Source organism: Callithrix jacchus, chromosome 16 (genome assembly GCF_049354715.1).
Source record: "Callithrix jacchus isolate 240 chromosome 16, calJac240_pri, whole genome shotgun sequence".
Lineage (NCBI taxonomy): Eukaryota > Metazoa > Chordata > Mammalia > Primates > Cebidae > Callithrix > Callithrix jacchus.
In genome coordinates, this window is record NC_133517.1 from 13,779,633 (window position 1) to 13,923,811 (window position 144,179).

The 144,179-nt window shown below is 41.8% G+C and overlaps 1 protein-coding gene, 1 long non-coding RNA gene, 1 other non-coding gene and 1 pseudogene across 4 annotated transcripts; 1 reads left to right on the plus strand and 3 right to left on the minus strand.

Annotated features, from left to right (window-relative positions):
* Positions 1-1,598: 1,598 nt before the first annotated feature.
* Positions 1,599-64,539, minus strand: LOC118142758 (POTE ankyrin domain family member A). Of its 2 annotated transcripts, XM_078352503.1 has the most exons (16): positions 64,047-64,539; positions 62,884-62,998; positions 62,549-62,725; positions 59,694-59,800; positions 58,321-58,458; positions 55,500-55,570; positions 48,813-48,883; positions 46,764-46,808; positions 45,548-45,714; positions 36,982-37,012; positions 36,251-36,392; positions 26,632-26,845; positions 21,783-21,966; positions 13,213-19,691; positions 2,728-2,956; positions 1,599-2,371 (listed from the first exon to the last, which is right to left on the minus strand). In XM_078352503.1, the coding sequence occupies exons 1-14, from the start codon at positions 64,343-64,345 to the stop codon at positions 19,368-19,370; spliced, it is 2,085 nt and encodes a 694-aa protein (XP_078208629.1). In that variant the 5' UTR covers positions 64,346-64,539; the 3' UTR covers positions 1,599-2,371; positions 2,728-2,956; positions 13,213-19,367. The 2 variants fall into 2 exon arrangements, with proteins under 2 accessions (XP_078208629.1, XP_035146096.3); XM_035290205.3 differs by having other exon boundaries at positions 1,599-2,956.
* LOC144579844 (U6 spliceosomal RNA) lies at positions 56,973-57,078 on the minus strand. Its single transcript, XR_013528299.1, has one exon. It is a non-coding gene; the product is annotated as a U6 spliceosomal RNA (small nuclear RNA).
* Positions 64,540-93,947: 29,408 nt separating the features above from the next.
* Positions 93,948-94,279, minus strand: LOC100410760 (V-type proton ATPase subunit G 1 pseudogene; annotated as a pseudogene).
* A 35,120-nt stretch (positions 94,280-129,399) lies between these two features.
* On the plus strand, positions 129,400-133,210 carry LOC144579827 (uncharacterized). Its single transcript, XR_013528253.1, has 2 exons — positions 129,400-131,500; positions 131,603-133,210. It is a non-coding gene; the product is annotated as an uncharacterized LOC144579827 (long non-coding RNA).
* Positions 133,211-144,179: the final 10,969 nt, after the last annotated feature.

Here is a 144,179-nt window from a genome sequence, read left to right on the forward strand (position 1 = left end):
AGTGCCCATGAAGCCCTTTTGTCCTGCTCCCTTGCTCTGCACTTAGGTAGCTGCTAAGTGGATTGGTTCCTGAGAATCTGCATTTAGGAAGCTCTGGGCTATACAGGCATCATCACAGGGTGCAGACAGGTGAGATGTTCAGACCTTAGAGGAGCTATGGCAGGGAGAGTGGCTTCCACCCTGAAGCCACCCCATACCTGGAGGAGCTGCAGGGCCCTGCTCTGCTAAACGGCCTTTGAGGCGGGTGGGGCTGGTTCCCAACTGGGCAGCTCTTGAGAAGCACACAAGGCCAGTTTGTGTACCCATTGTCTGCTCTGTGTCTCTGTTGGTCCCTCTGTCTCTTCCTTTTCACATTTCTACACATATACTGGTGTTTGCGTTCCACAAGGCAAATGTCCACTCTTCACCTTGCAGACACGTAGCCGTTCATATCCTCCTCAGATATTTTTAAACTCAGTGCTGGCTCATTGGCAACATGTCCTTAGCCTTGCCTCCCTGCAATTCATCCTCCCAGAGCTTCCGGCTGATCCACAGCACACATGCTGAGCCCCGATCCTCCACCCGATGCTCCCCCATCCTTCACTGGCTCTTGCTGTCCTACAGCAGAGGTAGCAAATTTTTAGTGCCTAGGCTACCCTGCTCCACCCCTGCAGTCACAAGGGACATTGCTAACTGATCCTGTCACCTCTTTGCCCTGATGCCACCTCGGAATCCTTCGTAACACATGCCCTGAAATTAGCACACTATCAATGAAGTGAAGATGACTTATGAAATACAACCTACAGGTTTTACTTCCTATGCTTCAAGGTGGAACTCAGCCTCTGGAGAGTGGCATTCCAGGCTTTTCCTGACTCCTCCAGCCATTTCCCTTCTGCCCTCTGCAAGCTCTCTAGTCCCCATTCCATGCCTTTGCTCCTTCTTTTCCATCTGTCTAGAATGTTCTTCATCCCCTGTCTCCTGGCAAACACTTCCTCATGCTTTAAGAACTCTGTGAAGCCTCCTCCCCTCCCCCAGCACTCATGTGCTCACTCTGCCCCTCTCTCTCTCTTTCTATACACACACACACCCACACACACACACACACATACACATACATAAATCTGTATACCTACATATGCACATATTACTGACTGTGAAACCCCAGGAAAGCTTACTAACAAGGTCACTGAGAGTAAGGATGCTGCCTCAGTGACCAGCAGCGACTCATATGTGCATGTGGAATCACAGTACAAAGAAAATGTAGGTTCTGTGCTCGCTAAATAGCACTGACCTTCATGGCGCTACAGGGTGGATGATGGGCTATTCACAACACAGATATGGGAAGGGGTCTTTCTTTACCTGCCCCAGTATAGAGAAAAGCTGTATGCATTCATTAACTGCAGCTTTCAAAGTACTGATCCTCTCCATACACTCTATGCTTTCTATCTTCCTTCAGTAAATTCCCCCCCACACACACTTTTTTTGGCCAATTTGTCTCTTGCCTGAAATCTTTTTCCCAATACAAACAAAGGGTTGAGGATTTCTGCGCTTCCTAGTAGCACTAATGCAGCCACAGCAACTTTCTGTAAGTGGTTTCATTGTATGTTTTTTCCATCCTGTTATTTTTAAGGTTTTATTTCCATTGTAATAAGAACACTTAACATGAGATCTCTTAACATGAAATCTACCCTCTTAATAAAATTTTAAGTGCATTATACAGCATTGTTAAGTGTAAGTGAAACGTCGCATAGCACATCTCTAAACTTTATTTATCTTGCATAACTGAAGCTTCATAGCCTTGAGCAGACTCCCCATTTCCTTCTCCCTCTGCCCCTAGCAGCAAGCATTCCACTCCATTGCTATGAGGCTGACTACGTTAGACCTCACACAAATGGGGGAGCATTTCTCCTCCTGCAACTGACTTATTTCACTCAGTGCAGTGTCCTCCAGGGTCATCCACATGGCAAGATATAATTATCTATGAATTTGAACAGGATCCCACTGCATCTGTACACCACATCTTCTGTAAACACTCACTGATCAGTGGACCGTAGGCTGTCTCCCTGCTTTTGAAACTGTGATAATGCTGCAATGACTAAAAGTGTGACGCTATTCCTGCCAGATCCTAATTTCCATTCTTTCAGATGAATACTCAGATGTCTTCTTTGTTTTAAGGGTGTATATTTTTATTTCGTTTGTTAGTCCAAGTGAGTGTCTGGCAAGGCTCTATCACTTCAGTCACAAGAAGCCGAGACTTGCCCCTCATCTCTGATTTTCACAGGTTTTGTCTCACCTCTCAGCCTCCTGCCTCCTGTGGATTGGGATGCCACATCTGCCATAACAAGGACTGCTGTGGGCTAGAAATCCTCAATGTCCTGTTTCTTTTCCATCCCTGTGACATTATAAATTATATATTTGGTCTTTGACCACAACTCCTAAAACATTTAGAATCACCAAAGTGATGCCTATTTGTATGCCAGTGAGAAAACTGATGGCTGGTAACCCCTAGGTAGCTTTAGGATGGGGGCTGGTCACCAGAAAGACCAAGGCAGGGTTAGAGGATTGGGACTTTCGGCCTCATCTCCCAACCTTCATGGAGGGAAGAGGGGCTGCAGGTTAATCACCAGCAGCCAGTACTTTACACCATCAAGCTTGTGTGATGAGGCCTCCATAAAAACCCAAAGGGGACTGGGTTGGGAGAGTTTCTGGGGGACTAAACATGTGAAGATGATCCACCCCTTTCCATACCTCTCCCCTGCTTATCCATAAGAGTAACTCCTCATCCGTTCTAAGTTTATCCTGAGATTGCAGCAATTCAGTCATCTTCGGGCTTCACTTTTATTTTTGTTCTCTTGCTATTTCTATGACATTTGCAATGACTTCCTCCACTGAAGTTTTGAATCCCTCAAAGTCATCCATGAGGTTTGGAATCAACTTCTTCCAAGGACACCTTTTCATCTGTGTGCTTGGTTATATCCTTGATAAGAAACAAACAAGTTTAAGTAAGCATTCTCCTGAGCTCCGCAAGCCATTCAAGCAAATTAACTGAAGCCAAGGAGGGATTGTGAGATCTTTCATTTATACCTGTTTGGTCAAAAGCACAAGTGAAGCAGCCTGGGTTTGTGATTGGCATAAGAAGTGGAGCACAGTCTTGGTGAAAGAGCCCTCAAGCTGTAAGATCTGACCCCCATCTTCATGTAGAAAGTGTCAGAACTGAGATGACTGAGAGGACACCCGGGGCGGGGTGGGGAGTCCACTACAAAATTGATGGCTTGCTTTGTGGGAGCGAAAACTCCCCACACATTTGGTCTTGAGAGCCTTCTGCACTGGTTGTTGCGGTGAGCAAAGATGATCAGTGCTCTTTCCACTCAGCCCCAGGATGCTGAATGACATTCACAGCACTTTCAGCGTCCTGGGGCACGGGCGGGTCTACTATCACTGTGTAGCCTGCGCTGAAGTCCACACCTTCCTACTGGTTTTTCCTTTGTGGTGTCCCAGTCATTCATGCTGGAGAACGTTCCTGCTTACCTTGCAGACACGCTCCGAACCTGCAGACTTCACAAGCTGTCTTGGGTATAAATGTGCATGAGTTTCCTCTTTGACTTCACAAACCTCAGCATCTTTTCCCTGGGCCCCCAACCAAAACTCATCCTGTGACAGGGACGCAAACACACATCAAGGCACGTGCCCAGACACATGAGATGGCCAGAGTATTTTCCACCCGAGCTTCGTGCCTGCGTGACAATGATCAGACTGAGATAGTTTATCTTAGTAGTTAAGCATAAATATTGGTGGGATAGAAGGCCACCGATTCAGGGAAGATCTCAGCTCCTAGCTCCAGGAGGGAGAAGTGCCTGCAGAAGTTTTGCCTAATTCTGGTCCTGGTGACAAGAGGGAAGAGTGGGTCTAGGGGTCCTAGAGGGATCAGACAAGAGGCTTGGGCCTCATTTCCCTGGGGCCAGGGGCCCTGGGCTGCACTGGGCTCCTTCCGCCTCCTGAATGGGAATCCTCACCCTCAGCCTTAGACAGGAGCCCAGAGTAGTAAAGGAGGCCGCATGGCCAGATCTAGAACAAGAGTTCCCACAGAGACCCCTGCCCGCTGTGGGAAGCTGTGGGAAACAGCAGGCGTCACTGCGTGGGGCTTCTCCTAGGAGCTGGGGGCCCAAGCCACAGTATCCACAGGACTCTGCTGCTTGCTCCAGTGGCAGAAGGAGGTGACCCTCAGTTCTAAAAGATGGGGCTGGCTGAGTGAGTGCTGAGTGCATCAGACCCTTCAGAAGCACCCAGGCCGCCTCTGCAGGCACAGAGCCTGACACAGGAAGGGCGCGAGCACCGGGCAGGTAATGGTTACCAATCCCTGCTTCCGGCATCTGAGGCGCCTGTGCTGTCTCCTCTGCTGACACTCGCCTGCGCATCATCTCAAGGAAAGACACACACGAACTCACAATAATCAAATAACGAAATGGGCCCGCAGTGCCTGTTCACTCGTTGTTGAAATTTTACTACTTTCCTCAGGTTAGAAAACACTTCACCGTGTGTTCCAAGGACCGCCTGTGTTATTTGCTGCGTTTCATGGTTGTTTTCTTTTAGATGCATTTATCATTTTAATGAGAGTAGAACAATAAACATCCTGAAATTTTAGAGAATTCTATTAAAAGCAGTATCGCCTTTTTCTGTTTCGCTTGCTGTCTCCACCTCCCCTCCTTCTCCTTCCTTCTCCACTTGAAGAGAGTTCTTTTTATCTTCTTCCATCTCAGCTACTCAGTCCGGAGCCGGTGCAGCTGCTGCCCGGGGCACACTCAGAGCAGGCTCCTGGGGGCCGGCAGCCAGAGCAGCGCCGCTGGGGCGGGATGGGTGCGTGGGTTGCGGAGGAGCCAGGAGAGCGGAGGGCAGGCCGCACAGCCCCGCGACCCGGCAGCCCAGCCCGGCGGGCGAACCGCAGCTCTGAGAGCCACCGCCTGAGGGAGCCGCCGCCTGGGGAGCCACCGCCAGGGGGAGCCACCGCCGCTGAGAGCCGCCGCCTGGGGGAGCCGCCACCGCCTGAGGGAGCCGCCGCCGCTGGGAGCCACCCGGGAGCAACAGCGGCGCTGGAACCCGCCAGGCCCATTGCACCCCGTGGCGGCTCTGTGGGTGCCGTAGACCCGGGAGGGGTGGAGGGAGCCCGCAGCGCTGGCGGGACCGCGAGGATTTGCTGGCTCTGTCTGAGCTGCGGGGTCTCGGCGCGGGGCAGGAGCAGGTAGGGAAAGCTGGGGCCGCAGCGAGCACGGACGGGCTCACTGGGTGCTGGCTCTCGGCCTCCCTCAGAGACCTCGGGGCCGGGCAGTGCGGCGGTGGAGGGCGCGGGGTCTGACCCGGTGGCTGCAGCAGCAGGTCTATCGACCCCGGCCCGGCCGAGCCGCCTGAGGCCCGCAGCGTCCTCCATCTCCACTGTGGTGGCATCCGCTTCCGTGACTGTCACTGTGCACCCTCCGCCTGTCGCCGGGACTGAGCAGGACCCCCAAGCGGGAGGGCTGTCCTGGGCCTGACCACGGGCGGCTCGTGGGTCCTCACGTGCCTTTGCAGACCCACGGTGAGAGGAGGGATTGGAAGGCGGACGTCGCAGAGCGGCGGGATGTCCCGTCGGGACAAGGCGGACGTCGCAGAGCGGCGGGATGTCCCGTCGGGACAAGGCGGAGGTGGCAGAGCGGCAGGATGTCCCGTCGGGACAAGGCGGACGTCGCAGAACAGAGGGATGTCCCGTCGGGACAAGGCGGACGTCGCAGAGCGGCGGGATGTCCCGTCGGGACAAGGCGGAGGTGGCAGAGCGGCGGGATGTCCCGTCGGGACAAGGCGGACGTCGCAGAGCGGCGGGATGTCCCGTCGGGACAAGGCGGACGTCGCAGAGCGGCGGGATGTCCTGTCGGGACAAGGCGGAGGTGGCAGAGCGGCGGGATGTCCCGTCGGGACAAGGCGGAGGTGGCAGAGCGGCAGGATGTCCCATCGGGACAAGGCGGACGTCGCAGAACAGAGGGATGTCCCGTCGGGACAAGGCGGACGTCGCAGAGTGGCGGGATGTCCCGTCGGGACAAGGCGGACGTCGCAGAGCGGCAGGATGTCCCGTCGGGACAAGGCGGAGGTGGCAGAGCGGCGGGATGTCCCGTCGGGACAAGGCGGACGTCGCAGAGTTGCAGGATGTCCCGTCAGGACAGGCCCTGGGGCAGCGGCTCCGCTGAGGGACTAAGATCCGGAGCAGGCCGGGCGGCGGCTCACGCCTGAATCCCGCACTTGGGGAGGCGGAGGCGGGTGGATCACCTGACATCACGGGCTGAGACCAGCCTGGCCCACACGGTGAACCCGTCTCTACTAAAGACACAAAGGTTCGCGGGCGCGGTGGCGGGCGCCTGCAATCGCAGCTACTCCGGAGGCCAAGGCACCAGGGTCTCTTGAACCCGGGATGGGGCGGCTGCATGAGCCGAGATGGCACCACTGCACTCCAGCCTGGGCAACAAGAGCGAGACTCCATCTAAAAAAAGCAAAAGAGGACAAAGATCGGAAGCCCCTGCGCCCACATCTTTCCAGAACTTCTCGGCGAGAACTGCTGGCAGTTCCGGAAAGACGCCCCGAGCCAGGGCAGCAGCGCGTGGTTGCGGTGAGTGACTGTGTCATTTCCTTAAACATGTCTGTCAGTATTTAAGAGGTGTGCATGCGTGTGACACAGGACGGAAGGACGTAAAGTACAACGATCTGGGGCTTCTCCACCCCTGCCCCGGAGTGTGGACGCTGCAGTGCGGCCTTTCCTTGTCTGTGCTTTGGTCTCTGGGCCACAACCGAGCTCCAGCTTCGCTCAGTCCTACATGTCAGCAGACGTTCCGTTTATCCCAGTGGCTTCTCTAGGTGCGGTTGTGTGGTGTTCTCCAGTGGCCGTGCGTGTGAACACGTGTGATTTCCCAGTGAGCTCTACTGTGCTTTGTTTGCATTACCTGTTTTGTTTCGTTTCTCCTCGTTGTTTGTAACCCTTAGTAGGCTCTGACCTAGTCAGATTGGAAGAAGCATAAGCATCTTCTATTGCTTTGTGCTGGGTGAGGGTGAGGGCTGGCCGTGAACTTCCCCCTAATCCTTTCCAATGAGCCCAGGAAAGGCCCGGCTGGCCTCGTGTCCACAGCATCTCTTACTATCATTGCTTGTCATCCACACTCCAACTTGTGCTGCAGAGGAAACAAGTTCCTTCTCACGGAGCATCATAATGAACACCGAAACTTCAGGGTGTGGAGCTAACATCTGTTCAGCATCGCGGCTCTTAAAGAATTGGGTAACATGCCTAATGGTTAGACTTGGCTGGGCCATGAGAGTATAGTCTAAAAAGCATGTAATATTGTGTCCCTCTCACAACCAACACACACATGACCCGTCCCCCAACACCCCCAAATTTAAGAGTAGATTGCAAATCTTTTGGAGACCATGGCCCAGGTATAAAAACCTGTTCCGTTTTTCTGGGATTTAAACTCCATCTTAGTGAATGGAACGGCTCACGGGGACTTTCTGGATCTCTTTACATTTTCTTTAAAAGTAAATGGTGGGCATGCATTGCGGTGATGCAGAGGAGGCATTCTGTGACATACGACCTCGAGAAGGATTCTCCTCAAGGCATCAGTGTTGGAATGCACACTTCCTAAATGAACCATCATTGTCTCAGTCCTCCCCATCAACAGCGCTCTTTCAGTGTGATGTGGAAAAGCAGGAGGGTGGCATATACCCCACCGAAGGATGTAGGCGGAGGCAGATCTCTCAACCAGGCATATTTTCAAAAAGTTGCTTCTATACTGCTCTTCTTTTGCTGTGAGATGTGGGCTCCCTCAACCTCTTAGCCAGAGACCAACACATGTCAGGGAAGCACCCAGTGTCTGGCTCCCCATCCAAATCAACACCAGCACCTTGTTGCAGACAAGAAGTCAGAGGAAAGGGCAGAGTCCCGGCAGGGCTGAAGCCTAAGCTCCTGTGTGGCACTCACAAGTGGCAGTTCCTGTTACTCTCTCTAAAATTATGTGGGAAATCTTAAGGAAAAGCAATGGGCCTCCAGGAATACCTACGTCATAGTGACCTCTGCCCAGAAAATGTATGTCCTGTGTCAAAAAGACATGATGCAGAATTCTGAAGTCGACTTCCCTCTGGCTCCTGGTATGCCCTTGCTCCTTTTCTGAGCCCAGCTCGTGGTACACCAGAGCCTTTGTGGTCCCCTGATTTCTGCAAGGTGTGGAATTTTCTCCAATAGTCACATTGACAAACGGAGAACTGGGGGCTGACAGGTAATTATAATGAAGAATCTACAACAACTAACAGGCAAAACAGCCACTTAGCATCAAAATGGCAGTATCAAATTCACACATAACAATAGTAACCCTAAATATAAATGGACTAAATGCACCAATCAAAAGACACAGACTGGCAAATTGGATAAAAAGCCAAAACCCATCAGTGTGCTGTATTCAGGAAACCCATCTCACATGCAAAGATACACAAAGGCTCAAAATAGAGGGATGGAGGAAGATTTACCAAGCAAATGGAGAGCAAAAAAAAAACAAGAGTTGCAATTCTCATCTCTGATAAAATAGACTTTAAAGCAACAAAGATCAAAAGAGACAAAGAAGGCCATTACATAATGGTAAAAGGATCGATACAACAAGAAGAGCTAACGATCCTGAACATATATGGACCCAATGCAGGAGCACCCAGATACATAAGGCAAGTTCTTAATGACTTACAAAGAGACTTAGACTCCTACACAATAATAGTGGGAGACTTTAACACTCCACTGTCAATATTAGACAGATCAACCAGACAGAAAATCAACAAGGATATCCAGGGCTTGAACTCAGACCTGGAGCAAGCAAACCTGATAGACATTTACAGAACACTCCACCCCAAATCCACAGAATATACATTCTTCTCAGCACCACATCACACCTACTCTAAAATTGACCACATAATTGGAAGTAAAGCACTGCTCAACAAATGCAAAACAACTGAAATCATAACAAACAGCCTCTCAGACCATAGTGCAATCAAGTTAGAACTCAGAATACAGAAACCAACCCAGAACCGCACAGCTTCATGGAAACTGAACAACTGGCTCTTGAATGTTGACTGGGTAAACAATGAAATGAAGACAGAAATAAAGAAGTTCTTCGAAACCAATGAGAACGAAGACACAACATGCCAGAACCTCTGGGACACATTTAAAGCAGTCTCTAGAGGAAAGTATATAGCAATAAGTGCCCATATGAGGAGAATGGAGAGGTCCAAAATTGACACCCTATCGTCAAAATTGAAAGAGCTAGAGGAGCAAGATCAAACAAACTCAAAACCCAGCAGAAGACAAGAAATAACTAAGATCAGAGCTGAACTGAAGGAGATTGAGACACGAAAAACCCTTCAAAAAATCAATAAATCCAAGAGCTGGTTTTTTGAAAAGATCAACAAAATAGACAGACCACTAGCCAGATTGATTAAAAAGAAAAGAGAGAACAACCAAATAGATGCAATAAAAAATGATAAAGGGGAAATCACGACAGACTCCACAGAAATTCAAACCATCATCAGAGAATATTATAAACTCTATGCACATAAACTAGTAAACCTGGAAGAAATGGATAAGTTCCTGGACTCCTGTGTCCTCCCAAGCCTAAACCAGGAGGAAGCTGAAACTATGAATAGACCAATAACAAGGTCAGAAGTCAAGGCAGCAATTAAGAGCCTACCACTCAAAAAAAGCCCAGGTCCAGACGAATTCACAGCCGAATTCTACCAGACACACAAGGAGGAGCTGGTACCATTCCTTCTAAAACCATTTCAAACAATCCAAAAAGAGGGAAGCCTTCCCAAATCATTTTACGAGACCAACATCATCCTGATACCAAAACCCGGCAGAGACCCAACAAGAAAAGAAAACTTCAGGCCAATATCCATGATGAACATAGATGCAAAAATCTTCAATAAAATATTGGCAAGCCGATTGCAACAGCAAATCAAAAAACTTATTCATCATGATCAAGTAGGATTCATCCCGGGATGCAAGGCTGGTTCAACATACGCAAGTCTATCAACGTAATTCACCACATAAACAGAACCAAAAACAAAAACCACATGATTATCTCAATTGACGCAGAGAAGGCATTTGACAAAATTCAACAGCCCTTTATGCTAAAAACCCTCAATAAACTCGGTATTGGTGGAACGTATCTCAAAGTAATAAAAGCTATTTACGACAAACGAACAGCCAATATCATACTGAATGGGCAAAAACTGGAAGCATTCCGTTTAAAATCTGGCACTAGACAAGGATGCCTTCTCTTACCACTCCTATTCAATATAGTACTGGAATTTCTAGCCAGAGCAATCAGGCAAGAAAAAGAAATAAAGGGTATTCAAATAGGAAAGGTGGAAGCCAAATTGTCTCTATTTGCAGACGACATGATAGTATACCTAGAAGACCCCATCGCCTCAGCCCAAAAACTCCTGAAACTGATAAGCAACTTCAGCAAAGTCTCAGGATATAAAATCAATGTGCAAAAATCACAAGCATTCGTCTACACCAATAACAGACTTAAAGAAAGCCAAATCAAGAACGAACTGCCATTCACAATTGCTACAAAAAGAATAAAATACCTTGCAATACAACTCACAAGGAACGTAAGGGACCTCTTCAAGGAGAACTACAAACCACTGCTCAACGAAATCAGAGAGGACACAAACAGATGGAGAAACATTCCATGTTCATGGTTAGGAAGAATTAATATCGTGAAAATGGCTATACTGCCCAAAGTAATTTACAGAATCAACGCTATCCCCATCAAGCTACCATTGACTTTCTTTACAGAACTGGAAAAAACCACCATGAACTTCATATGGAACCAAAAGAGAGCCCGCATAGCCAAGTCAATTCTAAGCAAAAAGAACACAGCGGGGGGCATCACACTACCGGATTTCAAACTATACTACAACGCTACAGTAATCAAAACAGCATGGTACTGGTACCAAAACAGAGATATAGACCAATAGAACACAACAGAGACACCGGAGGCAACACCACATATCTACAACTATACAATCTTTGATAAACCTGACAAAAACAAGCAATGGGGAAAGGATTCCCTGTTTAACAAATGGTGTTGGGAAAACTGGCTAGCCATGTGCAGAAAGCAGAAACTGGACCCCTTCCTGACACCTTACACTAAAATTAACTTCAGATGGATTAAAGACTTAAACATAAGACCTGGCACCATAAAAACCCTAGAAGGAAATCTAGGCAAAACTATCCAGGACATAGGAGTAGGCAAGGACTTCATGAACAAAACACCAAAAGCATTGGCAACAAAAGCCAAAATAGACCAATGGGACCTAATGAAACTCCACAGCTTCTGCACAGCAAAAGAAACAGTCACTAGAGTGAATCGGCAACCAACCGAATGGGAAAAAATTTTTGCAGTTTACCCATCTGACAAAGGGCTGATATCCAGAATTTACAAAGAACTCAAACAGATTTACAGGAAAAAAACAAACAAGCCCATTCAAAAGTGGGCAAAGGATATGAACAGACACTTTATGAAAGAAGACATATATGAGGCCAACAATCATATGAAAAAATGCTCATCATCACTGGTCATCAGAGAGATGAAAATCAAAACCACACTGAGATACCATCTCACGCCAGTTAGAATGGGGATCATTAAAAAATCTGGAGACAACAGATGCTGGAGAGGATGTGGAGAAAAAGGAACACTTTTACACTGTTGGTGGGAGTGTAAATTAGTTCAACCATTGTGGAAGACAGTGTGGCGATTCCTCAAGGCCTTAGAAATAGAAATTCCATTTGTCCCAGCAATCCCATTACTGGGTATATATCCAAAAGACTATAAATCCTTCTACTATAAGGACACATGTACACAAATGTTCATTGCAGCACTGTTTACAATAGCAAAGACCTGGAATCAACCCAAATGCACATTGATAATAGACTGGATTGGAAAAATGTGGCACATATACACCATGGAATATTATGCAGCAATCAGAAATGATGAGTTTGTGTCATTTGTAGGGATATGGATGAATTTGGAGAACATCATCCTCAGCAAACTGACACAAGAACAGAAAATGAAACACCGCATATTCTCACTCATAGGCGGGTGATGAAAAATGAGAACACATGGACACAGAAAGGGGAGTACTAAACACTGGGGTCTATTGGGGGGAAAAGCGGAGGGCCAGTGGGAGGGGGAGGTGGGGAGGGATAGCCTGGGGAGAAATGCCAAATGTGGGTGAAGGGGAGAAGCAAAGCAAAGCACACTGCCATGTGCGTACCTACGCAAGTGTCTTGCATGCTCTGCTCATGTACCCCAAAACCTAAAATCCAATAAAAAATTAAAAGACAAAAAAAAGATATAACTTATATGAAAAGTTCATTACAATTACCTAATTTATTATTATTTAATAGTTTTTTTTTAACTGATGACTCTGGATTGAGCTGTTTTTATTAAATCAACAATATCAAGTGTCTTATTTATCAATAATCACTTGAAGAAAAATCATTGTTTCGGGTGGGTAGTTTATAACCCTTGTGCCAAACTTTGACATCTTATAGTAGCCAGCAGAGATAAATATAAACTACTTGACCAGAACATTTAAAAAATGAAGAAAGAAAAAAAAGTTGACTAATACATCTAAACAATAATGTATGCTGACAATTGTAAAGACATTTTGAATTTACTTTTTAACCCATCAGTTTAAAGCCAACTGATTGGTTAAAAGTCTACTTGTCATGTGAACTTGAGAAAGTATTCAGGAATAAGTTTCCAACTCTCTGAAAAAACATTTAACAACTTTTTTTGATAGCCAAATTAGAACCCTGTCATATTGTTGGTACTCAAACATTATATACATATGTCATATAAATACTTAGACATATGGACACACAGAAGTAGAACTTTGGGATTCATAAGATTTTTCATTTGCCAGTTTTTCTTCTCCACTTTAGACCATTAGTCTTTTGATTATTTGTTTCCCACTGTAAACAATTATCAATGAGAAAACTCCAAATTTGCATTTTTAAAGGGACAACTCTTAGGTGAAACAAGATGAAGGATTTACATTTTACTCAAGCCAAAAAAAAAAAAAATGCTCTAAAAGTTCAGTTAACATGGCCAGGGAAAGCAGACACTCTAAATTGTGATTTTCCTAAAGAGTTTTTTTAAATTGACTTACTGGCTTAATGGTGGAACATTTTAAGGAACAGAGCCAAGGAAGCATGCAGCTTCTAGGGCCTAACATGCAGGCACAGCTGTAAGGCAGAACAGATCTCAAAAAATCAAGGGTTTCACTTTTATATAAAATCCTCAGGACCTGAAAAAAAGGAAAACATTATGGGATCAGACAATGCCACGTTTTTACCATGCATTTCACTACAAATACATTTCCCCTCAGGTTGGTGGCCAGCAAAAGCCAAATAGCACATTCAATTATCAGCTCTTATCTCATAGCAATCTCACTATTCAGTGGGGGTTTGGGATGTTTCCACACCTTTCAGGTGGCCAAAGGCATACAAATATCTCTTCCAATAACCAGGCCTAAAATTTATATCTCCTACCTAGCTATTACATACACCAAGGTCAAAAAATTTCTCATTGTGCAAAGTCATTTTTGACACCCAAAAACGCCATTAAGATCCAGTAATGAAATTTAAAAGGTGTGCAGTTTAAGATCTGCAGAAAACTTGGCTGTTTACAACTCTTGGGATTTGTTAAACAAAAATAGTGGTTCCTCCTGAAAACAACCCTGGTGGCTTTTCTGTTGTAAGTAATCCCCAGTTATTTTAGATCTGTTATGTGGGCATCAAGGGTGGCAAGAGAAAAAAAGGACAGACAAAAGTAAAATAGAGACAATTCAGTTGACTGAGAAGAAAAATATTTTCAAAAAACATGATCCAAAGAGAGAAAGGTTTTTTAGATTCAAACACACACACACACACACACACACACACACACACACACACATATTAGAAATATATGAACATATATTCCAAACATACAAATGTATATATGTTCATGTTATATATATTTACATCTTTCTAATATATAATTACATTTAAATATAATTACATATATTATAAATTTGCTTTTAATTAAGTTCTTAATCATAGATAGAGCTCTTAAAAAAATCTTTTTAAATATCTTACTACCACATCATAGTTGGGATAAACCACTGATATTTTAAAAGTAACACAAATACCAAAGAAAAAAGAACTAGACATAGGAACCAAACTCAGTTTGCTGTGGTGAACAGTGCAGACAGAATGTTAGCATTGGGTGGCCACTACCGCGCCTTCAGTTTGGCCTTGGCTAGCAAAAGATGACTTGTTATGTAGACGAAACCTCTTAGGCTTAAATGGAAAAGTTTTAAAAAATCCTTTCTGCTAACTGGATTTTTATTTTCTTTCTACAGCTACAGGAGTTTTAGCCAATTCAGATGCCTTTTTTCCCACAATTTGGAACATTCATTTGGATTTGACCAGGTCAGAAAGAGATGGTCATACCTCACGGGAGAAAACTGAAACGACAACAACAAAACCCAAACATAAACAAACAACAACAGACAGGCAAAAGAAACAACTGCGCAATTCACATGATTACTGAGTGTTCTGATGGTAAGGAGAAGTTAAAAACACCTGGTTGGTCATCTTAACTTTTAGTCTTTAAGGAACATTTTCAAGACAAAACTCTAATTCAACTACTTACCTGGAAATATTGCTCAGGCTGATGATCACTCACTACCATCTTAGAGAAGTAGGAAAAAACTCACACTCACCTTCCTTGTCAGAAGCAAACTGAAACTCAAGAAAGGAGGTGCCTGCTCTCCACCATCATGGAAGCAGGAAAGCTTGCCTTTTGTGTTGGAAGCGAGTAACCCTTCAGAAAAGAAGTTGTACAGCAAAATCAACCTTAGATTTCAACCAAATTTTGGGAGATCAGGGACTCTCTAGAGGGGAGAAGCTCTCCAACTTCCACAAATTTTCCTATTGGTTTGAGAAATGAAGATAGCCTAGGTTAATATTAAGCAATATTGAGATTTATCAAAGGCCAGGGCTGCCTTTGTAATATTTTTCTCTTCCTTTTTAAATCTTTATTGGTATAAAATCTGTTTTGTCAGGAACTAGGATTGCAACACCTGCTTTTTTCTGTTTTCCATTTGCTTAAATGATTTTTCTCCATTCTTTTATATTGAGCCTATGTGTGGCACTGCATGTGTGATGGGTGTCTTAAAGATAGCATACTGGAATGGGTCATGGTTCTTTATTCAGCTTTCCCTTCTGTGTTTTTCAATTGGAGCATTTAGCCCATTTACATTTAAGGTTAGTAATGATGTATGTGGATTTGATCCATACTGTTGGCTGCTTATTTTGCAGACCTGTGTGTGTGGCTGGTTTTTAGCATCACTGGTCTGTGTATTTCAGTGCGTTTTTATAGTGGCTGGTGATGGTTTTTTCTTTCCACAGTGCTTCCTTCAGGAGCTCTTGTGAGGCAGGTGGTAATGAATTCCCTCAGCATTTGCTTCTCTGAAAAGGATCTTATTTCTCCTTCATTTATGAAGCTTAGCTTAACTACACATAAAACTCTGGGTTGAAATTTCTTTTAAGAAGTTGAATATTGAGCTTCACAATCTCTTCTGGCTTTCGGGGTTCCAGCTGAGAAGTCCGCTGTTAGTCTGATGGGTTTCCCTTTGGAGGTAACCTCACCTTTCTCCATAGGTGACTTTAACATTTTTTCTTTCATTTTTGACCTCGGAGAATCTAATGATTATGTGTCTTGGAGATGATCTTCTCGTGGCATATCTTACTGAGGTTCTCCGGATTTCCTGAATTTGAATGTTGGCTTGTCTGGCTCACTTGGGAATATTCTAACGATATTCTGAAATATGTTTTCCAAGTTGGTTCCATTCTCATCTCTTTCTGGTATATGAATCAGTCATAGATTTGATCTCTTTACATAATCCCATATTTCTCAGAGGTTTTGTTTATTCCTTTCCATTCTTTTTCCCCCATTCTTGTCTGCATGTTTTATTTCTGAATGCCACTTTTCAACTTCTGAGATTCTCTCCTCTGCTTGGTTTATTCTGCTAGGTGATCTTGCACATGAGATGGGGCTGGTCTGACCTCAGCACTCCTTAGTCTGCTTGCCTCTCCCAGGGCCCCAGCCTGGCCACACCTGCTTACAGGGCACTCTCGGGTGCCCACACACACTACAAGAATTTTCATAATACAGTCACACCCAATCACCATGTACTGTATTATGAAAAGTCTTGTACTGTGCTTCTCAGCTCTATCAGGTCAGATATGTTCTTTATACTGGCTCTTTTGTCTGTTACCTCCTGCAATGTTTTACAATGATGTTTAGCTTCCTTGCATTGGATTACAATGTACTTCTTTCACTCAGTGAACTTTGTTTCTACCCATATTCTGAATTCTACTTGTATCATTTCAGACATCTCAGCCTCAGCCCAGTTCTGAACACTTGCCAGAGAGTGCAATCATTTGGAGGAAAGAAGGCACACTGAGTTTTTGAGTTTTCAGTGCTCTTGTACAGATTCTTTCTTATCTTTATGGGATTATCAACCTTCAACCTTTGAGGATGCTGACCTTTAGACAGGGTATTTTTATTTTATTGTATTTGATTACATGACCTTTATAGTTTGATTGTGGTGTAAGGTGTATTCAGCTTTGCTTCTGGAAGATTTTAGGGGGCTGATGTTCAGCTACCAATTCCTAGACTATGTGCTTTAACTCTGAGGAAATTTTATTGGGCCCCAACTTTGTTTTCTGGCTCCTCCAGGTTTGGAGTCCACTGTACTGAGGGACCAAAGTGCTGCACCTGCAGCAGAGTGCCTGTAACCCTGTGGGTGTTCACCGTGGTGGAGGCAAGACAGCTAAGATGAGGGCCAGGGGGCCCCTATTGTGTGCTGTTGTACTGGAGCTCTATTGGTTTGGGGTGGGGTGCTGGCCAGCACAGGCCTCGGTGCCTTCTGTGAGCCCCCCCAAGCATCAGTGGTTGCTCAGGATGTAAGAGGGTCCCTTTTTCTCTGTACAGCATTACCTTAAGGGCGAGGTGCTGGAGGAGGTGGAGATTTTTGGCTCTGTGCCTGCCATGGCTCCATCTTCAATAGCAGTTGGCATGGGCTGGGGTGTGTGTTGCACTCCTCTGTGCTGGTAGGGCAAGTGTAGAAAAATCTTGTATGAAGCAAGCCCCATGTAAACACACACCAACAAAGTGATGTAGTAAGTTTCCATATAAAGAGCTGCAGTATGGAGAGGCAATGTACAAACTGGCATATGCCTGTGGGGGCCACCTTGCTACAGCTCTCCGCTGGTCAGGCATGGTCCACTGGCACAGAAGCTATGGTATAAGCAGGTGTGGCCAGGCTGGGGCCCTGGGAGAGGCAAGCAGACTAAGGAGTGCTGAGGTCAGACCAGCCCCATCTCATGTGCAAGACTGCCCAGCATAGATCAGGTCTGAGAGAAAAAGTCTCTCAAGAGTGAAGCCGCAGCACAGCACAGCTGCTCTACAAAGACATGGCCAGACTCCTTTTTCAAATAAGTCCCCCTTTTTAAGAGGGAGACTCTCAGACCTGATCTATGCTGGGCAGTCTTGCACATGAGATGTGGCCAGTCTGACCTCAGCACTCCTAATGTGCTGGGGTAAAGTGATTCATAAGAGCAATCTTAGAGAGACAGCTGTCCCTGCCCTCCCCAGAGGGCTCCACATCAGCTGGACTGCTGCTTCACCACTTTGCTGGTTTCCTGTGGGCTCTACCGCAGAGATGCGGGTTAGCAATTACTTCATGCAATCAGCCCAGGATGGAGGGTCTGTGTTGTGGGCTCAAGCCAGGGTTCCCTGATGATCATGTGTATGGTACCCATGGGAGATGGAATGGCTTGCTCCTTAAGTCAACTGCAGCTTCTTGGAGGTGTCAATATGGCACTTAGGGTCTTTGCTCCATTGATATTCTGAGAGTAGCAAGGACAGTTCCACTTCAGAGGCAGTGGCAGAGAGGATTTCAGCTGCTCCTGGAAGCTCTGTCCAGGGAATTGCTGAGTTGCAACTGGCTTAATAGCTCCAGTGGAATGTTTGCAGAGATCCAGGCTGGGAGAACCTGCCCATCAAGGAGCTATGGAAACTGGCACCCACCTAACAGTCTGGCCACTTTTCCGTAGGGCTTCTGTGGTATGCTGGGGTCCACTACAGTCCCTACTTGCCTCAGAGTTTCCAGTACCTGAGAGTATCACTAATAAAGTCTGCAAAAAGGCAAAGATGATAGCCTGCCCCTTCCTCTGGGAGCTCTGTACAACTGAGGTACAAACTTGTTGCCAATCTAGTCACACCTACAAGAGGTGGCTGGACAAGTTGAGAAGTCATGCTTAGACAAGAGGAACAAGAAAAGGGTCTTGCTTAAAAAAGAAGTCTGGTCATATTTTTGCAGAGCAGCTGTGCTGTGCTGGGGTTCACTTCAGCCCCTGGTTGCCTCAGGCACTCTGAAGCCCTAAGGCTGAAATGACTGAGTTTCCCAAACAGCAAATATGATAGTCTGGTCCTCCCCCTGGGAGCTCTGACCCAGGGAGGCCTGAAACCTCTTGCAGCCAGAGAACAGCAGTGAAGGTAGCTGGAGACCGTGATTGAAAGGCTCCACCCAGTGACAAGAAATGTGGTCAGGGACTGACTTAAAAAAGACTGGCCAAGTTTTTGTAGGGTGGCTTTGCTGCACTGGGGTACCACTTCCACCCCTGGTCAGCTTGGGCTCTCCAAAGCCCGCAGGCCAGGACAGCTGGTTGCCCAAACTCAAAGGTGCGGACCCCCCTCTCCCCTCTGGGACCTCTGTCCCAGGAGGGGATTCAAATCTCTTGTTGGCAGAGGAACACTGCTGGAGGTAGCTGCAGGTCCCATTTGGGAAGTTCCATCCAGTGAGGAGAAACAGGATCAGGGGCCTGCTTACAGAATAAGTCTGGCCATGATTTGTTCAAGCAGCTGTGCTGTGTGGGATCTCTTCTGCCCCTGGTCAGTTTGTATACTCCAAAGTCTTCAGGCTGGAATGGATGAGTCACCCAAACAAAAAAGATGGAGGCCTGCCCGATCTTTCCTCTCAGAGTTTACCTTGTATGATGGCACTTAATCTTTAGGCTGTTAATTTTACTGTCAGCATTAGAGAGTCGTTCACAAAGAATCTCACTGTTATCTTTTAGGTTAGACACATGAGAATTGATTGCTTCCTGTAAATAAACCCGTTCATGTCTTGTTCTCTGGAATGAGGTCTCTTTCTGCTACCTGACTTTGGTCACCATCATGTAGGGTAGCAGCTGGTCTACCATGAGATGACTATATTTCCATTTCCAGCCTTTCCTTCTGGCGTTTTTCATTCTTGAGCTCAGAACTGAGCATTTTATTCTCAGTTGTCAAAGTGATAAGCTGTTCACTGTACTGAAACACTGTTTTTGCTAATGTTTCCTCAGTCAGTTTTATAGCATTTCGAAGACTGTCATTCTTTTCTTTTTCACTTTCAATGTCTTCTAAATATTTCTTTTCCTTTAGCTGGTTCTGATGTTTTATTATGTCCAGTTCCAGTCTTAGCATGGCAAGTTCTTCTTGCAATATGCAATTTTCATGTAAGAGATCTTCGTCTTTCTTTTGGCTAAGAGCAATCTAAGTAAACAAAGAGAACTTTTAGTTAGCCCTCAATAGAATGACATAATTTGTTCTGAAATTAAAGAGTAACCTGTATATTTGTATAATGAAAGAATTCCCGTAGAGAATATTTAACTGGAAAAAACATTGGACAAAACTTCAAGCCTAACAGAGTGTGAATTCCCAAAAGTTTAAATATTTATTTCAAGATCATAAAAAATAAATCCCTAGAGAATTTTCAAGAATCTCAAAATTGTAAAAGCCTTTCTCTGAGTTACAAAAACCCCAGAGGCATAAAATATAAGATTAACACATTTGACTATATATTTTAAGTTGCGTTTACACTCTGATAAGTGGATAGAAGCAATTTCTCAAAGTTCTTTAAGTTCCTTTGTCTGAAGAATGTTTTATCAACATTCTACTTTTCTAGTATTTGTACAGTCAGGCATAAGAATTACATTTATTCATCATGGTTAAATCTAAGCACTGTCCCCTTCTACATTCTACACATCTGCATCTAAGCACTGCACTTCTGCATACAACACTAAACTCATGTAAGATAACAATACTTAAAAGGAAAGGTGGAAAAATATGCAAGATGCAGCATTTTCCTCAGGTCTTCTGATGCTACTTCTAGTGATACTCCACAAAATCATAGTTCTTTCTATGGTATAAATATATAAATACAAAAGAAGTCTTTCATTTCAAAATATGAATGGTAAATATATTACAACTTATAGAGCTTTTCTTAGAACTCATGAGATTATTTGCCATTGCAATAACTTTTATTTCCTCTTTATAATGTTTAAAACAATAATTCGTGTTAAATAGAGGAAAATATACTGAACTATTTCTCTGGAAACAAAATACTTATCAACAAATTGTCACTAAATGTGTATTGTGGCATGTCACTGTTTCCAAAGCTCTTTGCACTGAAATGAGAAACTACATGGAGTAAACTGGTATTCTCCTCAAACATAAGGATAGTGACATCCACAATATGGCCTCTGAATCAGCTATACATTTCCTGCTTTCCTATGAGTGAAAATAATAAACTGACCTTTCCATTAATATTCTAAGAAGATGAAATAATGTCCAAAAGCTAGAAAATCTGTTGTTAATAGTAAAACTTATTTTTGATAGTAAAAAGAACTTCAATTCTTATGAAAACTACCAAATGTTTCTCCTTTGGATTGAGGCCATTGTGAATGTCACCACTAGACTGCTGCAGGCAAATGGAGTTGAATTAAGAACATGGCTTTATCCTATATATACATATATAGATACATGATAAAGGATATGTACATATATATGTCCATATATATGTGATATAAAAATCCTTTATGCTTTCCAAAATACATAGGGTTGGGTTTTCAAATATACACATATAAAAATATTTGAAAATGACCAAAGAAAATTCCTTAGAATTCATTTTCTTTTCAGCCACTTCTGTCTGCTTCTGATAATCAGTCAGAATCTCAGCTAGTCATATTCTACCATTCTGTTCTTCAGAAAGTTGCTTCTGGTTAACGTTTTGTTTCTGCACAACCCAGAGATACAGTACGTTTTTGGTTTAATAGGACTGAAAAAGAAAGTCTAAAAGAGCAGAACCTCTTTTATAAAACTGTTAGAAGAAAGTAGCCTCTTAAGAAACAAAAAGTTTTAACCCTCAAGAATCATTAGAATTTTAGTTGCATACGTAACAGTCAAATTTCTCTAAGAGGAAAAACAGTTCTTACCTACAGAAAGATACAGTATTGTGTAATAAAATTTCTGTCAAAATATTTAACACATTTCATTACAGTTTCAAAGCTATTTAGCCTGTATTTTAACATCAAAATCCATAAATGAGCATGAATGTCAGTAATTAAACTCAACTTATTTCCCATTTCTTCATTCTGAAAATGCAGACTGAGCATCACAGACTGAAATGCCAAGGTTTACAAATACTCTAACTATAAATGTCATAGCACATTTTAAAAATTAGATAACAGTTTTGGTGTGTTTTACATCTAAATAACATACCACATTAAATCAAAGAAATATTATAAGTAATACTGATGAAACCTAAAATTGAAAATATAAAATTTGTATCTGAAATTAATATACCTGATCCAAATTGTTTCTTACTGTCCTGAATTCCATGGCTCGTGTTTGCAAAGTCTGTTTGCGTTGTTGGTTCATTTCAAATTCTTTTTCATATTCCTCTTGTTTTCTTTTTAACTCCTCTCTACCTTTTTTGTACAACATATCTGCATTCCTTGTCTTCTCTTCTTCTTGTTTTAAGGCCGATCTACAGTTAAATACAGTTATAGTAAAAGTTGTTTTGTTAGAAAACAAAAAGTTTATTTTGTGATCTAGCTCTTCCTGTATAGGTTTATTATTCAAATAAAATCTCTGTGTTTTTGACTATTTTTTCTTTCTAGTTTTCATGCTTTTAATTTATTCCTTCAATCTCTCCCAAGGGATAAATACTTGAAAGGTAGAGAGGAACGAACATCTTGCTAATTGGTGAGTTTTTGTTACTAGTAACTCCCATAAATGTTATGGGAAAGGATATTAGAAATTATTCAGTAAAGTTACAAGTTGAAAATTACCTCTTTTTCACACAGTCATAGGAACTTCTTAATTAGGACAGATCATTTCAAATTAACTTTAATTAAAAAGAACATACTATTTACAAATAAACAAGTTTATAAATTCACTAGAAGAAATTTTAATTTTCATGAAATACTGCAAGTATCCCTAAAATGATTTACAGGGCAAGATGTCACCATGAGATGTCTTTAACACAATGTATATCTGCTGATTAATCCAAGACAAAGCAAAAGGGTCTCACATCTGTTAACCCAGCTGTCCCCAACCATGTTGGCACCAGTCAGTGGTTCTATGGAGGATAATTTTTCCATGGATCTGAGGTGGGGGGATGTTTCCAAAATGATTCAAGAACATTGCATTTATTGTGTACTTTACTTCTATTATTATTAATCATAATATACAATGAAATAATTATATAACTCATCATAATGTAGAATCAGTGGGAGCCATGAGCTTGTTTTCCTGTAGCTACATGGTCCCATCTAGGGGTGATAGGAGACAGTGACATATCATCAGGCATTAGATTCTCATAAGGAGTGCATGACCTAGATCCCCTGCATGAGTAGCTTACAACAGGGTAGGGTGACACTCTTAGGACAATCCAATGCCACCACTGATCTGACAGGAGGAAGAGCCCAGGCAGTAATGCAAGTGAAGGGAAGTGGTTGTAAACACTAATGAACCTTTATTTCTCACCTGCCACTAACCTCCTGCTGTGTGGTCCAGTTCCTAACAGGCCAGGGATTGGTACTAGTCTGTGGCCTGGGGATTGGGAGCCCCTGTGTTAGCCCATACTTTTTATATTTATTTTCTGGAAACACTTTCCACTTATGTTCTTGATACCTATCTATTTTATAAACAACTCAGAAATGCCTTTTGGAACAAGACATGCTCTAATATTTAAGCAATGAAGAGCAACATGTATTTTAATGTAGAACAGAATTAATGTTAACTGGTATGACAGATGTAAAATAAATTCATCCTTAATCCCTTTCCTTTTTACTTTTTATTTCTTGAAAGCTAAGAATAAAACTAGGAATTCCCAGGCAAAGCAACTGGGCAAGAGGAATAAAGAGCACCCAAACTGGAAAAGAGGAAGTAAAACTATCTCTTCCCCAATGATATTGTCTTATAACTAGAAAACCATAAAAACTCCTACTAAACACTCCTAGATATTTTTTTTTAGACAGAGTCCCTGTTGTTGCCCAGCCTAGATTGCAATTGTGTCATCTCGGCTCACTGCAACCTCCGCCTCCTGGATTCAAGCAATTCTCCTGCCTCAGCATCACTAGTAGCTGGAATTACAGGCATGCACCACCACACACTGCTAATTTTGTATTTTCAGTAGAGACGGGATTTCTCCATGTTGGTCAGCACGGTCTTGAACTCTGGACATCAGGTGATCCACCCAGTTTGGCCTCCCAAAGTTCTGGGATTACAGGCATGAGCCATCATGCCTGGCCAACACTCCTAGGTTTGATAAATGAATTCAGTAAAATCTCAGAGTTTACAAAATAAATGAATATCAATCAGTATCACCACTATAACACCAACTACAACAAAGCTGAGAGTTATTTCAAGAACCCAATCCCTTTTACAATGGCTGCAAAAGTGTAAAATGCCTAGGAATATACTTAATGAGGGAGTAGAGTGATCTATATAAGGATAACTGAAAAACACCACTGAAGAAATAATAGATGACACAAATGAAAATACATCCTATGTTCATGGACTGAAAGAACTGATATTGTAAAAATGACTAGAGTGCCCAAAGCAGTCTACAGATTCCATACAATTCCTATCAAACTACCAATGTCATTCTTCATAGAATCATTTAAAAATGCTGACATTTATGTGGAGCCACGAAAGAGCCTGAATAACAACAGACATACCAAGCAAGAGGAACAAATATGTTGGTATCACATTACCTGACTTCAAATCATACTCTAAGGCTACAGAAACAATAATGGCATGATACGGTATAAAAGTAGATACACAGATCAATGGAATAGAATACTCAATTCAGAAATAAAGCCACTTACAAGAAAATGATCCTTGAGAAATGATACACAAAAATATGCTAGAGAAAGTACATGTTATTCAATAAATGGTGCTGGAAAAAAAAGCCACATGAAAAAGAATGAAACTGGATCTCTATCTCTAACCATATACAAAAATTAATTCAAGATAGATTAAAGGCCTAAACCTAAGACCTGAAAACACTGGCCAGGCAAAGAATTTATGGGGAAGACCCTAAAAGCAAATGCAACAAAAATGAAAGTAAATAAATAAATGAAACCTAATGAAACTAAAAAGTTTCAGCACAGCAAAGGAAATAATCATCAGAGTAAACCAACAACCTATGGAATGAGAAAAAGTATTTGCAAACTATGAATCTCACAGAGGACTAATATCCATAATCTACAAGAAACTCAAACCAATCAGCAGGAAAAATACAAATAATTCCATTAAAAAGTGGGCAAATGTCGTGAATAGACATTTCTCAAAAGAAGATATACAAATGGTGAACAAGCATATAAAACTCGCTAAACATCACTTACGAGGGAAATGTAAAATGAAACAAAATGAGACATCACCTCATTGTAGCCAAACTGGTATTATTAAAAATCAAAAAACAATAGATATTGGTGTGGATGTGACAAAAAGAGAACAGTTATACACTGTTCGTAGGAATCCAAGTTAGTACAAAATCTATGGAAAACAGTACAGAGATTCATCAAATAACTCATAAATGTACATCCTACCATTCTATCCAGCATTCTCATTTCTGGATATCTACCCAAAATAAAATAAATTATTATATCAAAAAAACACCTGCATACATATGTTTACTGCAGCACATTTCACAATATACGAAGATATGGAATCAACCAGTATCCAACTGGTGTCTAGAATAAAGAAAATGTGGCGTCTATACATATATGCATGTGTGTGTGTGTGTGTGTGTGTGTGTGTGCGTGTATGCACCCATACCACAGAATATTGCTCAGCCATAAAGAATAATAATACAATGTTTTTTGCAGACACCTGGATAATTAGAGGCCATTATTCTAAATAAAGTAACCCTGGAATGAAACAACAAATACCACATGCTGTTTTATAAGTGGGAGCTGTGATATGGGACTGTAAAGGCAGAGTGGTGTAATGACATCAGAAACTCAGAAGAAGGAAGAAGAAAGATGAGAAATCAAAACTACCTATTGGGTGATGGGTACACTTAAATCCCAGACTTTGCCACTATACAATTAATCCATGTAACTTGTACCCCTAAAGCTGCTGACATAGAAATAAGTAAATTTAAACACGGAATAAAAAGAAGTAAAAAGTTCTTAAAAAGTATTCTGATTTGAGACAAATGGCCATTTCATGCTCTCTTGATTGAACTGTAAATTAATACAAATATTATTTTTTAATTTTAATTTTTAATTTCTGGAGTACATGTGCAGAATGTGCAGGTTTCTTTCATAGGTAAATGTGTGTCATGGTGCTTTGCTGCATCTATCAATCCATCACCTAGGTATTGACTCCAGCATGCATGAAATACAAATATTCCTGAGGACAATTTAGAAATATTGATCCAAGGCCTTTTTTAAAAAGTTTCCATATTTTAAATAAAAAATTCTATATTGAAGACTTTATTTAAAGTAAATAATTCAAAATCTAGAAAATAATTTATAGAAAAGATGCTCTGGACTGGGTGCAATGGCTCATGCCTTTAAGCCCAATGCTTTGAAAGGCTCAGGCAGGAGGATTGTTGGAGGTCAGGAGTTGGAGGTCATCCTGGGCAACATAGTGAGACCTTGTCTTAATGAAAAGTTTAAAAAGCTAGCCAGGCATGGAAGTGTGGACCTATACTTCTAGCTATTTAAAAAACTGAGGTGAGAGGATCCCTTGAGCCCAAAAGTTCAAAGCTGTAGTGAGCTATGATTGCACCACTGCACTCTAGCCTCAGTGACAGAGCAAAACCCTGTCTAATAATAATGTCTAATAATAGTGTCTAATAATGATAATGGTAATAATGTTAATAATAATAAAAGATGTTCCTTGCAGCATTAATTCTAACACAAAAGAATTTAAAACTCCACATTCAATTTGTTAAATTATGAGATTTCTGTATGGCAGACTTCTATATAGCCATTAAAATCATAATATAAAAGAATATGCAATTATTAGAAGAATCACAATGAAGAATTTGTTATATTATTTCCAAGTTTTTCATACTCCACAAGACCAAGACATTTTCTCCTGTTAAGCTCTAGAAAGTCAGCAATCACAACAATTCTCACAGATATCTTTAGTATAAAAAAGTTAAAATATTTTTTAAACTAGAATATCATACCTCAAAGTGGAGAATTCTTGCTCAAATTCACCTTTTTGATTCAGTAACTGTAATTGTTCTTCCTTTGTTTCAGATAGCTCCTTCTCTAGTACATGAATCATATTTTCCATTTGTTCCATTTCTACGGTAAGTTGTTCCCACTGATTATTTTGAAGTTCTAGTAAGTGTTCATCGGAAAGAACTGCATCCTGGATTTTTGACCGGCTAGCAGAATCTGCATCAGGGAAAACAAGGTAGAAATAAAATATATGAGTGCTTTTTGGATATAAAGTCCTGTGCATTTTAACATTCACCCATCCATACACCAAACAAATATGCACGGATTTCCTACCATGTGGAAGACATTCTACTGAGCTTTGCAGAGAAAACAAACAATAACTCTGCTCTTGTTTAATTTTAAGTGTACTGAAGAACAAGGACAATAAAAGTGAAATTACAAATTCAGATGGATGCTGCAAGAAAACAGTTCTATGATCACATTGAATTCGATATATACTGGGCTCTTGAAAAGAGATGGCTACACTGAGTAATGAAGGACAAGAAGGAAGCAGTTAAGTAAAAGATGTAGAGAAATATTCCAGCCAGTATGGAAGATGCTGAAGCTCTGCTGCAGTCTCTTCTGGCCACAATGGAGCAGCAGATACTGATTTACCTTCTTGTCTGAAACAAAGACAAAAAAGACAAAATACATACAACAGTGATTTTCGAGAACATGGACTTCAGGTAATGAAGACAATGATCCCGTAAGACAGGAAACACATGAAGTAAGCCTTACCAACACCCCAGCTCCCTAACTTGACAAAGTTTCCAGGCCAGCATACCAGGAGAAAAAAAACTGAGGGGCAGTCCACCAGATTCCTTGAGTTGGCACAATGAAGCCAAGAGTCTCAAAAAACCAAGGTAGACAGAAACCACAAAACAGAACACTGAAAGATGACAGCAGTACAGGAAAAGAACACTGGAGATCTGCAAAAGTACCCCCTGGGATATTTATTTAACAGAGTAATGAACACTACCTGCGTGCTAGGAAACTACTTGAGACCAGGGAAATATTTTCTTAAAAAAAGAGATTTACAGAAAAAAAACAAACAAGCCCATTCAAAAGTGGGCAAAGGATATGAACAAATACTTTACGAAAGAAGACATATATGAGGCCAACAGTCATATGAAAAAATGCTCATCGTCACTGGTCATCAGAGAGATGCAAATCAAAACCACATTGAGATACCATCTCACGCCAGTTAGAATGGCGATCATTAAAAAATCTGGAGACAACAGATGCTGGAGAGGATGTGGAGAAAAAGGAACACTTTTACACTGTTGGTGGGAGTGTAAATTAGTTCAACCATTGTGGAAGACAGTGTGGCGATTCCTCAAGGCCTTAGAAATAGAAATTCCATTTGACCCAGCAATCCCATTACTGGGTATATATCCAAAAGACTATAAATCCTTCTACTATAAGGACACATGTACACGAATGTTCATTGCAGCACTGTTTACAATAGCAAAGACCTGGAATCAACCCAAATGCCCATTGATAATAGACTGGATTGGAAAAATGTGGCACATATACACCATGGAATATTATGCAGCAATCAGAAATGATGAGTTTGTGTCGTTTGTAGGGACATGGATGAATCTGGAGAACATCATCCTCAGCAAACTGACACAAGAACAGAAAATGAAACACCGCATATTCTCACTCATAGGTGGGTGATGAAAAATGAGAACACATGGACACAGAAAGGGGAGTACTAAACACTGGGGTCTATTGGGGGGAAAAGGGGAGGGCCAGTGGGAGGGCCAGTGGGGTCTATTGGTGGGGAGGGATAGCCTGGGGAGAAATGCCAAATGTGGGTGAAGGGGAGAAGAAAAGCAAAGCACACTGCCATGTGTGTACCTACGCAACTGTCTTGCATGCTCTGCTCATGTACCCCAAAACCTATAATCCAATAAAAAATTAAAAAAAAAAATTAGAAGAAGTAGTGCCTGTTGCTCAAAATATACCAGGAAGAGTGTCCATTCCTATGACTGATACTGGAAAAATTTCACAAAATAAAGAATAGTGTTATCAGAAACACTTTACCTCAGGAGTGGAAAGTTAGACCAAATCATAATGCAAGACCAGAAAGATCGGGTTGTTTATAAGTAAGTCAACTGTGTCCACAAATAAATCTCAAGCAGCGGTATGGAAGGTATTTTTTGAAAGCAAACTGCACTAGTAGGAATTCAAATTAAAAAGTGAAGACTAGGTCAGTTACGGTGGCTCATACCTGTAATCCCAGCACGTTGGAAGGCTGAGGCAGGCAAATCACTTGAGGTCAGGAGTCCAAGACCAGCCTGACCAACATGATGAAACCCCCTCTCTAATAAAAATACAAAGAAATTAGTTGGGCATCGTGGTAGACACCCATAACCACAGCTTCTCAGGAGGCTGATGCAGGAGCATTGCTTGAACCCAGGAGGCAGAGGTTGGAGTGAGTGGTGATCGATCTACTGCACTCCAACCTGGGCAACAGAGTGAAATTTGTCTCAAAAAAGAAAAGTCAGAACTGAAAACAACACTGAGTGGAAGTAAATACAGACTAGATATCACAAAAAAAGAAGATTCAAAAATTTGAGACATCAGAGAACTATGAGAAAACTTTAAGCAATAATATATAAATCCCCAAAGAGAAAGGTAGAAAGACAAACCATAAAGATAAAATGGCCAGAAACGTTCTAAACTTAATGAAAACTATAATCTCACAAATCTGGCTGGGAGACAGCAGATGAAAGTATACTACTCTAATTTTCTTATGCCATATATGATATGACATAATATTGCCTGAAGGTGAGCTGTGATAAGTTAAAATCATACAGTACAAATTGTAATGCAACCACCAAGATAGCAAAAGAAGAGTTATAGCCAATAAGCCAATAAAAGAGAGATAAAACTAAATCATAGAAGTTATATAACTAATTGAAAAGAAAGCAGAAAAAGAAGGGAAAAAAGAACAGCTGGAACTAATGAAAATCAAACAGCATGATGACAGATAAACTTAACTATTAATATATCAATAATCACATTATAAATAAAACTGGCCTTAAAACCTAAATTAAAAGACAGATTGTCAAACTCTATAAAAAGCAAATCCTACTTCATGCTACCTATAAGAAACACATTTTACATGTAAAAATGCAAATTAATTAAAAGAAAAAATAAATACCACACAAACAATTGACAAAAGAAAACTAAGCAGGAATAGTTATGGTAATATCAGCATAGATTTCACAGCAAACAATATTACTAGCTATAAACAACATCATTTCATAATGATAAAATGTTCAATTAATCAAGAACACATAATCCTAAATGTTTATGTACTAGTAACATAACAGCATCAAAAACATAGGCAAAAAAACTGATAAAAGAAATTGACAAATTCACCGGTAGAGACTGAGATTTCAATATTGCTTACTCAATACGTGATAGAAAAAGGAGGCAGAAAATCAGCAAGATGACAGTATTCTTGAAGAACACTGTGTTTCTCAAGAACACTTAGTAAAACAGACCATATTCTAGGCCATACAATAAATCTTCATAAAGGAATTAAGTCAATGGATTTAAGTCATATAATGTATGACCCCTGACCACAAATGAATCAAATTAGAAATCAATAACAAAATATCTCATGAAAATACTCAAAAATTTGGAAACAAAGTAACACACATCTAAATAACCCTAGGTCAAAGAGGTGATGCAAAGAGAAATTAGAAACTATTTTGAACTGAATAAAAATGAAAATACTGCCTGGGCACAGTGGCTCATGCCTGCAATCCCAGAACTTGGAGGACCGAGGCAGGCGGATCATGAGGCCAGGAGTTTGAGACCAGCCTGACCAACATGGTGAAACCCCATCTAAAAATACAAAAACTAGCTAGGCAGGTGGCACACACCTGTAATCCTAGCTACTCAGGAGGCTGAGGCAGGAGAATTGCTTGAACCCAGGAGGCAGAGGTTGCAGTGAGCCAAGATTGTGCCACTGCACTCCAGCCTGGGTAACAGACCAAGACTCTGTCTCAAAAGAAAGAAAGAAAGAAAGAAAATACTATACAACAGAATTTGTAGAATATAGCTACAACAGTACTTAAATAAAAAGTTAGCACTGAATGTCTATACTGAAAGACCCTCAAATCAATGGCCTTCACTTCTGTCTTAAGAAAGTATAAAAGAACAAAATTCAAAAAGAGAGAGAGAGCAAATTAAACCCAAAAGAAGCAGAGGAAATGATATAACAAACATCTGCTATGGTCTGAACATTTGTGTTCTCCCAAAACTCCTATGTTGAAACATAATCACAGAGGTGATGTTATTAGAAATTGCTGCTTTGTGGAGGCGACTACCTCATGGAACCCAAGTCCTTATGAATGGGATTAGTGCCCTTATCTAAGAGAGCCCAGAGAGCTCATTCACCCCTTTTGCCATATGTAGCACACAGGGGAAAAAAGGAAACCTAGAAACCAAGAATTGGTCCCTCACCAGACACTAAATATCCTGGCACCTGGATCTTGGACTTTGCAGCCTCCAAGAATGTAACAAATCAGTTTCTGTTGTTTATAAGCTACCCAGTCTTTGGTGTTTTGTGATAGCAGGCCAAACATGATGACATCCAAGACGAAACCAGTAAAACAGAGAAACAATAGGGAAACTCGATGAAACCAAACATTTTAAGGAGGTCAATGAAAGTGACAAACCTTGATCTAACCAGGCTGATCATACAAAAAGAAAAAAAGAACAAATTACTAATTTCAGAAATATGTAGATTTTTTTTTGAAACAGAGTCTCGCTCTGTTGCCCAGGTTGGAGTGCAATAGTACAATCTCCACTCACTGCAACCTCTACCTCCCAGGTTCCAGCGATTCTCCTGCTTCAGCCTTTCGAGCAGCTGGGATTACAGGTGCCCACCACCATGCCCAGCTAATTTTTGCATTTCTACAAGAGATGGGGTCTCACCATGTTGGCCAGGCTGATCTCAAAGTCCTGACCTCAGGTGATCCACCCGCCTTGGCCTCCCAAAGTGCTGGGATTACAGGCATGAGCCACCATGCCGGCCCAATGTGACATTTTTATAAATTCTACAGATATTAAAAGAATAGAAAAATAATAGTTTGAGTTTTATATAACTAACCATGACAACGTAGGTTAAATGGACACATTCCTTGAAATGTAAAAATCACCAAAGCTCAATCAAGAAGAAATAGATAACCCAAATCACCCTATATCTACAAAAGAAAATGAAGTTGAGAAAACTCCAAGCCCAGACAGCTATGCTGGTGAATTCTATCAAACATTTTAGGAAGACATAATATAATTTTACACAACATCTCCCCACAAATATAAAGAGGAGAAATACAACACAGCTCAATCTACAATGCTAGTATTACCCTGAATCAAATGATATTGCAAAAAAGAAAACTCCCTCATGAACGTTGACAAAAAATTTAACCAGTTTTTGAAGCAACCAAGATATCCTGCAATAGGCGAATGAACAACGTCTGGTACAGTCATACAATAAACTACTATTCAAGGCCAAGCAGAAATGAGGTGTCAGCTTATGAGAAGATGTGATGGAAACATAAATGCATATTACTAAGTGAAAGACGCCAATCTGAAAGCTATGCACTGTATGATTTCCTCATACAGGAACTCATATGACATCCTCAAAAAGGCAACACTATGGATACTGTAAAAAGATCAGTGGTTGCCTGGGGTTAAGGAGGACAGGAAAGGGCAGATAGGTGAAACATAAAGGAGTTTTAGAGCCATAAAAATACTTTGTACAATTTCCAAACCTACAGAATGTACAACACCAAGAGTGCACACTAATCTAAACTATGAACTTTGGATGATTATGACATGCCATTTTGATTCATCAGTCATATACTGTACCACCCTAGTGAGTGATACTGATATTGGGGAAGGCTATCTGTGTCTGGGGACAGGAAGTACATGGACAATCTCTGTACCTTACTCTCAATGCTGCTGTAAACCTACAACTACATTAAAATAGTCTTTAAAAAATATCTAAACAAAATTTTGGCAAACTGAATACAAATAAATATAGGACCATTGTTGCCCAGGTTGGTCTCAAACTCCAGCTTAAGCCATCCTCCTGCCTTGACCTCCCAAAGTGCTGAAACTACCAGCATGAGCCACTGTGTCTGGCCCCAGTGATACACTTTTTAAAAGCCTACATCCTAAGCAAATGGGATTAATTCTAAAATGCAAGATTTGTTTAACATTAAAATATCAGTTATTCCCCTCATTAAAAAACTAAAAGAAAAGAGTCATATGATCATTTAAGTAGATAAAGGGCATTTGGTAAAATTCAACTTCATTCTTGATTTAAAAGAAAAACTCTCATCAACCTAAGAATACATATGAAATTCATCAGTGTGAGACAATGCATCTATGATAAACCCACAATTAACATCTATCACCACAACAAACTGAATGTCTGCAGTTCAAAATTTAGTAAGCACTGTGCTAAAGATTCTAGCCAGTGCTGTCAGACAAGAAAAAGAAATAAAAGGTATCCAGGTTGGAAAGAAGTAAAACTGTCTTTGTTCACAAAAGATTGTTCACAATCATGATCACATAATAGGGGCAGATAAACTACAACCTGTGGGCCAGCTTCTTCTTTTTGTAAATAATGTTTTATTGGAACACAGCTGTGTTCATTAATGTATGTATCCTCCCTGGATGCTCTCAGACTACAATGGCATAGTTAACTGCAACAGAGACTATTTTGCCACAAGTCTAAAAGATTTCCTATCTTGAGTAAAACAGTAGTTTGAGAATAAAAAGATTTAATAATCTTTCTTGTGTGTATAAAATCTGATCAAATCTTCCAAAGAAGGTACTAAAACTAATAAGTAAGTTTAGCAAGGCTGAAGGATACAAAAGTCCACATTAAAAAATCAGCTGTATTTTCATATACTAGCTACAAACAGCCTGAAATTTAAAAAAATATCATTTATAACTTCATTACAAAATGGGACACCGATGAATCAGATAAGATATGAAAACATCAAGGCTGGGGTGGCTTATACCTGTAATCCCAGCACTTTGAGAAGCCAAGCTGGGAGGATCACTTGAGGTCAGAAGTTCAAGAACAGTCTGGCCAACACGGTGAAACCCCATCTCTACTAAAAATACAAAAATTAGCTGGGTACAGTGGCTCATGCCTATAATCCCAGCTACTCAGGAGGCTGAGGTAGGAGAATCACTTGAACCCCAGGAGCAGAGGTTGCAGTGAGCCGAGATCACATCACTGTATTCCAGCCTGGGTGACAGAGTGATACTTTGTCTCAAAAAAAAAAAAAAAAAAAAAAAGAAGAAAGAAAGAAAGATACACATATTTAAAAACTACAAAATATTACTGAGAAAATTAAATTTGACCTTTATAAATAGACAGAAACAATTTCATAGGAGTGGAAACATGCATTATCATTAGAATGTCAATCCGCTCCCAATTAATGTACACGTTCAACACAAACTCAGTCTAATTCCGAGGACAGTAGGCTTTTAAAAATACTAACAACCTGATTCTAAAACTCATATGGAAATACAAAAGATTTGGCATAGTCAAAATAACCCTTAAAATAGAAGAAAACTGAAGGGCTGATGTCAAAATTTAGTAAAAATTTGTAGTCATCAAAACAGTGTGATACTGTTACAGGGAAAGTATCTCTCAAAGTGTCTGGTATCAAAAGTGTTTTTGGTTTTGAATATTTGCACATATATCATGAGATATCTCAAGGATGGAACCCAAGTCTAAACCAAAATAACCTATGTTACATACACCTTATATGCAGAGCTTACAGGTACATTCGTGGAATACTTTTAGTAAATTTGCAAATAAAAATGTGTGTACCTGAGGTCTAGTGTAAAATTTTCCACTTGTGGTATCATGTTGGCACACAAAAAGTTTTGGATTTCGTAGAATTTCTGATTTTGGATTAGGGATGCTAGACCTACACAAAGAAAGCCAGGTAAAGACAGTCCCCAATTTAAGATGATTCTACGTAGAATGTTTCAAATGTATAATGGGTTTATTGGGTAGTAAGTGGATTTTCAACTTATGATTGGTTTATCAACTAAACTCTGGAAGAATATGTAGACCAATGGAACACACACACAGTCCAGAAATAGACCCGCAAACATACAGCCAACTTATTTTTCACAAAGGCACAATGGCAGTGTCATGGAGAAGGGACAGCCTTTTCAACATATGCTGCTGGAACAATTAGATATCCACATCCATAAAATGAACTTGCATCCACACCTCACTCCACATACAAAAGTGTACACAAAGTGGATTGCAGATCTAAACCTAAAACCATGACAATTCTTCAAGAAAGCAGAGAAGAAAATCTTTGAAGTCTTGTGCTGGACAAAGATTTTTTAGATATGAGACACAAAACAAAATCCATAATTAAACAAACGGATGTATCAGACTTCATCAAAATGGAAAAACTAATATATTATCAACAAAAAGTCAAGCCACAAACTGGGAAAAATCATTCCAAAGAGAATCTATTTTTAAAAACCTCTTAAAACTCAACAAATAAGAATAAAAACTATGTATTTTAAAATCTTTATAAGCTATCCAGATTGGAAAAGATAAGTCACTAAAGAAGATATACAGGTGGCAAATAAGCACATGTGAAGATGTTCAGCAGTCTTAGTCCTTAGGGTAATGCACATTCACACCATCATGACACACACAACATGTACCCATTAGAATGGCTAAAACTAAAAACTAATTAACAGCAATACTAACAGCTCATGATGATATGGGACAATAAGAATTGCCAAATACTGCTGATAGGAATGGAAAGTAGTACAAATACTTAAACATTTAGTAGTTTCTTAATAAGGGAATACAAAGGGACAGGAAGAAACTTTTATGGATGATGGGTTTGTTACTGCTCTTGATTATGGTGATGCTTTAACATGTGCATACATATGCCAAAACTTATCAAATTGTACATTTTACACACATGTAGTCTATCACTTACCAGTTATACCTCACTAAAGCTATCAATTGCAGGAATAAACATCTAAGACAATGGCGAGGTCACAGAGAAAAAAAGGTATTACAAGATGCAGGAGAGAGCTAGAGGATTCAAATCTTAACCTTATAGCAATGGGATGTGGTAAGCTGAGTTATGAGCAAGAGACATCAGATCTGAAATATTAAAAATGAACAATTATAGATTCAGAGTAGACCATGGTCTCTGGAAGTAGGGTAGCAGGAAAAACAGTTCTAAGGTGATTGCAGTACTCTTGAGTGGGAAAGAATGGTAACCTGATCTGAAAGGAAGGCATAGGTGAGAAGCAGAGTCAACAAAAACGCTGAGACTGCCCTTTACACTGACAAAGGGACAAGAGAGTTATCATAGCTCTTTGGTAGACAATATATATTATTTCTCAGTCTGTTTTAACATTAAACATATTTCTGAGATAATCAACCTTATCACATGTTCGTGCTCTACCATGCAATGCTAAGCAATGTGTGTGAATATTACTGTAGGATACAAACAAGGTCTTCTGCTTATGTAGTACTCATACCATTAAAATCCATGTTGAGTTGTTCATTGAGCAACATATAAGTCTCATAATTAGAGTAAAGCGAATCATAATCCTCTGAGGCTACTTCTGATGGCCAACTTATGTCATCAAGATCATCCACTGAATGTATTTGGCTTTTGACCTGTAAGACAAATAATACTGTTTCAAATGTCCTCAAAATATTTATAGAATATACTAGATGTAAAGAAGTGGTATTTATTCATCTTTTTATATGAGCAAAACCACAGGCACTTCTTTTCGTTTTTTTTTTTTTTTTTTTTAAGACAAAGTCTCACTCTTTCACCAGGCTGGAGTCCAGTGGCTCAGTCTCAGCTCACTGCAACCTCCGCCTCCTGGATTCAAGTGATTCTCCTGCCTCAGCCTCCTGAGTAGCTGGGATTACAGACATGCACCATGACACCCAGCTAATTATTGTATTTTTAGTAAAGACAGGGTTACACCATGTTGGCCAGGATGGTCTCAATCTCCTGACCTTGTGACTCACCCGCCTCGGACTCCAAAAGTGCTGGGTTACAGGTGTGAGCCACTGCACCCAGCCCAAGGCACTTTTAAAACAACAGATTTTTCTTAAAAGGCCATTATCAATGGCCACTGTTCCTTAAGCCCTTTTTCTTCTAACTAAATGTCTTTATAACAAAACATGCTCACTTTTCCTTTTGTAATGTGTTTTTTGGACAATAATGTTTTAGATAATTTACTTTTAACAGTACCTTGTTGTTTTCATTAGGTTTCTTTTCAGGCCTGAAAAAAGAACAATTCCTTTTAGACAAATAGCAAATACATAAAGTAAAAAGAATGTCCAAAACTAGTGTTATTATATAAAATCTCTGCATTTATACATTATTCCTTCTATTCATTAAGTTTTCAGGTCATTTTTTAAGAGGTAATATAAATATAATCATTTTCACAAGGAGAAATAAACTACAAACAGAAAGAGTAACATTAAGGGAGAATAAAAATATGGTAATAATAATATCATTACAAAGAATTAAATTTAGATCAAGCTTTCTGAAAGTCAAGGCAAAAGAAAAAATATGTTACTTGTATTATGTGATAGAAAGAAATATACCAGGACTTCTCATTGTTGTCTTTTTCAATAAAAACAAGCTTTTACTGGCACTAAATCCTATCTGAAAAACATTACTCTTCTTCTTACATGAGGGGAACCCTTTTTTAACGATAATATTATCTTTTCCAGGACTTATGCAGGCACTATGCATCATTCTAAGTACTGTGCATGCGTCAAGCTCATTTTAGTCATCATAACATCTCTGTGAGCTAGGTAATATATTAGGGATTCTATTAAAGGAGAAACTAGGCGCAGAAAGACCATATAAATGTCCCCAGCCCATTGAGCTGGTCAGTAGTTGACAGAGCATTAGAATCCAAGAATTCTGCCTCCAAAACATGTGTTTTCCAATATGCTGTGTAAGTAGTATTTATTTTCAAGTGTTTTTAAGAGATATGATAGCAGATTGAATCCATATTATCATTCCATTTTTGACCATAATTATAACTAATAATTTCTGAATCTTGCATTTTGTTAAAAAAAGAATCTATACAGAGGCAAGTTTGGAAACCTACTACTTGCAGAAAACTAAAAACTTAGTTTTTTAAAGAAATTCATCAATGACATTCATTCATCTCTTCAACTGTTTATTCGTGCATTCAACAAATACTCACTGAGCATACAATACATGCTGATGACACTATTGGCACAGGGAAACATGGCTTTAATAGTTTAGAACTTTATAATCCAGAAGTAATAACCTGTGATAGTGTCAATAGTTTGCTTTTCTCAAATTCATGAACAAAATCATTCCCTACTCCCCAGAATCTAAACAACTATAAAGTTCATACACCTGGCCAGGCATTTCGGTTGCTTCCAAATCTTTGCTATTGCAAATAGCACTTTAGGAGGCCAAGGCAGGTGGACTGCCTGAGCTCAGGAGTTCACAACCAGCCTAGGAAACATGGTGAAATCTCCACGCTACTAAAATACAAAAAAGTAGTCAGGTGCGTGCTGGTAGTCTTGGCTACTTGGGAGGCTAAGGTGGGAAAAATTCTTGAACCCAGAAGGCAGAGGTTGCAGTGAGCCGAGATCACACCACTGCACTCCAGCCTGGGTGACTCAATATAATAAAGTTTACCTCTAAATGAAGTTTTGAAAATAGCTGTGGTACACAGAACATGAAAGATGAAATTGGGAAAATGTCTTGAGAGAGAGTGTATTAGTTCATTTTCACACTGCTATTAAGAAATACTGAAGACTGGGTAATTACTTCATAAAGGCTAAGGTGCACTTTGGCCCCTTTTAGCCACAGCTGGACCTGTAGCAGCCCAACACAGAGCACCAAGTCCCGAGGCTGCACATAGCCCACCCATGAAACCATTCTTTCCTTCCAAGCCTCCAGCCTGTGATGGGAGTGGCTGCCAAAAACTCTCTGACATGCCCTGGGGACACTTTTCTCATTGTCATGGTGATTAACATTCCACTACTCATTACTTATGCAAATTTCTACAGCCAGCCTGCATTCCTTCCCAGAAAATGAAATATTTTTCTGTTCCACACCAAAGTCAGGCTGTAAAGTTTCCAAATTTATGCTCTGCTTCCTTTTTAAACATAAGTTCCAAGTTAAAACCATCTCTTTGTGAATTCATAAAACTGAATGCTTTCAGAATCAACCAGTTCATCTCTTGGAATGCTTTGCTGCTTAGAAATTTCCACCAAATACCCTGAATTATCTCTGTCAAGTTCAAAATTTCACAGATTCCTAGGGCAGGGGCAAAATGCTGGGAGTCTCTTTGCTAAAATATGCAAGAGTCACCTTTGTTCCAGTTCCTGAAAAGTTCCTAATCTCCATCTAAGACCACCTTAGCCTGGAATTCATTGTCCATGTCACTATCAGCATTTTGGTAAAAAAAAATTCAACAAGTCTGTAGGAAGTTCCAAACTTTCCCACATCTTCCTGTCTTCCTTTGAGTCCTTCAAACTGTTAGAACCCCTGTCTGTTACTTGGTTCCAAAGTTGCCTCCACATTTTTCAGGTTATCTTTACAGCAGTACCCCACTATCCCTGGTACCAATTCTCTGTATTAGTCCATTTTCATGCTGCTATAAAGACATACCTGAGACTGGGTAATTCACACAGGAAACAGGATTAATTGATTCACACTTACACCTGGCTAGGGAGGCCTCAGGAAACATCATGATGGAAGGTGAAGGGGAAGCAGGCACCTTCTTCAAAATGTGGTAGGAGAGAGAGAGACGTGAAGGGGAAAAAGTCCCTTATGAAACTATCAGCTCTTGTGAGAACTCACTATCATGAGAACAGCATGGGGGAAATTGACACCATGACCCAATCACCTCCCACCAGATCTTTCTCTTAAAACCTGGGAATTACAATTTTACTTGAGATTTGGGTTGGGGATACAAAGCCAAACTATATCAGGGAGTATCCTTACTTTTAAAATATCTGAATGTCATTATTTGTATTTTAAAAATAGGAATTTTTGATTACTTATGATTTTGTTGGAAAATAAAATGATCTGGTAAATTTCTTTCAATTTTAACCTAGTACTTAGTCAAAATATAAAAAGTTGCATTTGACCAGGAGTGGTGGCTCATGCCTGTAGTCCTAGCACTTAGGAAGGCCAAGGCAGGTAGATCACAAGGTCAGGAGTCCAAAACCAGCCTGTCCAATATGGTGAAACTCCATATCTACTAAATAAACAAAAATTATCTGGGCATGGTGGCACACACCTGTAGTCCCAGCTACTCAGAGGCTGAGGCAAGAGAACTGCTTGAACCTGGGAGCCAGAGGTTGCAGGGAGCAAAGACCGCACCACTGCACTACAGCCTGGGCAACAGAGCAAAATTCTCTCTCTCAAAAAAAAAAAAAAAAGCTGGATTTGCCAGTAGAAAATTGGAATTACTTTTTCATAAGGTAAACGTGCATAAGAATGTTATTACTATTGTACAGAGAAGAAAGTGAACAAGGAAGAGAATTTAAAAAGAGAGAATATCACTACCATATACATACATGAACTGACAAAGAGACTAAAATCTCCCACTGAATATTATGTTAGGACTTGAGCAAAAGCTTCTAAAAATACCAAGAACAGAAACAAAACAATTATTTTTAAGAAATAAACTGTACAGAGAACTCCTCTGGTTAAGATAAGACTATAGATAGATAGATAGATAGATAGATAGATAGATAGATAGATGATAGATAGATATAGATAGATCTTCCAGAGACCTATTATTAACCAATTCATCCTGATCAAAAAAGATAAGTCTACAATTCTGGGATTTAAAATACTTTCATTTTGAACATAGTTAATGGAAGGCAACTTTTAAATAGAAAATTTCCAGTTAAAGTTGACTCCAACTTTGGAAAGAACTGACCTGTAGCCATGATAACAAGAAGACACCCAGAGCCAGTTCTAAATCTAGTCAATTGATCAATGACCACTGGCGTTGCTCACCAACCAATATCAATGTAAGCAGCTTCCTTCTGAAAGACAGTTAAGCAGCAGCTGCTCCATCAGAACAGACAGTGCCTGGCCAATATATGTCTTCCTATAGGAAGCAAAAAATTCCAACTCTGTTCTTTTTATTTCAAATACTGAAGGTTCACAATCCCTTGGAAAGAATTTGTAAGTACATTAAATTTACCACCCTAACATTTTTTTGATAAAATATCAGTCAAGTTTGCAATTCTTCTGAATCATTTTACCATAACTACAATGATCATAATCATCAGTAAAAGTATAGTGAATAACCACAAAATTGGGCTTTTCTCCCCAAACAAAAAACTAATATGAAGAAATGTAGCTTATTATAAAGAGCTAAAAGAATTTAAAAATACACATAATTGCCAGGCAAAATTGTTACAATGAACCATGTCAAACATTTTTCAAGTAATATCAATCAGTCAATCAATATACCCAGGATAAACTCCGTTCACTCATTTAATAAGTATTTATTAGGTAACTACATCTGATATGCTAGGCCTTTTTCTCTTTTTCTGAAACAGAGTCTCACTCTGTTGCCCAGGCTGAAGTGCAGTGGTACGATCTTGGCTCACTGCAACCTCCGCCACCTGGGTTCAAGTGATTCTCCTGCCTCAGCCTCCCGAGTAGCTGAGACTACAAGAGCTTGTCACCACAGCAAACTAATTTTTTGTATTTTTAGTAGAGAGGGTTTCACCGTGTTAGCCAGGATGGTCTCGACCTCCTGACCTCATGATCCACCTGACTCGGCCTCCTAAAGTGCTGGGCTTACAGGCATGAGCCACCACATCTGGCCACTAGGCCTTTTTCTAGGCAGTGAGGATATAGTAGTGAACAATAAAGATTCTATTCATGAGAATGCGATAAACACACAATAATAATGGACAGATAAGGCAACATATACAGTACGTTAGAGGAGAAAGACTAAAGCAGAAAAATAAAATGTTTATGTGTTTGAGGGGAAGGGTGGTGGGAAAGTTGGGGTGGCCAGAAAAGTCCCTGCTGAGAAACAGGATTTTATGTAAAGGACTTAAAGAACAGAAAGAGTAAGCCAGGAGGATAGCTGAAGAAAAGGCCTTCCAGACACAGGTAACAGCCAAATACAGAGGTGTGCCTGGAGTCTTTAAGCAATAGGGACAGATAAAAAACAGCAAGAAGTTCAGTGAGGCTGAAGCAGAGCAAAGCAAGTAAGAAATAGAAGTTTAAGCAGGAGAGATAATGTGCCAGATGGTGTTCCGCCTTTTCGTTATTAGGAGGAGTTTTGACACATACTCAGAGTGAAATGGGAGATAATCAGAAGGGTGGGGCAAAGGAATGACACAATTTGACTGATGTATTAAATACATCCACTGAGTTAAGAATTGAATTAAAGGAAATTTTTTTTAAACCAGGGCAATCCGTTACCAGGTCTATGGCACTCATCTAGACTACAGACGATGGTGGCTCAGATGTACAAGATATGACTGGCTTCTGGATATAATCTTCAGGGAGACCTGACAAGATTTACTGAAAGATTAGATGTGAGGTGTCAGAGACAGAGAAAGATGAGTCAAAAATGACACCAAGGTTTTAGGCAGAGCAACCTGAAGAGCTGCCATTAACCAAAGTAGGAAAGATTAAATGAGGTGTAGATTTCAGGAAGGACATTAGTAGCCCCATTTTGGATCTGACTAGTGTGTGATACCCAATAACTAACTAAAGAGAGATGTCAAGGAGGCAGACTGACATAGAGATCTGGAACGAAGGAGAGAGATCTAAAACATACATTTGGAAATCACTAGCATATACATAGTAGAAAAAGTCATGAGGGGCTGTGGGTGGTGGCCCACATCTGTAATCCCAACACTGGGAGGCCGAGGCAGGCAGATTACCAGAGATCAGAAGATTGAGACAAGCCTGGCCAACGTGAGGAAACCCTGTCCCTACTAAAAATACAAAAATTAGCCAGGTATGGTGGCAACCATCAGTAATTCTAGCTACTCGGGAGGCTGAAGCAGGAGAATTGCTTGAACTCAGGAGGCAAAGGTTGCAGTCAGCTGAGATCACACCACTGGACTCCAGCCTGGATGACAGAATGAGACTCCATCTCAAAGGAAAAAAAGAAAAGAAAAACAAAAAGTCACGAGAAAGAAGACTGAGAACTGAGCCCTTGGAAACAGCAATGTGTGAAAGGTGAAAGATGAGGAGAAGCAAGCAAAACAGATCATGATGAACGAACCAGAACAGCAGGAGGAAACACCTGAGGGAGTGAGGTCCTGAAAACCAGTGAAGATGCTGTTACGGAGGACATGTCCTCCGATGGGTCAAATATTGCTGACAGATTAACTAAAATGAGGTGTAAGAAAAAAATCCCTAGATTTATTACAAAAAGAAATTGTGATAACCCTGAGAAAAACAATTTTGGAGGAGTGCTGAAACTGAAGACTTCTGGTGTGAAGCCAAGAGCAAATGGAAAGAGCAAATGGAAAGAGCGAATGGAAAGAGCAAATGGAAAGAGCGAATGGAAAGAGCAAATGGAAAGAGTGAATGGAAAGAGCGAATGGAAAGAGCAGATGGAAAGAGTGAATGGAACAGACAGTTCTTTGAAGGACATCATACTTAGGAGTCGTGACTATGAATGATGTAATTTTCTTCCACAGTCATGGAATAGTGATAGATAAGAAATAGAATTTTTCAAATTTTACATAAATAGTGCAGCTTTCAAATTTTATGTAACAATTATGTATTTTAAAGGTTTTAAAAATTATACAATATGGCGTTTTAAAATACCAGACCAAGGTATTAAATTCTTAAAATTATAGAACTAAAAGACCCCTTGAACATTTGTAGATTATATAAGCTGATTATCATTTTGCTCATGCTTGTAAAGACTAAGGAATACTAAAAGTTACAAGGAGATTATTTCTTGCTTGACAAAAATCAGCCAATTCTAAGACAGTTGATACTCATCAAATATACAAAGTAACTGATCACAGTAAAATACTGAGTTCTATTAATAGGAGTAAAATAGAAAACATGCAGGAAATAATCTTATTTTATAAGTGAAATTTTAAAAATTATATGAGGTATAATTATATGAGTTATATAAATGAAAAAATTACATGAAGTCACTGTTGAAAAATATGCAACAATCCTGCAAGATCTGCACGTGTACCCCAGAAATTTACATGCAATTTAAAAATATAACATAAATAAAAGTTTAAAAATATATATGGTGAGTAGAATACTGTAATATATTTTTTTTCAAAGGAAGGGTAATGTCACGCATCTAGGGCACTTTTATAAATAAGATGCACTGCATTAGCAGCACCTTCCTTTGAGCACAGGGGTCAGCAAATTAGCACGTGTGAGCCAAATCCAGCCCACTGCCTATTTTTGTAAGTAAAGTATCTTGAAACAAAGCCATGCTTATTCACTTGATAATCCATAGAGTCAATTAGCTGGGTGTGATGCTACACAGCTGTGGTCCCAGCTAATAGAGAGGCTGAGGTGGGAGGATCACCAGAGCCCAGGAAGTCAAGGCTGCCGTGAGTCACAATCATGCAACTGCATTCCAGCCTGGGTAAGAGTGAGACCGTGTCTCAAGAAAATCAATACATACAGTCCACAAAACCTAAAATATTTACTAACTGGCTATTTGCAGAAAAAGCTGGCAAAGATCCTTTTATGTATTTTAACAAGTTTTATCCAATATATTCAAGTGTTTATATGAAGTATAAATCCCCATGCACAATCCCTTGGCAATATTCAAATTGAGGTCCACTATTTCAGCACTCAGGCACCGACAGCAAAAATTTAATAACTAGCAATCTTGTGGCTAAAAAGGTACAGTGTCAATGTGGCATGTAGCTTCCACTTGCGACACAGCAGATATTACAAGAATTCTAACAAAATTATCTTAAGATGTGTCATCAAACTAAATGCTTTAAATACATGTTAATTGTGAAATAATCCACACACTCTAGATCTAACCACAGTTTTAAAAAATGGTTGCATACCATATTCTTTTCTCAGTATGAAAATTGAGGTATTTCCTATTGTTAAGGATTTAAAGTAGCTCCAACATTTTGATGTAAAAATGCTACAATAAATGTCCTTATACATATGTAACATATCTATACAAATATCCTTACTATATGTGTGTGTGTAAATATGCTACTAAATTAACACTCAAAATATATTTACCAACAGTGTAAGAAAATGTCTCTTTCAATGAGACCATTTCCTGCAGCAACGCAGATGGAGCTGGAGGCCATTATCCTAAGCAAACTAAGGCAGGAACACAAAATCAAATGCCACATGTTCTTACACACTAGTGGGAGCTAAGCAATGAGAACTCATGGACGCAAAGAGAACACAGACACTGGGCCTACTTGAGAGTGGACAGTGGCAGGAGGGAGAGAACCAAAAAGCTACCTATTAAGTATTTTGCCTATTATGTGGCTGAGGAAATAATCTCCATAATACATATTACCTATATAACAAACCTGCACATGTACCCATGAAGCTAAAATAAAAGTTCACTAAAAGGAAAAGAAAATGACTTTTCCCTCACATTTGCCAATACTGGGTATGTTTCAAATAAATTAATGAGTGGAAAAAAACGATAACTCATTGCTGACTTTCATTTTTCTGATTACCAGACAAATGTTAATATCCTAGTAAAAGTATAAAATTTGTTCATCATGAATATTATCCCAAATTAGGATTAGTTTGATAGCACATAGTTATCTACTATTAAATGTTGCCATAGGCTTGCCTGTGATACTGTTCATTCTCTGTGCTGGAAGATTGCTGATTTTCAGGTTTTCTGCTCCTTCTTCGTTGAATTAAGCCATAATCACCACAGCCAGGAGCGACACCGTTAGTCAGGTTTTCTGGTGATTCCACATGATTACTTCCATGCTTCTGCATTTCTTCTTCAGCCTTGAGTGGAAGTTTGATATTAAAAATGGTTATTGCTTTATTGAATTCAAAGAACCTTTTTGTTTTAATTATTTTATCACTTGACTCAGTTTGTCATTATTTTAGTAATTAAAAATATTTCACACTTAAATTTGATCGTATATACAGAACTGTTACCATATAATTTTAAGATGTAATTATTGTATCATTAGTATGTCATTAAAATTTTTGTAAAGTTTGCTTTATTTCTGTTTGAATGAATAAAACAATTTTCTAAAATATCAAAAAGGGTCCTCCTTCATTTTGTGCTTTTATTCCCAACCACTCTTAAGAATCTAATATAAACATTGACCCCATTTGCCTTGTGGAAACACATAAATAAAAAGACAAAGATGCAAAATGTGTCTTCTTCTGTCTTTACCGCCTGGATTTTCCATTAAACAGTCAGGTTTAGAGAATGAGACATTGACCTCAGGGTCAGGAATAGAAGAGATTTCCCTTTTCTGCACTAAGATATACTTCTCCCTGACTGCCTCTGATCGTTCTTTTTCCATTTGGTTCCTGGATATCAAAAACACGAAGGTGCTCACTGAAACATGGGAACCAAAGTTTGCCACAACACAAGGATCAGAGTGAAACTGCTGAGGTGCTGTCGAGGAATTCCAGAAAATGAGATGCTCCCCAGATTTCCCATTCAATAGCCATAACATTTTCTAGCTGGAGGATATACAGAAAAAGAAATTATCTTTTTTAGCCACATTATCTGTTGATAATCACGCTAAAACCAAGAAAGATAAAACTGGTTGAGCCAAAGTTCCTCAAGTGGCATCACCTAGCATTTTACAGCACCATTCAGGATTTTTCCACAACGATGAAGAGGATCTCCAGCGTTTGTCTCTTTTTAAAACTCAGTCTACAGAACTCAGCTTTTTGAGTTAAATTCCAAATTTTTCACTGATGATTTATGCTGCTACATGATAGAATCATACATGCCTAAACTTACTACACTTTGTTAAACCATATAATGTAAAAATCGAATTTAACAGAAACATTTAAATATAAAGTTGTACCTCTCTCTCACAATCCTTATTTGTGTCTGGTTCTTGAGACATTTTCTGCAGATGCAAAAATAGAAGATTAATTTGCTTGTTGTATTTCTCAGATGTCTGCTTTTTAGGAGTGCATGTTTTTAAAATAATTTTATTCTTAAGTAATCAAGTATGGACAATAAAAAATTGGAAAATAATTAAAATTTACCTATTAGAATAATTAAATAAAATTAAATAATTAAAATTAAGAATTAACTTTTTTTTTTTTTTTTTTTTTTTGAGATGGAGTTTTGCTCGTTACCCAGGCTGGAGTGCAATGGCGTGATCTCGGCTTACTGCAACCTCCGCCTCCTGGGTTCAGGCAATTCTCCTGCCTCAGCCTCCCGAGTAGCTGGGATTACAGGCACGTGCCACCATGCCCAGCTAATTTTTGTATTTTTAGTAGAGTCGGGGTTTCACCTTGTTGACCAGGATGGTCTCGATCTGTTGACCTCGTGATCCACCCGCCTCGGCCTCCCAAAGTGCTGGGATTTCAGGCTTGAGCCACCGTGCCCGGCCAAGAATTAACTTTTGAATCTATGTTTAGCTACTGCCACATCACTGGCTTCTGACTAACTCATGAAAAATAACACACCTTAGCCAAAGGGAGAAGACAAACATGAACCAGCAAACTTAACTTTGTCACCATTTGTTTGATTAAACTTAATTCTTTATGTTTTAAGTCTACCAAAAATAAATTAGCAAATGATTTGTAATGTTGCAAAGGCTTCCTCACTTGAAAAAATTTTACTTCACCATACCCTAATAGTGAGCCCCTACTGTGCATTTAAGTCCTTTTCTAAAAGATTACAAGCTGGAGTGTAGGCACATTTTAAATTATTAGGAGCTGAAATTCACACCAAACAGAAAGAAATGCAAATTTTTACATTTTAATTGAAATTATACACTGTAATATGATAGTGTTATGCATCTAGACTGCCTGTTTAAATCCAGTTCTAATATATTCTGACGGGTATGAATGACAGTGGATAAAAATGTTTAATTGATATGACTGATTTTCTGAAACTTAAGTAAGTTAGAATGTTATTCTGTTTGTACATTAACACAAAAGGTCCCATTCTTCAAGATATACTCCTTGTTACCAGGCAGTTGGGTTGCTTTTAGACCTGGTTCTCTCTTTGAACAGAAACCCTGAGGTCAGTGAGAGGCAGAATGCATCTTTAACCTTGGCATCAGGGACGGACAGGATCAAACTGCAGGTTCTCAGTCACTGGCCATGATTCCTCCTTTACCACGCATCCAGCTCAGGGACCATCACTGTTACACTGTTCATAATTTCAGTTGCTTAATAATATTATCCAATAAATGATGTTACTTTCTTTATCATGTTAGAGTGTTTGTTAACAAAGTTCTGGATTTTTTTTTTTTTTTTGGTCTCTATTCCAAAGAGAAAGATTAGCTATAAACTAATCAAGAAGGCAAATACGAATTTATTTTATTATTATTATTTTTTTTGAGATGGAGTTTTGCTCTTGTTTCCTGGGCTGGAGTGCAATGATGCAAACTTGACTTACCGCAACCTCCGCCTCCCAGGCTCCAGCCATTCTCCTGCCTCAGCCTCCTGAGTAGCTGGGATTACAGGCACCCACCACCACGCCCAGCTAATTTTTGTAGTTTTAGTAAAGACGGTGTTTCACCATGTTGGTCAGGCTGGTCTCAAACTCTTGACCTCGTGATTTGCCCACCTCAGCCTCTCAAAGTGCTGGGATTACAGACATGAGCCACCGTGCCCAGCCCAAGAATATTTAAAATAAGAATATTCTAAATTTTATAGAGGGTTATAATGTTTAAGTTAAATATCAAATATTAGAATATATTGATTCTTCTCTTAATAAGTTTGCTAAATTTATTAAAATAAATTTTAAGCATGTACTAAAAGATTCTTCAAAAAAAGAAATCGATTGATTCTCAAAGCCTAGTCTGAAAGGTAATTTCATTTGGACTATCTAATATTATTAAAGCAAAGAAAACAATATTAAACCCAAAATTTAAATTGAAAATTTGACATGCCTCTGGCTGTCTATTTTCACTTCCTTTAAGCCTTTGAGGCTCTTCCTCTGATGTCATCTTTAAGTCTTGTTCTGAAGAGAAATTCATATATTCAGTTAAAATGAACTGCTTACAACATGAAAAATTACTGCCTTTGTAAAACAGATTTAAGACATTTCATTTTGTTTTATAAATTGAGCATTTAAATGGAACTTAGTCTTTCATGAAGTAGTTACTTAAGAAATAATTCTCTAAAACGTCAACAAACCACTTGGGGAGATATCAGATGTCACTAGATTGAAGACATACAAACATGTCAAACATTCACTCACAAATTCATTCACCCAACATAAATTAACAAAACCACTTCAAACATTCACTCACAAATTCATTCACCCAACATAAATTAACAAAACCACCAGAAACACAATTTTAAAATACAGAACATAAAAGATAACATAGTATATTGTTCTCCACTTCCTAACAGTACCTTATAATTGATTTCCAAAATCACTGACACATTTATTAGTGTAGAATGTCTTCCTAATACCTAAAATATTTCCCTCCACTATTCTGACAAGTTTTTTTATCTTTTAAAACAACGCTATGTGAAGCCTTCCTCGATTCTGCATGTCTTCCTCCTGATAAACAGGGACCTCCTTCCTTGAGGCTGCCTTAGTACTTTACTAATTTTTCTACTGCATCTTTACCACCTGAACTGTACATTATTGTTCCATGTCTGTCCCCTCTCCTCCAAGACTGAAGGGGACAGTCTTGCAAGTCATCTTTGTATAAAGTCTTTATTTTACTCAGCAATTTTTTATTGAGTCCTGCTATACATACATACTAGGTGTTAGGGTTGAGAAACAATGAAAATAAAGCACATCAGGGTTGGCTTTTGTAGAAATCATGCACAAGTGGAGGCTTAAATATTGAGGCTAGCCAGATTAAAAGAGGTAGAGTACAGGAAAGGATGACAGCATGCCAGGAGGCAGCAAGATAGGGAGTAAGGCCTGAAAGAGTCAATGTATTTGCCTAGAATAGAAAGATGAGCGAGTAGGGCATTACCAGCCATTCAGTAATGCCAGAGAAACGGCACACAGGGAAAATGGCTAAAGATGGACAGTAGGGCAGAAGTCAGATTATGAAAGCCTTATTGTAATTTTAAGATGCTTGGAGGCTGGGCACGGTGGCTCACACCTATAATCCCAGCACTTTGGGAGGCCGAGGCGGGTGGATCATGAGGTCAAGAGATCGAGACCATCCTGGTCAAAACGGTGAAACCCTGTCTCTACTAAAAACACACAAAAAAATATTAGCTGGGCATGGTGGGTGCACGTCTGTAGTCCCAGCTACTCGGAAGGCTGAGGCAGGAGAATTGCTTGAACCCAGGAGGCAGAGGCTGCGGTGAGCCGAGAACGCGCCATTGCACTCCAGCCTGGGTAACAAGAGTGAAACTCTGTCTCAAAAAAAAAAAAGGTGCTGGGACATTAATGTTTAAGAGTGGCCCCTGGTCCTATCTGCATTAGATATTGATCACTTTAAATGCAAAAAACCAATATTCCTAATGAACCATTATTCATTAACACAAAGTGATGGATAGCTCATGTGGACATGGCTGAGATGATACTATGCAGAAAATTCTCAATAATTCTTATAAACACTTGGATAGTCAATTCTATAATAAAGTTATAGAAATGATAAGAAATCACTATTTGAATGGTGCTTTTTAAAGCTATAGTGTATATGTATATATATATGTGTGTGTGTGTATATATGTATATACATATGTGTGTATATATATATGTTTTATATATATACATATGAAAAACTAATAGTTGTGAATTCAGAGCAGTGAAAATAGAGCAAAGAAACCACACTGTGTTGGAGTTCAGAATCTTTAAATTCCTATCTAGTTTTCCCATCTAGTTCCTATTTTCTAAATATAATCCTGGTACTCTCAAGTTTACATTAAATACTAGCCTATACAAATACCATTCAGGACATAGGCATGAGCAAGAACTTCATAACTAAAACACCAAAAGCAATAGCAACAAAAGCCAAAATGGACAAATGGGATCTAATTAAACTTAAGAGCTTCTGCACAGTGAAAGAAACTATCATTAGAGCGAACCAGCAACCAACAGAATGGGAAAAATATTCTGCAATCTACCCAACTGACAAAGGGCTAATATCCAGAATCGACAAAGAACTTAAACAAATGTGCAAGAAAAAAGCAAACAATCCCATCAAAAAGTGGGCAAATGATATGAACAGACACTTTTCAAAAGAAGACATTTATGCAGTCAATAAATATATTTTAAAAAGCTCATCCTCAGTGGTCATTAGAGAAGTGCAAATCAAAATCACATTGAGATACCATCTCATGCCAGTTAGAATGGCGATCATAAAAAAATCTGGAGACAAGAGATGTTGGAGAGGATGTAGAGAAATAGGAAGGCTATTACACTGTTGGTGAGAGTGTAAATTAGTTCAACCATTGTGGTAGACAGTATGGTGATTCCTCAAGGATACAGAACTAGAAATACCATTTGACCCCACAATCCCATTACAGGGTATACACCCAAAGGTTTATAAAACATTCAATTGTAAAGACACATGCACACGTATGTTTTTTTGTGGCACTGTTTACAATGGCAAAGACTTGGAACCAACCCAAATGTCCATCAATGATAGACTGGAAAAAGAAAATGTGGCACATATACACCATGGAATACTATGCAGCCATGAAAAAGGATTAGTTCATGTCCTTTGCAGGGGCATGGATGAAGCTGGAAACCATAATTCTCAGTATACTGACACAGGAACAGAAAACCAAACACTGCATGTTCTCACTCATAAGTGGGGGTTGAACAGTGAGAACACATGGACACAGGGAGGAGAGTATCACACACCAGGGCCTTTCGGGAGTGGAGGGCAAGGGGAGGGATAGCAGGGAGTGGGGGTATTGGGGAGGGCTAACGTTAAGAGAAATACCTAATGTATATGACAGGGGGGATGGATGCAGCAAACCACCATGGCACATATATACCTATGTAACAAACCTGCACGTTCTGTATATGTACCCCAGAACTTGAAACATATATATATATATATATATGCAACAAGCCTATACAAAAATGCTCTTTCTCTTCCTTTTTCTGATTTATATGTCACTTTGGTTAAAGAAGAACATAGAAATCCCCTGCTAAAATGGGTTCTATTTGGTTGCAGGCTGCAAGAGGGGAAGAAACACAGAGCACGTTTTGCAAAAATAATATTTTAGAAGTCTGAACTACGACATGAAGCCAAACAGGGCACCCTAGGACTGAATTTGCCGTACTTCTTTAATACGTTTCTTGCTTTCTTTGTTTTCTGGCAGCTGTGACTCACACAGGTCATGCAAAGTATCATTCCCTATGAGAAATATACCTCCAATGTTCATCTTTATCTGTTAAGATCATCTGTCCCAATTCCATGGACGCTGACTGACTTTCGGTCATCGATGGTGACACACATGGACATTTATCATCAACTTTTAGATTATTGGATCTTAGACAAGTCTTATTACTGATAGTCGAACTAGTAGGACACAAGCTATAAATGCTGATTATCCAATGACCTACTGAAAATATCCTTTACAAATATCCCATTAAACATGCACAGAAAAAAAATCTGTCATTCCTGCTGAACTGCTGCTCTTTATTCTTCCATATTCACCAGAAAACTTCCTACTCCTTCCTCATGTCCAGGTTAAATACTAATACACAACCTGGAAACCTGTGAATCATCTGAGATTTTTCTCTGTCCCCCAAACTTTTCTCATTCAGGCATCACCAAATCATGTTGACTATACCTCTCTTCTGCCTCTGCTTTATATTCCCACTGCTACTGGGAACATAAGCATTTACAAAATGGCTTTTATTTAAAAAAAAAAACCGCCAACTATCAATGTTATTTCTTACATGAAAAAAAACAATTTAAGCAAAACAAATGAAAAAGGCAAAACACCAAAAAAGGCCAACATTTCAAAATGAATAACTGAGATTCTTAACTTTATTTTTTTCACCACGGATGGGTGAAAATCTTATAATACACTGATACCAGTCCAAGGATGTGTAACAAGGAAACATTAGCCGATTACTGCGAAAGCTTCCTTTGTCTCCTGCTTTCTTTACCTGGTTACCTTCCATCAATCCTCTATGAGGGGTCAAAAAACTACAGGCCACAGGCCAAATCCAGTCTGTCTTACGGCTTTGTAAATAAAGTTTCATTGGCACTCAGTCATGCCTACTTGCTTACATATTATTCAGGGTGGCTTTCACACTGCAACAGTAGTGTTACGTAGATTTGACAGAGACCACATAGTCTAAAATATTTCCCACATGTTCCTTCACAGAAAAGCTTGCCAACCCCTGTTTTACACCATAACCTGAAGGGCTTACTGCTCCAGTTTAATCTTGTGACTCCCCTGCTCAAATTTCTCCAGTGAGTCCCTATAGCAAACACTGCTGGCTCCCTACCAATACCCATTCCTTATTCTTTCTTGCAGAAGAAACACAGGTCTATTGGGAAATTTATTATCCCAATATCCCTCCCGAGCTTCAGAAAGAGAATGATTGTTCTAAGCTAATTACATAATTACATTTGCTTTCCCAGTGTCTGGTTTGGGATGCGGTGTGGTCCAGCCAATGAAATGTTACGGGAAGTCCACTGCATGCTTCTGAGTTTTCTCCCTATTTAAAAGATCCATTTAAAGAAAAGCAGCCCTGGTGAGGTTGTGTTGTGAGAACAAGATGTTTGGAGTTGTTGCGAATTAGCCAACCATGAAAGGAGACACGAACAAGACACTGCCAACAGCACAGATGAAAGAGGGACACAAGGGATCCTAAAGTATCACTGAACAACCAAAACAACTCTGGTTCCTACAGTTTTAGCCACTGCTCATTAGTCTTTGCAGCCCAAAGCATTCTACCTGGTAAATTTCCCATGGCCCACAGGATAAGAGCTACTCATTTCCTTAGTATTAAAAAGTCTATCATAAACTTGCCTTAGCTAAGTATTCGCCTCATTCCCAACCTCTCACATCTCAGACTTTTCAAAATAGCAAAGTGAACTGCTCAAAAACCCTGCAAAGTTCACGCAGCGTCTTGCCTTTTGCACTTGCTGCTCTTCCTCCCAAACGGGCAGTATCATTAGGTGTTTCTTCTGCCAAACCCACAATCTTGTTACGTGTTCCTTCTGCCAAACGTCATTCTTCTGCTTCTTTAACCTAGAAAACTTCTACTCACTCTGTATCTTTACGTAAATCCTATCTACTATTTTTTAAAGCTTTCATTTCTCATCACATATGTCTGGCACATAATCAATATAATGTATAATAAATCATAATTATAAAGCTTACAGTGGGCATCTAACACACAGTAAGCCCTGAATAAAGTAGCAAAATAGTAAAAATGACAATGATAATAACAAGCTCCTGTCTGTATTTTTAATTGTTTGTGCTCTGTAGGTTTACAAAAATGCTTAGTATCTAAAAGACATTTTATAGTTATTATTTGTCAAGTGGTCAAGTAAAAACATAAAAATGTTTTCTTTGTTAATTCTGTTGAAAAAGCACAGCAATGAAATGGAGACGGCTCTATTCTCCTATGAACTCCTTGAAGATTAAAACTACTTCTGCTCCATCTTGGTCTCCTACAACCTATAAAATCTAACTTACAGAAGCTCTTTGATAAACATAGGCTAAATTAAAGGTGGCCTCATACAGTTTGAATTATACAATGTATTAGGTGTCCACATCCAGATAGCATACTAGCATTTTTGTTATTGTGAAGCATTTTTGTATGTTTATTATCATCTGCTGGGCCTAGAGTTGAGCAATTTGTGTATTTATTGTGAAAATCTTTTGACAAATGGTAGCAGAGCACCTTGATTTAACAAAATTACCGTTATCATGACAACCAGCAGGTAGAAGAAAACATCTTGTTCCAACAAAGTAAATAAATCTCTTTCAGTTTCAAATTAGGAGGAATGAGGTCAGTAATAGTGAGACCTTGTTTGTACAAGCATATGTAACATGACCTGGGCTTCACTGTTCTTTTGTGATCAAAACTTCCTTTCTTTTACTTTTTTGTCTATGGTAGGACCACCCAGAACAGGCATCCACAACTCCCAGGCCACAGACTGGTACAAATCCATGGCCGTTTTGGAACCATGCCACACAGGTGGAGGTAAGCAGCAGGCAAGCCAGGGAAGCTTCATCTGTGTTTACAACCATGGCCCATGGCTCATCTTACCACCTGAGCCCCACCTCCTGCCAGATCAGTGACAGCATTACTCATTGGAGCATGAACCCTGTCGTGAACTGACCACGTGAGGGATCTACATTATGTGCTTCTTATGAGAATCTAATGCCTAATGACCTGTCACTGTCTCCCTTTGCCCCCAGATAGGAACATCTAGTTGCAGGAAAACAAGCTCAGAGCTTCTTTGATTCTACATTATAGTACGTTGTATCATTATTTCATTACAGATTACAATGTAATAATAATACAAATAAAGAAGCACAACAAATGTAATGTGCTTGAATAATTCTGAAATCATCTGCATTTGTCCCTAGTCAATGAAAAAATTGTCTTCCACATAATGGGTCTCCCGTGCCAAAAAGTTGGGGACAACTGACTTAAAGTAATTCACTGACTTTACCTGGATTGCTGTTTTGAGAAGAGTTTTTTGACATCTGTTTTTCTTTGTAGTCAGAAAGTAACTGGCAAATTCTATGTATAAAAATGTAACAAATAAAATGACTATATTAATGCCGATACAAAATTTACTTTCCAAATGTAAAATTCTTAGAATATTTCTACAATATTAGAATATCAGAACTTAACAATATTATCCCATCCACTTATGTGTACATTCTACAAACTTCTCATTCAGCTTCTAATTGAAGAGGACAAAAAGTAAGGTGAAATACTCATAAACCAAGGGCACTGTGACTCCGTACATTAATTTGCATTAGCTGGACATAACAGAAAGTGCCCCAACTCCAAATAAGTCCTAGCTCCACAAGGAACAGCTATTTATTCTTGGAAAATTTACTTCTCTTAGGCTCAGAGTCTTCCACAAAGTGGGAACTTTGCTGCCTTTTTCACTGGATTGTGATGAAGATTAAACAAGATACCATGTTTTAAATGCTCAGAGAAATAGTAGAGACATGGAATAATCTGTTCCTAAACTCTATGACTAAAATTATCTTGGAATCCCAAATAAAACCCGATGTGTGGCCGGGCGCCATGTCTCACCCCTGTAACACTAGCACTTTGGGAGACCAAGGCAGGCAGATTACAGGGTCAAGAAATCAAGACCATCCTGGCCAACATGGGGAAACCGCATCTCTACTAAAAATAAAAAAAATTAGCTGGGCGTGGTGACACACGCCTGTAGTCTCAGCTACTCAAGAGGCTGAGGCAGGAGAATTGCTTGAACCTGGGAGGTGGAGTTTGTAGTGAGCCAAGATGGCGCCACTACACTCCAGTCTGGCAACACAGCAAGACTCCAGAACAAAAAAACCCAATGTGTATTTTGTTCAAGGTCCTAAGATGCAAACGTAGTTTTCAGGGAAGTCTTCATTTTGCTTATTAGTTGTCCTAATCTTTATAGCTTATAATTCAGGGCATCTCAACTATTTCATAGCTTGTAACTAAATTTATTCATAAATATCTCAATAAAGTTGATAACGTGACTGTCCACTATTACAGAGTTTATCAATCACACCAAGGGCAAAAAAAACAATGGATGTCAAGATGTGGCTTGAACCAATGATCCTTCTCTACAGACTCACACTCTGAACCAGCAGATGTTTTTTAAGATGATGCTTCATATCCATGTTCATCTCCAGCTGACATGGAAGACCAAAACCCTACATTTCTTTTTAGGTTCCATGAAGAAGTTGCAATTTGACATTCTCTAATTTTCAAGATACTTACTAACAATATATTTTGTACACAATACCCCACATATTATTCAGCTCTGGTGTCATCTCACAGACCAGCTTACAGGAATATTTTTGTAGCACAAATAGCAATTTCAATATTTAGGTGGCACTCGTTTTGCTTCAATTCACACCATTTTCTTACAGCTAGTCAGCAAACAGTCAAATGACCTTCGAGTGACTAGGCAAATATGGAATGCTTCAAAAATGTGTGCAGCCTCCCTATGCAGGGCCATGCTAATTTCCTCTGTACTGTTCCCATTTTAGGATATGTGCTGCTGAAGCAGGCACAAAGCCCTACTTTTACAAATGGACAGTGATGAGTCATGGACAAGGTTTGGCTCTAAGTCCAACTAACCTACTTGAGATCCTGAGAATTCTCTTCAATGGCTTCCTGTGAGGTAGAATTTGAAAATATTTTTAAATCTTGAGGAAGAGATGTAAGCAGTTTTCATCATTATGGAAAACAGATCACTCAAGGGGCCAACCACAACTGGGCGCCCACACTCTGAGGAAGGTTAATGTCGGACTTTCTGTTGCCTAAGGTACTATACAGGGTATAGATGCTTCAGGGTACAGATCTGGTAGCAAAGAAGAAATCAAATGCCGATCTCTTTCTGCCACATTATTTGAAGCTCTCTGATAGTTTAGAACAAGCCCAACTAATATGTGCTAGAGAAAAGACCAACCTGGAACTCAAAGGATCTCTTACCATGTAGGTGTCAGTTACATCTGTGGTAAGATGTGAGTTCCACATTAGGTTTTGAATGTCAGGGGAAGAGTCAATTTGCTCACTTCATGTGTGGATAAAGGCAGGATGCCGAGCTGCCAGAGCAGGGTGCTGGTACCTTGAGAACAATGGCTGAGCACATAAGCACAGGAATGTGAACTAAAAAACGTGGTAACTTTGAAGTCTATGTATGAAGACTTGAGGGATCTGAATCAATAAGGGCATCTTGGTGTCAAAGGTCAACCATTACCAAGCAGCAGGACCAGTTTCGGTGGCAACAATGCAGCAACAGAATCAACAGAAAAAACAGAACAATTAAAATGTCCTTTGTCTTCTCCTCCTTCTGACATGATAAAAAGGATTGTCTTCTTTGGGCTTAGTGAACCCCTTTGGTTCTTGAAAAATTCAAAGAGTACATAGAAAATAGTCCCCATAAGACACTATAAGACTTCCTGCTAAACTGGACATCTCAAGACCCAAAGGACTAACCAGAAAAAATCAAAGATGTGACATTATTTTTTATCCCATGCATAGGTGTTATACTTGGAATGAAATAAACAATGTTGGGATCTCTAAGGATAAAGGTCTTAAAAGTCCCGAGATAAAGAATCCTGCACCCATTGGTTCTTCTAACTAGTCTAGCTTTTTGTTTGATTTCTAGCTGATGCAGGGGACCAACTCACTGCCACTTTAAAACTACCTTAACCAGACTATGACATCTCACCTGATATATAAGATACAATGGTTATAATTATTTTAAACCTCAATTTAGTGTTAACTAGCCTTTTAATGTGAACACTTACATGTCATGATGACTGGAAATTGCGTAATCTTCAGCAGTCCATCCAGATGCATCTTGAGAGAATACATCGACATCTTGCTGAAGTAGAATGCTAACTATACTTGCTGATCCACAACACACAGCAAGTATGAGAGCAGTTCTAAAATGACAGGGAGAATTTCTTCCTTAGGAACTTTAGTAAAGCTATTATAAAGGCTAGTTTGATATACTCTACCAATTTAATATCTTGCCTGCCCATGCAGAATTAAACATTTACATGCACTAAAAGACGTAAGCATCTTGAGTGCCTAAGTGTTCATCTTTGTAAAATACCACCAGGGTTAAAAGGAAGGGTCAGAAAGGAAGACTCTTATCTCAGTGAGGTATTGCATAGTAGAAGTTAGTAATTTAAAGGTCTTGATGAGCAAGAAACTTTGTTATGGCTGCTTATCTGAAGTGGACAAAGATTTAAGTCAAGATTTTTTTCCAGCCTCCCTAGACTGATACCCTTAATAGAAAATCAGCCAGAGGCTCAGATAAATAAGAGTATTCTGCATGCTGAAAGCAATAGTATTAAAAATAATGGTAAGAAGTGTATGGCATCAGTTAATGTTGCCAATAAGCATGTGCTAGGCACTGAATTAAATGCCAGTCTTGTGTGAATCTAAAGCCTAGCTCTTTTCTCTTTATCACCCACCTACAGCTTGCCTTTATTAAAGGAAAAGCGTATCCACTTAAAACTGTCTTCACCCCCTCTCTCCATACCAATTTAAAAACATCAAAATACACTGGAAATAAAAAAGAAAAAAAGCTGATGAACCCAAAGTATGTGGGAATAGCAATTAATTGTCATGTAGGGATAAGCAAACATTAATATTCTTCAAAAAAAGGCAACTGAAAGCAGAGTCATTCAAAAGACAAAATGATTTTCAACTCCTATTTATGTTTAATATAGCATATTTAATGGAAGAGCGTATAAGAAGCAGAGGTTAAAAACTACTAGAAAGGTTTAAGAAGTTCAGTACTGAGTCATAAAGTAAACTAAAAGTTGAAGTTCACACTTCATAACACTCATAGGAACTCCCGTTAGCTAACGTAGGATCATATAACCAAATATGTCACATAACAAGTAACATCAGTCCATATAATAAGAGAAGATGAATCCTACTAAAACTGTTCTTTATGTGAACTAAAAAAAGTGGTAACTTTAAAGTTATTGTATGGATCGCCATGTGACTGCTTATCCCAGTCCAAATAACTGCTTTTCCCCTTAACTCATTGGTGTTGATACTCATCACTATGTCCCAACAAGTAGAAGTGAATCTTATTAATTTACTACTTATGACTTGAGTGACGATCACTCTAAAACACACAGATTAAAAGAATTAACTATACCTTCCAAATCTATCAAGTGCATTTAAATTAGCTTTTTTCTTGATTAAAAATTTCACCATTTGCTCTTTTTGTCCATGTACACCCAGCAAAAGTGGTGTCAGGCCACTCTGTAAAACAATATAAAGCAAAAACAATATGTAATTCAAAAAATCACATATTTCTCAACTGAACTGGAAACTTTATATAAGATCCTATGGACTTACACTCGCAGAAAGGAAATAAAACGTCGCTTCCTTCTCGCTCTTCTGTGCTTTCCCACACGCTCCTCCTTCCCTTGGGAAACACCTCTCCTCAGCCTCATTGCATTAACTCTGGTCATCTTAAAAACTCACTTTAAACACTTACTGGTTCCAAAATCTTTGCTTCTAATCCAGCATTTGGCATAGTATTATTAGATAATAATATATTTTCCCATCTAAACAAAGAGCTGCTTAACGGCAAGGCCTGTATCTTTTATCTCTATATCCTCAAACCTTATGACATATTGTTGTGTATAAAGCAAGAATTTGCATGTAAAATGTTTCTTTAGTTTCACATGTTTTACCAAAACATCAAGCTCCAACATACAACAAAAATTGCTATTAAGACTCATACTGTCCATTTTTCAAGGATTTTTCCAACATTTATTCACTTAAAATCCATTTGTATTTAAATTTCCCAGATTGTTAACTAAATAGATAATGAATTCAGACTGCTCAAACTAAATTAACAGAATTTCTATCTGTATTCTTAATAATTCCAGTTTTTAGTGTTTAAAACTGCCATCCTGATTAAGTCAAGGCTCTACAAATTTAAGAGACATACTGGATAGTCCATAAGACAGCTTCAGTTGACAAAAAAGATTTAGAATTTGCTACAATTCTGATTGAGAAAACTCTGCTCTTTATAACGACTTACTGACCTAAGCACTTGAATGATGACAAAAAGACGCTAAATCCCGAAAGGACCATCCTCTACTTATTGAAAGACTACTCACTGCAAATTTCTAAAGACCTTCTGAATAGCAGTGAATAACTGATGGTAGGAAGGAAAAATTATTATTCTGTAAGCTTAGAGATACTTCCAGTAATATTCATTTTAATGTCCCTACCACGGAGATAGAAGTCAGATTAGGCCAGGTGTAGTGGCTCACACCTGTAATCCCAGTATTTTGGGAGGCTGAGGTGGGAGGACCACCCGAGCTTGGGGAGATTAAGGCTACCATGAGCTGTCACTGCACCACTGCGCTCCAGCCTGGGAGACAGAGTGAGACCCCATCTTAAAAATAAATAAATAAATGAAAAAGAAAAAAAAAAGACTAATATTATTGGAAAGGAAAGATTTAAAGGAATTAGCACATATCCAACTCCAACTCTTCTACAGATATTTTAAGTTTCTGAGATCCATGAATTTACACATTAAACTTATCTATTCAGTGGTTCTTAGGTAGGAGCATCTGGATTTTAAGGAATTTGTTGCTGTTGTTGGTGTTGTTAGAGACAGGGTCTCATTATGTTGCCCAGGCTAGATTCAAACTCCTGTTCTCAAGCTATCCTCCCACCTCAGCCTCCCTAGCAGTTGGAACTACAGCCATGCACCACCATGCCTGGCTTCAAGGAAATATTTTTAAACATACGTATCCAGGCTTTATTAGACTTAGTCTATCAAAACCTTCAGGGGCAGCCTAGACTTGTAGATCATTGAAAAAGTTTCCTCAGGTTACTGGGATGCACAATTCTGACAACTAGTGCAACACACAATTACTTCAGTCTCATCTCCCACCCACATGACAAAGTCCCTTTATCACTTAAGTATTTGGCCAAAAAGAGGAAAGAGTAGGAAAGACACTCATTTGCTGAAAACACCACATAATTTTCCCAGGTACGAGTAGATCAGGGTCTAGTAAACTCAAAATCCAACTTGATCTTGTTACTTATAAGTGCCTTATGTCCCACCTTCCTATAAAGACATTCTAGATTTCAAAGCAGAGTTGAGACTCTAATTGGCCATTTCTATCAGAATAGGATAATAAGTCAGTTGATTACTTATTATTCCCTCTGCTCAAGGGTTTCCCACTACATCACCACCTATTCACTGCCAGTCTGGTTCCTCAGAGGTCTCCGAAAATTGATCTCTAGGGATTTTACAACTCACTAACTCCCTTTCCCAAACTGAAAACTGTCTTTCTCTAAAACTGAAGAGATCCTTGTGTTACCATACAAAGGAAACAGATAAATGAACAACACCACAGACACACACACACACACACACACACACACACACACACCCTCTTCATAGTTTTTTTCTCCATTATCTAATTGAAAAATTGGCCTCAATATTTCTGATTGCTCTCTTTTTCCCTTTTCATTTTTGCCTCATGAACAATCAGAAATATCTTAAGCCTTGCCACTGAGAGATACATCACTTCATGTATACGACTTTTTTTTTTAGGAACTTGCCAAAGCAGCAGGATTTCTATTCACTGAAATGTAGTTTCATTTCTTGGAGTTTTAAACCTATTTCCAGGGCAAATTTTGTCATTTTACATTGATTAGAGGCAAAAACAAACAAACAAACAAACAAACAAACAAAACCTGGGAGGAAAAAATTTAAAACAAAATAATTATTACCTTTTACAATTTGTGTTTTAAAAAAACAATTTACCACAAGTGCATTAAAAAAAAACCGTACCCTCGAATGTTTCCTTAGAAGTAATAATATTTAGCATAAAATATTAGATAATAATTAAGTCATTTCTAAATATTTTCATTCAGGTTATGCTTGAGCTTCCAAATATGAAAAACTGACCCTTACACAGGTCAGTGCTCAAACAAATGCATTTCAGTATTTTGAAAATAAAACTGGTAGATCTATACCTTGTTTGCTGATTCAGTGTCGGCACCGCACAAAAGCAGTGCTCTGGCCAGTAATTTGTCTTCATTGTAGACCGCATAGTGTAGTGCGGTATTGCCATACACATCCGGAATGTTTGGATCAGTGCCATGTTCTCCTAACATTAATAATGCACATTCATCTTCTTGGCATTGTACGGCCTGCAAGTATGATAAAAAAACAAATTATAAGCCCTCAGAATTCAAAATAAACATTCCACAGCTTTCATCAACTAGTTATATTTACTTGAGGAAACTAATTTTTATTCTATGTACTGAAATCAAATCCATCTCACACTGATTAGCTGACTACTGCATACCTTTATTAGAGCTGTCCTCTTTTTGCTATCCAAGACATGAAGGTCACATTGTCTGTCCAACAGGAGTTTTACTACTTCTGGATTTCCATTGGCACAGGCCAAATGGAGAGCAGTCCTGTGAGAGTGAGAAGCCTTTTTAGGAAATTGTAGTCCACTATTTAAAGCTATATCAATGATTCATGTCATTGCAAACACTGAATAGCCTGCTATTCCTCTTCCTTCAAAACAAACATTTAATTTTCCTGTGAAGAAAGCACGCTAATTATTACCTCTCATTACTCTCCGTTTTAATGAAAAAGCAGCCAATTTGAAGAGAAAGATCATGGCCTTTAGATTCCACTCAACTTGGGATGGAATCCTACTTTAAGCTCTGTCCCTTCCTAGCTGTTGCTTAGCCTTTTTGGGTCTCAATGTCCTCATCAATAAAATGGGAATTAACTATTCTATTCATTTATGTATTTTCAGCTGTTAGTAAACAATTTGCAAAAATAGCACATGCACATTTTGATATCCGGAAAGGCAAGTCTTTTTCCATTCTGTTACAAAAAATTTATCACGATAATAAATGCCAGCATGTGTAATTTAAGAGTGCTAAAACTTTCCTATTTTTATTTGGCTTAGGTGAAAATGAGAAATAGAAAGAGCTCACATCTTAAGAAAAATGAATCTTCCTAGTCAAGGACACAAACCATCTTTCCATTTCAGTTTCCTTCCAAGGTTCCTCAGTAAAGAACATATATACATAGGGTACACTGATATAAAATGCATGTTAGATTTTATTTGAAGAATATTTAGCCCAGAAGTTGACATCTTATGGGACTTAGTTCTCAATATACCTTTCTATAATGTAGATAACATTGTTTTAAAATGCTTACATTAAAAATAATTTGCTGCATCAACTTAATTTTACAAGTTAAATCAGTTTGAAACAGTCAGTGTTCTATAAGGGAAATTATAACTGGATTGGAAATGAACTAAAATTTTGGGTTCGTGTTGCTGCTCTTAAAGAGGCCTGCGCCCCGACCTCTGAGTTTTTCAAACCCTGGGCGGTGTGGGTCCTGCGGAGGAGAGAAATCCAGTCCCTGACCCCCCGCTGTGCCAGGAGAGCATGTCCCTACCCCATGTCCCCACATCCCACCTCCTCCCAGCCCAGGCCAGGTTACCTCTTCTTTTTGTCCCTCTTGTTCACGCCGGGGCCCCTGAGCATGACGATGAGATCCGCTCTGGGGACTTTACCCCACCAGGCAGCTCTGTGGAGCTTGCCCAGATCTTCTCGACGGACGTGGTACCTTGGCTCCCTGAAGGCGCTGTCGTCGTGGTCTCCCCAAGCGCCCACGTTGTTCTTGCCACTCCCCCAGCAGCAGGGGAAGCAAAGGCAGTACCACTTGCCCATCTTGCTCCTGAGGCCAAAGGGCTTCTTCAAAGGGGGAGCAGATGGCTTTGGAGAAACCTCAGCCCCCATCCGCTTCCACCAGCCCGAGGAGCCGGGTAATAGCTAGCCAATCGCCTCTGCCAACAAGTTTCACCAACAAGCAGGAAACTCCAAGTTTCCAATCTGTCAGAGGAGAAAGGACAAGGCCAGGCAAAACCTTGCCAAGCCCAGGGGGAGAGGCCAAGACCAGCGAGGTTTGAAAGGCCACACCCACCCAGGGGAAGTCCACGCCCACCCAGGGGAATCCCCGCCCACCCCCAGGGAAATCCCACGCCCACCCAGGGAAAGGCCAATCCCCCAAGGAAACACCCAGCCCAGCAGGGGAATTCCAAGCCCAGTCTAGAAAAGGTCAATCCCAGCAAAGAAACGCTAGGGGAGAAAATGCCAATCCACTGGAGGACGACCAAGCCAAGCGACCAAAGCCAAGCCAAGCGACCGACGCCAAGACAGGCTGTTACAGACGCATGCATGGAACGCCAACACGCGTGTGTTGCATGTACCATAGTGCGCTTGTGGCGTGCGCGTGTGGCGTGCCCGTGCAGCAGGCACGCAAGCCAGCCGTTACACACGCGTGGATACACGCGCGTGAGGCGTGCGCGTGAGACGTGCGCACCTCAGGCGGCGTCTCTGCACGTGGCACAGTGGCCGACATGTGTCACCGCATGTGCAAGTTCTGGCGCCACAAACGTCAGTGGCGGCCTTGTGTTCCCACCAAATTGTGCGGGAGTTGGTCAAGCTCTCAAGCCATTGAGAAGGAGACGCAGCTACTGGGAAAAAGCCTCTAGAAGCAGGACCGGGACTAGAGCGCCAGGAACTTGAGGACTCTGACAGTCTCCTCTGAAGAAAGCCCCCAAGGCAGTTGTGACGGTGCTGTTGTGGGGGGTGGGGCGTGGCAGCTGCAGCTGGGAGCTCGGGCTGTCGGAGCTCGCTACAGATGGCCTCAAAATCAATCGTAGAACAGGCCAAGCGCGGTGGCTCACACCTGCAATCCTAGCACTTCCGGAGGCCGAGGCACGGGGGTACTGCCTGAGCTCAGGAGTTGGAGACCAGCCTGGCAACACGGTGAAACCCGAAACCCCGCCTCTGCTAAAAGTACAAAAAATTAGCCGGATGCGGTGGTGGGTGCCTGCATCCCAGCCTCAGGAGAGGCTGAGGCAGGAGAAATGCTTGAACCTGGAAGGCGGAGGTTGCAGTGAGCCGGTGGCGCCACTGCACTCCAGCCTGGGTAACAGAGCGAAACTCCACCTCCAAAAAAAATCACAGAACACAAGCCACCCACAAAGCCCAGCGCGGGGCCATCAGTGACGTGGCACTCAGGGGCCACAGGTTTGGGGCTGGGTGGCCAGCTCCCGGCCGTTGCCCCTACACGGTGTCCAAGCCAGGGCCAACCGCTGTGGGGCTTCTGGCAGAGGCTCCACTCCCCTGGCATGCAATAGGGGCACGGGGTGTGGGTGGCTGTCTCCAGGCAGGCAGGCAGGGCTTGGAGGAGCACCTATCCCTGAGGGCAAGATGCAAAAAGGAGGCCCTGTGTGCAGATCCTGGGACCAGGATGCTGCAAGCCCTGGGAAGCCAGACTGAGGCAACCCTGGCAGCAGAGTTGAGCTGGATCCAGGCAATGATCCAGCTGTGACAAACACAAGCGGGAGCAGGCAGACACGTGGGCAGGGGCCTGACTGACGGGGTGCTCACCAGGGGGCACCTACCCAGCTGCCCAGGTGGTCTTGCAAGTCTCAGCACTTATTAGGCACCTGATTATGGTAGACATCTGAACAAAGCCCCAAGCTGCCCTGGGGAATGTGACCAGGGCAATAAATCAGGAAGGACAGTCAGGGTGCCTGGCATGAATGAGGAGGGACCAAAGAAATGCCAGACCCTTCCCACCAGCTACGGGTCTTAGGTCATCTGTATGGGGGCACTCTCAGTGGGTAGAAAACCCAGAGGTCCCACAAGGCTTGAGCTGCATCCAAACCTTCCTGAGTCCAGCCCACCCATGTCCCAGGCCCAGGGGTACTTTGAGCTCTGAATTGAGATAAGGAGGAGCCAGGTGACACTCCTCCTATGTCCCAGGATCTGGTCAAGAAGGTGGTGCCCTGTCACTGCCTGGCTCCATCTGGTCCCAGTAGAACAAGAAGGGCAGGAAGCCCACAGTACCCACCATCTGGGCCACCAACACCCAGGTCCACAGTGTGGCCACCTGAGTCAGAACCACCTGCTTTGGGGGCAAGAGCATGAAGGCTCAGACAGGACCAGCATGGTGGAACAGTGGAGGTGGGCAGGATTGCTGTGTGGAACCAAAGGGCCCCTCTCTGGAGACTTGGACATAACCTCGCCATCTTAAAAGAACCTTTTATTGTTGGGCATGGTGGCTCATGTCTGTAATCCTTGCACTTTGGGAGGCTGAGGTGGGTGTCATGAGGTCAGGAGTTTGAGACCAGCCTGGCCAAGATGCTGAAACCCCATCTGTATAAAAATACAAAAATTAGCCAAGTGTGGTGGCGCATGCCTATCATCTCAGCTACATGGGAGGCTGAGGCAGGAGAATCGCATGTACCCCTGAGGCGGAGGTTGTGGTGAGCCGAGGTTATGCCACTGCACTCTAGCCTGAGCAACAGAGCAAGACTCCATCCCTCCCACCCAAAAAAGAATCTTTTATTGACACCCACAACATTTTACCTATTTATAGGGTACAGGTGAGTGTTTGTTACACAGAGTGAATGTGTATTCTGGCTACTTTGAAATATTGTTTTGCTATCAGACATTACAGCTTATTTCTTCTAACTGTATGTTTGCACCTAATAGCCAACTTCTCTTCTTTCTCCCTTCCACACACCCAGTCTTCATAGCCTCTGGTATCTGCCATTGGATTCTCTGTGTCCATGAGATGAAGTTATTTTTAGCTCCCACATGTGAGGACCGTTGTTATGTGTCTTTCTGTGCCTGGCTTATTTCACTTAACATAATGCCTTCCAGATCTATCCATGTTTCTACAAATGACATGATTTCATTATTTTTTATTGCCAAATAGTACTCTATTGTGTTCATTTCATACATTTTATTTAGCTATTCATTTGTTGATAGATACTTGGGTTGATTCCATATCTTTGCTATTGTAAACAGTGCTATGATAAACATGTGAATGCAGACATCCCTGTGCTATATTGATTTTTTTTAAGACAGTCTCACTCTGTTGTTTAGCCTGGAGTTAAGTGGCACAATCTTGGCTCACCAAAAAGTCCACTTCCTGGGTTCAAGTGATTCTCCTGCCTCAGCCTCCCCAAGTAGCTGAGATTACAAGCATGTGCCACAATGCCCAGCTAATTATTTTTTGTATTTTTAGAAGAGACAGAGTTTCGTCATGTTAGCCACACTGGTCTCAAGCTCCTCACCTCAAGTGATCCACCTGCCTCAGCCTCCAAAAGTGCTGGGTTACAGGTATGAGCCGCCACACCTGGCCTGAACTCTTTCCTTTGAATAAATACCCAGTAGTAGGATTGCTGGACCTACTTCTATTTTTCGTTTTTTAGAATTCTCCATACTGATTTCCATCATGGTTGTACTGATTTGTGCTCCTACTGACAGTGTAACAGAGTTTCTATTTCTCTTCATTCTCACCAGTATCTGTTACTTTTCATCTTTTTAATAATAGCCATTCCAACAGAGGTGAGATGATATCTCATTGTGGTTTTGATTTGCATCCTGATCAATAATGTTGAGCATTTTCTCATATACCTGTTAGCCATTTGCATGTCTTTTGAGACATGTCTATTCCTGTTCTTTGCCCATTTTTAATGGGATTGTTTCATTACTTTTGGGAAATTTGAGTTCCTTGTATTATTCTGCATATTAGTCCCTGGTCAGATGAGTACTTTGAAGTTATTTTCTCCCATTCAAGGATCTGTCTCTTGACTGTGTTGTTTCTTTTGCTGTGCAGAAGCTATATTCCACTTATCTATTTTTGCTTGTGTTGCCTGTGCTTTTGAGATATCAGCCATAAATTATTTGCCTAAACCAATGGCTTGAAGCATTTTTAGTATGTTTTTTCTAGTTGTTTCATAGTTTCAGGTCTTACATTTAAGTTTTTAATCTATCTTGAGTTGGCATCTATTTTCTACCTGAGAAATGGAAGTTCAGAATGATTTTGCTGAGATAGTAAGAAGACTGTGTATAACTAGAGATAATGGTCAGGAGAAATCCATTGTGTATGAATAAGGAGGCTTTGTTTTGGTTTTCTGTTTTTTGTTTTTTGAGATGGAGTCTCACTCTGTCACCCAGGCTGGAGTGCAGTGGTGCGATCTCAGCTCACTGCAACCTCCTCCTCCCGGGTTCAAGTGATTCTCCTGCCTCAGCCTCCCAAGTAGCTGGTACTACAAGCACATGCCACCATTCCCAGCTAATTTTTGTATTTTTGGTCGAGATGGGGTTTCACCATGTTGGCCAGATGGTTTCAATCTCTTAACCTCATGATCCTCCTGCCTTGGCCTCCCAAAGTGCTGGGATTACACGTGGGAGCCACCATGCCCAGCCAATAAGGGGACATTCTTGGTCTTCTGAGAAGAGTGAAAGAAGTTTATGGGAGGGCTTGGTTCTGGAAACAAAGTTGCAGTTAGTTAAGACAAACACATTCTTGTGTTCTATACCACAGCTGGGTAACTCCAGTTAACAACAAAGAAAGAATTAAAGCTAGAAGGGAGCAATCTGAATGTTCTCACAACAGAGAAATAATAGCTTCATGAGGGAACTTATATCCGAAGTACCCTGATTTGATCACTACTTAAACTATACGTGTATCAAAATGTCCCAGAGCAAAGAGAAGTCCCAGCATACCCTCTAATTATATACTTTATTGTACACAGAAACTCAAGAAATGTGAATACACAATGCTAATGTTCATATGTAACCACAAATAGGCCTGAATATCTAAGAAATTCTGAGAAATATAAACCAAGTTGGAGGATTCACAATTCCTGATATCAAAATGGCAAAACTGCAGGTATCTAAAATACATGCTACTGTGACATAAAATGCCACTGCTGTGCTCCAGCCTGGATAGGAGAATGACACTCTGTCTCAAAAGTATATATATTGTGAGAAAATTTCAGGGAATCATGAGTGATAACTGGTTGTTACCAAATATGTACACAGAAAAAAAATACTAGGTAGCATAAAAATACATATCCAAACTAATACTGTGCAGAGACCTTGAATAGACATCTCTGCAAAGATGATAAAAAATAGGTCAACAGGTAAGAGAAAAGATCCTCAACATCATCATTCATCAGAAAAAAACATACTTCAAAACCACATTCAGGTCAGTTGTGGTGATTCACACCTGTAATCCCAGCACTTTGGGAGGCTGAGGCGGGCAGATCACTTGAGGTCAGGAGTTCAAGACCCGCCTGATCAACATGGTGAAACCTTGTCTCTACTAAAAATACAAAAAATTAGCTAGGCATAGTGGCGCACACCTGTAATCCCAGCTACTCAGGAGGCTAAGCCATGAGAATTGCTAGAACCCAGGAGGTTGCAGTGAGCCGAGATCACATCACTGCACTCCAGCATGGGTGACAGAACAAGACTCTGTCTCAAAACACACACACACACACACACACACACACACACACACTCAGATGCCATTTCACTTACTGGAATGAAAGTTACTAAAAAAAATGTTTTAAACTTTTTTTGAGACAGAGACTCACTCTGTCACCCAGGCTGGAGGACAGTGGCATGAATCAGGACTCACTGCAGTCTTCACCTCCCGGGCACAAGTGATCCTTCCACCTCACCCTCCTGAATACCTAGAATTGCAGGCATGCACCACGATGCCTGGCTACTTTTAAAAAATTTTTGGTACAGATGAAGTTTTGCCATGTTGCCTAGGCTGGGCTTAAGTGATCTTGCCTACCTCAGTCTCCCAAAGTGCTTGAATTACAGGCATGAGCCACCATGTCTGGCCACAAAAAAATTAAAAAAGAAGAATGCTGGTATGAATTTGGAGAAAAGGGAACTCTTTTTTCCAGTTGAAGGAAAGATAAGTTAGTATATGCCTTATGGTAAAGAGATGGGAGTTCCCCCAAATTTTGAAAATACAACTACCGGGAGGCCAATGTGCATGGATTGCTTAGCTCAAGAGTTCAAGATCAGCCAAGGCAACACAGTAAAACCCTCCATCTACAAAACTTAGCCAGCCGTGGTGACACATGCCTGTGGTCCCAGGTACTCAGGCTGAGGTGGGAAAATTTCTTGAGCCTGGGACATAGAGACTGCAGTGAGCCAAGACTGTTACACTGCACCCCAGCTTGGACAACAGAGTGAGACCTTGTCTCAAAAAAAGAAAGAAAATATAACTACCATATGATCTAGCAATCCCACTACTGGGTATACTTCCAAAGCAAATGAAATCAGCATCAGAGATCAGAAAGACACAATGGAAACAGAGATTTACTTCATTAAATGCTTTTGGAAAAACCGTTCTTTTGCATATGCAAAAGAATGAAACAGGACCCTTTTGTTACGCAATGAACAAAAGTCAACGCAAAATGGATTTAAAACCTCAGCACGAGACCTGGAACCATGAAGCATCATAAAATTCCTGTAAGAAAAGATAGAGGGGCCGGGCACCATGGCTCATGCCTGTAACCCCAGCACTATAGGAGGCTGAGGTGGGCAGATCATGAAGCCAAGAGATTGAGACCATCCTGGCCAAGATGGTGAAACCCTGTCTCTGCTAAAAATACAAAAACTAGCCAGGCGTGGTGGAACCCACCTGTAGTCCCAGCTACTCAGGAGGCTGGGGCAGAAGAATTGCTTGAACCCAGGAGGCAGAGGTTGCAGTGAGCCAAGATTGTGCCACTGCACTCCAGCCTGGCAACAGAACAAGTCTCTGTCGAAAGAAAGAAAGAAAGAAAGAAAGAAAGAAAGAAAGAAAGAAAGAAAGAAAGAAAGAAAGAAAGAAAGAGAGAAAGAAAGAAAGAAGGAAGGAAGGAAAGAGAAAGAATAGAGAAAGCTTACTTTCAGGGCAACTTAAATCCATCCTCACAGGTTGCAAAGAGAAGGGAGATGGGACGGGATGGGATGGGACTGGATGGGAAGGGAAGACAGGATGAGACAGAGGGAGATGGAGAGGGAAAGGGAAAGGGAGAAGGAAGGAAAAAGGAAGGAAGAGAGGGAGAGAGGGAATACACCGGGTTGCAATCTCATTGAGAATGGAATCATTTGTGAATTTTTTTTAATTGGGCACCAAAATTCCAAGCAACAAAAGCAAAAATAGACATGCATAGCTCCACCAAAGTGAGAAGTTTTTGCAAGGCAAAGGAAACAACCCAATGAGAAAGGCTGGGAGAAAGTTTCAGGGAATCACCTATCTGCTAAGGGGCTGTTATGGAATATATGCAACACATTAACAGTACTAGGTAGTAACAATAAAACAAATGATCCAGCCAAGACTGGGCAGAGACCCTGAATAGGTATTTCTGCAAAGAGGGCATTAAGCAGCACAAAAGCTTCCTTCCCCTGGTCAGGTGGCTGTGTCTGGAGGGACTGAGAGGTCAAGTGATGCAGGGGGTGGAGAAAAGTGTCCCCTGTGTTCCAAAAGTGGAAATGCAGATTTTTTTAAAAAAATTAGCAGTCTAGGTGTGGTAGTTCACACCTATAATCCCAGCACTTTGGAAAGCTGGGGCAGGAGGACTGCTTTGAGTTCAGGAGTTTGAGACCAGCCTGGGTACCATGGCAAAACTCCATCTCTACAACAAAATACAAAAAAAAAAAAAATTAGCTGGGCATGGTGTCACAGGCCCAGTCACTTGGGAGGCTAAGCTGGAGAATCCCTTAAGCCCAGGAAGTGGCGGCTGCAGTGAGCTGGGATCCACCACTGCACTCCAGCCTGGCCAACAGAGCCAGACCCTGTCTCAAAAAAATAAAGAAAAAAAATCAGAAAACCTTGGAGGTGGCTGGGATTCTTTTCCGTCCACCTGAGGCTTGGATGCAGCACAATCAAACCGGGGTCTGGCTCCAACACGCAACCTGGGCAGGGCTTCCCCTGCCTCCCACAGATAGAGCTCCACTTTCTCTCCATTCACATGGAGGAGTTTCCCCCAGAAAAAGTCCTAAGGCCTAAAATACTACAGCCTTCTACGCTGCCACCCTCAAAAGCACTAGGGGAATGAACACTACTGTAAAATACATACTAAAGTATTAACAGAAAAAGTGAAAAATGAGTGAGACCCTGACAAGAATAACAGAGCATTCCAGAGAATGAAAGCTTCTATACTCACAATGAAGAAGAAACACCCCAGGAGCGGCGCTGGGATGAAAGCAGTCAGCACTGCGGACTGGAGCTGTCTCTTCCAAGGACGCAGCCCCAAGTCATCCCAAAGCTGCCGCACTGCCCCATCTGGCGAGTCCTAAGGGACCTGGAGCCCTTCTCCTCCTTGCTGTGGACGCCCTACATGCCACACTGTGCCTGCTGGTAGAACACCCGTGTGCACCATGTAAGGGCAGAAAAGCCAGTTTGGGCGCCCCCTGTGGTCACAGTGTGCAACGCAGGATGGTTCCGCCTCACGGTCATGGCCTCAACACTGAAATCAGAATGAGTGACAGGCCGGGCGTGGTGGCTCATGCTTGTAATCCCAGCACGTTGGGAGGCCAAGGCGGGTGGATCACGAGGTCAGCAGATCGAGACCATCCTGGTCAACATGGTGAAACCCTGTCTCTACTACAAATACAAAAAATTAGCTGGGCATGGTGGCGCGTGCCTGTAATCCCAGCTACTCAGGAGGCTGAGGCAGGAGAATTGCCTGAACCCAGGAGGCGGAGGTTGCGGTGAGCCGAGATCGCGCCATTGCACTCCAGCCTGGGTAACAAGAGCAAAACTCCGTCTCAAAAAAAAAAAAAAAAAAAGCAAAAAAAAAAAAAAAAAAAACCAGAATGAGTGACATACACCTGGGAAATAACTGTCCTGTAACAAGACTGTTGTCATTTAACTACCAATTTTCTTATCCTGTAACTTCTTATGGGATCAAGAAAATTGTGTTCCAAAGAAATGATGTTGCCATGTTGCTGGAGATGTGTTATAAAACCACGTGTGTACCTATGCAACTATCTTGCATGTTCTGCACATGTACCCCAAAACCTAAAATGCAATTTAAAAAATAAATAAATAAAACAACGTTGAATACTTCCTATGAATTACCAGTGGTTTGCTTTGTGAAGAGGTTTAAATTCACATCTCTGTTGCATTTTGGAATGAGTGGCCTTGATGTCAATACCTTGAGAGACAGCCCTCAAAAGAACAAGAGTCTTCACCTCCCACACAAACTAAAAAATGTAAACTTAATTTTATCATTGTTAATAGGAAACAACTATCATGAATTGCTGCATCAATAATGCCTGTATTCTAACCTCCTCTCTTCCCTCAGGCACAGGAACAAGTGGAACATACTCGTCTGGGAACCAGTTTCATTAATGCTATTGCTGTATCTGTCCAAAGATGAGTAGCAGCTTCTGTTACCAGTTTCACTACCTTTAGGAGCTTCAGATAATATATTGTGATATTTATACTTTTTAAAGAGTTAATTATAAGACAAATTGCCACTCTAACTTTCATGTGAAATCCAGTTCATACATAATAAAGCTTGCCCGTACATATATGGCATTGGGCATACACCACACATGTGTAATAATGCCAGCCATGCCTTAATCAAGGGACAAGAATGACCAGACACTTCCCACATTCCTGTGAAAGCAAACTGAGGCCTCACACAGGGCTCCTGACTGGAAACCAGGTGAGACCCAGACCTGCCCATGACTCTCCTCCCTCAGTGGTCAATCATTCAATTATTAAGGGACCTGTGGGGATAGACACCAGGCTCTCTGAGGCTTCAGATGCCCCAGAAAGGCTGGCTGCTCTCCTAGAAGTAGAAATCCTGGTCTTGGATGAAGACATTCCTGCTGCATTTCTCCTTAAATATATTCTGTGTGTGTGTGTGTGTGTGTGTGTGTGTGTGTGTGTGTGTGTGTTTGAATAAACACAATTGTCCCACAGAAACTAGAAAAGGGCCTGACAAATATGTGCATAGAGTTTTGATGGGATAATTTGCTAACTATATAAAAAGATATAAATAATATGTAATTAAAAAAAACAGTGCAGTAGCTCACACCTGTAATACAAATACTTTGAGAGGCCAAGGCAGGTGGATTGCCCGAGTCCAGGAGTTCAAGACCAGCTTGGACAACATGGAGAAACTCTGTCTCTACCAAACAAAAAAAAAAAATAGAAAAATTAGCTGGCCATGGTAATGCACACCTGTAGTCCCAGCTATTTGGAAGGCTGAGCTGGGAGGATGACCTGAGCCAGGAGGTAAAAGTTGCAATCAACCAAGATTGCACCATTGCACTCCAGCCTAAACCATAGAGGCACTGTATCAAAAATAATAATGTTAAACATCTGACAAAATATCCTTCAATATTTTTATTTAGTAGTCATCTCAGCACTCCTGGGACTGCTGTGAGTAATCAGTGAAATCTGTCACAGCAGAGGCTCTTTGGGGTCTCCCAGTCAAGGCCATGTGGAGCTGCAGAGGCAGGATCAGGGAATCTAAGCATTTGCCTAGGGCCTCTTCCTGCCTCCTCACCTTCTGCCACATTCTTCTCCACATCTGACTCTGCGAAGGCCCATCATCTGTTTCCTGACTCCTCCATCACCTGCACTAACGCTAATCCTCCTTCTCCACCAGTGACAAGCTCCTACTCTGCTTGTGTCTGGGCCACAAATCTCCAAATCCAGAATGCCCTCAATCCATGTGGTTCCCTGAGTTAGAACACAAAGGTTCAGCATGACTGTCATTTATCCCATCATTCTCCAGAGCACTCCATCTCCCCATCCACAGGACTCTCCCCTCATTCCCCCATGGAGCCCTGGCAGGAAATACTAGTGACCCACACTGCCATTTCCAGGGCTTAGAAGTGCCATGTTCTGAGCCAAGACATGCTTCCCACCTCTTTTGTATCTACTGTACAACTCATATTTTATATTTTACTATATTTTATTATTTTGTGTTTTGTTTTTTGAGATAAGGTCTCACTCTGTTGCCCAGACTGGAGCACAGTGGCATGATCACAGCTCACTTCAGCCTCCATCTTCTCAGCTCAAGCGATCCTCCTGCCTCAGCCTCCCAAGTAGCTGGGCATGAACAATATAGGCATGAACAATAACAACTGGCTAATTCATTTTATTTTTTGAAAGACAGGGATCTCACTATGTTGCTCAGTCTGGCCTTGAATTTCTTGGCTCAAGTGATCTTCCCATATTAGTCCCACAAAGTTTTGGGATTACAGGTATGAGCCACCATGCCCAGCCTGTAGAGAGTTTTTATCATGAAGTGGCGTTAGATTTTATCAAAAGCTTTTCTGTATCTATTGAGATGATTTGGTTTTGCTTTTCATCTGTTTATACACTGAATCACACTTATTGATTGCAAATGCTGAAGCAACCTTGCATCTCTGGAATAAAGTCTATTTGGTCAAGGTGAATTAAGTTTTTGATGTGCTGCTCGATTCAGTTTGCTAGTATTCTATTGAAGGTTTCTGCATCTATGCTCATTGGGGATATTGGCCTTAAGTTTTTTCTTTGTCATGTCTCTACCTCAGAGACATGACAGATTTTAGTGTTAGGCTGATGCCAGCTTCACAGAATGAATTAAGGACAAGTCTCTCCTCCTCAATTTTTTAGAGTAGTTTCAGAAAGGCTTTGAATTCAAAATTCAGCTTTGAATCCATCACGTCCCGGGCCTTCTTTTCATTGGTAGGTTTTATATTACTGTTTCAGTTGGTCTACTCAGGGTTCCAATCTCTTTCTGATTTAATCTTGGGAAAGTGTATATTTCCAGGAATGTATCCATTTGCTCTAGATTGTCTAACTTGTCTGTATAGAATTGTTCGTAGTATTCTGAGGGTTCTTTGCATTTCTGTGATATCAGTTGTGACACCATCTTTGTCATTTTCCATTCTACTTATCTGGATCATCTTTGTTCTTGGTTGATCCAGCTAGCAGCACACCAATATTGTTTTTCTCAGAGAAGCAACTCTTGGTTTTATTAATCTTTTGTATGGATTTTTGCATCTCAATTTCATTAAGTTATTCTCTGATTTTAGTTATTTATGTGTTTCTCACAAGCTTTCAGGTTGGTTGGTTCTTTTGTTTCCAAGTTCCTTTAGGTTACTAGTTAATTTGAAATCTTCCTGATTTTTTGATGAAGGCATTTAGAGGTATAAACTTCCTCTTCATATTGCTTTAGCTGTGTGAAGAGAAATCCCAGAAAACTCTGGTAAGCTATGTGCCTATTTTAATTAATTTCAAAGTTTTTTTAAAAATTTCTGCCTTCATTTCAATGTTCACCCAGGATTTATTCAGGGGCAAGTTAATTTCCATGTATTTGGTTTTGTTTTGTTTTGTTTTAAGATGGAGTCTTGCACTGTCACCTGAGCTGGAGTACAGTGACTCAATCTTGGCTCACTACAACCTCTGCCTCATGGGTTCAAATGAGTCTCCTGCTTCAGCCTCCAGAGTAGCTGGGATTATAGGCACCCACCACCGTGCCCAGCTAATGTTTTGTATTTTTAGTAGAGATGGGCTTTCACTACGTTGGCCAGGCTGGTTTCGAACTCCTGACCTTGTGATCCACCTGCCTCAGCCTCCCAAAGTGCTGGGATTACAGGCATGAGCCACCATGCCTGGCCATATTTGTGTTATTTTAAGAGATCTTATTGCTATTGATTTCTACTTCTATTGCACCGTGGTCTGAGAGTGTCCTTGATAGAATTTCAGGGTTTTTTTTTTTAATTTACTGAGACTTGCTTTATGACTGAGCATATGATATATCTTAAAGTACGTTCCATGTACAGATGAGAAGAATGTATATTCTGTGGTTGTTGAGTGGAGAGTTCTGGAGAAGACTACTTAGGTCTAATTGGTCAAGTGTTGAGTTTAAGTCCAGCATTTCTTTGTTAATTTTGTGCCTTGATGATCTGACTAACACTTCGGTGGGGAGGTGAAGTCTCCCACTATTATTGTGTGGTTGTCTATGTTATTTTGCAGGCCAAGAAGAACTCGTGCTATGGATCTGGGTGCTTCAGTGTTGGGTTCACATATATTTAGGATAGTTAACTCTTCTTGTTAGCCTTTATCATTATGTAACAATGCCCTTCATTGTCCTACCTAATCTCACTGGTTTAAAGTCTGTTTTACCTGATGTAAGAATTGCAACTCCCAGTCAGGTGCAGTGGCTCATCCTTGTAATTCCAGCACTTTAGGAGGCAGAGGCAGGTGGACCACCTGAGATCAGGCATTCCCCTTTTGTATGCATACTTATTCTCATATGAAAACCAGTGCAATGCAAAACATCCCAGTTATAAGCAAGTAAGTTGCTAATTCAAAGGTGCAGTAAATTCCAAGAAATGGCAGCCCATATACATGTTCACTATTCCAATGTCTGCAATCAATGCAAAAAAAGGTGGCCTGTCTGTACTTGACACAAGGGCTCTCTAGTCCTGGCTCATACCATTGAATGAGACCAGGTTATTAAATTTTCAGGAATTTTTGAGAGTTAATTGTTAAATAAAGTCATTATTAAAATGCATTAAACTTCCAACTAAATTATATTAAAACAATAGCAATACCTACAACTTTTCATATTCTAATTACTTTACTATATTTTATTATCTATGCTCATGATGCATCTACTGTGTCTACATGGTGGAAATACCACATGATGGTGTGCTACCCTGCATCTCATCCCAACTCATCATTCAGTGATATCAGCTTGGTAGCTTGAATCTGGCCATGACAATCCTCTTTACAACACAAAAATGTGCAAATACTACCAGCCAAGGTTTTGCATTTTTCAGAGTCAGTTGCTAAGCATTTACCACCACACCACTGGATCTAGAGAACCCAAACAAGTTCTCCATTCTCTTGACAAGTCACCAAAAATACAAGATACTATGGAATTAGGTAGCAAGTCTATGGGATCAGAAAAGGCCTACCAGAGAAAATATTACTTAAGCAGAGTCCTGGGCAATGAGTCAAGGTTAGACCCATGAGCAAGGAGGGCAGAGAAGAAGTTTTGCCAAGCAAGGGGAAAATAGGTTGCAGGATGGAGACTCATCCCAGAAATTCAAAGAAGCCCAGGATGCTAGTTACAGGGTAAAAAGAACTGAGGCCAAAAAAAAGCAATTATTGCGCACTGTAACAAAACATGCTTGGCCGGGTGCAGTGTGGTTCACGCCTGTAATTTCAGCACTTAGGGAGGCTAAGGCCTGTGGATCACTTGAGGTCATGAGTTCGAGACCAACCTGGCCAACATGGTGAAACACCATTTCTATTAAAAATATAAAAATTAGCTGGGCATGGTCACAGGCACCTGCAATCCCAGCTACTCAGGAGGCTGAGGCAAGAGAGTTGCCTGAACTCAGAAGGCAGAGTTTGCAGTGAGCCAAGACTCTGCCCTTACACTCCAGCCTGAACAACAGAGTAAAACTGTGTCTCAAAAAAAAAAACAACCTCATATTCATAACTGCATTAAAAAACATTGTGAAGATACTAACTGTTTTTAAGCATGGGAGTAGAAGGAAGAGAGGTGAGAATTGTTAAATGATCACATTTGACTGAACCGGAGAACAGACAAAAAGATTATCCAAGAAAAGATGCAGAGAAAAGTGACCAGAAGGCAGGCCCAGCAATTCCAAGCTTTCCTGATAACATAGCACTAATAGCAAAATCTTTCTGAGCATGCAGCCATACTGCATTTTTATTTAATGATCATTCAAATGCTCAACTCCGCTAATATAGACATTATACCTATACAAGGAAAAGGAACATTTTAAATGTAAGATAAAGTGTAGATACATGTAAGTTTCCAAACTATTTCCACACTTCAAGGGTTCTGCAGCCCACTTCACAGACCACGGATGAAGCCTGCTTTGGGAGATGAAACCGAGGATGTACAGGCAACAGGGTCTGGTGGGGTCCATGTGGGGCTGCTCCAGATGCCACTCCCAGGGAAGACCTCACTCAAGCTAAGACAACCACACTAGGAACAACCTCTTCAAAACTTGGCACCATGGGCTGTGACAAAATTCCCCCAGGTCGCCTACTGAAGACAGCACAGTGATTGGGCAAAATTTTCTGGCACTGATTTACACCAGGGGCAAACGGAAAGCATAAAACAGAAAATGTTAATGTGTATGTCAGTGTGCTCATGCGAGTGTGTGCACGTACATGTGAGTATGTGAGAACACAAGTGTGCATGTGTGAATTTGTGTGTATGTGTGCACGTGAATATATGTGTATCTCGAGTATGTGAGCATGTTGGTATCTGTGTGTGCAAGTGAGTGAGCATGTGTGCACATGAATGTGCATGTGTGTGTGTGTGTTTGCACTCAACAGTCTGGGTGCTGGTTCGTGAGAATGGAGCACGGAGGAGCTGCTGGTGTCACCCAAGGCTTTTGATAACAAAGAATATTATTTTCTTTCCAGTAAAAGCAAAACCCAGCCCTCCAGCACACCCTCTCAATCTCTCTCAATCTCTCATCATTGCCCCTGTCTGATCTGCCCCTTCTGCTCTCTCCTTCAGGATGCTTCCCTCTGCAGTGCTCCTTTGTACCTCTTAGATTGCGCTCTCCTTCTTTCAGCCTTCTAATCATCTTGTCCATTCTGTTTCTCACTCATATTTGTCTCTTGTCATCACTGTCCTTTCCCCTCTCCTCTGTCTCTCTCCCTTCTCTCTCTCTTTTCTTTTCTCCTCTCCTCTCCCCACCCTCATTCATCCTGTGGAGTTTGAAGCCATCACACCACATATTTTCCATGTGAGCAGAAAATGGAGATACACGAACATCACTCCCCTTCCAGGAAGTCTTAATTCACAGATTCTGTGGTCGGGCCACAGAGGTGATGGTAAGTTGCAGAGCACCGAGTGCTCTTTTCACCATGCCTCCCTCAGGTGGGGCTTTGGGGTCTTCAGGTGGCTCCTCTGTCCCAGGTGCCTTTTCAGAAAGACACATGGGAATAGGAGATTTTCATCATTTGTGGTTTTAAGGAAACCAATACTCATATGCAACAGAATGAAATAGGACCCTTGTGTTACACAACACAGAAATCAACTCAAAATGGACTAAAACCTCAACACAAGACCTGAAACTAGAAACCATTATAAAACTATAAGAAATGGGCCAGGCACGGTGGCACACACCTGTAATCCCAGCTCTTTGGGAGGCCTAGGCGGGTGTGTCCCAAGGTCAGGAGTTTGAGACCAGTCTAACTAACATAGTGAAATCCTGTCTCAACTAAAAATACAAAAAATTAGCCAAGTGTAGTGGTGTGTCCCTGTAATTTCAGCTACTCTGGAGGCTGAGGCAGAAGAATTGCATGAACCTGGGAAGTGGAGGTTGCAGTGAGCTGAGATTGTACCATTGCACTTCAGGCCTTATGACAGTGCAGGGCTTCCTCTGAAAAAAACAAAAACAAAATTAAGAAAACAAAACTATAAGAAACGATGGGGAGGTGACTTCCAGGACAGCTTGAATCCAAGCTCACAGGTTGGAAAGGAAAGATAGAGAGGAAGATGGGGGGAGAGGAGGGGGAGAGAGAGAGGAGGGGGAGAGAGAGAGGAGGGAGAGAGAGAGGAGGGAGAGAGAGAGAGGAGCGGGAGAGAGAGGAGGGGGAGAGAGAGAGGAGGGGGAGAGAAGAGGAGGGGGAGAGAGAGGAGGGGGAGAGAAGAGGGAGAGAGAGAGGAAGGGGAGAGCACAGGCTGATTCCGCCTCAAGGTCTGCATGAGCCCAGACCATGGTCCCAACCTTCAGTTTCGACCTTGGAATTGTTGTTAAAAGGGAGAGGAAGGCTGACAGTGTTTTCCACAGAAATTATTTCTCTTGCACATCTTCATTACAGAAGCAACTACAATAATGTCCGCTTGCACACACAGGCCCTTACCCTCGGTGATGGGCCAGTGTTGGGGGGCCATGGTCAGGTGTTAGGGATGGGGTATCGAGTCAGCAGAGTGACATTGGGAAGGGTCCATGGATCTCAGCCCAGCTCATTAGCTGGCGGCAGGAGGCCTGTGGCTGAGCAGCGATGAACCATGTGGTTGACTTTGGAGGCTGCAGGCCCTGTCCTGGCTAAGGAATGTTGAGAATGGGGTGCAGGTGGGAGGCAAGGTCTCACCTCCCTCCCTCTCATCTAGATTTAGTTGGTCTTTGGCTGGTTCCATTAGACAATATTCAGGTGTGTGCTTACAACCAATGCCTCCCAAGGGCCTGCTGAGATGCAGCCTAGGAGAGACTGGGCAGCCAGGACGCCACTTGGCAGCAACGCTGGTCTGCAGAGCTGGGAGACCTGCCCTGGGCTCCTCCGCCCTTCCTTGGGGCTCTGAATTGCTCCCTTGGCTTTCTGGCGGCCTCATGGTACTGGATTCCCACCAGCCTTGGGTTTTGAAGATTCCAATCCCCATGTGTTTGGGGCATTTCCCCTTTTCTCTCTTGTTTCAAGGTCTTTACCAAGAGCCACCCTTGACCCATGTTGCTCACCACATCTGCCCCACCCCAACTCCCTGGCCAGCATGGGAGCTGCTGGGGACCAAGCCCTGAGAACCCCCCCATCCCTGCCCCCTTGAAGCATTCTCCACACTGTTCCCACTGATGCCCAGAGAGATCCTGAGTTATGACTCCCCACCTCCCAGTCTAGGGGGCTGAGGCAGTGCTCCCACCTTGTGGTGGCCCAGCTGAGAACAAATGATGCCCTCCAGTGCACAGTCAGGCTGGGATGGGTCCTTTGCTTCCACAACGGAAACCTAGAGGGAAGTCAGTGTGTGGGGAAAAGAGAGTTCTAGGTCGTCTATGCCCTGAATGGTTTATTTCCAAGACAGCTGCTCAATCTAGCTTTCTACAGAATGAAGGAGCCAAGTGTCCATCATTAGACACCCATGGAGAGTGAAAGGAGGGAAGAGAGGAGGATCTTTCAGCTGTGGATGGCTCTTTGGAGCCACCTTCATGGGAGGGGATCAGTTCTGGTTCTGTCGTAGCCTCAGCCCTGTAGCAAAACCTTCTTGGGGCTGTGCCTCTCCCCAGGCCCCTGCCAGTGAGCCCGACCCTTTGCGCTTACTTCCTAACATTAATTAACCCTGTCCCACTCATGGACATTGTCATCTTGGTTCACCCATTCCCCTTACTCCTGTGACAGGACCATTGCTGGCAGTGGACAGATGAAGTCCTTGCTCCAGCCTCCTTTTGGGCTCTGCCTCTCACTCCCCAAGGGGAAGGGTCCATTAGAAAGTGGCCCATGCCATGGTACATGGTCTCTTCACGGCCACACTGGGACTCTCAGGTAGAAATTAGCCTTCCCCCTTTATGAATAATTAACAAGTCACAATAGCACCTGTGGAAAGAATGTCCTCTTCCTTGCTGGTTGCCCCTCCCAGACCACACAGATAGCAACATCCAGGGTGCAGGCTGGGGCAGGGCATGGTGTGGTGGGCAGCAGCAGTGCCCAAGATCTACAGAAAAGCCACAGACTCTGCCTTTGGCAGGCTCTTTCTGCGGTTAGCCCTGTCCAGGGCAGAATGAAGGTCATTTCTAGTCTGTCTCCTGGGCAAGCTCTTCAAATCCAGGGATGAAATACATTCTGAAGGGGCCAGCCCTCGTTTTGATTTCATTGTGTCCCCAAATCCAGGACTTTGCAGGTGACAGGGAATCAGGCTTCTAGTGGGCATACATTGCTTTTTACTTATAGGTGGAGGAGATTCCAGAAGGAGAAGATTCTCTGGCTTCCCTGTTCTCTCTGGGCAATTGGTTCCTCGGTTCTTTCCCCAGCTCCATATTGTCTCAGTCTCCTGGATCCCAGCGCCCCTCCAGGCCTTCTATGTGGGCCCCTAGATCACACTACTCACCTTCACACTCCCACAGCTGAATCCAGTGGCCGGCTTGCTGATGCAAGCTCTAATTCTCAGCCAGAGCAAGCCCTCGGATAGCCCACCCAGCCTTTTCACTTCAGATGGTACCATGTGGGTGTTTCCTGGCACCATTTTCTCTCTGCGTTCTATATGCTTCCAATGCAGGAGGTCCCGGGATACTCCTGTGTGCCTGGTGACATCCAGCACTGTGTTTCCACTCCACTGAGATGTCCCATTTCTCTCATCGCCCTTCACAGGGCATCAAGTCTCCAGCAAAGGGAGGCAGCAATTTTGACCAACCAGACAACAGGATTTGCAGGTTCAGATCTCACCAGGAATAGCCCAGACTTCAGCTTGCATTTTTGAGTATCAGGGCCCCAATCCCTCAGGGACTCAAAGTTTGGAGTTATCCTAGCCCTGCCAAGAAGTAAGGGTGCTGGTGGGAAGTGTCTGCTGGCTGTTTATGAACCTCTGGTGTCCCGGGCCTCTCTCCACTGGACATGGCTGCATCTCTGACTTACAGATTGCAATGTGCTGCCCTGCATAGCTGAACCGTTTCTGACATCTGCTAGACATCCTGTCCATGTGCCCTGTCCCGTTTTTGATGACAGTGAGTTCCCATAGCCTATGCTTATTCACAACAATAGTGCCTAGGGAGTGCCCATGAAGCCCTTTTGTCCTGCTCCCTTGCTCTGCACTTAGGTAGCTGCTAACTGGATTGGTTCCTGAGAATCTGCATTTAGGAAGCTCTGGGCTATACAGGCATCATCACAGGGTGCAGACAGGTGAGACGTTCAGACCTTAGAGGAGCTATGGCAGGGAGAGTGGCTTCCACCCTGAAGCCACCCCAGACCTGGAGGAGCTGCAGGGCCCTGCTCTGCTAAACGGCCTTTGAGGCGGGTGGGGCTGGTTCCCAACTGGGCAGCTCTTGAGAAGCACACAAGGCCAGTTTGTGTACCCATTGTCTGCTCTGTGTCTCTGTTGGTCCCTCTGTCTCTTCCTTTTCACATTTCTACACATATACTGGTGTTTGTGTTCCACAAGGCAAATGTCCACTCTTCACCTTGCAGACACGTAGCCGTTCATATCCTCCTCAGATATTTTTAAACTCAGTGCTGGCTCATTGGCAACATGTCCTTAGCCTTGCCTCCCTACAATTCATCCTCCCAGAGCTTCCAGCTGATCCACAGCACACATGCTGAGCTCCGATACTCCACCCCGATGCTCCCCCATCCTTCACTGGCTCTTGCTGTCCTACAGCAGAGGTAGCAAATTTTTAGTGCCTAGGCTACCCTGCTCCACCCCTGCAGTCACAAGGGACATTGCTAACTGATCCTGTCACCTCTTTGCCCTGATGCCACCTCGGAATCCTTCGTAACACATGCCCTGAAATTAGCACACTATCAATGAAGTGAAGATGACTTATGAAATACAACCTACAGGTTTTACTTCCTATGCTTCAAGGTGGAACTCAGCCTCTGGAGAGTGGCATTCCAGGCTTTTCCTGACTCCTCCAGCCATTTCCCTTCTGCCCTCTGCAAGCTCTCTGGTCCCCATTCCATGCCTTTGCTCCTTCTTTTCCATCTGTCTAGAATGTTCTTCATCCCCTGTCTCCTGGCAAACACTTCCTCATGCTTTAAGAACTCTATGAAGCCTCCTCCCCTCCCCCAGCACTCATGTGCTCACTCTGCCCCTCTCTCTCTCTTTCTATACACACACACACCCACACACACACACACACATACACATACATAAATCTGTATACCTACATATGCACATATTACTGACTGTGAAACCCCAGGAAAGCTTACTAACAAGGTCACTGAGAGTAAGGATGCTGCCTCAGTGACCAGCAGCGACTCATATGTGCATGTGGAATCACAGTACAAAGAAAATGTAGGTTCTGTGCTCACTAAATAGCACTGACCTTCATGGCGCTACAGGGTGGATGATGGGCTATTCACAACACAGATATGGGAAGGGGTCTTTCTTTACCTGCCCCAGTATAGAGAAAAGCTGTATGCATTCATTAACTGCAGCTTTCAAAGTACTGATCCTCTCCATACACTCTATGCTTTCTATCTTTCTTCAGTAAATTCCCCCCCACATACACTTTTTTTGGCCAATTTGTCTCTTGGCTGAAATCTTTTTCCCAATACAAACGAAGGGTTGAGGATTTCTGCGCTTCCTAGTAGCACTAATGCAGCCACAGCAACTTTCTGTAAGTGGTTTCATTGTATGTTTTTTCCATCCTGTTATTTTTAAGGTTTTATTTCCATTGTAATAAGAACACTTAACATGAGATCTCTTAACATGAAATCTACCCTCTTAATAAAATTTTAAGTGCATTATACAGCATTGTTAACTGTAAGTGAAATGTTGCACAGCACATCTCTAAACTTTATTTATCTTGTATAACTGAAGCTTCATATCCTTGAGCAGACTCCCCATTTCCTTCTCCCTCTGCCCCTAGCAGCAAGCATTCCACTCCATTGCTATTAGGCTGACTATGTTAGACCTCACACAAATGGGGGAGGATTTCTCCTCCTGCAACTGACTTATTTCACTCAGTGCAGTGTCCTCCAGGGTCATCCACATGGCAAGATATAATTATCTATGAATTTGAACAGGATCCCACTGCATCTGTACACCACATCTTCTGTAAACACTCACTGATCAGTGGACCGTAGGCTGTCTCCCTGCTTTTGAAACTGTGATAATGCTGCAATGACTAAACGTGTGACGCTATTCCTGCCAGATCCTAATTTCCATTCCTTTCAGATGAATACTCAGATGTCTTCTTTGTTTTAAGGGTGTATATTTTCATTTCGTTTGTCAGTCCAAGTGAGTGTCTGCCAAGGCTCTATCACTTCAGTCACAAGAAGCCGAGACTTGCCCCTCGTCTCTGATTTTCACAGGTTTTGTCTCACCTCTCAGCCTCCTGCCTCCTGTGGATTGGGATTCCACATCTGCCATAACAAGGACTGCTGTGGGCTAGAAATCCTCAATGTCCTGTTTCTTTTCCATCCCTGTGACATTATAAATTATATATTTGGTCTTTGACCACAACTCCTAAAACATTTAGAATCACCAAAGTGATGCCTATTTGTATGCCAGTGAGAAAACTGATGGCTGGTAGCCCCTAGGTAGCTTTAGGATGGGGGCTGGTCACCAGAAAGACCAAGGCAGGGTTAGAGGATTGGGACTTTCGGCCTCGTCTCCCAACCTTCATGGAGGGAAGAGGGGCTGCAGGTTAATCACCAGCAGCCAGTACTTTACACCATCAAGCTTGTGTGATGAGGCCTCCATAAAAACCCAAAGGGGACTGGGTTGGGAGAGTTTCTGGGGGACTAAACGTGAAGATGATCCACCCCTTTCCATACCTCTCCCCTGCTTATCCATAAGAGTAACTCCTCATCCGTTCTAAGTTTATCCTGAGATTGCAGCAATTCAGTCATCTTCGGGCTTCACTTTTATTTTTGTTCTCTTGCTATTTCTATGACATTTGCAATGACTTCCTCCACTGAAGTTTTGAATCCCTCAAAGTCATCCATGAGATTTGGAATCAACTTCTTCCAAGGACACCTTTTCATCTGTGTGCTTGGTTATATCCTTGATAAGAAACAAGCAAGTTTAAGTAAGCATTCTCCTGAGCTCCGCAAGCCATTCAAGCAAATTAACTGAAGCCAAGGAGGGATTGTGAGATCTTTCATTTATACCTGTTTGGTCAAAAGCACAAGTGAAGCAGCCTGGGTTTGTGATTGGCATAAGAAGTGGAGCACAGTCTTGGTGAAAGAGCCCTCAAGCTGTAAGATCTGACCCCCATCTTCATGTAGAAAGTGTCAGAACTGAGATGACTGAGAGGACACCCGGGGCGGGGTGGGGAGTCCACTACAAAATTGATGGCTTGCTTTGTGGGAGCAAAAACTCCCCACACATTTGGTCTTGAGAGCCTTCTGCACTGGTTGTTGTGGTGAGCAAAGATGATCAGTGCTCTTTCCACTCAGCCCCAGGATGCTGAATGACATTCACAGCACTTTCAGCGTCCTGGGGCACGGGCGGGTCTACTATCACTGTGTAGCCTGTGCTGAAGTCCACACCTTCCTACTGGTTTTTCCTTTGTGGTGTCCCAGTCATTCATCCTGGAGAAGGTTCCTGCTTACCTTGCAGACACGCTCCGAACCTGCAGACTTCACAAGCTGTCTTGGGTATAAATGTGCATGAGTTTCCTCTTTGACTTCACAAACCTCAGCATCTTTTCCCTGGGCCCCCAACCAAAACTCATCCTGTGACAGGGACGCAAACACACATCAAGGCCACATGCCCAGACACATGAGATGGCCAGAGTATTTTCCACCCGAGCTTCGTGCCTGCGTGACAATGATCAGACTGAGATAGTTTATCTTAGTAGTTAAGCATAAATATTGGTGGGATAGAAGGCCACCGATTCAGGGAAGATCTCAGCTCCTAGCTCCAGGAGGGAGAAGTGCCTGCAGAAGTTTTGCCTAATTCTGGTCCTGGTGACAAGAGGGAAGAGTGGGTCTAGGGGTCCTAGAGGGATCAGACAAGAGGCTTGGGCCTCATTTCCCTGGGGCCAGGGGCCCTGGGCTGCACTGGGCTCCTTCTGCCTCCTGAATGGGAATCCTCACCCTCAGCCTTAGACAGGAGCCCAGAGTAGTAAAGGAGGCCGCATGGCCAGATCTAGAACAAGAGTTCCCACAGAGACCCCTGCCCGCTGTGGGAAGCTGTGGGAAACAGCAGGCGTCACTGCGTGGGGCTTCTCCTAGGAGCTGGGGGCCCAAGCCACAGTATCCACAGGACTCTGCTGCTTGCTCCAGTGGCAGAAGGAGGTGACCCTCAGTTCTAAAAGATGGGGCTGGCTGAGTGAGTGCTGAGTGCATCAGACCCTTCAGAAGCACCCAGGCCGCCTCTGCAGGCACAGAGCCTGACACAGCAAGGGCGCGAGCACCGGGCAGGTAATGGTTACCAATCCCTGCTTCCGGCATCTGAGGCGCCTGTGCTGTCTCCTCTGCTGACACTCGCCTGCGCATCATCTCAAGGAAAGACACACACGAACTCACAATAATCAAATAACGAAATGGGCCCGCAGTGCCTGTTCACTCGTTGTTGAAATTTTACTACTTTCCTCAGGTTAGAAAACACTTCACCGTGTGTTCCAATGACCGCCTGTGTTATTTGCTGCGTTTCATGGTTGTTTTCTTTTAGATGCATTTATCATTTTAATGAGAGTAGAACAATAAACATCCTGAAATTTTAGAGAATTCTATTAAAAGCAGTATCGCCTTTTTCTGTTTCGCTTGCTGTCTCCACCTCCCCTCCTTCTCCTTCCTTCTCCACTTGAAGAGAGTTCTTTTTATCTTCTTCCATCTCAGCTACTCAGTCCGGAGCCGGTGCAGCTGCTGCCCGGGGCACACTCAGAGCAGGGTCCTGGGGGCCGGCAGCCAGAGCAGCGCCGCTGGGGCGGGATGGGTGCGTGGGTTGCGGAGGAGCCAGGAGAGCGGAGGGCAGGCCGCACAGCCCCGCGACCCGGCAGCCCAGCCCGGCGGGCGAGACGCAGCTCTGAGAGCCACCGCCTGAGGGAGCCACCGCCTGAGGGAGCCGCCGCCGCTGAGAGCCGCCGCCTGGGGGAGCCGCCACCGCCTGGGGGAGCCGCCACCGCCTGAGGGAGCCACCGCCGCTGGGAGCCACCCGGGAGCAACAGCGGCGCTGGAACCCGCCAGGCCCATTGCACCCCGTGGCGGCTCTGTGGGTGCCGTAGACCCGGGAGGGGTGGAGGGAGCCCGCAGCGCTGGCGGGACCGCGAGGATTTGCTGGCTCTGTCTGAGCTGCGGGGTCTCGGCGCGGGGCAGGAGCAGGTAGGGAAAGCTGGGGCCGCAGCGAGCACGGACGGGCTCACTGGGTGCTGGCTCTCGGCCTCCCTCAGAGACCTCGGGGCCGGGCAGTGCGGCGGTGGAGGGCGCGGGGTCTGACCCGGTGGCTGCCGCAGCAGCAGGTCTATCGACCCAACCCCGCCGAGCCGCCTGAGGCCCGCAGCATCCTCCATCTCCACTGTGGTGGCATCCGCTTCCGTGACTGTCACTGTGCACCCTCCGCCTGTCGGCGGGACAGAGCAGGACCCCCAAGCGGGAGGGCTGTCCTGGGCCTGACCACGGGCGGCTCGTGGGTCCTCACGTGCCTTTGCAGACCCACGGTGAGAGGAGGGATTGGAAGGCGGACGTCGCAGAGCGGCGGGATGTCCCGTCGGGACAAGGCGGACGTCGCAGAGCGGCAGGATGTCCTGTCGGGACAAGGCGGAGGTGGCAGAGCGGCGGGATGTCCCGTCGGGACAAGGCGGACGTCGCAGAGCGGCAGGATGTCCTGTCGGGACAAGGCGGAGGTGGCAGAGCGGCGGGATGTCCCGTCGGGACAAGGCGGACGTCACAGAGCGGCAGGATGTCCCGTCAGGACAGGCCCTGGGGCAGCGGCTCCACTGAGGGACTAAGATCCCGAGCAGGCCGGGCGGCGGCTCACGCCTGAATCCCGCCCTTGGGGAGGCGGAGGCGGGTGGATCACCTGACATCACGGGCTGAGACCAGCCTGGCCCACACGGTGAACCCGTCTCTACTAAAGACACAAAGGTTCGCGGGCGCGGTGGCGGGCGCCTGCAATCGCAGCTACTCCGGAGGCCAAGGCACCAGGGTCTCTTGAACCCGGGATGGGGCGGCTGCATGAGCCAAGATGGCACCACTGCACTCCAGCCTGGGCAACAAGAGCGAGACTCCATCTAAAAAAAGCAAAAGAGGACAAAGATCAGAAGCCCCTGCGCCCACATCTTTCCAGAACTTCTCGGCGAGAACTGCTGGCAGTTCCGGAAAAGACGCCCCGAGCCAGGGCAGCAGCGCGTGGTTGCGGTGAGTGACTGTGTCATTTCCTTAAACATGTCTGTCAGTATTTAAGAGGTGTGCATGCGCGTGACACAGGACGGAAGGACGTAAAGTACAACGATCTGGGGCTTCTCCACCCCTGCCCCGGAGTGTGGACGCTGCAGTGCGGCCTTTCCTTGTCTGTGCTTTGGTCTCTGGGCCACAACCGAGCTCCAGCTTCGCTCAGTCGTACATGTCAGCAGACGTTCCGTTTATCCCAGTGGCTTCTCTAGGTGCGGTTGTGTGGCGTTCTCCAGTGGCCGTGCGTGTGAACACGTGTGATTTCCCAGTGAGCTCTACTGTGCTTTGTTTGTATTACCTGTTTTGTTTCGTTTCTCCTCGTTGTTTGTAACCCTTAGTAGGCTCTGACCTAGTCAGATTGGAAGAAGCATAAGCATCTTCTATTGCTTTGTGCTGGGTGAGGGTGAGGGCTGGCCGTGAACTTCCCCCTAATCCTTTCCAATGAGCCCAGGAAAGGCCCGGCTGGCCTCGTGTCCACAGCATCTCTTACTATCATTGCTTGTCATCCACGCTCCAACTTGTGCTGCAGAGGAAACAAGTTCCTTCTCACGGAGCATCATAATGAACACCGAAACTTCAGGGTGTGGAGCTAACATCTGTTCAGCATCGCGGCTCTTAAAGAATTGGGTAACATGCCTAATGGTTAGACTTGGCTGGGCCATGAGAGGATACAATAAAAAGCATGTAATATTGTGTCCCTCCCACAACCAACACACACATGACCCGTCCCCCAACACCCCCAAATTTAAGAGTAGATTGCAAATCTTTTGGAGACCATGGCCCAGGTATAAAAACCTGTTCCGTTTTCCTGGGATTTAAACTCCATCTTAGTGAATGGAACGGCTCACGGGGACTTTCTGGATCTCTTTACATTTTCTTTAAAAGTAAATGGTGGGCATGCATTGCGGTGATGCAGAGGAGGCATTCTGTGACATACGACCTCGGGAAGGATTCTCCTCAAGGCATCAGTGTTGGAATGCACACTTCCTAAATGAACCATCATTGTCTCAGTCCTCCCCATCAACAGCGCTCTTTCAGTGTGATGTGGAAAAGCAGGAGGATGGCATACACCCCACCGAAGGATGTAGGCGGAGGCAGATCTCTCAACCAGGCATATTTTCAAAAAGTTGCTTCTATACTGCTCTTCTTTTGCTGTGAGATGTGGGCTCCCTCAATCTCTTAGCCAGAGACCAGCACATGTCAGGGAAGCACCCAGTGTCTGGCTCCCCATCAAAATCAACACCAGCACCTTGTTGCAGGCAAGAAGTCAGAGGAAAGGGCAGAGTCCCTGCAGGGCTGAAGCCTAAGCTCCTGTGTGGCACTCACAAGTGGCAGTTCCTGTTACTCTCTCTTAAATTATGTGGGAAATCTTAAGGAAGGGCAATGGGCCTCCAGGAATACCTACGTCATAGTGACCTCTGCCCAGAGGTCATGTCAAAAAGACATGATGCAGAATTCTGAAGTCGACTTCCCTCTGGCACCTGGTATGCCCTTGCTCCTTTTCTGAGCCCAGCTCGTGGTACACCAGAGCCTTTGTGGTCCCCTGATTTCTGCAAGGTGTGGAATTTTCTCCAATAGTCACATTGACAAACGGAGAACTGGGGGCTGACAGGTAATTATAATTTTTCTCTCCCTTTTTAATAGTTTTATCTGTCTTGTTTGTTCATGTGGATGTTTTGATTTTAAAAACTTATTGCTGTTATTTTTAATTTGTATCATAAGAATGTTTTCTTCTATGGTATTTGTCATTCCAGTTTATAACCACAAAAGTACAAGGATTTTATTTCTATTGGAAACCCTACTACAGCTATGTTTTACTTTCGAACAGAAGTTTTATTTGTATAGGGTGCTTACTAATGTTACATAGTTTGGAGTATATAACATTTACATTAAGGACTCTTGGTAGGTTAAAACCCTAAAGGGTAAAGAGTTTAAAGGAAATAAATATTCAAACTGGTTCTTATTGCCAATTTTGGTGTAAGTGAATTTATGTTCTTTCAATTACAATGATAAAAATATGCCATATAATTTATGTAAAATTTATGTTTGTAGTGTACATAGTAGTTATCAACTCTTCTGACAGAAGTATATTTTAAAAGAATATACATGTGTTGAATCCATAACATCTGAGACTGCTGAGACATGAGTGGGGCATACTTCACTCTAAATTACAGTAAGGAAAGAAATTGTTTAACAGTATTAAGAGAGTGAGAGTGGCCAGGCTCAGGGGCTCACGCCTGTAATTCCAGCACTTTGAGAGGCTGTGGCAGGCAGATCACAAAGTCAGGAGATCAAGACCATCCTGGCCAACATGGTGAAAGCCTGTCTTTACTAAAAATACAAAAAAAAAATTAGCTGGGCATGGTGGCGTGCACCTGTAGTCCCACCTACTCTGTAGGCTGAGGCAGGAGAATCACTTGAACCCCGGAAGCAGAGGTTGCAGTGAGCCGAAATTGTGCCACTACACTCCAGCCTGGAGATAGAAGGAGACTCTGTCTTAAAAAAAAAAAAAAAAAAAAGAGAGAGAGAGTGAGCGGATATTCACACAATTGTGAAATGTTTATTAGTTACCTTTTGTGATGTAGTGTGGTTCTCATTTTAAACCTTAAAAGGTGAAAATGTACAAACTCTCTAAATATTAATGTTCAAACACTGACAGAAATTCTAATATGAATAAAAAGTAATATAACAAAAACCAACAATATATTTTATTAATTATGAATTTGGTTATTTTATTATTTATTCTAATGAATATTTAGTGATGGTTTAATTTTATTCACATATAGTTGCCATCAAAAGATTAACTCTTGGCCGGGCATGGTGGCTCACACCTGTAATCCCAGAACTTTGGGAAGCTGAGGTAGGTGGATCATCTGAGGCCAGGAGTTTGAGACCAGCCTGGCTACCATGGTGAAACTTCATTTCTACTAAAAACACAAATGTTAGCTGAGCATGGTGGTGGGCCCCTACAATCTAAGCTACTCAGAAGGCTGAGGCAGGAGAATTGCTGGAAGCCGGGAGGTGGAGGTTGCAGTGAGCCAAGATCATGCCATTGCACTCCAGCCCAGGGGGCCAACAGCAAGACTCTGTCTCAAAAAAAAAAAAAAAAAGGTTAACCCTCTCATAAAAACATTTTTGCTATTTTAACATTCTTTGCCTCTCATTTCTTTCTTTTTTGCACAACAGAGTCTTTACTTTTAAATTATCTTCAGTACATCAAGTAATTTTGATTAAGAGCAACTAACAGAAGCCTGAGCAATTACAATAGTAGTCACTGTTCTAAGCTTTGGAAGGAATGGACCCCTTTAGGGCTGGCTGCTGCTTCACACAGGTAACAAATAACTATTTACCACTTTTTCATTGATAAAGTCCTTGACCTTCAAGAAAGCATTAGAGGAAAAATATTTAATTCCTTCCTTTCTTCAAAGATTGTTTTCTTGTTGTTTTACTAGATCTAAAAAAAGAAAAAGTCAACACTGCTATATGTTACTTGAGCCAAAAGGCATAGGAAAACAGACGGCACATAACCATTAGATTCCTAAGAAACATGAAGTAAAAGGATGACATATTTAGCTGTATGTCTGCATAAGAAGCTGGGTTTGCTGCTCTTCATAAAGTGAAGGGACCAAATATACAATGTACAGAAATAATTAAATGCCTTCTCATCAGAATACAACTCGAGCTTTGCTGAAGTTTCTTATTCCATGAGGGCAGCTAAAATGCTAGTCCATGGAGCAGGCGCTTCTCATCCTATTCATTTATGCTGTAGTTTTAATGGATTTCCAGCCGGATGTTACAAAAGCCAAGAAGTTATCCATGTCCTCTTATCTGTTCTGCTGGAAGTAGGTCTGGAGGATAGTCACCTTGTCCTGAGTCTCCTCCACTTCCATGCTGCAGCTGCCTCAGGATCCCAGCACCACAGCTTCCTTGGCCTTGAACTCTTTCTCTTTCTGCAGGTGGCACTGTTCAATTTCAGCCTGAGCTGCCACTTTGGCCTGCTTCAGCCTCTGGTTCTTTTGGCTGCAGGCCTCTGACATCTTCTCAACAGCCTGCTTCTCAGTCCCCTGCGACTGACTAGCCATGACAGCGGTGATTCTGAGACCAAGGCAAGTGGCCTAAATCAGCTCAAGGGACCCTAGGGTCAGCTGACCCACCCAAAAACAGTCTGCACCTGTGCCTTGCCACCTCTCATTTCTTACAAGTCACCACCACAGAGCAGAAATGTTAGAAGTTACAGCACAAAGTGAGTACATTAAGTATTTTTACAATCTTTAAAATATGTCTTATAAGTAATGTTACACAGTGTGTTACCTATTCATATGTTATATCTTAACAGATGTATTTGGACAATCAAATTTCCTTCAGTTTAAAGATGGTGTTCGTATTTTTTCAAGAAGGTATTTTAAACCTGTTAGGGAAGTTTCTATAGTGTGGAACAACACTTCTTTATAAAGTGATATTTTATGTATGTCATTAAAATATCAAATCAGAAACTAGATCAAGCTCTGGTAAAACACTTCATTTACTTTTATATTATTTATATCTGATACATACTATAAATTATTTGCTGTGTTTGTGTAGATACCCTTAACTAAGAAAAATAGATATTTCTGAATATACTTTAAAACCTAGATTATCTTTGTACATTAACATTTATTTTAAAATAAGAAATTGGTAAGAACAACATGTTACATGTTGGCAAATCTAAGAGAGCTCAGTTTAACTCTCCATTGCAGCCCTCACAGAATCTACTCCTATGCTCACTGTACACAATTTCTATAAGGAGAGAGTCTGTTTATTCACCAACATGTAGCTAGTACCTGACACAGGAGTACATGTCACAGGGGTTTGTACATATTTCACTTAGGTACTAAACCTAGTACCTAGTTTTCTGTTATCCCCTCCCCCACATCCTCCACCCTCAAGGAAGCCCCAGTATCTGCTATTCCCTCCTTTGTGTTCACGAGTTATGTAGCTCTCATTTTAAATGAACATGGAGTGTTTGATTTTCTGTTCTTGTATTAATTTGCTATGGATAATGGCCTCCAGCACCACCCATGTTCCTGCAAATACGCAGGACCATTCTTTATGGGGCTATAGTGTTCCATGGTGTATATATACCACATATTCTTCACCCAATCTGTCATTGATAAACTCAGGTTTATTCCATGTCTTTTCATTTGTGACTAGTGCTGTAATGAACATTTGTGTACTTATGTCTTTATGGCAGAATGATTTATATTCCTTGACCCCTTCCCTTACAGCTGTATTACACAAAGTAAACTCAAGATGGATAGGGACTTAAATGTAAAACCCAAAACGAAAAACCCTGGAAAACAAAACAATTCAGGGAATACCATCCTGCACACAAAGCAACAGGTGAAGATTTTATGACAAAGACACCAAGAGCAACTGCAACAAAGTAAAATTGACAAGTGGGGGTCTAATTAAACTTATCAGCCTCCACACAGCCAAAGAAACTGAGTAAGACAACCTACATAACTGGAGAAAACATGTGCTAACCTATCTAACAAAGGTCTAATGCTGAACATCTGTAAGAAACTTACAAGAGGGAGAGAGATCCAAGATGGCCGTCTAGCAGCAGCTCAGGGTTGCAGCTCCCAGTGAAGGCGCAGGGAGTGAGTGGACACCAGACTTGCAGACGAATTTTTGATGCCTATGGACCAGGAGATTCCCAACGGAGGAGCCCCACGGGTCGCCAGCGCAACTCTCTTGGCCGGTGTGGCTGTTTTGCCAGTGTCCTGGCACGGCAGTTCTCGGTGCAGAGTATGTGGGACTGGGTGCCCTTTTAGTTGGCATTTAGCGCTCCAAGAAGGTAGAGTCACCCATTCAGCTGATTGAGATGGGGACTGAAGCCAGGAGCCAGACCAGGAGATTCCTGGGCAGAAAAGTGCCACAAATCTCAGTGCCTCTATTTCAACTGGCGTGGTCACCGCACAGGAAATTGCATAGATCCTGGCACATTTTTAGCAGGTGACTGGGGCACCTGGAAGAGAATCAACTGTTCAATTAGGAAAAGAATAAAAAGGGGCTCCGAGGTGGGGAGCCAGGTGATCGGGCTCGGCTGGTCCCTTACCCCACAAAAAATCAGCAATTGGAAACGCTTATGGTTGAGAGTTTCACAGCAAGCACAGCTGAACCCAGGAAGGTCCAGCTCTGTGGGGGAAGGGTGTCTGCTGAAGGAAAACTAAGAAACAGAAATAACATCACCACCAACAAGCTGGACGTCCACTCAGAGACCCAATCTGAAAGTCAGCATTTACAAAGATGACAGGTCGATAAATCCACAAAGAGGGGAAGAAACCAGCACTAAAAGGCTGAAAACATCCGAAATCAGAATGACTCTCCTCCTGCAGGGGATCACAGCTCCTCATTAGCAAGGGAACAAGGCCTGATGGAGAATGAGTGTGATAAATTGACAGAATCAGGCTTCAGAAGGTGGATAATAAGAAACTTCTGTGAGCTGAAAGAACCTGTTCTAACCCAATGCAAAGAAACTAAGAACCTTGAAAAAAGGTTTGATGAAATGCTAATGAGAATAGACAATTTAGAGAGAAATATAAGTGAATTAATGGAGTTGAAATACACAACACAAGAACTTTGCAAAGTATTCACAAGTTTTAACAGTCGAATTGATCAAGCAGAAGAAAGGATATCAGAGGTTGAAAACCAACTCAATGAAATAAAATGAGAAGACAAGTTTAGAGAAGAAAGGATAAAAAGGAATGAGCAATGTCTCCAAGAAATATGGGACTATGTGAAAAGACCTAATCTACATTTGATAGGTGTACCTGAATGTGACAAAAGAATGAATCCAAGCTGGAAAATGTTCTTCAGGATATTATTCAGGAAAACTTTCCCAACCTAGCAAGGCAGGACAATACTCAACTCCAGGTAATACAGAGAACATCACAAAGATATTCCTCAAGAAGAACAACCCCAAGACACATAATCTTCAGATTCACCAGGGTTGAAATGAAGAAGAAAATGCTAAGGGCAGCCAGAGAGAAAGGTCAGGTTACCTACAAAGGGAAGCCTATCAAACTCACAGCAGATCTCTCAGCAGAAACCCTATAAGCCAGAAGAGAGTGGGGGCCAATATTCAACATCCTTAGAGAAGAGAAGATTCAACCCAGAATTTCATATCCAGCCAAACTAAGCTTCATAAGTGAAGGAAAAATAAAATCTTTTGTGAACAATCAAGTACTCAGAGATTTTATCACCACCAGACCTGCTTTACAAAAGTTTCTGAAAGAAGCACAACACATAGAAAGGAACAACCAGTATTAGCCTTTCCAAAAATATACCAAAAAGTAAAGAGCATCAACATAATGAAGAATTTACATCAACTAATGGGCAAAACAGCCAGCTAGCATCAAATGGCAGTATTAAACTCACATATGTTATTATTAATCCTAAATTGAAATGTATTAAATCCCCCAAGCAAAAGATACAGACAGGCAAATTGGATAAAAAGTCAAAACCCATCGGTAAGCTGCATCCAGACCCATCTTACATGCAAGGATACACAAAGATTCAAAACAAAGGGATGGAGGAAAATTTACTAACCAAATGGAGAGCAAAAGTAAATAAATGAAAAGCAGGAGTTGCAATTCTCGCCTCTGATAAAATAGACTTTAAAGCAACAAAGATCAAAAGAGGCAAAGAAAGACATTACATAATGGTAAAAGGATCGATGCAACGAGAAGAGCTAACGATCCTAAATATACATGCACCCAATGCAGGAGCACCCAGATACATGAGACAAGTTTTTAATGACTTATAAGAGACTTAGACTCCCATTAATAGTGGGAGACTTTAACATCACATTGTCAATATTAGACAGATCAATGAGACAGAAAATTAACAAGGATATACAGGACTTGAACTCAGATCCAGAACAAGTAAACTTAATAAACATTTATAGAACTCTCCACTCCAAATACACAAAACATACAGTTTTGTCAGTACCACATCATACCTACTCTAAAAGTGACTACATAATTGGAAGTAAATCACTCCTCAGTAATTGCATAGCACTTCACAGGTTTAAATGAAATATTGTTTGGCTGCTTGTTTGCTATTTCCTCCCTTATTCCTTCCTGTCTCCATTGTTAAGCACAATTATTGGCATAAAAGAGGTTTTCAATACCCATTTTTAGACTGCATTTTAGCCTGGGCAATAAAGTAAGACTCCCGTTTTCTCTCCCTCTTTCTCTTTCTTTCTTTCATTCTTTTTTTCTTTCTCTCTTTCTTTCTTTTTTTTCTCTTTTTCCAAAAAAAAGAAGAAACTTACAAGAATAAAACATTAGATGGATGTGAACACACTTCCCTAAAGTCATACATGTGATCAAAAAACCCAGTGTCACTTGTTAGACAACTGCAAGTCTCAACTACAATGGAATACCATCTCATGAAAGCTATTAAGGTCAAAATAGATGAAGCTGCCTAGCAAAGGGAACACATAAACTGTTGGTGGGAGTGTAAATTAGTTCACCATTGTGGAAAGCAGTATAGTGATTTCTCAGAGCTAAGGACATGCAGTTTTGTGTACGGACATTCAGATCCAGTATCAGCTATGATTGAAGATGACCCCTAGTCCATTCCTTTTCTCTACTTATGTCATGGATCAAGGGTCTTCTGATTTGTTTCAGGAACACACCCTATTCTTTCAGACTACTGAATACATCTCCTAAGATGCCAAGACATAGTATCTACCAGATGATTTAAGTGAGGTTCCACTTTCCTTATTACATACAACAACCTTGCTGCCGTCCATGCTTACAGCTTTTTCCATCTATCAGGGTCCCAGCAAAAAACTAAACTCAAACAGTGACAAATTTAGCGAAAGGAAATCTTCGGGGAATGTAAATTAAGAAAACAAAGGGTGAGATATCAGGGGCTATCAACACCAAGCTACTGACCATGGAGACCAAATGATAGAAAATGATACTGAAAGCCCAGTGAGGGCTAGAACTAGGGAAGAGGGCCCCATCTGGCAGAAACAGATCTGCAGAGACAGTTACTGTCCAAGACACAGCTTTGAAGCCAAGAGGAAGTCAGGAATTAGAACCCAAACCTCTTCCCACCAGCCTTCTCTCCTAGTCAGTGTCTCCCAGTGGCCAAACCCACCAAGATATCAGTTTCCAAGGGAGACTGGATGATGTAGTTCACAAGAGTTACCTCATTGGAGCACAGAGCCAAGTGGAGAACAGATGTTGAGGGTCAGAATAACCAGCTCACTTGGGGATAAATGGGGAAGTAAGACTCTGAAAGGGATAAGCTGTACAACACTCCTAGAGGACAAGGTGTAGGGCTCTGTATCCAATCTTAAATCCCATACAGGCTGGAGTAAGCTGGGACTGGAGCAAAGCACAAAAAAAGGAACAAGCTGAGTTTCCCCAATAACTTAGTGAGGATTCATGGCAGAATTACCAATTCAGATAGAATTCCAATATTTATCCAAAAATATAGACTGAAATCCAAGCCACGTGGAGCTAGCAAAAGTAGAGACCTCTCCAGCTGTGGAATTCACCAGTGTCAGCTTTCGCCTAGATGTTTCACGCATGCTGCCTCTAGGCTTCGTGCAGCTTCCACACATCTTTGCTCCCCAAAACCAGATCAACATTTTCTTAGTCCTGTTACCAGGGAGGTTAGCAACTTTTCTAATGGTTATGCATTTTCTAATGGTGTTAGATTAGGTAATAAATCAATCCTGATTAAGAAGGAATTATCCTCCTGTTAGGAGGCATCAATGTCTCAGCTTGGGAAAACTTGGGGATTATTTGAAAAAAAGTCACTCTAGTGACTGTTTACTTAAGTGTATTATAAGACAACACCTTTCTTCAACATGCTTAGTTCGGCATAGCACTGATGTCTGTAAATGGTTCATGCTATACAAGGGTATCAGTCAACATCAGAAAGTTGTCTGGCAATAGGGAAGGAAAGGAGTATGGCTTGAAGAGGACATTGTGCAAATTTATTTTAAGAAGTCTAGCCCTATACAATTAATCCATTTTCCATAAGTGAAAAATCTCTTGGAAGTTGTATCCAATGTAACCAGGTCACCAGACCATGTTCCCTGGCCACTTGACATCTCACATCACATCTAAAAATGTCTTATTGTGTGTAGCTGGCATACCTGATGTCCCAAACTCATGCTCCATACTTCCAGTTTCTGCCATTTTCTGGACTGTTACTCATCAATCCACTTCAGGCTGAGAACGTTTTCCCTAAAAAGAGCCCCTCCAATATTTGCTTTCTGCTCCAAGGCCCTGATACCATGGATGCAGACAGCTTACTAAGCTTTAAAAAAGTGAACAGTGACCACATTAAGAATGCAAAATACGATACTGTAAAGTTTACAAGTGTTATTAATATTAAATTTAGAACATTAGTCTGTTTTGTGTTCCTAGTTCTTAATGTTCACTTGTTTTGAGGGTAGGTCGTGTGCCTTGAAACCTTGGATTTTTTGTTACTAAGTCGCTTTTGCAGTGTTTTCAGTGGAACTCTGGTAGTATGCTAGTTTTGCTGGTGTTTGCATAGTATGCCTTTTCCTTTTCACTTCCAGCAGTTGTGTACCCACGCTTAAAGTCTTAAGCAGGAAGTAGTCAGGTTTAACCTACATGCGGCCCAAGAATGTATACTTGGAACATTCACCCATTTATATTTGATGTAGTTACCTTTGTGTTTGTCCATGTTGCTTTTCTACTTGACCCACTTGTTCGATGTTAATTTACCCCACCTTTGACTTAAGTCAGACTTCAGCATTGTCACTTTACCTTGCTCTAATGTTTAGAAAATATCTCATTTGATATATTAATGTCCAAAAACAAGTTATCTTTCTACTTCTGATAGTGTTCTACACTTTACACAAAGTCCACTGAACCTCTTGCATTTTGCAGTTTCGTTGCCATTTTAACTTTCCATGTTTAAATCCTACAAGATTGTTTCATACAGTTAATGTCATGTGCATCTACATTGATTTGGTGGTTTTGCTTTTTCAGTTCTGTGATTTCCTGCAAATCTTTTCTGCCCAGAGGATCCTTTAGTATTTGTGAGGGATGTAATCCTGTCTGAGACTTTCCATCTTTGTTTTTGAAGGATGTTTTATGCTAGTTGTGTTTGAGGTTGGAAGTTGTTCTTAGCACATTGGGGAAGTCCATTCTTGTCTACTGGCTTCTGTCATTCTGTCACAACAGTTGTCTATCTTCAAGATAACATGCTTTCTACTACCTCTGGCTGCTTTTAAGTATTTGATGTATAGCAGTCTTGGTAAGATATGCCTAGATGTAGTTCTTATTTAGGGGGGTTGGCTCCTTGAATGTTTAAGCTTGGCCCCTGTCACCCTGCATCTTTTGTCCTTCTGTCCACCACCCTCTACACCCTTCAACTATCCTAGTTCTGGGATCCTTATTACGTATGTTGTGTCTCCTAACCAAGACTCATACTGCACATACATCTATGCTGTTTCCTTATTTTCCATTCTTTAGTGTTTATATTCAGTTTAGAGGTCATCAGGCTGTCTTATAATCTTGAATTCCACTGTTTCTATAATTCACTTATAGCCATCTAACAAGTTCTAACCTTAATATTAAGCTTACTAAGGTTTGAAGCAACTTGAAGCTGATAGGAGATGCTCATCTCAAGCAAATAATTCCTGAGTTTAATTGAGCACATCTGGGAGGTCTCAGCAGAATTAAGCTCCCCTCCTGCTCTACTGCCAGCAGAACCACTACCTGTCTCCTCCTGCTTTTCAGGACCACATCCACATCAACTCCCCAAACTCCTGTCAGTCTTTTTCCAAGGGAATTTAGACTCTAACAAGAGCTTTTCATACTCAGCCAGATGAGGTACAAGCCCTCATCTCAGCCCAAATCTGAGGAATAGGCCCATATAATTGAGTTAATTATGAATTAGAAGTCACTTAACATCAATCAGAAACCCTCTCTATCAGTCAACTAAGTTTCCCAATGTTGCTCAGGCACATGTTACATGTCTGATCACCTCTAACTTGGAAGAAAGTCCTAGGAGGTCATCACCATTGGTTGCCCATGCTCTAATCCTTGAGGAGCCACAAACAGGTTAGCCTTAGTTTCAGCACTTCATCACTCAAGGGGATTTCAATTTGGAAATCAATTGAGTTGATCTATCCAGTTTAGCTTCCTTACCTGGTTACTGACCATCCTATAGCTTAGCTTTCCCCTATCACAATTTTCTTAGATTTGAGTCTTTTTAATAGCCATTTAGGAAGACTTTTTGGAGCTCAACAGCAGAAATGGAATGACTAAAAAGACTCAACCTGTGAGAGGCAGCGATCTGACAACTGCCTTGCAAGCTTCAGAAGGTTGGTCTTGAAGTAGACAGTACAGGTGGTGAGCAAATATTAAAGAGGGCCTAAGCCCATCTAATTAGACACTTCAAGGAAGTAGTCTTAGAAAGGTAAACTGATGCAACTGTGACAGTGACATCCATTTGGTCTTGTTCATTTCCTGACATGCAGCTTCTAAACTGCTGATATCTCCAGAGTTATAGGCCTGTCTTATAAGATCATGACTGGAGGCTGGAGTCCCTAGATAGCTTCTGGAGCATGATCCAGGAGAGATGCTGAAGACTGAGTTGACTATGGGTGGGCAATGTTTATGCCTATATGATGAAGCCTCTACAAAACCAGGAAATGGGTTCTTACCGTCAAATTGCTGACTAGAGGTGCTTGGAAGTGGCACACCCAGAGAGTATGAAAGCCCCTTTCCACAGGTCTTGCCCTACCCATTGTCATGGATAAAGTTTGTGTTCTGTGAACTATTCTAGCAAGTTGAAATCAAAAAGGGTGTATTGGGAACATCAGTTTATAGCCTATTTGTCAGAATCATACATGACAGCCTACTATGTGCAACTGACATCTAAGTGGGGGCAGTCTTATGTGACTGGGCACTTGATATGTAGGATGGTAATATTGTCTCCAAGTAACATCAGACTGGAGTTGAGTTAAAAGACACTCAGCTGGTGTCTGATGGAGAGCTGCTTGGTGTTGAAAAACACCTTACACACATCTAATGGTCAGAAATGTTCAGTTGGAAGGATAGGAAACACTACGTTCTCCCAATCTTCGTTAACTCCTTAGTGCCAGTGTGGTGGCCCTTTTCAATATGGAATGCTTTAATTCTGAACTTCAGCTTACACACTGCCATAGTTACTGTCCTATACTTCAGATTTTGACAGCCATAAACATGGAATTTTGCATGACCAAGTAGCTGAAAATTCTCTTTAATTACACAAGACTTCCTTTGTGGAATTCTGCGCAGTCTTTGTTTATGCATGAGTAGGTGTTAATAGCTCAAAAGTTACCCAACTCCTATGCAATTTGAGCCTTTGAATGCACTGTGGCAATATTCAATCCTTTACCTCAGAGATAACATGAGACTTCAAACTTCACAAGTTCTATTTATAGACCACCTTAATCTCTGCTAGTTACTTATGGGGGATGCATGCATGGTGCTTTTGGTAGAACACTGAGCACATACTCGGGGTGATGTCAGAACAAGTGAAACTGAAGTTACTTTAAGTGTTCATAGGATTGAGCTTAAGGCTTGAGCAGCTTTAAGGGAAGCATGCCAAAGGCTAAGTCCAAGGCACATTCATTTGAGGGAGCTAAAATAGCCATCCTATGAAAGTATGTCCAGGCACTGCCAGTTTCAGGAACTCCCCACAGAAATCTCATAAGCCATCTTTGTCAATGTTACTTTCTAGTCCTGACAGTCACCTTTCCAGTCTTTCAAACTTGAAAGAAGTGTACCTTTTGCTCTGATCCATTAGTCAAAAGAAGGGAAAGAGTTGGGTAAAGGAAGATAGGGAGAAGCAGCTAAAACCTAAGTAGGGGCTCATACCAGTGGGGGCAATGAGTCTGACCAAGAGCTGAGTACAGACACAAGTGGATGGTTAAGAGAAGCCTCTGCCATTCCTGCCCAGACTCCACTGCAGTTTGCAGCCTAGGGCTGATAGGTATAGAGAGGGCCCACATGGTTTTCTCAGAGGACACAGGTCTGAGCTTTGCTTCAAAACACCGAAGAAATTAGTTTTGTTCATCTAAAGGTTTCCCACTTGTGTATCTCATTCCAGTCAGTAGGATCCTTTTAACCTAGTATCTCATTGCTCAACAAATACCACACTAGGGAATTCTTGTCAGCACTGTTATTACATATTTGATTGAGGCATTTATCCCAGTCCTTCCCCCTCAGCCACTATTCCAAGCTTCCCAGTTCCCTAGTTTCTGATCCAATTCACGTATTACTTTGTCTTCTGCCTGTCGGTGCCTGGTATCATTTCTTTGGAGAACATTCCCTTCAAACAGGCAGTTCATATCCTTTAAATCCCTATGTACCTATATGGCTACCTTCCCTGTTTGTCCTAGGCCTTACAGATAGTAGTTATTTCTATAGCAGTTGGAGCTACACCATGCCAACAAGCCTGACCTTCAGTGAGTTTAAGAACCATGATCGAAGTTTCCACAGCCAAGACCGAAGACTGTAGGAACTGGAATGAAAGCTTACCTATGGAAAGGTATCTGTATTTGAAGAGGTCATGTCCCCTCCCTGGAAGAGTCAAGTCTTTAAGTGACCAGGTCAGGTAATGCACAGCTTCCAGTGGACAAAGCACTTTAAGTTGCTAGCCGAAAGGGAGAACTTAGTCCTCAAGAGCTTTGACAAACTTTCCCAATCACGCTGATGATTTCTGCTCAACTTCCACCTATCAGAACACTAGCAACTGGTGAACAGAAATCCAAGATCACTCCAGCAACACAAGGCAACTATACTTGAAGATTAGGAACTTCAGCTCTACTTTTCTCATGTAACCAGAAAGAAGAGAACATGGAAGCCCACTGGCTGGAAACAATCAGAACTGACTGCAGAAAGCACAATAGAAAGGTCTGTCATAAGTACACTCCAAGTTTTTTAAGAGCTTTCAGAACAAATTCCTTCGTGTGCCCTTCACTGATCCTATTCCATCCCACTCCAGTCATATGCAATGCTGGCACAGAATAAGGCCAAGTGAGGCTTGTGGATCCTCAAGCTGACACTTCCCTACTTTTCCAGCAAGCAAGGCTTGGGTTTGTCTTCCTAGTTAGGCCGATAGATCTCCTGGAAAATGTTCTTCCCCTGTTGGGCTGGTTGCATCTCTTGGGGGCCCTGGACCCTTCTACTGGTTGGTTGCTAGCCCCAGCCAGGCTTTTTGTTTCTGAAAAGCTATAACCCTGTAGCCCTGTCCTTCCAGTTTTCCAGGCGGAGGTTTTCCCTGTAACATAAGTCCTCTAATGGACCTAGGAAGGGCTTCCTGTTTGGTTTTCTTGAGGTAAGGTCAGAACTGAACTTACAACCTAATTAAAGGTTAGAGTAAGAACATCAAGTCAGTGAGAAAAGGTTGATGGTTCAAGTAAGTTATTGAAACTAAGTTTAGAGATTAGAGTCCTTTAAGATGGAAGCCTAAACTTGTCCTAGGTTTCCTTCTATTAACCAAAGGAGGCCTTCCTAAAGTGAAATTCAACTATAAAGCAAGCTACTAGCAGTCTGGATTTGAGGTCATCACCAAGGGTAAGGTTGGTAGAAAGCCTGCAACATTGTTAGTATGCTCCTTTCTTAAACATGAAATTTCTCGCCATCTTGTCAAGAGTTTAGGTAGGAAAATTAGTTTCTCAATAGAGGTATTATCTGTAGGATCTCAGACTTCTCTGGGGTTTTCATCTTGAGGTAAAAGATCTGTCTATGGGTTTTATTATGGTTTAATGAGAAAACAGAAGTGATTGCCAAGTTTGTGTCCATGAGATTGTGGGGACCTGGAAAACACGAGCTTTGTTTTCAGGTCTACTGGGAGACACTTGGTCTTTTGGAAAGTGTTAGGATGAACAAGCGTCAAGCCCTGCCACAGCACTTCCGCAAAGGAAAGTCACTCTGGGGTAACCCAGAGCAGTAGACAGGACCAGAGACAGACAGGAGTGATTCAGAACAGTCCAGTCAGGGCAGGGTCTGCCCTCACTTATGGTTTCCCACAGAAATAACTCTATGTACAGCAGAAGGCACTATTTCTTGCCCTGGGCTACCTCTTCAATTGAGACATTCATGAAAGACCCTACACTATTTCAAGTTGCCAAGAGGTTGGGTTATTGTGCTAGTTCTCAGGAAAGGCTAGGCTACACATGTTGTGAGCTAGTCCAAACCTTACTAGCTGGTCTATGAAGGGAACCCAGTTGACAAGAAAGGAAAGGAGCAGTAGCCAGTGTTTGGACACTTGGCCATCTCTATAGAAACACATAGGCTATGACAAAGTAGGCTGAGAAATGAGAGCCCCTATAACCAGGGCCTCCCAGATCATTCCTGCCAGAGGTCTTAACTTTGAGAGCCAGCCATATAAATCCCCTTTCCTATTGTTGCTCACTTGTTCTAGGATAAGTATGAGTTACTCAACAGCTACACAGTTTAGTGGCAAAAGATGGAACACTAGGAACCAACATGGAAGAGGGAGATGCTGCCAAGCCTGGAGGACAGCTTATACTCGAGGCATGGGGCTATGCAACGGGGAGCCTCAAACCACACCTGGAACTGAAGCCAAGAAATCTAGGCAGGGGAGGGAGTTCAGGGCCATCAGACACTAGTTACTTACGGATTTGGCAGTATGCCCAGCTTCCTAGTAGTTACCATTGAAGCCTCATGGCCCAAAGATATTTCAATAGGTCAGAGTCTCAGCTTTTGGAAGAGCTTAAGTAACTTATCCAACACATAAATGTGGCAGGATCCAGGCCAAAGCTACATCTGGACCCAAAGCCTGTGAACTGAGCATTCTGGCCATATGGCCCATCACACACCTCCCTACCACTGAGGGTCGATTATGGAAAGCCTAGAGGCCAAGCTTTGTCATGAGTGGCTTCTCTGTAGAAGTCTAGAGGTTGTATTCTACCTAGTTCTGGAGCCATCCATGTAACAGTTCTGGCATGATTAAAGTAGGATGCAGGAAGCCTAGACAATTGGGTTAACTAGCTCATTATCAGCAACAACTGACAGCCTAGAGTTCACCCACATCACAAGTCTGCTTATGCACTCGGCATATTCTAGCTTATCAGTTGAACAGGCTGGGAACCCTGTCAGGACTAGAAACTCTTAACTCTGTGAGCTTCAGATTTGAGCTTGGTAGAGCCCAACATCCCTCAACTGATGTTGGTTCCGTATCCATACCACGTAGCTTCTAGGCTCCCAAGTTGACTCAGTCATGTAAGGTTTTAGGGATCTGTGGAACCTGGGTTTAAGTCACTGTCAGTTGTCCTCCACCTTGCCCTTTTGCCTGTCCCCAGGAACTTGCTGCCAAACCAAGTACTAGAGCTGAAGGTCTGTATGAATTCCTGGCCAGCTCCCCATCCCTTAATCATAAGTTACAGCCAAAGCTATGTAACCATGAGGCCAAAAATAGCACCTGTAGAATAATTAGCAGTGAGTAGCACCTGTGGAGTTTAATTGCCAAGCCTTCCTCAACCTGCAAAAGTCAAGATTCTGTCAATTCCTCTTGTACTCTTTTGTTAAGGCAGCTAAATAGTTTATGTGAACCTTCCTGGATTACTGGCCCAGGTTTGACCTTACAAGATTCTTTATCACCAACCATACTTTGGGAACCCCAACAAGCGAAGCAACTTTTCATCCATGCTTTAAGGATGTTTGAAAAAATGAACAGCCATACAATTCCTGGTGCAAAGTCTGGGTAGGTGAGAGCTAAGCAGACAATGAGGCATCATAGATGGATTTAGAGAATCTGCCAGCACTCAGAACCTGAGGGCTGTTATACATAAAGAGTACAGGTGCTAAGACATCCATGACAAGCTCAGAGTGGAGGTACTGTACCAGCTAACATTTACTGAGCACATACCAAGATGTACACTGTTCTATATCCAGAATGTCCTCACAAACCTCAGCTTAAGCCTCTTTTGTATGTTTAGTAACTTGCCCAAGTACAGAGCCATTAAGTGATAGATCCCAGGTGAACTCAAGCCCACATCCCGAACCAGTCATATTACACTACTGTGAAATTATTTCCACATACAGGTCAAGAGACTGATGCCCTGGTCAACTAGTTCCACTTCAAGAGATTAGTCCTGACTCCAGACCCTAGCACTTCCACCTCCAATCTGAAAGTAATTGCTCCTTTAGCACTTGAAGTAGCTTTCAGAGGGGATACTTTAGGAGTTTTAAGTTCTCATACTTTGGCCCAGAACTAGCTCACAGCTGGGCGGATGCCACACTGACTCCCCTCACCCAGGGGAGGCCAACATGTCCCACACAGCTTCCCGGTTCAGCAGGCTCAGCCACCCTCCAGGCCTCTGGTTCTCCTGCTTCCCAGGCCAGCTGCATCAAGTGGCCAGGTGCATATCAGCTTCCTCAGGTTACCATTGTGCACATTTAGGCTTTATTTGCTTCTCCAAAGCCATATAATACTGGGTCCCTCCAGCTTAGTTTTACTGCATTAAGACTGTGCTCTAACCCATTCTTGGGAGCTGCCAGAGAGAGTACTCATGTGTAGCTGTTGACTGGACAAACCCATTCAAGTAGATAACATGCCAGGCCATCACTTACAGCTGTGGTGTGGACACCAAGCTCCTCTCAGGTGAGGTCAATGAGTATGGCATCTCGGACCTAAGCCATCAGGGACTTTCTAGAATCTGTTTAGTTCCAATCTTATTAGAGAAATTCCTGTCCAGTTCCTAAAGATGATCTATATCCCAGGGTAGTGCCTAAGGAATTTGAGCTACACTCATTGGAGAAAACCCTAGTTTTCAAGGTTGATACTGGAACTACCATGTGGTGTTCCAGTTCAACTCACACTGGTGTATTTATTCTCTTCAGCTGGAGGAGACATGCAAGTCTTCACGTTTAAGCAATTTTGGCAAATTCAAAATCCTGTTTGTCTGGCTTTGGTAATACACCTGTTCCCTTTTATCAGTGTCAGAAAAGAGGTTTTAGGACAAGATGTTTTCAGAGCGACCCCGTAGCTGCTCGTTTCTAAAGGAGTGTATCAGAAAGCTTAAAGGATAGAAAATCAAGGGGCCACTATCCCCAAGACCTGGTCACAGAAGCCAGACTGCGGGTTTGCTCAAAGGTAGAAAGATGTTTGTTAGAGCAGGGAAGTTTCATTTGTCATCTAATGAGAGGCCAAGATGTCACTACCTGCTGGAAGCTTTTGACTTTTGGACTTCTGAGTAGAGACAGCAAGTCATCCCCTCAGGTTCTTATGTTGCAATTCAAACCTATCTATACAAACCCTATTGCCTAGGAAAGCTTACAGATATAAGGACTTTAGTAGAGCAAGCCTCCCCACTCCAAGTACACAAAGGGGCACACCTAGCTCCTAAGCAACCCACTCCTAAATAAGGTTCACTCATAGGAGAAGGAACTGCTTTCCGAAACACAGTCTTTGTTTTTAGCTACCGTGAGAGTTTTAGGCGTTTTCCCATCATGTAATGCCCATGAGGAGAGCTTCCCCCATAAAGGGACAAGCAGAAAAAGCAGGGAGGTCAGGAGCAGGATTCTAGCAGACCCTGATAAGGGCTCCTACTTTTAGAGTAAGCCAGCCTGCATGTTAGGATGCTGTAAGTCACATGAAGGAGGTCAGTGAAGAGAGGCTGCTTCACACACTGTGGTTTACTACACAAGCAAGGGGAAAAAACCCACCCAAGAAAATTCAAGGAGGTCAGCTTTCAGAGACCACTGTCCCACCCTGCCCCCCAATCCCTTTTCCCACAACCCTTCCTCTTAAGTCTTTATGCCAACACTTCCCCACTTTTCCCTACTTTTTTTTCCCCACAACCTTACTCTTAAGAAAGATGGAGGGGGGAATTTCACCTTTGTAGTAACCAAATGGGAAGGTGCAGGACTGAAGTAGACATGACCCTTTCTGTTTAACATTAACTAATGTGGACCGGAAGATCCAATATGGCCCTTTTAGGAGCAGCTCAGGATTGCAGCTCCCAGTGAAAGTGCAGAGGGTGAGTGGATGCCGCACTTCCAGACAGATCTTTATTGCCCACAGACCAGGAGATTCCTAGGCAGAGGAGCCCTACGGGTTGCCAGTGCAGTTGTTTTGGCCAGTTCAGCTGTTTTGACCAGTGTGGCTGTTTTGCCAGCACTGTGGCGCAGCAGCTCTCCATACAAAATACACTGATCCAGTTGCCCTTTTAAGCTGGCCAGGAGATTCCCGGGCAGCGCCATTGTTTCAGCCAGTGCAGTGGGTCGCTGCATGGGAAATCACACAGATCCCAGCATCCTTTCAGCAGGCGACTGGAACACCTAGGAGAGAGTCAATCATTCAACTTAAAAAAAAAAAGGCTCTGAGGCAGGGAGCCAGGTGATCAGGCTCGGTGGGTCCCACCCCCACAAAAACAAACAAAAAACCCCAGCAATTGGAAATGCTCGGGGTTGAGAGTTTCATGGCAAGCACAGCTGAACCCAGGACAGTGCAACTCGGTGGGGGAGGGGTGTCCACCATTACCGAGGCACTCCACCCCTATGGAGGTAGTCTGCTATTGCTGAGGCAGCTTGCCATTGCTGAGGCAACCGGCCATAACAGAGAGAGTCTGCCATTACAGAGGTGGGCCACCATTGCAGAGGCACTTCTAACCATACCTGTATAAACAGGACTATAGGGAAGTTCAACAGCAGCAGGGTGGAGCTCAGCAAAGCCTCTGCAGGCAGACAGTGACTAGGCTGCCCTCTTGCTGGGCAGGGTAGCCCTGGGGGAAAATAAAAGGCAGAAGCACAATGGACACTCATAAATAAGGCCCTAACTCCCCAGGACAGAGCACCTGGGGGAAAAAAAGGGGGGTTTATGAGTTCTGCTGCAGCAGACTTAAACGTACCTGCCTAGCTGCTCTGAAAGAACAACAGAGCTCACAGCTCAACACTTGAGCTCCTATAAAGAACAGACTGTCTCCTCAAGCAGCTCCCTGCCCCCTGTATATCCAAAGAGTCACCTCTCAAAAGAGTGATCAGACTGACATTTGGCGGGCATCATTCTGGGATAAAGATAGCAGCAGAAGAAACTGGTAGCAACCCTTACTGTTCTGCAGCTGCTGCAGTGATTCCCCAGGCAACCAAGGCCTGGAGTGGACCTCAGCAGTCCTACAGCAGAGGGGCCAGACTGTTACAAGGAAAACTGAGAAACAGAAATAACTTCATCATCAACAACCTGGATGTCCACTCAGAGACCCAATATGAAAATCAGCAACTTCACAGATGACAGGAGGAGAAATCCACAAAGATGGGAAGAAACCAGCACAAAAAGGAGGAAAACACCCGAAACCAGAACACCTCTCTGCCTGCAAGGGATCACAACTCCTCACCAGCAGGAGCTGGCAAATGGAGAACAGCAAGGGAACAAAGCTAGATGGAGAATGAGTGTGATGAAATGACAGAATCAGAATTCAGTAGGTGGTAATGAGAAACTTCTGTGAGCTAAAAGAACATGTTCTAACTCAATGCAAAGAAACTAAGAACCTTGAAAAAGGATTTGAGGAAATGACAACAAGAATGGACAACATAGAGAGGAACATGAGTGAATTGATGGAGCTGAAAGACACAACACAAGAACTTCACGAAGCATGCAAAAGTTTCAACAGCCGAATTGACCAAGCAGAAGAAAGGATGTCAGAGGTCAAAGATCAACTCAATGAAATAAAATGAGAAGCCAAGATTAGAGAAAAAAGTGCAAAAAGGAATGAACAAAGTCTCCAAGAAATATGGGACTATGTGAAGAGACCTAATCTACGTTTGATAGGTGTATCCAAATGTGACAAAGAGAATGAATCCAAGCTGGAAAACACTCTTCAGGATATGATCCAAGAAATCTTTTCCAATCTAGCAAGGCAGGCCAATATTCAAGTCCAGGAAATACGGAGAACACCACAAAGATATTCCTCAAGAAGAGCAACCCCAAGGCACAAAATCTTCAGATTCACCAGGGTTGAAATGAAGGAGAAAATGCTAAGGGCAGCCAGAGAGAAAGGTTGGGTTACCCACAAAGGGAAGTCCATTAGACTCACAGCAGATCTCTTGGCAGAAACCCTACAAGCCAAAAGACAGTGGGGGCCAATATTCAACATTCTTAAAGAAAAGAACTGTCAACCCAGAATTTTATGTCCAGCCAAACTGAGCTTCATAAGTGAAGGAAAAATAAAATCCTTTGCAAACAAGCAAGTACTCAGAGATTTTTGTCACCACCAGGCCTGCTTTACAAGAGCTCCTGAAAGAGGCACTATACATAAAAAGGAACAACCAGTACCAGCCACTCCAAAAACATAACAAATGGTAAAGAGCATCAACAAAATGAAGAATCTAATGGGCATCAACTAATGGGCAAAACAGCCAGCTAGCATCAAAATGGCAGTATCAAATTCACACATAACAATATTAACCCTAAAAGAAAATGGGCTAAAGACACAGACTGGCAAATTGGATAAAAAGCCAAAACCCATCAGTGTGCTGTATCCAGGAAACCCATCTCACATGCAAGGATACATAAAGGCTCAAAATAAAGGAATGGAGGAAGATTTACCAAGCAAATGGAGAGAAAAAAAAAGCAGGAGTTGCAATTCTCGTCTCTGATAAAATAGACTCTGAAGCAATGAAGATCAAAAGAGACAAAGAAGGACATTACATAATGATAAAAGGATCGATACAACAATATCGATAATATATATATAATATATATATTAGGAGCTAACGATCCTAAATATATACAGACCCAATACAGGAGCACCCAGCTACATAAGGCTAGTTCTTAATGACTTACAAAGAGACTTAGACTCCCACACAATAATAGTGGGAGACTTTAACACTCAACTCTCAATATTAGACAGATCAACCAGACAGAAAATTAACAAGGATATCCAGGACCTGAACTCAGACCTGGAACAAGCAACCCTGATAGACATTTACAGAACTCTCCACCCCAAATCCACAGAATATACATTCTTCTCAGCATCGCATCACACATACTCTAAAATTGACCACATAATTGGAAGTAAATCACTCCTCAGCAGATGCAAAAGAACTGAAATCATAACAAACCGTCTCTCAGACCATAGTGCAATCAAGTTAGAACTCAGAATTTAGAAACTAACTCAGAACTGCACAGCTTAATGGAAACTGAACAAATGGCTCTTGAATGTTGACTGGATAAACAATGAAATGAAGGCAGAAATAAAGAAGTTCCTCAAAACCAATGAGAATGAAGACACAACACACCAGAATCTCTGGGACACATTTAAAGCAATCTCTAGAGGAAAATACATAGCAATAAGTGCCAACATGCAAAGAGTGGAGAGATCCAAAATTGACACCCTATAGTCAGAACTGAAAGAGCTAGAGGAGCAAGATCAAAACACCTCAAAACCTAGCAGGAGACAAGAAATAACTAAGATCAGAGCTGAACTGAAGGAGATAGAGACACGAAAACCCTTCAAAAAAATCAATAAATTCAGGAGCTGGATTTTCAAAAAGATCAACAAAATAGACCACTAGCCAGATAAATTTTTTTTAATAGAGAGAATAACCAAATAGATGCAATAAAAAATGATAAAGGGGAAATCACCATAGATCCCACAGAAATTCAAACCATCATCAGAGAATATTACAAACAACACTATGCACATAAACTAGTAAACATGAAAGAATTGGATAAATTCCTGGACACTTGTGTCCTCCTAAGCCTAAACCAGGAAGAAGTTAAAACCATGAATAGAACAATAACAAGATCTGAAGCTGAGGCAGCAATTAAGAGCCTACCACACAAAAAAAGCCTGGGTCCAGATGGGTTCACAGCTGAATTCTACAGGCACACAAAGGGGAACTGTTACCATAGCTCCTGAAACTATTCCAGATAATCCAAAAAGAGGGAATCCTTCCCAAATCATTTTATGAGACCAACATCATCCTGATATCAAAACCCGGCAGAGACTCAACAAGAAAAGAAAACTTCAGGCCAATATCCATGATGAACATTGACTCAAAAATCTTCAATAAAATAATGGCAAGCCGAATGCAACAGCACATCAAAAAGCTTATCCACCATGATTAAGTAGGATTCATCCCAGGGATGCAAGGCTGGTTCAACATACGCAAGTCTATAAACATAATTAACCACATAAACAGAACCAAAAACACAAACCACATGATTATCTCAATTGATGCAGAGAAGGCCCCTGACAAAATTCAGCAGCCCTTTATGCTAAAAACCCTCAATAAACTCGGTATTGACGGAACGTATCTCAAAATAATAAAAGCTATTTATGACAAACCAACAGCCAATAACATACTGAAAGGGCAAAAACTGAAAGCAACCCCTTTGAAATCTGGCACTAGACAAGGATGCCCTCTCTCACCACTCCTATTCAATATAGTACTGGAAATTCTAGCCAGAGCAATCAGGCAAGGAAAAGAAATAAAGGGTATTCAAATAGAAAAGGAGGAAGCCAAATTGTCTCTATTTGCAGACGACATGATAGTATATCTAGACGACCCCATCGTCTCAGCCCAAAATCTCCTGAAACTGATAAGCAACTTCAGCTAATTCTCAGGATACAAAATCAATGTGCAAAAATCACAAGCATTCCTATACACCAATAACAGACTTAAAGAGAGCCAAATCAAGAATGAACTACCATTCACAATTGCTACAAAGAGAATAAAATACCTAGGAATACAACTAACAAAGAATGTAAAGGACCTCTTCAAGGAGAACTACAAAACACTGCTCAACGAAATAAGAGAGGACACAAACAGATGGAGAAACATTCCATGTTCACGGTTAGGAAGAATCAATATTGTGAAAATGGCCATACTGCCCAAAGTAATTTATAGATTCAACACTATCCCCATCATGCTACCAATGACCTTCTGTGAAGATCACAGAACTAGAAAAAACTACCTTAAACTTCATATGGAACTAAAAGAGAGCCCGCATAGCCAACTCAATTCTAAGTAAAAAGAACACAGTGGGAGGCACCACACTACCAGGCTTCAAACTATACTACAAGGCTACAGCAATCAAATCAGCATGCTACTGGTACCAAAACAGAGATATAGACCAATGGAACAGAACAGAGGCTTTGGAGGCAACAGAACACATCTACAACCATCTGATCTTTGACAAACCTTACAAAAACAAGCAATGGGGAAAGGATTCCCTGTTTAATAAATGGTTTTGGCAAAACTGGCTAGCTATGTGCAGAAAGCAGAAACTGAACCCCTTCCTGACACTTTACACTAAAATTAACTCCAGATGAATTAAACACTTAAACATAAGACCTAACACCATAAAAAGAAGAAAATCTAGGCAAAACCATTCAGGACATAGGAGTAGGCAAGGGCTTCATGACCAAAAACACCAAAAGCATTGGCAACAAAAGCCAAAATAGACCAATGGGACCTAATCAAACTCCACAGCTTCTGCATGGCAAAAGAAACAGTCATTAGAGTGAATCGGCAACCAACAGAATGGGAAAAAAATTTTGCAGTTTACCTGTCTGACAAAGGGCTGATATCCAGAATATACAAAGAACTAAAACAGATTTACAAGAACAAAACAAACAAGCCCATTCAAAAGTGGGCAAAGGATTTGAAAAGACACTTTACAAAAGAAGACATATATGAGGCCAACAAACATATGAAACAATGCTCATCATCACTGGTCATTAGAGACATGCAAATCAAAACCACATTGAGATACCATCTCACACCAGTTGGAATGGCGATCATTAAAAAATCTGGAGACAACAGATGCTGGAGAGGATGTGGTGAAATAGGAACACTTTTACACTGCTGGTGGGAATGTAAATTGGTTCAACCATTGTGGAAGACAGTGTGGCAATTCCTCAAGGACCTAGAAATAGAAATTCCATTTGACCCAGCAATCCCATTACTGGGTATATATCCGAAGGATTATAAATCATTCTATTATAAGGACACATGCACACAAATGTTCATTGCAGCACTGTTTACAATAGCAAAGACTTGGAACCAACCCAAATGCCCATTTATGATAGACTGGACAGGGAAAATGTGGCACATATACACCATGGAATATTATGCAGCAATCAAAAACGATGAGTTCGTGTCCTTTGTAGGGACATAGATGAACCTGGAGAACATCACTCTCAGCAAATTGACGTGAGAACAGAAAATGAAATACCGCATGTTCTCACTCATAGGCGGGTGTTGAACAACGAGAACACATGGACACAGGGAGGAGAGCACTACACACTGGGGTCTGTTGGGGGGAATAGAGGAGGGAAAGTGGGGGGGTGGTGGGGAGTTGGGGAGAGAGAGCATGGGGAGAAATGCTAGATATAGTTGAAGGGGAGGAAGGCAGCAAATCACACTGCCACGTGTTTACCTATGCAACTATCTTCCATGTTCTTCACATGTACCCCAAAACCTAAAATGCAATTAAAAAAAAAAGAAAGAAAAGAAAGATGGAGGGGAAGGAGGGAGGAAGGAAGGACGGAAGAGGATTTATACCATCACTTCCCAGGTTTTCCCTACTTACTATCAGCCCCTCAACTTCCCCCAGACACAGACCCCACACCCCCACCCCGCCCCGCCAACTGCAGGCAGCTTGTGCTACCCTTTGTAGTTTTACGGAAGGTGAAGACTAAGTTCACGCCCCCCCCCCAGCCCCAAAGCACTCTGGGTGAGCAGCTACTCCTGTGGTTTCTCATTGGCTCTCTCACTCTCAAAACAGCTCGTTCCCAGCCCCTCCAAGCATTTCGTGGTCCACGTGACCAATAGCAGCAAGAAGAAGTGGAGGTTTATTGTCCGGCTGTACACAGCACAAGCAAGAAAGGTAGGTTCCCACCCCCAGTGGCTGCCGTGATTGGACAATGAGCGTGAGCCTCTTCGCTGAAAGAATGTATCATTATCCTGTGGGTTCACTCTGCTTCCTTGTTGTTAGGAATCACCTGAAGTGCCTAAAAATTGTCGAGTTTCAGGGCTCTACCCCGGAAATGGTGATTTAGAAGGCCTTTGGGGAAGGCCTAGAGTCTGGTTTTAGTAAGTACCTCCAGAATTTGCGTCTTTGGGGAAGTTGGCATAATACTAAAGAGTTGGTATTCAAACGTTTCTTTCCAAGACATTGCTTCTGTTACATTTATCCTAATATTCTGTTAGTTGCTCCTTTAGATTTGAGCTTCTCCAGCAACTCCCACAAATAAGCAGTTTTTCCTGGAAAGGGAAATGCAAGAGTTTAAGAGGCAGCTGGCTAGTATTGATTTTCGCAGTACACCCTGACGCCCTGCCACCTCCTCAACCAGTGAGCCGCAGATGTGTGTGGGGTATCCTTTATCAGCCTGTTCTGCTGGATCTGTTTGTGACCCTAAAGTGAACCTCCAGATGAGCAGGGCAATAGTGTAGGCAGAAGCCTTTTAAAGGAGGGAACTGGGGTGTGGAATGAGAAACGCTTTTACACTGCTGATCTTTGACAAGGACCTCACTGGCAGGCCTGGGCAGCTGGAAAACCGTAGGAATACTTTTGGGAAGAAGGTGGCTTTTGTGCATTATGGGCTGTGGCAAGAGAACTTGATTTACACCCACCCTAGTATCAGAAATGCTCCAAGAAAGAGCAAAGGTTAAATACCATAGGGTTTTTTTTTTTTTTTGGTAGTAATTTGCAAATTGGCTCCGTAAGCCTCATTAGTTTCCTAATCAAAATAACAGTAAATTCACTGTTTTTCTCAAAGTTTAGCTCATGTGTATTTTCTACAATTAAAGACAAATAAATAAATAAAACATATTCTGATTCCCATTGGTAGCAAACTTTGGATGTACCTGATACCAAAATCTAAAACCTGTCTGTGATCATGTGAGGCAAGTGGCAACTCTGCCCATTTATTTGCTAAATGGACACGCTGCAGTGCTCTGTGGAAGGGAAATAGATCTCAGTAAAGATTTTCTGGCTGGGCGTGATGGCTCACACCTGTAATCCCAGCACTTTGGGAGACAGAGGCGGGTGGATTATTTGAGGTCAGGAGTTCAAAACCAGCCTATCCAACATGGCAAAACCCCATCTCTACCAAAAATACAAAGTTAGCCGGGCATGGTGGTGCATGCCTGTAATCCCAGCTACTCGGGAGGCTGAGGCAGGAGAATCACTTGAACCTGGGAGGCGGAGGTTGTAGTGAGCTAAGATCGTGCCACTGCACTCCAGCCTGGGCAACTCCATCTCAAAAAAAAAAAAAGATTTTCTGCCAGTTCATTTCTGATCCTTTTCCTCTAACAACTGTGAATACTCCCTGTATTATCTATAATATTCTGAAATTACATCTGGCATTCACAAATATTACCTTTTTTTTCTTTTGATTCTGCACAGCAGCATGGTATAGCAGAAAGGACTCTGGAAAGAGACTGCAGTCTGAGCTCTGGGGCTTTCTCTGAATTCCCATTCACCTTGGGAATGACTCACAACTGTGTTTCAATCTCTGCTCCAGCAATTACAAGCTGTAGGATCTTGGAGAAGTTACGAATCATCTCTGTGCTTCATTTTGCTCATCTATTAACAGTCTAGTCGTATAGCAGCTGCCTTGGGAGGCTGTTTGGAACTTTAAGTAAGTTCACATTTGTTAATCCTAGTGAAAGTGCCTGGCACACAGTAAGCCCTCCCTGAACGTTGCTACTAAACAACTTCCAGGTCCCTCCAACCCTTCTCACTCTTTTTCTCTTCTTCCTTCCTCTGTGCTATTTGCCACATGTTCCTTCTTATGCATTTTCTTTTGCAATCAATGAATTATTTTAAATCAAAACCCTAGAAGTCATTCTCTAATTTTTTCATTTTATCATTTTCACTGCCCCCTTGGTCTACCAATTCTGACTCCTAATGCAACCTTGCTATTTATGTTTTTTCACCATAGCTTCAGCTCCACTTCACATCTTTCTCAGGGCTTATCAGCTCATTGCAAAACCTGCTCTGGTCCCCTCCTTCCTCAACCCATCCTTATAATTGCCACAATAATTACATTTCTTTCTTTCTTTCTTTTTTTTTTTTGAGACGGAGTTTCGCTCTTGTTACCCAGGCTGGAGTGCAATAGCGCGATCTCAGCTCACCGCAACCTCCGCCTCCTGGGTTCGGGCAATTCTCCTGCCTCAGCCTCCCGAGTAGCTGGGATTACAAGCACACGCCACCATGACCAGCTAATTTTCTGTATTTTTAGTAGAGACGGGGTTTCACCATGTTGACCAGGATGGTCTCGATATCTTGACCTTGTGATGCACCTGCCTTGGCCTCCCAAAGTGCTGGGATTACAGGCTTGAGCCACCGCACCCGGCCACATTTCTTAAATAATAATATTTACTGTTTTATTTTACTAACATGACATGGTACACCATGCTATGGACTTTGAATTTTCTTTAAAATGCAATCGAAATTCATGAAATGACTTCAGCAAAGAGTGACATGATCTGATGTATGTTTAAAAGATTCACTCTGGGTGCTGTGTGGAGAACAGAATTGTGGGAGCCAAGAAGAAACATCACAAAACTGTGACCAAATGAAAGATGGAGGCAGTGCACAGATGGAGGGAAGAACACCCCGTAGAAATAGAGCTTGAAAGTCACACAATAAAGCAGGGCCAAAGTAGTACCAATAAATGTTTTATGATCAGTTGAGTAAAAAAGGCATTTGATTAACTTGCAAAATTTTAGGCAAACACACTTTGTCATTCCATGACTGGCCCACAGAAAATGTCAGTGGAAATGGTTAATGTTCATATCCATTTATTGTATTCAATATGCACCTTAAGTTACCATAGTTAACTTATTTCTGCATTGTTTTCTCTTTACTTGCAACATTTTTGAGGCAAACATGTTCCAAAGAAGGCCAGAAAAAGCCCACCAAGGTTGAATTCTGGGGAAAATTCATTGCAAAGAAAATTAATATTTAATATTTGCCTTTATTCAGTAAATTAATATGGATTGATCATAAGAGTAGAGAATTCAGTTTTCTCAGCCACAATTTCTGCTTTTAAGAAGTGTGAAAGCTACTTGAAGGGAAAGAACACCAAAATAAAAAGAGTTGTTCATGGTGCCACAGGGCAAGTACAAATACTCTTTTCCAAAAGCTCACAGGGTGGCGAGGTCTATGGGGGGATGGAACCTACTCACAAAGGAATTTGAGCAGGATCATGATAACATAGAACATGCAGCCATGTGAGAGCCACAGAAAGGAAATGAATGCAAGAAGTAATGGGCACGAAAGATTATGAACCAACCTCATGTAGTTTACTGGGTCTACTGGGCCTATTAAAAGGCATATTTCTTTCATTAGCTATGCACTTTATGATCAGGTTTTATGCCCTGGCCCTATGAAAGGAACTTGAATGTAGAATGTTTCACAGGCAGGGCGGGCATTCTGCTTAGAGCACTTGTGTTCTTACCAGCCCTGCTGCTTCCATAAACATTTTGTCAGGGTTTTTCTTCAGTTCACACACTGTGTGAGGCTCTTTAGACATTCAAGCAATGCTGCCAAGGGGATGTTTGGGCTCTTCAACAGTGATGACAAAATACACTTTTATGAACCCTCTTGCTCAATAAACACAGCCTGGCATTTTAAATGGCAGCACATCTCAATTTTGTGAGAGGATCTGCCTGAAAGGATTGACTTGAAGCTACACAGCAAAGAGAAGGTGTTAGTCCACATTTGTGTGTCCCATTTGCAAGAGCAAAACAGACCTGAAGATGGAGCTGCAGAGAGAGGGGAGGTACATGACCCTTCAAAGGCAAGGAAGCCTTCAAGAATCCTTTATTCTTGAAGAAGTATGCATCAGACTGGGAAGAAACTCATTTTTTTTTACTTAAAAAACTTCAGTAAATTTGGGCCGGGTGCAATGGCTCACATCTGTAATCCAAGCACTTTGAGGAGGCCAAGCTGATGGATCACTTGAGGTCAGGAGTTGGAAACCAGCCTGGTCAACATGGTAAAACTCTGTCTCTGGGAAAAAAAAACAACTTTGGTAAATTGAATAGATTTCCACTTTTTGGGAAAGTTCAGGGCTTTCATAATCATGTTGGCATTGACCTACAACAGCAGAGATGAGCGGCTATTGAGCCTTTTGAAGGCTGAAAAGAGACCCAGCACTCTTATACATTAAGTAGTTCATGCCGATTTGATTGCTATACCAATACCATGGTGACCATTTCTGATGAAAGATTAGTAGGGGATCTCAAGGTAGTTCTCAACCTCTTCTTTTACAAGCAGTGCAAAACAACAATTGGATATCCATAGTCAATGCATTCCTTGATCTCACCTTGGTAACTGACTACCACTCCACCCCCCAACCTAGTTGTTTTCCCTCTTATTCTCACAAAGACAATGCTACTCTCTGTTAAATGCAAAATTAACTTTAAGATGATTATCTGAAAGTTAATTTTGCATTTAACAGAGAGTAGGGTTGTCTTTTAAACAAAGAGTGAGAGCTGAACTGCACTTTTCTTTTATTAGGCCCTTCAATTTCTCAGCATCCTCGGTTTAGCCAATGTATGACATGGCTCAGGTGTTCAGTAAAAATTTGTTAGATGAATATGTGAATCAATACTTAGAATAAGAAGCAGGCATGTTGCCACACCGTACCAGATATCTCTAGGTAAAGGAAGAGGATCAGTGTTTAGTTTCATGATTTTCTAAATGTTAATTTCTGTCTATGAATTGTCACAAAACTACACTTATAAACCACTCACATGGTTATGCATTCCCTTTATCAGGAACAGTGCCTGACATGCAAATTCTAAGAAACATTATTCAGTGGGTGAGTAGGTGGGATAGCTGGGCTGCGCTTGATTCTGTGTGATCTTTCCTAAGACTTGAATAGTCCAGGACAAATCACTATTTCTTAGAGGATCCTCTTTGGGGCCTAAATATCACCTTGTGGGGCAAGGTGAAGATTCAAATTTGAGACCACCTTGCTCAAAAAAAAACCCAACCCAAACCAAACCAAACCAAAACACACCAGGATGGGTGCTCCTATTCCATAAAGGCAAGTTAGATACCACTGGCCATTTATTGTGCTTATTTAAGTTTTAAGATTGATTTCTGTTTAATTCAAAGGTGCTCTGGGTTGTCTGAGGATTGATTGTCTCTACTCTGTCACCCAGTTATTTTACTAAATTTTGTGACCTTAGGTAAAGCCCTGAATACTTTGAGATCTTAGTTTTCTCATTTGTCAATGGACAAAGTTATCCTTCATAAAAGCACGAACTTAGGACAGCTTCCGCTACTTCACATTTGAAGAGAAACAATAGTAATAATTAAAGATTTTTAGAAAAAAAATTCAGTGTATCAGTCAAACCTTAAATCTAACCATGCAATATCATTCTTTTTCTTTCTGCCTTCAAATTATTTTTAAAATCAGCTGAAAAAAATTCCTGATAATGCAACTTGTTTTCACAGCAGTTCAGTTGAGCGGAATAATGGACCCTAGGGAGGACTAATTCTTGGTCCTCCTTGCCTGGGCTTCTTGGTCTGTGAATAGTTATATACAGCGACTTTAATGGGTTGTAAAAAGACCATAAATCTATTGCAGAAATGGCCACATCTGTGTTTTAGAAAAGTAGTGGGGCTTTTTTAGTTATTTTATTTCAAAAGTTAGCCAGAAATTAGAGTCATTTTTCTGTATTTCTGTATTTTAAGTTCTCATTTGTAGATATTAGGATTAAAGGTATAATGTAGCAGCGTTTTCCATCCTTTGTCTATATAGTTCAACATGTATGTGGTTTTTCTCTAATAGTTTTTTTTTTTTTTGCTTGAATAATATTCAGCTCAAATCAAATCACCTGTAACGTCATGATGCACACTTGTTGACATATCCATATATCCATTGCCTCATTCATCGGAGAACATCTCAGGAGCAAGGACACTGTGATATTTATTACTTTAACCTCCATGACTGTCAGAAATAGCAGGTAACCAATAAACGTTTTTATTATAAAAATGGAACAGTCAATGCACCACTAAAGACATTTCAGTCAACAATGGACTGCGTATACAACCATGGTCCCATAAAATTACGGTAGAGCTGAAAAGTTTCTATTGCTTGGCAACATTGTAGCCCTCATCATGCAGTAATGCAAAGCATTGCCTTTTCTATGTTTAGACACACAAATACTTACCATTGTGTTACAGTTGCCTTCAGTATTCAGTACGGTAACATGCTGTACAAATTGGTAGCCCAGGAGCCACATAGGCTGGATGTGTAGTAGGTTATATAGGTTATGATCATCTAGGTGTCTGTAAGCATATGCTATAATGTTCACACAATAAGGAAATTACCTAATGATGCATTTCTCAGAATGTATCCTTGTCATTAAGCAACACATGACTACAGTAACATTTGGCAGAAAAAATAATGGTTCTGTGGAAGTCTTCATAGCAATTTTTGAAGCAGAATAACTAAGAAAATAAGATGAATTAATGTAAAGTTCAGGAAATCAATTTTTAAAGATCGGTTTTGTACTAAGCATTGAAATCACCCACCTTAACCCGAGAACTTTGCAACCTTTTCTGACCCCAGCTTGTGGTGACCTTGCTCACTCACCCGTGCAGTCCTGCTGTTCACAGTCTCAGCAACCGCCCAGCAGTCGACCAGCTATTCCCATATCATTTCCATTTATAGTCACTTTACTTATGTCAATAGAAACTAACCAATTAATATAGAAATGAGAAGGGTTAAAAGAAACACATTTCCACCTCCCCCTTCACATGAGTTCCTCATTGGATTAGCCTTTGAGTTTAAACAGGAAAAAATAGCCTTATCTGGGCATCTGTGGAGGTGTTTTGATGTCTTTGCAAGATCACTTGAAATATATTAGTGTTAAGTTAGTGTGCCTTTACTGTGCATGATTTGGAGAGCTTGGCAGATAATTGTGGTGACACAAGACCAACTCTACTTCAGTGAGAGCCTGAATCATGTCAGAAGGCCGGTGAGGGATTATGACTCTTTGGGTTCCATATCTGGTGTTTTTGCCCAGCTGAGATGCCTGGAGCTGCAGCCTTGCACCTGGGACAGTTTCCATTGCAGCCAAGCTGGTAGACAGTATAAACCTTGTGGCAGTACTGAGAATGTATGCAGCCCGGGGATGAAAACTTTGTCACTATAACAAGGCGATGATTTCTACGTGAAGTGATGCAGTTTATACCTCTTTCCTGGAGCAATTATTTGATAGCACCTTGTTTTTCACTTTCAAAAGTATTCCGATCTGCTGAATAAATTAGATGATCGTTCAAACTGTAGGATTATGTTTTCTGTTAGCAGCATATTTTGGGCTATTTCTAGAAAAATTCTAGAGGAAAGAGACTTACCACACCGCCCCAGGTGTAATCCAAAAATGTATAATTCCTATCTCCTGTGTAGATGGTAAACTGGGTTTGGCCAATCACAGTTCTTTCCAGAGACTGTTGTTTTAAACTAAACAATGAGATGAAAGCGACTCCCTGAGGAATCCTTCTGCAGCCAGAGAACTGGCTTTCCAAGAGTGTAAAGTGACATCATGGGATTGTGGCAGCTGCAGCAGGCAAAGTTTCCTCACGGGCCAATTCTGCATGGAGGGATTTAAACATATTCTTGCTAGCTTAGCCTAAAGATGTTCTCCAGCCTTTCCAACCATTCTGTACACTATTCGATATCTTTTAATAAACTCCTGGGTATTTTTTTTGCATAATTAGCCACCCAGTTTCCATTGCTTATAACTAAAGACCTTGACTAAGACATGGGTAAAATTTGAGTACATAGGATATTTCAACCGAATATTTTTAACCCCAGGATCCACATGGAAAAGAAACATTCTGCTGTTTTGAAAGTTCTGTTCTTTTTCAAAGAACAATGTCTTATGTGAAAAAGGGCTGCTCATCATTTTCAAAGTTAACCTTGATTATTTATGCCATAGATTATTCCAAACTATGGATTATTCTTTTTAAAATGATGTTAAAGTCAAGTAACAAACTTTCTTCTCAGGCGTCACGTGGAAGAACTGGTGTTTGGATGTCACCTGTGGGGTTTTTAATCCTATGGTTTCTCATTGGCAGCACTATGTTTTCAGAGAAGCTTTAGCCCTATGCAATGCCCACTGTGACAATCAACCAGACAGCCTCATTTTCAATAATGTGACCTGAAGAGTGTTTAATTAGCTTTCTTCCTGCCGCTGACTCACCCTCACTTGGATATACACATTATAGAGCCTAAACAGCAGCAGGTCATCTAAGTGAGTTGAAATATGCTATTAGTTCAATTTGGGAGGCCGAGGTGGGTGGATCACGAGGTCAAGAGATTGAGACCATCCTGGTCAACATGGTGAAACCCCGTCTCTACTAAAAATACAAAAAAATTAGCTGGGTGTGGTGGCGTGTGCCTGTAATCCTGGCTACTCGGGAGGCTGAGGCAGGAGAATTGCCTGAACCCAGGAGGCAGAGGTTGCGGTGAGCTGAGATCGCACCATTGCACTCCAGCCTGGGTAACAAGAGCGAAACTCCGTCTCAAAAAAAAAAAAAAAAAAAGAAAGAAATATGCTATTGTTTTCTTGATAATGGGTTCTTTAAAGATCTCAGGTATCATTCAAGTCCCAACAGGCTCAGGCCTCATAGGGTGGTGCAGTATGGCATTTCAGAAGTTTTCTTTTTGTTCCAATCCAGAATTCCAGGTAGACCCTGGGTACTTAGTAGTTGTCGGTTTAAATGCATATATAAATCTGCATACATTTGGACAAAACTTCTCAAATGATGATTCCATTTTTTATTAGGCAGTGACATTTTTCTTTGATTCCTCTGTGTAAGGGAACTTACCACAATGAATAATAAAATACTTGAAGACCAGTGAAATAGCTCACAGGAACTTGGTTGAATAGAATTACAGTGGCTTCTTCAGCAGGGTCTGGGCCTCCTTAGAATGAGCGGACATGACCTGAAATACTGCAACCCTGAGCTGCACCCTCATAACTGAACGAGGCTGTCAGTACCTCAGATAATCATATCTTAAGGATATGTATGGACTCATAAGTATATACAAACAAGTGTACCTGTAAGTGTCTGGTATACAACCAGTTCTCAATAAATTCTTGTTGAATGAATGGTGACAAGGAAGCTAATCAAGAGACCTTTGGGCACACATGAAAGAAATTTCAGTGAAGAGTGGTTCACTCACATAGGTGCTTAAGCTCTGCATATTGCAAGAAGTGCTGGCGAGGGCAGTTCCTGGCTCTGGCTCAACTGTGGTACTTCCATGAAGACAGCTTTTGTCCTGCCACTCCATCCTTACAGGTTATCTGCTCTTGATGCTTGTGGCTACGTGGCTAATGAAAATGTGTCTTCTTCGGTGGCATCTATAAAGCATGTGTGCTGTGGTGTTTGAGTATCTTAATTTTTTGATAGAGGCCAAGAAAGGAAAATGGATGATGTAACTTGTAAGTTATATTAAGTATAAATTTTAAGCAAAAGGGCTTGTGAGTCATAGGAAGATCATAGGATGTATACATTGTAAGTAACCCATATGACAGCAGATACAGGATAAAAGACATTTATGGTTGATATAGAACTAAGAAAACTATTACCTACAGTTAGAGATAGAAAGGCCACATAAACCTGAAATATGCACAAGGTTCAGATGTCACCTGTGGTTTGAAAGCTGTGCCCTTCTACAGCCTCCCCTGGGTGACACCCATGTAGCCCCACATGTCATCTGCCTAAGGCATGCATATGAAAGGCTCGCCTGCTCTTCAGGTAGTTGGGAAGTGATGCTGCGATGACGGGGCGCCACTGCATCAGAGTGGCATGTGTTGGCTACAGGCACCATCTGCCAGTGGACATCCCTGGCTCACCTGTAGTTCTGGTTCAGCAAGAAGGCTGCTGTGGCAAAGAACGGACTGGGTGAGCAAGTATTGTAACACAGGACTCAGGGAGTCTTTCTCCCTCCACCTTTCCCCTTTCTCCTTGCTTCTCATTGTAGACTTTAGATGAACTCAAGTCTCTGAGGTTCAGTATCTTAGTTCAGGGTGTGACTGCTGCTCCATGACCTCAGGGACAGCCTTTCTGGTACTGCAGTCAGGGACTACTGTGGCATGGGGAGGTTTTCCCACCTGGTATCACTACCTCCACATTGCAGGTAGGAACACAGAGGTAGGCAGTGCAAGGGGACCCAGGCTTCACTGTCTTCTAATAAGCAATTCTAATCTTTTCAGAAAAGCTTCCTGACAGACTTCCCCTGATATTTCACCAGCTAGAATATTTCATGTCACTGGGACACCTCTAGCCTGCAAGGGAGGCTGAGGCAGAATTCTCAGTTTCTGAAGCCTCCGTCATAGAGGTGAGCAAGGAGAAAAGGTTGGGGGAAAAATATGGGAACAGGTAGCTAGTGGTCTCTGCCCCAGGTATGATATTGAATCTGAGGCTCAGAATTTTTGTTGACAAAATGTGTCCCTATGTCGCTGGATTTTTGTGAGGATAAAATAAGTGCTCTACATGAGAATGCCTTCCATGCTGTGGGACCCATCAAAGTGACTCAGACGTTAGTTTTAGTAACTCCATTCTGTCTTTTCTGCAGAACAAACTGGGTATCCTGCCATTTTTTTTTTTTTTTTACTAAGTTAAACTCCTCAGAGTGACAAATTAAGGCCTTCTGCAACGTGGCTCCAATCTATCCTCTCTCTTCTGTCTTACCCTGACTCACAGGGTAAACACTCCAGTGTCTGAACAGGCCCCATGCTGTGCTGTCTGAGGGGCTCTGCCAGTTCCTGGAGGTGCTTGCCTCTCACACCCTCCTCCTGACCAGCCCCAGGCCAGGCCCAGAGCCTTCAGCACCTCTCCAGCTTCCCTATAGTCAGGATGACTTTCTCTAGTCCCTGTGGTCCCACAGATCCCACTGTCGCTTTATTAAAGCAGTCTGAAATGTTTCCAGCTAGCTGTATAGCTTCAAACTTCCAAAATTTAATTTCCTTAAGCAGACAGTATCCCAGCACAGAGCCCAGAAACAAAATAGGGGCTCAGGGTATTTTTAATCCTGCCAGTGGTTGAACTGGGGAGGAGCTTCAAAAATGTTCACATGGCCCATCTAAACATTTAACATATCGTGCCCTAAAGTCATTCTAAATATATACTTTCAGATGGTTAAAAGCTGTTTACTCTAGGAGTCAAGTTTCAGGTTGATAGGTGGAGCTCTGACCAAGATGCCCTTTAGGCCCCCTAGTTTCCCTCTGTGTTGCGTGACAGTCCCATGGATTCCAACAGGACAGGGATCCCCCAGGTGGTGGAGGGCAACAGAGACGTCAGGTCTAGGAATGAATTCATTAAAAGCCCCTCGCTAGGGCCGGGTGCGGTGGCTCATGCTTGTAATCCCAGCACTTTGGGAGGCCGAGGCGGGTGGATCATGAGGTTAAGAGATGGAGACCAACCTGGTCAACATGGTGAAACCCCGTCTCTACTAAAAATACAAAAAATTAGCTGGGCATGATGGCGCGTGCCTGTAATCCCAGCTACTCGGGAGGCTGAGGCAGGAGAATTGCCTGAACCCAGGAGGCGGAGGTTGCGGTGAGCCGAGATCGCGCCATTGCACTCCAGCCTGGGTAACAAGAGCAAAACTCCGTCTCAAAAAAAAGCCCCTCACTTTCGTTGGAGGATGCAGACTTGGCTTGTTGAGTTAGCACAGGCTTTCATCCCCAAAATTGACTACATACCTGTATCTGGAAAGAAATCTAAGTCAGTACTTGGAAATTTTAATCGGCGCTGAATCTGATTAAATGAAAACAGGAAAACATGGTCATATGGACTCATAGTAGATTTGTTATAAAACAAAAAGCCCCTCAACAACTTTTCTTCAAATTAAAAGTTTAGACATAGGTAACATGACTGTAGATACTGCATCTCTTAGACACCAAATGTTAACAATGATCAAGTTTTTTTTGGCATTTGTTAAAACATGCTATTTTACCATCTTAGAATTTTTTTAAATAGACTTTTCTCCATGATGTTATTAAATTCATCAAAAGAGGCATAGTTATGTTTTAAAAAAATCAGTCTAAGAATTCATTAGTTGTAAAAATACATAGCTTGACAAGAAATGTTTTCAAAATGTGAGCTTTGTATTTAATTGAAAAGTTTGGTAAACACTTCCTCTATTTCATTTCTGTTTTGAAAGAACTTACATGCTTTAAACAGCAAAATAAGCATTTCAAAATAGATAAAATACATGAATTTTCAAAACCTATACTGAGCTTATAAAGGATTTCACTTTGATAAGAGACATCAGAGGTAAGTTTTTTCAAGTTGCCATCTCATAATGGAGCATTTCTAGATGTCTAAGCTATTTAGACTGAGGCATTGAATATTGATTATATCTTTTATGTTCTTCACGAATTCCAGAGAAAATTGTAGGAGTTTAATAGCTTTTATTTCCATTTGATCAGATTGTAAAGGACATATTTATAAAAATTCTTTGTAACATTATAAGCTCATAGAAACAATGAAAGAAGAGTGACCAGAAATAACTGCTTAATTTTTATTTGAATCTATGGAAAATTTATTTTAAGGTGCCTTTGAATATTGACAATCAAATTTTAGAAACTAATAATTATTTGTGCAGGGGTTCAATTCAATGACCATATAGATTCATTTTTTGAAATAGTCTCTCTCTGAGGCTCAGGCTGGAGTTTAGTGGCACAATCTTGGCTCACTGCAACTTCCGCCTCTTGGGTTCAAGCGATTCTTGTACCTCAGCCTCCCGAGTAGCTGGGATTACAGGCATGTGCCACCATGCCAGGCTAATTTTTGTATTTTTAGTAGAGACAGGGTCTCATCATTTTTCTCAGGCTGTTCTCAAGCTCCTGACCTCTGGTAATCTACCTGCCTTGGCCTCCAAAGTGCTGGGATTATAGGCATGAACTACCATGACAGGCCAAAATATTGAGTCTGAGCAAGATTATAGGTGGTGGAAAAAATATTTCCTATAACAAGGAAAAAGAATCATCAGGGTCCTGTGGTAATGTCTGAGTACACCTCAGGTCCACCCCAGTTCTGGGGAGTCAGAATTCTGTCCAATTTTTACTGCTAGAAGAATGGATGTTTTAGAGAGGTGAGGACTTTCCTTTCTCCTGATGTGTTGTACTATAACCAGAAAACAAAGGGTAGAGCACACGGAAGGAAGAAAGGGAGAGAAAAAGAGGGAGAAAGGGAGGGTAGATAGGAAGGAGGGTGGTAGGCAGGCCAAGATTTCATCTACTCCCAAAGACAAATTTCTTTTTCACAGTATTTCTAAGGTGCCAATTTAAAACACTGTTTTTAGATCATCTGTAAGTTAGAGGTGGCTGAGATTGTTAGATCTGTTTATGGATCCAATGCAGAATGTCTTTTCCTGTTATTTTTGGACATTACCCTGGTAGGTGTAGCGTTGAAAAGAATAGTCATTCCCTTTAAAAGATGTCAGGCATCCTTCCCCCTCCTCTCTGCCCTGCCTCCTCCTCCTTCTCATCCTCTTTCTCTTTTTTCTTCCCTCTTTCTCCCAGTGAAGGCTACTGCAGTGGCATGTAAAAAATATTTCAGGCAAGTTTGAGAAATAAAAGCAGATTGGTGACAAAAAGGATATTAAAACCAGGAAAGAGTTAGGAAAGTAGAATTGCTGATAAACTCCTCTAGCATCCTGCAACCTTCGAGAGCCTGTTTGATCCGACTTCATAAAACAAATTGCTACATTTTGCTTTTCAAACTCATCCCACATCAGAAGGTAAAAAACAAGTCATACTTTGTCTTTTGGTTTAAGAAACTGAAAATAGTTTCACTAAACGAATGGCTTGCATAATGAAAAATATTAATAGTCCTACCGAGAATACTTTTGATCTGGAAATTCTTGCTCTTTTGTTTATCCAACAAGACAAAGATGTACTGTATTAATGACTAGAATTATTTACTGAGCTTGCCAGTACCGCCCCGCCCGCCCCCGTTTCCTATCACCTTCATGCAGAATTCGGGGTGACCTCATTTTGAAATGCAGGGATGAACTCTTTGATCATGCATCTCTCCTTCTGTGACTCATGCTCTCAATGCATTCATAAGATGATTTATAAGTGGGGGAATGTATGTATGCAAGGGATTAAGCCCTTTGTATTTTGCATTTCTTTTGTCTTTGAAATAGTCTCCTTCAGAATTGTCAATGCAGAGCACACTTGTCTTCCAGGCAAACAGGTGAGGTCCAGATTGCCAGAGTTGAGAACAGCTCTGCTCCTCCAAGATTTAAGAAGGTAGGAAGTGGCTGGGCACTGAGCAAGTGCAGGACTTTCTCATTTCAGCCTGGCCCAGAGGCTTGGGATGGCAGGTTCTCATGATGTATTCTTCACTTTCAGATGTGGAGTTGGGGGAATGGTCTGAGCCGAGTTTCTTCCTTCTCAGTTCTCTCTTTCTGGCCTCGTGTGTGGGCTGATAGGCCTCCAGAGTTTGTTCAAGAACCAACAGGGAGACCTTCAGAGTGCGGCATTCTGGGATTAAGAAGCAGGAAGAAGCTCACCAAGGCAGGACACCAGTCCTGGAGAATGAAGACTCCTGGCCACCCCACTCCCAGGATTCCTCAAAAACTTTGCAAACTGGGCACACTATTCCTGCTGTTCCAGAGAGAATGACTAGCAATTTAAAGACCAGTCAGAGCCCAAGAATCCTTGGTCCTCGGCCTATTAGTAGGTCATAGAAGAAAACAGCAGTGATGAGATGAAAATGTCGGTGGCATTAGAAATGCCAGGGCAGATGTGCTGAAGAAACTGCTTGAGGGTGGCTGAAATCCATGCCCAGCATCTACTGGTACCTCTCTGTGATTTAATCTGGAGTAAATTTGACACAAAAATCCCATTCACCTGATCTCCTTGATCTCCAAAAAATACATTTCAGTTGATAGAAACATTAGATGTGCATATTTTTTTTTTCTGAAGAGTAGTGTCTAAGTTAATATATTTTAGAAGTTAAGGGCTTGTAGATGGTATATCCCCACCAAAAAACTACAGGAGAACAAGGCAGAGGTGGATAAAAATGTGCCTGTGATGGCCTTCTGCTGGTGTAGGTGAGCCTCCCTCCTGAGCAAGCATCCATGCTGGTTTCTATCTGGGAGAACATGACCTGGAAGGAGACATTTGACCTTTCATATAAAAAGCCTGTACAAGAGACAACAGGAATGCAAGATAGTCATTGATCCGTGAAACCCACCCGTGCAAATTCTGAAGTCTGGGGAAGGCCTGAGAAAGAGGTGTCCAGGCCTGGGCATGGCAGTGCATTTGGCTGAGCTGGGTGTAACCAGGGGAGGGGGATTGCCCAGGCTGTTGCTCGCAGCAATTGGAGAGATGGAGCCACACAGCGAGCTCTGCACCAGAGCCTCTGACTGGAGAGATGACAGTCCTTGGGTGGACATTTCAACTTCCTGTGGTTCCTTGGGTTTTGTTTTGTTCTCTATCTCCAAAACTATCTAACTTTTTATGTAATGCTGAAATCAATTATCCAATCATTCATAGATTGCTTTCTTTCACATTTATGTTCAAGATGGGCTGGGATTTTTTAAGCTATTTTTGCTAAATTTTGAAATCATGATTTGGAAAGCTTTGTGAAATCACACAGGATGCTTTTCAACTAGTTCTAAAAAATCGATAATCTATAAAATAGAGTTGTACAATACAAGAATAAGCATTTTCCAGAGTTTGATAGTCCTTGAGTAAATTTATCAGGGTCCAAAAAAAAGCAAAACACAGCAAACAAGGAAACGGATTGCTGATCCTTCTTTTTGCCTATTTTGCATATATGGATTTATTTCTTTTGAAATATGATTCAAAGTACAGATAATTAAGACCAGATGGTTGCTATAATTCAAAGTAGGTAACATTAAAAATTCCAATCATCAAAATCTCTCAGCAAGTTTTGCCCCATAATAGGAAAAAGTAAAAAGATGTTAAATGTAACAAGATGCCCCGAAGAAATCAGAAAAATGAAAATAGAAATTTCAGGACTCATTAAAATGCATGTTAAAGTATTTTCTGATTATATAAGTAACATATATTTAGCATTTAAATATATAAAAACTATGCAGAAAAGTCAAGGACATGAAGACTAACCATAATTTTATTTCTCCAGTGAAACGATTACTTACATTTTAAATTATGTCTGTCCTTTTTACAAACATACAATAAATTCCTAATGCTGATAGTGTTAAAAAAAAAAAAAAACTTGAGGTAATGCATATTGGTTCAATTTGGCTATTCCACATGTTTACATATTTTTAACTGTGTTGTACACAATAAACATACAGTTTTTATTTGGTAATCTAAAAATTCATTAATTTGAAAATATTCCCTTGGAGAATATGAGAACTACAACAAAGAAAAAAAATCGCTTAAAATTTTCTGTACCAGAAATAATTCCTCTTATTTGTAGGCTCTGTATTTTTGCCTGCATAGGGCAGGAATTAACATACTTTTTTCTGTAGAGGGCCAGATACTATAATATTTCAGGCTTTCAGATATTTTGTGTCAACTGGAAAATCATGAGATGTATAAATTTAGAGAGGAGACTTCATGATAAAGGGTTACAGCCTGCAAGGTGGCAATCCCACAGGCTGAGAAGCACAACCTAAGGCAGAGCCTGAAAAACAGGCACATCTAGGAAGGGAAAGATGAGACAGGGATTTATGCTAAAGGGACTGACCAAATACACCTATTTAGCAGGTTACATTAGGAGCTATAAATATGCATGGAGGAGATCTTGTCCCATGTTCACTTTGGGGTAGAGACTTAACATTTAAATGTATTACAACGAGGCCCTATATAGCTACAGGTGAAGCAGGGACGTGAAGACATTAATGTAAATGTAAATGGACCAGAACCAGTCCATCTTCAGGGGGTTGTCGCTAATTAGAAAAATATACTGAAATCGGGCTCCTGTCCAATCAAAACTGTAGTTACGGCTGCGGAACAGGGGCTGGGGGATCGGCTCTAGTGGCAGGTGATGTGGCCCAGGCTGGGGTGCTGTGGCTCAATCTGGACTCACTGCAACTTCCGCTTCTCAAATTCAAGTGATTCTGCTGGGACTACGAGCATGCGCCACCACGCCCGGATAGTGTGTGTGTGTGTATGTGTGTGTGTGTGTGTGTGTGTGTGTGATTCTTTTCTTTTTCAGAGTCTTGTCTAGTTGCCAGGTGCCAGGCTGGAGTGCAATGGCGCAATCTCGGCTCACTGCAACCTCTGCCTCCCAGGTTTAAGCAATTCTCCTGCCTCAGCCTCCCGAGTAGCTGGGACTACAGGTGTGTGCTGCCATGCCCAGCTAATTTCTGTATTTTTAGTAGAGACGGGGTTTCACCATATTGGCCAGGATGGTCTCGAGCTCTTGATCTTGTGATCCGCCTGCCTCGGCCTCCCAAAGTGCTGGGATTACAGGCGTGGGCCACCGCACCCCACTACTTTAAGAGTGGTGGGGGAACCTGGCTTAACCCTGGCTTGGCACGGCCTTAGGTCTTGTGTATAATTTGGTGTCCTTTTGCCACAAAGAGTTTGTACTGTCAGTCTTATGATCTCTATTTTAATATCAATGCCAGTCAGTCGTATCTAAACCACAAAAAGGAAAAGTTATAAAGAGGCGTGCTCTACCTCCGACCTTGTCACACTTAGGAACTCAGTTTTTAAGGTTTCTCTTGGGTCCTCTTGGCCAAGGAGGGGGTCTATTCAGTCAGTTGGGGGGCTTAGGATTTCATTTGTAGTTCTTAAGCGTCACAGTTAACCACCTCTGCCAGTGTAGTTTGAAAGACAGTAGGACAATACTCAGACAAATGGGTGTGACTGCGCTTCAATCAAATTGTATTTGCAAAAATAAGATTTGATTTTCGGGTTGTAGTTCGCAAGGCCCGGTGGCATAAATACAGTACATTTGTGGATCATGTTGTATATGCTGTTTGTAACCAGCTTCCCCTGCCCAAGCTTTCTTGTGACTATTTGAAGTCAAACTGTAATTCTTAAACGTGCATTTGTGTGGCTTCAATGTATTTTTATATCTGTGTACTGTGGTTTGTATCTTAAAATCCCGTATTAGACTTTATGACTTAAAATCTTTAACATTGTAACTCTGAAAATGATTTATATATAATCTTGTGTGTCTGTTTCAGATTTTTTAACAGAAGTTTATGGAAGTTAAACTATTGGATCACATAGAATGATTTATTAGGTTTGAAAAACATATTGCCGAATTGTCCCATAGAAAGCTTACATCCTACCAGAGTCAGAGTAACTGCTTCCCCACACGTTCACCACCTCCTGAATCCATTTAACTTTTTGATTCATGTTCCTACCAATGATATTCATCTTCATGCTTAGATTTATGTTCCTACCAATGATATTCATCTTCATGCTTACTGGTTATTTAACTTCTTTTTGGTGAATTTTCTTTTATAGTTGGTAGCGTTCATTCTTTTCTGTTGATTGGTGGGAGACTTTATACATAGTAAGACTAAAATTTTTTTTTTTTTTTTTTTTTTTTTTGAGACGGAGTTTCGCTCTTGTTACCCAGGCTGGAGTGCAATGGCGCGATCTGGGCTCACCGGAACCTCCGCCTCCTGGGTTCAGGCAATTCTCCTGCCTCAGCCTCCTGAGTAGCTGGGATTACAGGCACGCGCCACCGTGCCCAGCTAATTTTTTTTATTTTTAGTAGAGACGGGGTTTCACCATGTTGACCAGGATGGTCTGGATCTCTTTGACCTCGTGATCCACCCACCTCGGCCTCCCAAAGTGCTGGGATTACAGGCTTGAGCCACCGCGCCCGGCCTAAAATTTCTTTGACACATGTGTTGTAAATGCCCCTTTTGTTTATTTTCTTTACATTCAATTGACAGGCTTTTAATTTAAGAAACTTGTTTTAAAGTAATTGAGTAAATTTACAACTTTGCATTTTTTCTTATTCATCGAAAGAACTTAACTGTATCTTCAAGGCTATGTTAATTTCTCAAACCATTTTACTCCTGAAATTTAAAATTAGGAACTCTATGTATTTAGTTTTCAAATAGCTATTTAAGAACTATTTTGTGTGAAACACCATCTTAATTACACAGTTATTATAAATGCTAGAGTATATTTTGATATATTTTATTCTATTGCATTAATCTTGGTGCCATTTTACCAGCATGATGGAATTTCAATGAAAATGTTATGATGTTATTGTATAGCAGTGTAAGTCTTTCGTAGTTTTTGACATTTTCTTAATCTGTGTTACAAACTAAGTTTAGAATAGCTTTAAATTGTCCAGCCATGTTTCTATTGGATCTGCAATAATCCTATGAATTGATTTAGGGAGATTACTATCCTTATGATAGTTTGTTTCCACTCAGCATAACGATCTGTGTTTGTTCAAGCCTTCTTTGCCTCTTGTTTTCTTTGAGTTCTACATATTTATTTGTAAGTATGCTTTAATTCCTTGGGGCTATTATGAATTGGGCTTTTTCTGTTCATTATATATCTCTAATTTGAATTTCCACATACCTACTCACCTAGGCTTAGGGTCCAAGAGTAATTCTAAACTCTTGTCTACCCAGTCCACATGTTCCGCAGACTCTGCTGCCTTCTCTTCTCCACCCCACTGTCACTGGCTTCATGCAAGCTCTGAACACCTGCTGACTGGACGATTCTACATTCTTTCACACCGGTCTCCCCACATCCAAAGTAATTTCTCTACACCTTTCACTTTATCAATGAGTGATTTCCCTAAAATTCAAATGTTATCATACATCTCTTCTAACTCTTTACCATTTCGCCATTGACCATTAGCAGATTTTTAGGCATAGATGACCTTGATGCTCAGGTCATTGTCTCCATCATCTCCTGCCCCAATCTCACTTATCACTAACTTTCAGTCTCTAGACTGCTCAGTTTCATTTACACACCAGCAATGAGGCCTCCAGACTTAACATGCACCCTTTCCTCAGCCAGCACGTCATCCCCATTGCTGCTGTCCACCCGGAAAACACCCACTTTCTCATCTTTTAAGTCTCAAATCAAGAGTGCCTCCTCAAGAAAGATATTCCTATTTTTCTCTTCCTAATCCCAGAGTAAACCACACCTCCTACCTTTTGATTCCCAGATCCCTGTATTTGTCACAGCATCTGTTACGTGACAGTATGCCGTTCCTGCATATCTGCTTTTTCTTACCAGACTGAACATCATACTCGTCACATAATTGATGCTGACTGCAGCAGGTAATTTCCAAATTTTAATGGCTTAATACAGTGAAGGTCTGCAGCTCTCCATGACAGCTTGAGTCCAAATGGTGAATGAAAAATCAGTTTCCGGCCAGGCACAGTGGTTCACACCTGTAATCCCAACACCTTGGGAGGCCAAGGCTAGCAGATCATAAGTTCAATATATCGAGACCATCCTGGCCAAAAATGGTGAAACCCTGTCTCTACTAAAAATGCAAAATAAATAAATAAATAAATAAACAAACTGGGTGTGGTGGAGGGTGCCTGTAGTCCCAGCTACTTGGGAGGCTGAGGCAGGAGAATCGCTGGAACCTGGGGGGCGGAGGTAGTGATGAGCCGAGATTGCACCACTGCCCTCCAGCCTGGGTGAAAGAGCAGAGACTCCGTCTCAAAAAAAAAAAAAAAAAAAAAGTCTCCCTCTGCTTCATGATGCTGCCTTTTTTTTGTTTGTTTGTTTGTTTGTTTTGAGACAGAGTTTCTCTCTTGTTACCCAGACTGGAGTGCAATGGCTCGATCTCAGCTCACTACAACCTCTACCTCCTGGGTTCAAGCAATTCTCCTGCCTCAGCCTCCCGAGTATCTGGGACTACAGGCGTGCGCCACCATGCCCAGCTAATTTTTTTGTATTTTTAGTAGAGACAGGGTTTCACCATGTTGACCAGTATGGTCTCGATCTCTTGACCTCGTGATCCACCTGCCTCGGCCTCCCAAAGTGCTGCGATTATAGGCGTGAGCCACCGCATCCGGCCAATGTTGCCATTTTAGATATATGGGCTGAATAACTTCCACAGAGAGGAAAGAGAGGCTATGAGGGCCTCATAGCTGGGCATATGGCCAATTCTGACATCCTTCTGTCCAGATTTCATTAATCAAATCTCTTAACAGATGGTAACCAGACATTATGAAAAGCTGGAAAGGGGTTCTTCCTTTCTGCCTAGGAAAAGGAAATGGACATAGTAAGCAGCACAAGCCAGTGTCAGCCACAACTATGCATGTGAAAGAACTCTATCCTATCTGATAGTTTTAGTATCCCAGCGTCTGCTGTAGTACTTGGCACTCAGAGTGGGCTGAGGTTCTGTGGACAGGAAACGAAAACCCATACCCAAAATAGGGTACCCATTCCTGTCAAAATGAATTGTCGCCCATTCAAGAATGGATGTAGAGCTGGCTCTTTCACCACTGTTTGTTGGAGTTTGGGTTTTCTGAATTGTTCTGGGATTTAGAGTTCTTTGTAGGCTACCTTGTTTCCATTTGAGAGTCCAGCAACACTTCCAGGACCCAAATATCCTGGCAGAACTTAGAACTTTGGCCAGATGGCCAGTGGAGCCATCATAAAAGCTTAACTTAAGCTTGACCCCGGAGGTTTTTCCGATGCCCATTGAAAATTCCCAGGAAATCCGGAGACCTCTCATTTGCTCAGAAATGTTAAGAGCCTTAGTAAATTGATTATCAACCCTAGTACCAAATTCTTTCCCGCATTACCAGAAGGTCTACCCCAACAACAGGACAGTAAGAGAAAAGATCTTCAGGAGATCAGAGATGGCTTGCCTTACAGGAAGGGAGGAGTTAAGGATATTTTACTTGTGAGGAAAGAAAGGATGGTAAAACTGAGATATCTTTTACTCAACAGATTTGCTTGGCTTGAAAGAGAGCTAAGAGACACTGGGCTCAATGGAGTTCAGAATGAATCAAGAAATGAACCATTCAAATGTGGCTGTAGTTACTGTGTTTATCAAAGACAAGATCCTTCTGGGAATGCTAGAATGGGGAATTATGACACAGCTGATTTAGCTATCAACCTTACTCTGGTACTTTGTTACCGGTAATTTTATGCAGCAGGTTGAGAAAGCTACTCCATGCTAGAATAAACTTTATCAATTTTGCTAACGTATGAGTTCTGCTTTCTTGTCTTCTTTCCTTCTTTATAAGTAAGGAAGCTTCTTTCTTTGATACCAGTAACTTTTAAGGAATCTGTAGTTTGAATGTATTTGAATGACTCTAATATACTTTAGTTCTACTTTCATATTTGACCCAAAGAAACACTAATAGATCTTAAGTATTTCCATGTGTTTTAGAAACTTGAAGTCAGTGAGACCAAATACAAAGAATATAGAGTATCGAGAAAGTAGTAATTGTAGAGGACGTGGCTGTTGGGGACACAAGATCGTGCAAGGAATGCTGAGCTTTTTATATCCAATATAAAGAATATCCTATATATCCAATAAAAGGAACATATAGTAGGGGAAAGGTTATAAAGGAAACATTGGGTAGTTTGGCTAAAGCATAATTTGATATAAAGTATATCAAATTATGACATATAATTTGATATAAATAAAGTTAAATTTTATGGTTTTCAAACATTTGAATTGCAATAAAAAACTTTGATGTGCTGTTTCAATTTCCAGTAGCAGATAAATGCGTGTGTGGAGAAACTTACTAAAAATGACATATTTGAGTACATTTATAAAGAGTGAATGGGGTTCACTGTAATCTATTTGATACCAAATAGCTTTTCATCTCTTTGGGAGGGCACCACACTGGGGTCTCGTGCATTCTGTCCTTATGATGGATTGCAGGTGGCTCACCTGACTTTCTGCCTAGTGTCAGACCAAGCTCATGATAGACATTTCTGGATGTATGGTCACCTGATAATCCACGATCAGAAGCTCTGTCTCTTTCAGAGCCCAGTGGCATGCCTGTAGTTGTGTTTTGAAAGGTGTTGGACTGCAGATCCAGATGGCATAGCCTTGTTACCGAGTCTAAGGAGGTCCATGTTGTCATTTTCCTGCTGGGGTCTGCCATAAACCTCACAAGTATCTTTTCTTATAATATATACCTTGAGCATTTCTGGTTTTCCAGGTCCTACAGCCCAAGCAGCAGGTGTCTTGTGTAGCCCAGGTATGTTGTAGAGAGCTCTCCTACAGTGGGTTCCATGTAAAGCTGGCAGCTTTGCATAGCACTTGATGCATGGTCCAGAAAAATAGTCCTGGGTATGCCATGTATACCAATGGAGCCTATTAGGAGTTGTGTTTTCTTTGAAGCTTAAGGTGTGAAACATATATATATATATTTTTACTTGAGAAGCAGGTGTTCTGGCAAACATGAACCAATCTCCAAAAGATTATAATGTAGCCAGCCCTAAGTCATTGGAGACTTTATCTCTTATGTGTATTTGAGGCCTCCATAACCCTTGCTGCTTCCTACTGCCCTAGTCCAATAAGCATAAAGTCAAAGATATAATGGATAAGTATAATCATCTTTAGGGTGTCCAGATGGCTCAAAACTGACTGGCCTATAGAACAGAGACCAAGAGTGAAATGGAACCTTAGGCCATGTATCTGATCTTTTACTGAAGGGAAATTTTAAGCACAAAATTCAGGATGGTGTTGATCCCCGGATGGGGACGGGAAAATATATGACTAGAAAACACATAGCTTCAGGTGCACTGTGTTCTTCCTTCCGTTCCTCTAGGCTGGTTCTGAGAATATGGCTGCTCATTACATTATTCTTAAACCTTGCAGTATGTGCAAAGTATTTTATGGAAATTTTTTAAAGTATTAAAAATTTAATTTTAAAAAGGTGAGAGGTAAGAGGTAGCCAGAGAGATGTCCAAGTTGAGGGAAGGAACTCTCTTTATGATGAAAGAAAAACCACATTATAGGGTACACGGGGAGGACACAGAAAATAAAAGATGCTGGAAGGGACCTCATCAAGATGAGGAGCAGTAGATGGATGACATCCGAATCAAGAAAAAGGACAGATGCGAATATAGCTGATTTTATACATGTGAAGAACAGGAGATTGAGAAATGGGGGTTCATGCCTAATGACTTCACGTTTCTGAGTAAGGACCAGGTAATCTTCTGGCAATGAGACAGTAGCAGTTGGAGAGAGCATGACTGGTTCGGGACACAGGGAGGTTTGTGCAAGGAATGCGGAACTCAGCCAGGAGCCCTGCTGGGTTCCTGAAATCATGGCCATGGTGAGCTCCTCCAGTGGCATTCAGAAGCCCATGGTGATAATGGTGGAGAAAATCAATGATTAGGTAAATCCAAGATTGGGGAGTTTCAGGGAAGATGTGGTAGACCAGGAAGTAAGGATATTGACAGTACAAGCAGCTTAGTGTTTGGGAGGAAGCTGGACAGGAGAGAAAAATCAGGAAGATATAATGTATCGAGGTGGTAAGAGAAGAAAAGCAGGTAAAAGATGGAAGGCAAAATTGAGCAGTGTGAGAAAGCACAAGGCCTGGCCCATGTTGGCCACAAGGTGGCACCATTAGCCCAGTGTGGCAGCAAACTGTTGCTGGCTGGCAGGTGCAATGAGGGCAAAACCATGCTGCTGTGTCCCCAAAGTCTAGCCTGGCATCTGCTACCATGGACAAAGCCAGGGATCTAGAAGAGTATAGATAATCCTATTCAGTGGCTGGTGTACACAATATAAAAAAAGAGATAGAGCAGTCTGGTGCAAGAAGATTCAGGCAGTGACACTGACAAAGGACAAAGCAGAGTGCAGCGTGAGAAAGCAATGTGCTTGAGCTGCAGATGTGAAGTGACTTTGGACAGGTCTTCCAGACATTGAACTGATCACCAGAAAAATGGTCGCGCATCTCACTGCAAAGGCTGCCACACTGAACGCACACAACTTTTCTAGACTGCACTTGTGTGGTCCTCTTGCTAATCAGAATCAAGTTGCCTGAAGATTTTGTACAGACAACTTTATATTTTTATTTTGAGACAGTCTTTCTCTGTCACCAACTCTGATGTGCAGTGGTGCAATTTCGGCTCACTGCAACCTCCACCTCCCAGGTTTTAGCGATTATTCTGCTTCAGCCTGCCAAGTAGCTGGGATTATAGGTGTGCACAACCATAGCCGGCTACTTTTTATATTTTCAGTGGAGATGGGGTTTCACCATGTTTGCCAGGCTGGGTTCGAACTCCTGACCTCAAGTCCTTCGTCTCCCTCAGCCTCCCAAAGTGCTGGGATTACAGGCATGAGCCACCACGCCCAGCCCGGACAACTGTATTTTTAAATGTTCATTCCAGAATTTTGTTAAGAGCACCTTTGTCAAGGTGACAGTGCGTCTATAAAAATGTTCTGGGCATTGTGATAGGTACAGAATCTTCTTGATACATCCAAACACACACAAATATATAGAATCCCGGACTTACTTGTGAAGTACATTGTTGATGTCCTATTTAGTCTTGTCATGCACACAAAGCAAGCCTGAAAAGTCAGTAAGCCTTTCAGTTCAGAAGAAATCAAAGCCACAGGCAATATAATTTAGCTAACTATGCAACTTAAGTCCCTTCCCACTTGCTTTAATTCTTCTAAACATCTTGAAACTAGTTGTTCCCTTTCTAATTTACTGATCCCTTGCAAAGTTACATATACAGCTCACTTTGTTTCTGGCAAACATTTATGAAGCAACTTCTATGTGCAAAGCTCTGTGCTGGGGGCTGAGGAAGAAAATGCTTCTCAGCTAATGTGCTTCTGCCTCAAGGAGCGCAAGGGTCTTAAAAAATGAGATGTGCACAAAGAGCTATAACAAGTCAGAGCTCAATAAGGGCTCTAAGAATGCTGTCAAATTCCTCCTCCAGACTTCAAAGATAATGCTCAGTGGAATTAATATAGCATTCATATGTTGGTGGTGGCATTACAAACGATGCATACTTCTTTGGAAGAACTAATTTGGCAACATGTGTTAAAGGAAGTAGAAGTGTTTTAGGTTCCAACAGTCTCCTCTCAGCCCAGCCTGAGGGGCTGAGTCCTGCTGGAATGGGTCCTGGAAGGATCCAGGCAGAAAACCAAGTCAGAGGCCCTGGAGACGTTACCTTTGTGAGAAATACTATCACAGGGCTCAAAACACAGAGAGGTAATGATAAAGCCCGTGAAGTGAGTTGTTAGTGGAGGAATCGGGTGATGGCACTCACTGTAAAATCTTTTGACATCGATAAGTGTTGGTGAAAAGTTTCAGAGTAAGACGCAGGAGGAAAAAAATCATATCCCAATACGATCTTTGTAATGTTAGTATTGAAAAAGAAAAATTGAAAAGACTCCCTGGGAGTTGATTAGGAACCCAGAGAGCAGCAGTGGCCTTTTCAAAACCGGAAGTAGGGCAGCCAGGCAAGCATCGGCCAGCAGCCGACACCCTGCACCTGCTCCTCCTCAACTCTGCGATGGCATGACACGCCAGATTCATTTCCATGGGCCGGGATACAATAGGAGAGACATCTTACTGTTACACTTCTCCACTCAACTTTAAGGAACTAGTAAAAACATATCATATGAAAAGTCTTATTTTAAAAATGTTTCATTTCAAAAATAACTACTGCACATGACACTGTTAAAAGAAATGCAGGAGCCAGCATGGTGTGTGCACTATGTACTTAACCATGCAAAAGAGCGTTTGGAGAATGACTGCAAAAGAAAAGACAGCAAAGGCTGTTTGGGTGATAGCATTGTGGGTAATTTCTCTATACCTTATTTTCTAAGTTTTATGTCAATAACATTACAATGAATATCAAGAAATGGAAAAAAATTACTGCTTTCCCTGAAGATACAAACACGTTTGATTGGACACAAGAGAATTCATTATTTTCACTGAAGACAGGTAAGCGTGATGAGTAAGCACAAGCAAGTTGTGGGACTTTTCTTTTTTTTTTATTTTTTATTTTTTATTGGATTTTAGGTTTTGGGGTACATGAGCAGAGCATG

Excerpts from the sequence above, each read along its gene's own strand:
- LOC118142758 (XM_078352503.1), bottom strand. The coding sequence starts at position 64,345 with ATGGGGGCTGAGGTTTCTCCAAAGCCATCTGCTCCCCCTTTGAAGAAG. Across the intron at positions 58,459-59,693 it reads GCACTTGATAGATTTGGAAG|AACTGCTCTCATACTTGCTG; the intron begins GTATAGTTAATT and ends CTGTCATTTTAG. Across the intron at positions 48,884-55,499 it reads TTCTCAAAACAGCAATCCAG|AACAAGACTTAAAGATGACA; the intron begins GTAAAGTCAGTG and ends ATTTCTCTTCAG.